The sequence below is a fragment of the Zootermopsis nevadensis genome, unplaced genomic scaffold, assembly GCF_977971745.1.
Source record: "Zootermopsis nevadensis isolate Lab colony 2312 unplaced genomic scaffold, Znev_1.0 Znev_ptg000030l, whole genome shotgun sequence".
NCBI lineage: Eukaryota > Metazoa > Arthropoda > Insecta > Blattodea > Termopsidae > Zootermopsis > Zootermopsis nevadensis.
The window spans coordinates 15,751,922-15,896,100 of NW_028259162.1; the positions used below are offsets into that span (position 1 = coordinate 15,751,922).

General features: G+C 37.3%; 3 protein-coding genes, 2 long non-coding RNA genes and 1 pseudogene across 14 annotated transcripts; 2 read left to right on the plus strand and 4 right to left on the minus strand.

Moving 5' to 3' along the window:
* Positions 1-14,065: 14,065 nt before the first annotated feature.
* LOC110830890 (replication termination factor 2) lies at positions 14,066-26,658 on the minus strand. Its single transcript, XM_022066259.2, has 5 exons — positions 26,505-26,658; positions 26,170-26,340; positions 25,106-25,318; positions 16,122-16,473; positions 14,066-15,722 (listed from the first exon to the last, which is right to left on the minus strand). Exons 1-5 carry the CDS (start codon positions 26,571-26,573, stop codon positions 15,523-15,525), a joined length of 1,005 nt encoding a protein of 334 aa, XP_021921951.2. The 5' UTR covers positions 26,574-26,658; the 3' UTR covers positions 14,066-15,522.
* A 76-nt stretch (positions 26,659-26,734) lies between these two features.
* LOC147872156 (uncharacterized) lies at positions 26,735-51,747 on the plus strand. Of its 6 annotated transcripts, none has more exons than XR_015537948.1 (3): positions 26,735-29,266; positions 30,759-31,354; positions 50,353-51,747. It is a non-coding gene; the product is annotated as an uncharacterized LOC147872156 (long non-coding RNA). The 6 variants fall into 6 exon arrangements; XR_015537950.1 differs by lacking the exon at positions 50,353-51,747 and adding an exon at positions 31,705-42,380 and having other exon boundaries at positions 26,736-29,266; XR_015537949.1 differs by lacking the exon at positions 50,353-51,747 and adding an exon at positions 34,942-42,380 and having other exon boundaries at positions 26,737-29,266.
* Positions 51,748-51,841: 94 nt separating this feature from the next.
* Positions 51,842-61,910, minus strand: LOC147872157 (uncharacterized). 3 transcript variants are annotated; one of them, XR_015537955.1, is made up of 3 exons: positions 61,653-61,876; positions 59,725-59,993; positions 51,842-55,657 (listed from the first exon to the last, which is right to left on the minus strand). It is a non-coding gene; the product is annotated as an uncharacterized LOC147872157 (long non-coding RNA). The 3 variants fall into 3 exon arrangements; XR_015537956.1 differs by lacking the exon at positions 51,842-55,657 and adding an exon at positions 59,545-59,596 and having other exon boundaries at positions 61,653-61,878; XR_015537954.1 differs by lacking the exon at positions 51,842-55,657 and having other exon boundaries at positions 59,621-59,993; positions 61,653-61,910.
* Positions 61,911-64,215: 2,305 nt separating this feature from the next.
* On the plus strand, positions 64,216-92,592 carry LOC110830892 (DNA-binding protein RFX2-like). Of its 3 annotated transcripts, none has more exons than XM_087359021.1 (12): positions 64,216-64,527; positions 65,049-65,356; positions 67,294-67,485; positions 74,428-74,609; positions 75,395-75,494; positions 75,823-75,972; positions 77,311-77,432; positions 78,061-78,182; positions 80,160-80,413; positions 81,111-81,313; positions 82,430-82,583; positions 92,438-92,592. In XM_087359021.1, exons 2-12 carry the CDS (start codon positions 65,102-65,104, stop codon positions 92,501-92,503), a joined length of 1,800 nt encoding a protein of 599 aa, XP_087215147.1. In that variant the 5' UTR covers positions 64,216-64,527; positions 65,049-65,101; the 3' UTR covers positions 92,504-92,592. The 3 variants fall into 3 exon arrangements, with proteins under 3 accessions (XP_087215147.1, XP_087215148.1, XP_087215146.1); XM_087359022.1 differs by lacking the exon at positions 92,438-92,592 and adding an exon at positions 83,651-83,837; XM_087359020.1 differs by lacking the exon at positions 92,438-92,592 and adding an exon at positions 83,700-86,275 and having other exon boundaries at positions 64,219-64,527.
* Positions 69,448-70,757, minus strand: LOC147872158 (uncharacterized; annotated as a pseudogene).
* A 34,779-nt stretch (positions 92,593-127,371) lies between the features above and the next one.
* On the minus strand, positions 127,372-131,606 carry LOC147872159 (uncharacterized). The gene is made up of 2 exons (XM_087358777.1): positions 131,494-131,606; positions 127,372-130,434 (listed from the first exon to the last, which is right to left on the minus strand). Exons 1-2 carry the CDS (start codon positions 131,572-131,574, stop codon positions 130,096-130,098), a joined length of 420 nt encoding a protein of 139 aa, XP_087214903.1. The 5' UTR covers positions 131,575-131,606; the 3' UTR covers positions 127,372-130,095.
* Positions 131,607-144,179: the final 12,573 nt, after the last annotated feature.

Here is a 144,179-nt window from a genome sequence, read left to right on the forward strand (position 1 = left end):
AGTGCCAACTTAATAAGGTAGTAAGAATGATGCTGGAAAGAAAAACAATAGTCAGAACTGCTGATCGATAAAATGACGAGTGGTGATGATATATCTGCCTCAGAAAATTAATATAAATATAATGCTAATAATAAGAGTGATGAAGAGCCAGGTTAGCTCAGTCAGATTGCGGACTGAATGATTGGGATTCAATCCTCAGCAGGGACAAAGAATTTTTCTTCTAGCATTTGAGTCCAGACCAGCTCTGGAACCTCTAACCAATGAATACCATAAGTACTTTCTTTCGGGGTAAAGGACAGTGATGCTCACCACTCACCCCTATCCAGTGTTAAAGTCAAGGAGGAGTAGCAGCTGTATTTCCTCTGCCCCAGTCACCTCCATGGCATTAATCGGGACAGCTTTACTTTTGTTAATGGTGATGTGAGTGAAGCAAAAAATCATGAAAATTGGAAGAGGTGATGCTATTTGGAAGAGGCATGTCAATTCCAACCCAAACATGTTAAATCACAAAGAATTTCAAACCTCTAGTGACCAAGTCACATTCTTTCTTATCGTAATTTTTATGGCATTCTTGTCAGAGTATTTGCAACCATAAATTCTTCATGGAACAGATTGATACAAAAAGATAAAATTAAAAGCATATGCCAATGTAAGAAAGACACATCTGAGCAATTTGTGCCCGAGATAGAGCTCAAAGCATTTCTTGATGAAATTCTCAACATGGGCATGAATCCAAAACCAGAACTCAAAAACTATTTTTTTTTCCTGAAGACTGGCTGGACAGATGTCTGTTACTAAAAACTGTTTACTGGGAATCAGGTCTTTCTAATCTTCCACAGTTAGACCTTTGTGTCCTGACAGTTTTTTATTAACCGTATACAACGAGACTGGAAAGGCGCAGAGCCCAAAGAGTTTCTGTATCTGTTCTCTCCACCTTGGCTTCGTTTAGTTTTGGTATTTTATTGCCATAAATGTTCATATTCATACTATGACATCTTCCACATCCTTGGATTGTGCTACGAAGGATCTACGAAATGAAAATAAATTCTAATTGTAATTGTAATGCTATGCTGACAATGTTCAGATAGCTTTCCAGTTACATTAGTTAAAATGTAGTCTTGTACTCACTGCCTTGATAACAACCTTCCAAAATTAATACTTGTCTTTTAAGGCTGAGTGATAATTGTGTGTACCACCTCCTTTTAATGATCAGTGATTTTCCATTTTGCCAACAGAGTATATTTTTTGGGTTTCAAATTATTATTAGTTTACAGAGTGATCATTTCTTTAAACAGCGTCGATCAAGAGAACTTTGTAATATTGATGGATTAGTTTCTGTACAACAGGAACTGAATTTTTAAACATTATTTAGATGAAATTAAAATCCAAAGGGTTCATTATTGAGTTAATTGTGAATAGTCAATCCAACAGAATAAAGTTTCATATGTCGGTTATATTCATCACTACCCCTGTGTACCATCACCTATAATGAATTGTATGTAGCTCATTAGCTGGTGCTCCGGACTCATGCACAGATGGTCATATGATCAAAACCAACTCAGGTTAAATGCTTTTATTATCAGTTTCAACTGTAAATATGTTAGAGAATGTTAATAATTTTAAGGGGACAGAAAACTTATTATATACATACTCTATGTCAAATATAACCTCAAAGTTTTGTATTGTCACCAACTCTGTACCTGTTGACCTAAAAATAGTATTTCATGTACTTCATAGGTGCATTTATAATCTATCTCTGTACAAAATTTCATGTCTAGCTACAACTCAAAGCCGAAGACAATATTTGAAAAACTGTCATGTTGCTTTATATTATAACCGTCCTCCTTCTTCGGTTATTTGTTTGCTCCAGCTAGCTAGGGACTCAGGGTCGTTTACGGGGAATCGAATTTGTAACGGAGAGATAATGATTGACTGTTAATCTAATTATATCTTTATTATATATTTTCTTCGATACACAACTTTATAAAAATCTTAACCTCTACCGTCAAGAAACTTTCCACGACTGCCCAGACACACTTCCTCAAAAGACCACATGTGAGTCCTCCCCCTACTTCCTCACTTAACACAGACGATCCTTCGTTTTTAAAGAATTTCAGCCAGCTCGCCCTAGCAGCGTTACTCCACAGGACTCTAATGTCTGGACGGTTACAATATTCTACAGAAATATCACCTTAACAAAACAACAATGCTGTTCCTGTTGAGATTCCATGTTGACTCAAAGGCGTCTATCTACAAGACCACACGGTGTCACGACCCCAAAAGGACAACATTGTCATCTTCACTGTCATAAGCACCTCAAATTTTACATACTTTAAAAAAAGTTGCGTATTTTTTTTAAATTTATTAGCATCATTTCAGTGCCCTACATTGAGCAGTGCTAGTGTTGGTCCCATTTCACTAGTTTCAACATCCACCAAAATGTTAATATTTTAGGAAGTTAAACAGTACAAGTTTTGGGTTACCTTTAATAGCATAACATGCATAAAATGTCACCAAAATCAACCAATCAGATCTTAAGCTGAAAATCTGAAATCATCATCAGGAATTAGGCACTAGTGCCTGTTACGGCTTCAAATTGATCTTCCCATCTTCTTCTTGGCCGACCTCGATCTCTCTTCCCGCTAGGTTTGTAGCTGAGCGCAGACTTAGAAAATCTATCTTTAGGCATTCATTCCACATGTTCTTTCCATTTTCTTCTATATTCTCCAATTTTGTCAATTACATTAAAAGTAATAAGTTCTTTCCTAATGTCTTCATATCTTATTCTATCTAGTCTAGTACATCCTTTAATAGATCTTAAGTATTGTATTTCTGCTGCTTGGATTCTGCTCGTATCTCTTTTATCCTAATGTCCATGTTTCTGATCCATAGAGCAGTGTGGGAATGACCATCACTTTATAAAACTTAAGTTGTGTGTCCTGCATTTTTCCCTTTAGGGTCTTCTTGAAGGTTCCACATGTGTCAAAATCTATTTAATTTTCTACCTAAATCATTGTCATAACCAAAGATGATATCACAACCAAGGTAGGAGAAATGGGGCACCTATTCTATGATGTATTATCTATAACAATTTTCATCCTAACTGGAAGTTTGCCTTTAAATGCCATAGTTTTTGTTTTAGCTATTGAAATTTTCATATTGTAGTCTCTGCAAATTTGGTTAAGCTGGAAAGTAGATTTTTGGAGTTCATTTTCATTTGTCAAATTATTTGGTCATCTGCAAAAAGCATGGTATTTACTGAGATATTTTCATTAAGTTTTATGCCTGGATTTGCTGATTTTTTCCATATTCAGATAATATCATCAGTATACGAGGTGCAATCAGAAAGTTTCAAGACTGTGTCAATAGAGGGCGAACCGGACGTAGTAAGAGGTTCTGCCGCTAAGGGGTGCGGCCTACATTCATAGTGAATCAGTGTGCCAGCCGGCATCATCGAATTAGCATTTGTTTCTTAGTTACGGGCGTTTTGATAGTGCATTACACCGACCCTCCTGCGATTTCGGAATGGCGGATTTTCAAATTTTGCCAAAGACTCGCCAAAACGGCTACGGAAACCTATGAAATGCTAAAGCAAGCATTTGGGGAGTCCGCAATGGGTCGTGCACAAACTTTTGTGTGACATTCACGTTTTAAAAATGGCCGAACCTCTGTCGATAATGACGAGCGTTCTGGACGACCATCTTGGAGCACAACGCCCGAAAATGTTACGAAGATTCGCCAGGCCATTCACGAAGATCGACGTCGTACCATCAACGACTTGTGCGACATTGTTGGGATAGGCTATGGGACCTGTCAGCTGATTCTAAAGGAAGAACTCCACATGCGATGCATCGCAGCCAAGTTTGTGCCAAGGCTCATGTCTGAGGACCAGAAGCAGAATCGACTTCTCGTTTGTCAGGAGCTCAAAGATCTTGCAAGAACCGACCCCAACTTCCTTTCTAAGGTTTCCTCTTCCCAAAGATGAAAATTCAGCTAAAGGGAACGAGATTTGAGACGACAGAAGAGATTCAGGCAGAATCGCAGATGGTGCTTGACAGGCTGACAAAGAAAGATTTCCAGGGATGCTTCCAGGCTTGGCAGCGGCGCTGGGATCGTTGTGTTCACTCCCAGGGGAACTACTTCGAGGGTGATGGATGAATTTAATACCTGAGATAAGTGTACGGGTTTTTATAGGCGCAGTCTTGAAACTTTCTGATCGCACCTCGTAAATGCTGAACACGGTTGGTGATAACCCACAGCCTTGTCTCACACCTTAGTTGGCAAAGACTTCATTACATTGAATATTTCTTGGATCTATTAATATTTTTGTTCCTTGGTAAAGGCTTTGGCTGGCTTGAATTAGATGTATGGGGAATCCTCTCTCTCTCATTATCTGCCATAATTTTTGTCTGTAAACTCAAATGCTTTTTCACAGTCTGTGAATACAATATATGTTTCTAAGTTTAATTCTCTGCACTTTTCAGCTACTTGTTTTAAAGTGAATATGTCATCAGTACATGATCTACTGTGTCTAAAGCCACTTTGTTCTTCTTACAGCAGTGTATCCATAATATTTGCTATTCGTTTATTGATTATTTTACTATATAATTTATAAGCGCTATTTAAAAGACTTATTCCTCTATTCTCTCAGGCTCCATCTCCAGAATCCAACCCTGATTCCCCATTACAACCATGGTAGGTGCAGACATTTGCAAGATGCATCGCTGGTTCATAGACCGTGAGATCCACCCCCATTTATTCAGAGTCACCAAGTCAAACAGCCGCGTGAGCAACCGACTGGTTTTGATCTAATAAGAGCGTTCCGACCGTCACTGATCGGGACTCAGTTGCATGTATTAGCTCTAGAATTACCACAGTTATCAAAATAACTGTCCAGAAGCCAAAGGATTGGTCAGGAGATGTGTCATTATGCAGCACTGCTAAATCATATTTAAATGACTTGAACGCAATGCCTACAAAACATAATTGTGCCATTTTTGAAGAAGTGTCTTGATGCAGAAAACCATCTTGCATATAACAGAAATCTTTGAGCTCATCAAACAGTAATGATGTACCATTGCTGCCATTATGGCTGCTTCGTATTATGACACAATTTTATATATAATTATTGAATCATGTGTATATTTATTTCAATGTTTGTTCTTACAATGCACATATTAATATGTATGAAATATATGCATATTTTATTAAAGTAGATTGTTATTGTTAGACTTGTTTTTTCTGTGATGCTGTATACCCACTTGTTTGTATGCTGCTTCAATGTTCAGTAGCTTTTTCTTGTACCTCATACTGAGCATTCATGCCAGAAACACATATTTGCATAATCGAAGATATCTGGTCTACTCCTTACTTAGTCCTTTCTGAGAAGTTCTTGAAAGTACATGTGTTTGCAAATTCTGCAGGTTTAGTAATTCCTGGCTAGCAATATCAGTGCAAAGTAAGCTTGATGACTGGGGTTTGATTCCCAGTAAGGGTAATATTTTCTTCACCTCCACGTCATACTAGCCTGGAGCAAGCACACCCTCATCCAGTCTGTGTCAGGGGCTCTGTCCCTGGGGTGTGAAGCTCACCACCTGCATCTTGTGCTGAAGTTAAGAATGCATGGAGCTCTGCCTTGATTCCCCATAGGCTTTCATGTTAAGGTACGTAATTAAGCAAAAGGGACGAATTTAATTTTATCTTCACTATGAATAGTGTTTTATGAAGAAATGACTAAGAATAGTTTTTAGGTGTCTTTTAAAATTTATGTTAAGGAAGGGCAGTACTGACACTAAGTTTGAGAAAAGGGTTTGCTTATGTTTTATTTCTTCTTTTATGATGAGAAGCGCCAAGTATTGGGGTGATCAGATAGAGGAGGGTCAGGGTGTGGCACACACAAGAGTGATTAGAAATGCATACAAATCTTCAGAAAAGGCATAGGCTTAGTTGGGAGGATAATTTTCAATTGGTTATTGAAGGAACAGCATGTGAGAAAGTGGACTGCATTTGTCTGTCATTTTTGGTCTTCTGGGTTATAAAGCCATGTGAACTCACAAATAGAAACCAATGTTTTGTAGGAATATACTGCTTCCATCTTCAGGGCTGAAGATATTAAAAATGGAGTCAGTATATTCCTCAAGTAATTTGTTGACTATCTAAACAGCTACTAGTATCTCAAGAAGGACCCTGTTCTACGAAATTAGTGACATAATTCAGTGGGATTGATTTCACTGTCTGTAAAAATGGTTTAAGCAAATTATATCTCTCTGGCTTATGTCCATGGCTTCATTAGTAGTGTAGTTTATAACTGTTTCCCATACATAGTCAACTAAACGTGAATGGAAAATTATTGTTTCAACAACACTGAATTTCTTTGTTTAGAATACTATGTGCCTGCTAGAAATCAATTTTTCTGGACCCTAAATCTCTGATCAGCATACTCTTGCCTACCCCATGTTATTACTTTTGCAAGATGCATATCATTACAAGGATTTTATAATACCTGTAATTAATATAGAGGCAAACATTGTGCCAAGACATTTAGTAACAGAACATGTGAAAACATACTTATAAAGTTCAATTTCTGGTATCTGAATTTCATGCTCTGTCACATGTATTAATATCAATCCATCACAGTCTTCTGGCTTCCAGTGCTGAAATATTTACTGTGACAATAGTGAAGCATACTAGAAAACACACTGTTCAAAGATACAGATAAATGTTAGTTTTCATTGCGTTTCATACATCTGAAGAATATGATTTTCCCTTATATAATTCAAGAGTTAACAGGAAGCATTTACTGTTTTGCAAAAGACTGTGTATTGAAATACTATTTCTTGACTGTGCACTGTTTAGGGACAGTTTATAAATATTTTCAAATTCTTAGTTAAATACTTCCTCTTGCACTCGGCCTCAAAATTTGTTCATATAACAATGCCACAAATCAAACAGTTGGATATTGAAGATGACTATCCTACGAGATGCTGTACCATGTAGTCTTGGTAGATACTGACCAACATATCAGAGGAGTTTGCTATCTCCATCATAAGTGCATCTGATAATGGTCTTGAAAATTTAAACAATCATGTTATAAAAGGTTTGTTCTTAAATCTATATAGAAATATAACCTCTCACTTTTGAGATCATCTAAGTTACTCATACCAGATTTTATCAAACCTTTTCCAAAATAACAGCTAATAATAACATTTTCTTGGAACTGGAACATGCTGTTAATTATACCATAAAAAGTAATAACTCCCCATCTCTAGACATACTGTTTATTATTCTTGTATTCCTGGGTTTAAGTCCCACCTACTTACAAATACTTTGATATTTTTGGTGTATGAACTGTGATTTATTATTTTAACAGACAGCAGAAGCTCTGATGTTCATGAAAAGTTTAAAAAGTATGATTGAATACTAAATTCATCCATTTGACTGTTTATCCATTCAGTTTGCTTTCCGTCCATCTGTATACAAAGCTTTTCTTCTAAATAACAAGACAATAACTAAAAGATTACTTGAATTTTAACCCACCAGCTTCACATGGTGAAAATTCAGGTACAATAAAACAGCAACATGATGGTCCTCCTGAAGGACAGGCAGCGAGTAGGGACAAAAATTAGACAGCAAATGCCTACGAAGTTTCTGAGTTATTGTGGTTGGTTTGGCTCAATAATCTCTACTTTTTCTGAAAATATAAAAAATAAGGTTCTGTAATGTTGGGAATTTCTTGAGTGGCTTAGTGACTGTTATATAAATAACGCACGGTTAATCATTCTCCTGATGGAACCAAAGCTCATCTAAATAATACATAATAGTTCAGTCCATATCGAATGAAAACATATTGCACCATTTCAACGATCAAATGCTTAAAGCTGTTTAAGGAAATAATCGGTGTTTATGTTGAGAATCACACAAGACTCAAACTGCAGTTGGTAATGCTAAATCAGTTGGCACATATAGTTACCATTTGCCTTTAAAGAGTTAATATCATGCATGAACACAGACATATTTTGTACTCATTGAAATGTGTGAGTATGAATTTTCGTTAGTAATAACAATAGTTTTGGACTTCATTTGCAGAGAAAATGCTCGACCATTTTTGTGACAGAATTTCTTCGAATATCTGATTACCTGTAAGATTCCGTAACATGGAGGTGAGTAGTTGTAGTAGATGTGCAAATACAATGTGTTGCTGCCCTGCAGCATAACTTAGGATCCTATTTTTTATTGGAATATTTTTCGTGCGTTTGTTACTGAAAGTCTGAATGACAGCACGTCACTTTTCTTACCTGCATACTGTATCGATGGTGTTGCCAGATAAAATGCCTGTGGTTAAGCTCTAGTTTTGTATTCAGTATGTCTCCGGTCAAACCATGGCCAATATTGCTTACATTGCCTTGACTGAGGGGTTTTGTGGCTTACCCAGTTGGTAATGAATGCAAATCTCTGTACCTGCAAATTTTTGCAATGTCACATTTGCATTAAATATAAAGATGTATAAAAGTGGCATGAAAAGTGAAGCAAAGTCCATATTTTCTGTAATTCAGGGATTACTTAACGCATATTCGTCGTACATGAACACAGTTTGCTTCTGTATGGCGATTGAGAATAATAAACTCTGAAGGATATGATAGGAAGTGGTCATGACCAGTTTCAAGGCTAATTTAGCAGTTTTCTTCAAAGGACTGCAAAGATTATTGATGCATCTCGTGTAGCCACTCCTGCCCAACTCCCATCCTCAAATTCCTGCGGTGCAACCTGTTTAACAAACGATGCACTGGGGTCTGAGTCACAGTGGGATGATTTATCTGCAATGGTGGATATGCCTTTTCGAAGCCTGTCCAGAAGGCTAAAAGGTGGCAGCCCCACCACTGGACTTAACCAGTGTCTGGCTAGAAACCTGTCCCGAGATATACAATTTCTTTCAATCCTCAAATGACTACTAAATGGACAGATCAAACAATGACAGACCATAGCATGAAGAAGGTAAGACAATTGTGGAAGAAAGAGAACTTCCGTAGCTTTGCGACAGGGAATGTAAGAGGTATAGATTATAAAGAACTTGAATTAGACTCCATTTTAAATTAAAGTAATATCAGAAGTGCAGCTATCACAGAAACAAAGACATCATAAAGGACTACTGAATCGCAGAATTATATATTCAGGTGTTGACAGAAACATTTGTGCTCAAGCAAGAGTAACGATATGGTGTCACAAGTCTATAAAAAAATCAAATTCTCTAGTATAAATTCTACAATGAAGAATATTAGAAATCAGAATCAAATTTAATGTAGGAAAATTAACACTACATGCCCTGTATGCCCCTGAAGAAGGGAGAGAAGATGAAAGTGAGAACTTTTATAAACAATTAAAATATATAATTAGTAAAGTACACAAAAATGATTACATAATACTAGCAGGCGACCTGAATGCCAGAATAGGAAACACCCCAATTGTTAATGTAACTGGATAATTTGGAAAACAATTTCTGAATAGGAATAGTCTGGTGAGAGGTGACTACACAACACATGGCCTACACTTAAATTCCTTGGGCAAAAAGGGGCTGACACATCTGATTGCTGGAAGAATATGTGGTGGCCATGTGTCAAGTGTTAGCAACATTCCTATTATTACCCATGTCAGAGCCTCGCCTTTTTTAGCTTAAAATCAAAAGCACAGAGGTGCTTGACATATATTGATTGCAATTTCCATGGTCATAAAGTTCGCAGTAAAAATGTTAACCCAATAAATTAATTAAATATCTTTCATCAAAACATCAGAGGACTAAAAAATAAAAGTGATGAGTTAAAACATTCTTTGGAAATAGACAGCATAAATCCCCATATATTGTGCCTAAGCGAACATCACATGGTTGAACAGGATTTGCTGCACCTCACATTAGATGGTTATTCATTAGGTTCCAGTTTCTGTAGACAAAACCTGCAGAGGGGAGGAGTATGTATTTTTGTTAAGAAAGACCAATGTTTCAACAAAATTGATATTTCACAACACTGTAAAGAACAGGATTTAGAAATTTATGCAATTCAGCTAGAGACAAAAACAGCTAACTTAGTTATATTAAGCCTATACAGAGCTCCATCAGGTAATTGTCAACAATTTCTAAAGGGACTAGATGCTACTCTAAAGTATCTGTATAATCCAAAAACTGAATTTTTAACCTGTGGCGACATGAATGTAGACTATCTAAATGAAAACTGCCGGGAAAAACATTTAAACTCACTACTAGCAACATATAATTTGATGCATACTGTAAATTTTGCAACAAGAATTCAAAATGACTCAAGAACAGCAATTGATAACATTTTTGTGGATAGTATAAGATTTAGCTCAACTTCTACTTCTCCCATAATAAATGGACTATCAGACCATGATGCCCAGTACCTTATGATTAATAATATTGCTGCAGATACCAACTTAATACCTTTGAAGCAGAAGAAAAGAAAAGTAAATAATGAAACCATCATGCAGATTCAGCTTCTTCTGAAGAATGAAACATGGGAATCTGTGTATGAAGTCAATGATACCAACGAAAAGTTTAACTCATTTCTGTGTACTTATATAAATATTTTTGATGCTAGTTTCCCTATTACATATGAAACTATAGGCAAAATAAAGAATGACTGGATTACGCAAGGAATAAAAGTATCTTGCAAGAATAAAAGGAATCTGTTTATCTACAGTAGGAACAGTAAAGACCCAAATGCAAGAGCATTTTATGTTAAGTATTGTAAAATTCTGAACAATGTTATAAAAGAGGCTAAAAAGCAGCATTACAGTAGACTTATAGCAAAATCAGACAATAAAATAAAAACAACATGGAACATAATAAAAAGGGAGACAGGAAAAATATATTTATCAGAACAGATGCCATCTCTTCTAATAAACAATGAAAAAGTAAATGATCCTGGAACAGTGGCTAATGCCTTCAATAAGTTTTTTCTAACAATTACTGAAGGCTTAAATTTAAATCAAACAGGGATAGAAGATGCTGTTTCCATTTTAAAAGCTGCATTTCCTGTAAAATTTTCTGGCCTTAATATCATTCCAACCACTGAAACTGAGGTGAAAAGTGTAATAAATTCCCTCAAATCAAAAAACTCATCAGGTTATGATGAAATAACAAGTAAAATTTTGAAGGCTTGTTCAGCTTTAATTAGTTGTCCATTAACCCACATTTGTAATCACTCATTATACACAGGCATTTTCCCGGACTGCCTTAAAATATCAGTAGTAAGACCACTGTACAAGAAAGGGGACAAAACCAATATGACAAATTACAGACCAATTTCACTTTTAACTACCTTTTCAAAAGTGCTTGAGAAGATTATGTACAATAGATTAAGTCATCATATGCATGCTAACAACATATTAGTCCAGGAACAATTTGGCTTCAGGAAAGGTGTATCCACTGAAGATGCAGCCTTCAAGCTAACAGACAATGTGCTTATATCTATTAACCAAAAAATGCATGTTGGAGGAATTTTCTGTGATTTAGCAAAAGCTTTTGACTGTGTAAATCATGAAATTTTGTTGGATAAATTGCATTTTTATGGCATTCAAGGAATAGCAATGCAATGGTTCAGATCCTATTTAACAGATAGAAAGCAAAAGGTCGAAGTAAAAGCACCTAAAAACAAATGAAATTTTTTCTCAAACTGGGGAACAATAAAATATGGAGTTCCCCAAGGGTCAATTTTAGGGCCCTTGCTTTTTATAATATATGTAAATGACCTTCCTCCAACAAAAAAACAATAAATACTTTAACAGAACCTATAATATTTGCTGCTGACACAAGCGTCATAATTTCAAATAAAATTTTTGATGATTTCTGTTCAACATCAAACATAGTTCTGTCTCATATGACTAAATGGTTTACTGCTAACAAGCTGGCCCTAAATCTAGATAAAACGAATATAATAAAATTTATAACAAATAACTCACCACAATGTGCTTTAAGTATTGGTTATAATGGGAAGTATATACAAGAGTCAATAAACACAAAATTCTTGGGTTTGCAAATTGATAATCACCTAAATTGGACTAATCATATTGATAAACTGATACCTAAGTTAAGTGGCGCATGTTACGCAATTAGATCTCTGTTGCATGCCAGCAACACTGACACACTCAGATCAGTATATTTTGCCTATTTTCACTCTTTAATGAAATATGGAATAATTTTTTGGGGAAATTCATCAAACATCAAAAAGATATTCACTTTACAAAAGAAAATTGTTAGATTACTGGCTGGTGTAAAACCTAGGAATTCATGTAGAAGTCTATTTAAGAGATTAGAAATCTTACCTCTTCCATGTGAATACATATTTTCATTAATGAACTTTATTGTAAATAACCAAGAACTCTTTCAAACTAATTCTGCTATATACCATGTCAACACAAGGAATAAAAATCAGCTTCATAGACCAATTGCCAACCTCTCATGTTTTCAGAAGAGTGCATATTATGCAGGGATCAAAATTTTCAACAGTCTACCATCAAATGTCTCAAGTCTTGTAAATAAAAAGGCACAATTTAAACCAGCATTGAAAAGATACTTAATTACACACTCCTTTTACTCTGTCGATGAATTCCTAATGTCTACAAGTAAGTCGTAATTTATACTTTGTTTGTATTTTTGTGACATTTATATGACTTGTATTTGTATAACATGTATTGTATTATTATGACTTATTCTAAATCCTATTGTCATCTGACTAACTTATGGATCCATGAAATGTATTAAAGATGTATGTATGTATGTAGTCAGAAAACAGTAGATTTTTCTTAATATAACAATAGAATTATGAATTCCTTTTACAAACAAAGAAATTAGTAAGTACACTTGGTCTGCAATAAATTCACAATCCATTATACAGATAGCCCTCGAATTGCGCCGGTTCAATTTGTGACAATATTCAGAATAACACCGATTTTTAAACCAGCAAGTCAAAAAGTGAAAAAAATATAATAACTATTATTTATAACATTTTACAATGTATCTCGTACTGATTTGTATACTAAATCGTAATTCTTACATCGCTGATTTTGAATAAAAATTATAAATAGTCATCTCTGCAATTACGTATGTTTCGTTAACGTGAATTTGCTCCAATGAAATCGATGAATCGGTAAAAGATGTTTGTGAAATGCAAACTTTTGCATATGCAAGTTTGCTCTTATGCAATTTCATTCTGATGCTTTAAACTTTCAAAGGACTAATTTAATCTCTGCGAATGTACTGGGTTTATTTTTACTACGCGATTTTCTGTACGTCAGCATCTTACATGAATGCAACTATCGCATAACAGCAGAGATGACTGTACACATCAATCACATGAAAGAATCGCAGTCAATCGCGGGGACCAACGAATTGCCGATTGTAAGTAAATAAAATATATTTTTTAAATTCCCTTTATTTTATTTACATTATTTCAGAGCTTTAAATGTAATGCCATTATATTACTCGTCAATGTTTGGGTGCTGGGAACGCATGTCATTGACTTCCCATTAATTTACATTATAAAAGAGTTTCAATTTACGCCGGTTTGTCCAGGAACGCATCCCCGGCGTAAATCGAGGGCTACCTGTAATTACTTCATAACAAATGTAAAAGGAGCAAAACTATTTCTCAATGTTAGAACATACAGAGGACACTAAATCGGCTCTGATCATTCTTTAGTCAAGGCAAAGCTTAGATTCCCACCTAAACGATATTTGATCAGAAAAATAACAAAAATGAAAAAAAGAGAATTCTTTTATAAAGTGAAATTATTAAATGATCACAGCATAAAATGGTTGTATCAGAAAACAATCAACACACAAATTAAAAATATTCTTATAAGCAATGCTGCTTATGAAAGTTTAGGCAAATATAGAAAATGCACTCTTAAAAAAAGACTACATAAATGGGATGAAGAAATCAAATAATAATAATGAAAAAATTGGCATATAATGGATGGTTAAATACACAAAAATCAGAAGACTGCATAGAATATAAAAAATTAAAAGTTACTACAAGAAAAGTAGTTCAACAAAGACATAGCATTGCGATACATTTATTTCATACCTTGAAACAGATTTAATAGAGTAAGAACATGTGCTTTCAAAATTCTGAATTACATGAAAAAAGACATAAAAGAATCTGTTAATATAACATGCTGCTCTAAAGAATGATTCTTAAATTACTACAGGGAACTATGGCATCATAGGACTTATGATGAAACAATACCGACTTCAGAAAATAATTTTACACAAGCAAAATTAGAAACTTTAATGGAGAAAATAAAAATGGTAAATCCCCAGGGGAAGATGGAATAAACTCTGAGCTCTACAAATATGCTGGAAATAAATTTCACAACCGACTTCTGAATTTCTTCAACAATATACATATATCAAAATAAATCCTGACAGAATGGAGAAGAAGTATTTTGATTCCAATCTATGAAAAGGGTGACAAAACAAATCCACAGAACCACAGAGTCTTTTAAATACCTGCTGGAACAACAGAGTCTTTTAAATATCTGCTGCAAAATAACTAACAAGTTGGAAATTTTTGCAATCTCTTGAATATCAGAATTGTTTTAGGAGAGGTAGCACATGTATTAATGGTACATTTACTTTGGAACTGCTAATAGAATACACATAGGAAAGTAATTTAGAAACATGTATGGCCTTTTTAGATGTCGAAATAAACCTCTGATATCGTAAACAGAACCTCATTGTTCAAAATACTTCAAGAGAAAAACATCCGAAATCTATTACTAAAAAACATAATTGAAATCTACAAAAACATTGAAATAAAGGTAAACCTAAATACTAAAATCACAGACATGGAACAAATAAATAGCGGAGTCAGACAGGGATGGTCTCTGTCCCTTATGCTATTTAATCTTTATCTGAATGAAATAATTATTCACTGGAATAAAATATACAAGGAAAAAATCAGAATTAAAAATAACACAAAGTTAAAACACTACTGTATGTCGATGATCAAATAATAGAGTCCAATTCAGAAGACAATCTGCAAAGAGGAGTACGAAGTCACACTGAAGGTGATACACGTCTCTTTGAAACCACTGATGTAAGCGGTGGGAACTGTCATAACATTTACTGCTATGTCAATGGTCTTTATATGTACAGCAGAAAAATTCAGACACTACACATCATTTATAACCTCTCTTGTGTTACATGAGGTCAATGACTGTATAAGGAAGACTGCTCCCAAAGTCAGGAGTTAGTAATAGAAAAGAGAAATAAGTAAAAGTGCACTTCTCATATTTATGGTTAATAATTCAAATTCAACAAGCTTTATAAAGCACAATAATTATTATGAATACAAACAGTAACTGAGTAACTGATTGACTATTTTCCATATGTTACTACACACTATGAACTCTGAACCTGTCAGTTCTGCAAATCTCACATTTCTCACAACTGAATAATAATAAGCTTTCTTGCTTCATAAAACAGAAATTCATAATCATAAACACAACAATATCAGTTATAAAAGGGATTGTAAGTAATCCAATGTGCTTTGGTCTGTTGCTGGGCTTTCTGATGGGATGTGAACAAGGATTTAAAAACATCAGTGGCTTTTGGATCACTGGCCACACTATATGACCTTCGTGTCTTCTTGAATAATGGATCTTCAATGTCATGCCCCATCTGTCTCTTAGTCGGTAAAGCATTTTTGATACCTGTAAAAAAAATACATTCAATTTCTCACCAAATTAAAATGTGAAACACCATGTGTTCAACATTTAAAAAGCAAATAAGTTTAGAAAAATTATTCAATACACATTCCTACAGCAACATAAGCTAACTCTTCAACCAATCTGAAACAAGTATTTTTCCTTCTAAACAGCCTGTCACTGCCGATTTATAACATACAAGTGATACACAGTGTGTGTACTCTTATACAGTTTACCAATGTTTTAGAGGAATGTAACCACCTATAAGAATGCATGGTGTTACAATCCAATAGACGTGAATTCACAATGATTAATTACATTATTGGCACTTCCCAAAATCATCCAATTTACTATCAAGTATACTTTAAACTAACATCTACATAAAACTAGACACCATCAACATACCATTCAGCTTATCGTCATGTTTCAGCAACAACTTTGGACGTGATTTCCCATTTTGTAATTTTGATTTCTGTCTTTCTTCCTCTCCACTAACAAATGAACTGGTTTCTTCTTTACCATCATGGACTCTGGTTGACTGATCTGATAACTTCTTTGTAATGTCCTGCCTATTACTTGATGTTTCTGTTGATGTAACTGTTGCATTAGCATGTCCTTTGTATTCTGCATGATTATGAGCTTTCTTTCCAGCTTTAACGCGAGCCTGGCGAGTCTCCAGCCTTGTCCTCATCAGATCCAAATCTTCAGGTGTTGGGTTAAGAATCACTATATCTTCCTCTGAGAAAGGTTGCTGGCACTGAATTACAATGTAAAATTAGAAGAAAATTAGCTTCCTGTGATATCAAAAAATATTTCAATTCAGTATGTAAAACTAAGTCTTAACACACCCCAAAATCAATAATTACAACTGCAGCCAAGAAAACAAAACTTTAACAAGTAGAAGCAAAATATAAAGTTCTTCCTTTGTTTCGAAGATATATGGAAATGAAGTAAGTACTAGACGAAGTTCAGTAAACAGCTTCACACTCTGGTCAGTTAATTTCCTGGGGAAAGAGTTCCTAGTACCCACTAGATAAAAGACTGAAGCTATCTGGCCAAGAACCATTCCTTAGCACGTGCTCTTCTATAGTTTGAACCAGTGAAGTCTTACTCTACAACATATTTACAGAAGAAATAAACAGATTTCTAGGAGAGGGATATTAAAAAAGTTAAGCAAATGTAACAAGTCAATCAACAAAGTATGCATATGAACACAACATACATACATACATACATCTTTATTACATTCCATGGATCCATAAGTTAGTCAGATGAAAATAGGATGTAGAACAAGTCATAATAATACAATACACGTTATACAAATACAGGTCATACTATTATATAAATGTCACAAAATACAAACAAAGGGTTCACATAAAGTAGAGATAAGATACAAATAAATCCACCCATCATACACAATAGATAAATTATGACTTACTTGTAAACATTAGAAATTCATCGACAGATTAAAAGGAGTGTGTAATTAAGTATCTTTTTAATGCTAGTTTAAATTGTAACTTTTTATTTACAAGACTTGTGAGATTTGATGGTAGACTGTTGAAAATTTTGATCCCTGCATAATATGCACTCTTCTGAAAACATGAGCGGTTGGCAATTGGTATATGAATCTGATTATTCAATTCAATTCAATTCAATTAATTTATTTACGTGTTTGCCAACAGCAAGAAGCCAATAACAGGCAAACACTGATAATATATACAATAATAGTGAAATAAAAATTAAAAATCTTACACAAACGGATTAACTAAACTTATAAATATACAGTATTAAATATAACTGCCAAGTACAGGCAAACCCAAAATAGAAACAATATTAACACAGAGCAAAAAATGAAGGAATATAAATAAAAACAAAATAATCCACGTAGGGAACACTAATATAATTGTAAAACTTTAAAAAAATATAAAAAGACAGATAACCAAGCTAGATCATTTCCCTTGTTGAGAACGTTCGCTCAAGGGAGACAATGTTTGTGCTAAATACGTCCAAAGATTTACATACTTCATTTGCAGCGATGACGCACCTGGCTGAAGGACTATGCCTTAGTGCCCTGCTCACACTAAAAGTAGAAAATTCTCTTATTTGCCTCGCCGGCACACGTAAACCAACAGCGTCCATAATGGAATGGCAATTTATTTTGCCCTTAAATACATTAATAAGAAATAACGCATCGAGATGTCGTCGTCTGGAATAAAGTGTTCTAAAATTTAAAGTAGATAGGATCAGTTCATATTTTCGGGGGATATTAAACTGGAAAAATCGGTAATTGCATAAACTGGCAAATTTTCTTTGAATATTTTCTAATTTATTAGAATCTGTCTGTGTAAGATTATTCCAAACGACCGAGGCATACTCAAGCTTTGACCTAATTAAAGCATTATATAAAACAACATGGCTGTCTAAAGAGGAAAAATTATAAGTAATAAAACGAATAAGCCCTAAGGTCCTTAGTGCCTGGGAATGAACACAATTTACATGACAGTGAAAATACAGTTTACTGTCTAACAAAACACCAAGATCTTTTATACAATTTGTACGCAAGATTAAAAAGTCACTAACAATGTAATTAAAATGGATACTGTTGGTTTTACGTGTGAACGATATAATTTTGGTTTTCTCTATGTTAAGTTCCATATTGTTATCATTACACCACTCATGTACGGAATTGATATCTGCTTGAAGAGCTCTGCAGTCATGCACAGATTTAATATCGTGATATAGTTTCAAGTCATCGGCAAATAAGAGAAATTTAGAATACTTAATTTTGTCGCAAAGGTCGTTAATAAAAATATTAAATAAGAGAGGTCCCAAGGTAGAGCCTTGTGGAACTCCAGATAACACCGCGTAGAAAGAAGAAGACTGTCCTAAAATGCGAACAAAGGCAGATCTGGATGATAAATAACTTTGGAACCACTTGACATAAGGAGAAGATAGTCCAAATTTATTTAGCTTTTTCAAAAGAATAGAATGCGGGACTGAATCAAAGGCCTGCCTAAGATCAAAATACACAGAGTCGATCTGTCCCTGTGAACAAACAGACGGCTGAACATCATTAAGGTAGGTAACTAAATTAGTTACCGTAGATTTTGATTTACAAAAACCATGCTGACTGGGGTGTAATTTGAATTTGAAATAAAAGGAAAGGTGATCATGAACAATGCTTTCAAAAATTTTGGAGAGGTTATTAAGGATCGAAATAGGCCTATAGTTAGATACTAAGGCGCTGTTGCCTTTCTTAAAAATCGGCACAACAGCCGCTCGCTTCCATAACAAAGGAAAGTTCCCACTAGATAAACTAAGGTTGAAAATATAGCGTAAAAGAGGAGTTAAAATCTCAGAACAACCTTTTATGACGAAAGTCGGGATTTCATCGGGTCCGACGCATTTCGTCGAACGGAGACGACTAATTGCCCGCGTAACATCATCAACAGAGATACGAGGAATATTCAAAACATCAGAATAGGCGAAGTCAGAACTAGTCGTAACATTAACGCAAGAAGGGGAGTTAAAAACAGAACGAAAGCGGTCAGCAAAAGCCTCAGCGATTGCCTGGGGTTCCGTGATAAAACTGTCTCCAACTTTAATTTGTGTAATCGACTGGTCTTTCTTTTTGAAATTAGAAATATATTTCCAAAAGTGCTTTGGTTGGGTTTTCAAATTTTCTTCAATAGTTTTTAACCAAACCAATCTATCTGATTTAATAGTCAATTTAACTAGTTTACGATAGTGGGAAAAAACGCTATAATGATAATCAGATTTAGATTTTTTGAATTTCTTAAAAGATGCATTCTTCTTTCTAATGTAATAGACAAGAGTTTTGGAAAACCAATGAGGAAATGCAGAATTTCTGGGTTTTACAAGGGGAATAGCTAGGTTGATGGCCTTCGACACAGTAGCCGTGAGATTATTAACTGCAGCATCAACCGAGCTTTCATTAAGAACGCAAGACCAGTCAGAGTTTTCTAGGGTATGGTAAAGTAATAAGTAGTCTCCTTTCCCGTAATTGCGTCGAGGAGTAAGCGAGGTATGTTGATAGTCAAGACTTAGTTTAAGATTAAGGACAAGAGGCGGATGATAGTGGTCAGGAGGGACCAGCGAGTGAGGAGAAAGGGAAATGCTGAGATCGCTGAAGTTCGTAAAGACAAGGTCGAGCAGGGCATTGTTAGGAACGCAGTCGTTGCGCTGATTTAGACCAAGAAAGCAGGAGGTGGCGTAAAGAGAATTTCCTTTAATTTTGCTATAGTAATAACAATTAGAGGAAGGGGTGCCGTTTAGCCAGTCAAAATTGGGGACATTAAAATCTCCTAACATGACCACCCGATAGAGATGCGAGTTTAGGTTTACTTCTAAAGTGTTTAGATAATTTTTAATTGCTTTTATATCACAATCCGGCGCAAAGTAATGATTCCCTATAAGTAGACTGTGGTTGTCTCTAACAGGAATTTCAATCCACACACACTCTTCAATCGTTTCTAGATCATACCTTCGTTTAACGCCACGGAAAGACTTTGAAACTGCAGTCAGCACTCCGCCTCCCCGTTTTTTATTGGAGCTTACGTAATCCCTATCGGCACGAAACACGTAATAGGATTCAGGAAAAATATTATAACTTAATATAGAGTCATTAAGCCAGGTTTCCGTAATACAGTAAATTCCGGACGTGCCAGCGAAAACATTGTCAATGAATTTACTGCATTTGGTTCTTAGACCCCTGACATTTTGATAAAATACATCAAAATCACAGTTGTCAAGAACCATACTCAGTGGGAATCCGAGCCGCCCCCAGGCACAGTAGCCACACTGGCCGTAGGCAGAGCATCTGACTCCGTTGACCTGACAGGCGCGCTCGAGGAGTAAACCTGCTCAGAAGTAAGTCTGCCGTAAAAAGGAGCAATAAGGCACCCGTTTGGCCACACACCAGTATTATTAATTAATGGAAACTCGTCCTCGTTCACAGAAACATGAAACGAAGAATAACTGCTAAATTTTGTTTTTAGCCTGGTGCACACCAAGTTCTTAAGGCGTAATTGCTCCTTTAATGATGCCTCAATATCTGAAGTCGTGACCTAAGGACTGAACCTTGAAACGAACAGGGCCTTAGACCTCTCTTTCTTAGAGATTACGGGCAGAGAGGCAGAGTTTCGAACCCCAATTAAGGGCTGTCTACGCTGTTTTGTTGCGTGGACCACCGGGGTACCTGGGTTGGGCTTCCTTTTACGGTGCACCGTAATAAAGCCCTCGGTGTCTACCTGCGCTGGGGTCTCCGTAGTATGTAAACCCGTGAGTGCGACATCCTTGTAGGACTTAACGCCCACGTCAGCAGCACAGGCCGAAGTAGAGTTGTCGGATGACTCAGGAACTTTGCGAGACGGAGCGGTTGAAGATCTCTGGCTTGATGTTTTCCTTTCCGCAACATGTAAAGGAGCACAGGGAGTACTGCTACTCAACTGCTCCTTCAAATATTCGTTGTCCTTGCGCAGCTGCTGCACATCCTCAGAAAGCTTGAGGACCAACTGGACCAAGTTTTCCACAAGATTGTGCGTGCAAGCTCCATTGAGCCTCACCATCTCCAACTTTTCAGCGAGAGATTCGTAGCCCCCAACGTCCGGCAGGATCGGTTCCTTTACAGGAGACACTACCTTCTTTGCAATCTCCGAGGCAGAGGCAGAACGCAAGATCCTAGGCGGTGTGTTTACACCACTAACGCCTCGAAGTGCCTTTACGCACTTTCTGCACTTGTAGGTGGAAACACCATCAGAAAAGAGGAATGAGTATTCCACCTCGCTCATTTTCAAGCAATTAACATGAAAACGGGAAGCACACGGCCCACAACATCTAATATGCTTTTGCTTTCCGTAGAAAGCTTTCTTGCACACCTCGCAAGTATCCTTGCTAGCCGTCATTGCGGCGGAAGGCAGCAGGTAGTAGATTCCTGTACAACTGCACCACGTTGTAAATACACAGCACGGAGCACTAGCAAGACACGTCCGCTCACTACGAAGGCACTTTCACTATTATTCCTTGTGTTGACACTGTGTATAGCAGAATTAGTTTGAAAATGTTCTTGGTTATTTACAATAGAGTTCATTAATGAAAATATGTATTCACATGGAAGAGCTAAGATTTCTAATCTCTTAAACAGACTTCTACATGAATTCCTAGGTTTGACACCACCCATTAATCTAACAATTTTCTTTTGTAAAGTGAATATCTTTTTGATGTTTGATGAATTTCCCTTAAAAATCATTCCATATTTCATTAAAGAGTGAAAATAGGAAAAGTATACTGATCTGAGAGTGTCAGTGTTGTTGACATACAACATAGATCTAATTGCATAACATGCTCTGCTTAACTTAGGTATCAGTTTATTAAAATGATTTGTCCAATTCAGGTGGTTATCAATTTGCAAACCCAGGAACTTTGTATTTACTGACTCTTGTATATACCTTCCATTATGTTTGTTTTATCAAGATTTAGGGCCAGCTTGTTAGCAGTAAACCATTTACTCATATGAGACAGAACTATGTTTGATGTTGCACAGAAATCATCAAAATTTTTATTACAAATTATGACACTTGTATCATCGGCAAATATTATGGATTCTGTTAAAGTATTTATTGTTTTTATTTTTATTGTTGGAGGAAGGTCATTTATGTATATTATAAAAAGCAAGGGCCCTAGAATTGACCCTTGTGGAACTCCATGTTTCATTGTTCCCCAGTTTGAGGAAAAATTCTGATTGTTTTTAGGTGATTTTACTTTAACATTTTGTTTTCTATGTGTCAGATGGGATCTGAACCACTGTGCTGATATTCCTTGAATGCCATAAAAATGTCATTTATCCAACAAAATTTCATAATTTACACAGTCAAAAGCTTTTGCTAAATCACAGATAATTCCTCCAATATGCATTTTTTGGTTAACAGATTTAAGCACATTGTTAGCTTGAGGGCTGCATCTCCAGTGGATACACCTTTCCTGAAGCCAAATTGTCCCGGGACCAATATGTTGTTAGTATGCATATGATGACTTAATCTATTGCACATAACCTTCTCAAATGCTTTAGAAAAAGTAGTTAATAGTGAAATTGGCCTGTAATTTGTCATACTAGTTTTGTCATCTTTCTTGTACAGTGGTCTTACTACTGATATTTTAAGGCGGTCAGGGAAAATGCCTGTATATATAGTGAATGATTACAAATGTGGGTTTATGACTTGAAAAGTAATGGACTAATAATTGTGATCAACTTTTGTGCTAAAGGCATTTACACAAATTTGTGGAACAATCCAAAATGTCCTAGAGATGAGGCCAGATATTAAACCTTTTCAATAACTGATATTTATAAGACAGAAAAGTTAGTATTTACAAATTTAAAATCTGAAAATTATAGCAGAGCAAACACGCCAAAATCGTTACTCTTACTTATCTGGAGAAGTGTACCTAGAGTCCATGTTTTCTCAAACAAATTCGTAGTTACTAACACAGTGAAAAGATTTATAATCATTCTAAGATTAGAACCTACTGAAGAAATTAAAAAAAAGTACATTACCAAAAGTTGAGAAACTCGTTGTTTGGGATTTCATGAATCTTCTAACTAACACCTTTTTCATTACTCACTCGCAAGTATTTCTTGCAGTTCTTTCGGTATATACCTATTAAATTAAAAACTAAAGTAACTAAACGTTTATTAAATGCTAATGTTTATGGCTGTAATAAGCAGCCCACGCAGTCCTTAAAATTTAGTTGCTGTTACTAGCGGCACTGAAACTGATTCGCCGGTCACCCACCGGAAGAACGGGCACAACTCCCGCCCACATCAACGGGGCGCCGGCCGACCACGCAATGCAAGCACGATCACAGCCTCATAAATTGTAGACCCGGTACTTTAAGGTAGCATCTAATCCCCTTAGATATTGTTGAAAATCACCTGAAGGAGCTCTGTACAGGCTTAATATTACTAAGTTAGATGTTTTAGTTTCTAGCTGAATTGTACAAATTTCTAAATCCTGTTCCTTACAGTGTTGTGAAATATCAATTTTGTTGAAACATTGATCCGCCTCCCCTATGTAGGTTTTGTCTGCAGAAACTGGAACCTAATGAGTAACCATCTAATGTGAGGAGCAGCAAATCCTGTTCTACCATGTGATGTTCACTTAGACACAATATATGTGGATTTATGCCATTTCAAAAGAACATTTTAATTCATCGGTTTTGTTTCTTAGTCCCCTGATATTCTGATGAAAGATATTTAAAGAATTTATAGAGTTTACATTTTTACTGTGAACTTTAGGACCAACTTAATGGTCACTCACCTGATCTCATAGCAAATGCACTAACCACTACTCAAGTAAAGCCAGATTCAACCAAGACCCATTTTGCACGAGTTATTATGATGGACAAACAATTATATTATAATACTATATATACTACATATTATAGCTTCCATGGAGTTATTTGATGTTTTGTCCTTCAAGAAAGAAAAATAACATTGGATACTAATAAGACCAGAAAACGTTTTGATTTAATTTACTCAAAAATTGAATACAAGTTTCAGTATCTTATGGTTCATTCTACTCTTACCTTTGTCATGAATTATTATTTATGTTTATTACTTCATTCCCCCAGATATGCCCTGCAGACATTCAACATAAGACTGAATTCCTCTGGGTCTGATGTAGCAGGTAGACCCAGTAACTGGCCAAGATGTCACACATCTGGTACCATGGGGTAAAATGAGACTCCTTTTCATAGGGTTATGCACGAACACTTCAACAGTTATGAAGCAGACAGGATCTACTTATAATTAAACCTGTGTGCTAAGGCAAGTGAAAGAGACAACCATCTCACTCAGGACAAAGAAATGAGAAGTCTAAAGGCTCCAAGGAGACAAAATACTAAATGACAGGCCAGTTACTTGTCTTCAGGAAATAAATTGTTTGTTTAATTATCCCAAAGGAAACAGCTGGATGTTTATTAGGTTGACAAACAAAGCAATGACAGAAAGGAATGAACAATTAAGCAGACCAGAATAATTAAAAACAGGCACTTTAAGTGTAAGAGGAACAGCAACGAAACAAACGTCAGAACATTAGAAGCAAAAACGCAGCAGTCATATGAGACCACAAGAAATGTTAACATGAACATTAACCAAGAATAAAGACATTATATTAACACCTATATCATGTTCTGCTAGAAGTATGTAGCTGCACATGTAGCCATGTTAGGAAATCATGAGAAAAAAACACATTTGTGAAAAGAAAGATAGATAGGCCTGATTGTCTAATAACCAAGTTAAAGTGGGTTATCTAAAGCATTCTTCCTTTTATTTTTGTTTCATTATCTTAATAGCAATTTCAGTAGTTCCTTACCTTGAGGCACAGCTTACTCTTCACTTCTTTGAGAGCTCTTTCTGACATGACACAACCACATCCCCAAAGGAACACAAATCGAAACTTCCCATTCATCTCAATTCCAACCACTGGGCAGATGTATGGTGCTAAATGGCAATCAGCATACACATCACCCTTCTCCGCTGATGGCTTAAATGCTGGATTTGGTGTAAGCTGCAGATCTTTAATATCCTGCAGGGGAAATTTCTCTGTTATTAATTACAAATAAATTTCTTCCCATAATACATAGAATCTACATAAACAATAAACAATACATTAAGAAAAAATATATATGACTAAGTATGGTAATCAGGTACTTAATTAAGTTGAAATAGTGATAAAACTGAGTCATGGGGTCTGAACAGGTTATAATATTTTTGTTGAGTTTAGGAACTCAAAAAAACTTAAAATTCAGAAATGGGTAGCTGTTATCACCATATTGCAAAGATCTTAACACAAATTTTACATGAAGCTTCATGATATATACCATCACTTCAGCAGTGTTAAAGAGGTTCAATTACACTCTCACTGTATTACACACCAGCTATAAATATCATCAGTTGAATTACATGTCCATATGGCTAAAAATGTAGAATAACTATTGACTAAGCCATGTGACATATTTGCTTTATAAATACCAGCTACAGGAAATAATTAACTGACTAATGAACAAAATACTGTATAGTATTTATTTAATGATTCTGTTCACTTCTGATAAGAACTATTACCTCTTTCCAAACACCAAATTCTGGATATAATATTATATCAGAAATTGATATAAGTCCTAACTGAATTTTTTTATATTCTTCTTTGTTTTGAATTATTTAAGAATTCTGAAGTTCCTGTCTGTTACAATATAGCTCAAACCATTTTCCTAAATGTTTAATTCTTTTCTATTAAAAGAGGAATTTTGAACACAATTTTTAACCTAATTAAGTGAAGAAATTTTGCTCATAACTATATTTATGTGCATTAATGGAATGATATTTCATCATAATCCGGCTTATATTACCTATTTTTAGTTCAATGTTTATAATATTTACCTTCAACCTTTTGATGTGCTGTGGGAGCACAGGACTCTTGTTCAGCAGGGCATCAACCACAGCACATTTGTTATAAAATTTGCCCAAGAAGCACGATGCTACTGGTGGTTCAAATGGAAGTTGTGTGAGGCTGCAGGTACTCCAGAACCAAGCGTTTTTCTCGTCTTTCTCCTGCGAATGTAAAGCAAAAATACCAAATAACACAACGTGAAAAAGGAGCAAATCAAGTACAAAAATTTTCTTCATTAAACTTCCATTATCAGCTGGAGGCCCGTGAAGAATTCATTATATTTAGTCGCCATGAAAGCTTCAGATCTTAAATCAAATACACTTACTTGCACTGGCTTCTTTTTTACAGCGACAAGTTCGTTTCTTTTCGGTATGGTACCTCCATCACAACCCATCTTAAATTTTTAAATTAGAACTACACCAGGATAAAAACACCACACGACATTAATGATCAACAATGGCTGTTCTCACGTGACTGAAAAAAAAAATACATATGACAAGAATTCTCGCGACATCTATTTGCAGCTTTAAGAAACATTAACAGTTACTTACTGCTTTTATCTGTGGTTAAAAATCTCTTTTAGGCCCTTTTCGTCCACAGAAAGCAATAGGTGCTGGATTAATTTTTGTGCTTTGAAATATATACCTGTGAATGCAGTAAATTGTTCTAGAGGTTAATTTGGACGGTTGTGTTGAATCTGTGCGCTGTCATACCAGTCACTCAATGAATACTTGGTTGGAATGATCAAATTGTCTGTTACAGTATATTTCAGTGCTTTGTACGGAATTTCGGGTTTATGTTAAAGACTGATCTCTTCTGGGTTGATGCGCCGTGTAGTCTGGTATAAGTTTACCGACGTTTCAGAGGTACATATCCTAGGTTAAATATAGGTTTTGAAGAAAAATTAATTGTGGAAGTTGAAACAAACAAATTCCTTGGCTTACAAGTTGACAATACCTTAAATTGGAAGAAACACATTGAGTATATTATTCCCAAATTAAGCTCTGCATGCTTTGCCATGAGAATAGTCGTACCACTCATGACAATAGATACTTTAAAGCTAGTTTACTTTGCTTACTTTCACTCTTTCATATGGATTAATCTTTTGGGGAAATTCAACAGACAGTAATAAAGTTTTTTACATTCAAAAGAAAATAATTAGAATAATGGCCGATGTCAAAAGCAGGGTATCTTGTAGAAAATTATTTCGTAAATTTAATATACTTTCACTTGGAAGTGAATTTATACTCTGCTTGCTATCATTTGTGGTGGAAAACATGGATAAATTTAAAAGAAATACAGATGTACATAATTTAAGTACAAGACGTAAACATGATCTCTATGTGCCAAATGCTAACTTTACTAAATATCAAAAAGGAGTGTACTATACAGGTATCAAGTTATTTAATAATCTTCCATCAACAGTTAAAAGTCTAAATTATGATATAAAGGTATTCAAACCTGCATTGGAAGATTACCTCTTTACTCACTCCTTCTATTCTGTAGATGATTTCATCTCTGCTGAAAATGTTTAAGCTTTATATCCATAATATACGTATATGTAAAGGAAGTTTTATATTTATATTTAAAATTCTGAGGTTTATGTATATTAATTTGTCAAATTATTTTTCATACCTGTATTGCAGAATCTGAAATTTATTACATTGATATGTGAAATACGTTCTTGTACTGATGACGGAGGCAGTATGACCTCTGAAACGTTGGTTAACATCGACCAGACTACACAGCGCAATAACCCAGAAGACGGAAATCTTCAAGTTCTGAAGTGTATGTATATTGTATGAAATGACATGTTCTACATCCTTTGGTTGAGTCCTAAGAAGGATCTATGAAATGTAAATAAACTCTACTCTACTCTACTCTACTTGCCACTTCCATCTTCAGGGCAATCAGGGACCCTTAAACGTTGGTTTCTTTCAACGAAAGAAACACGAACCAGAAAAACTTATATTGCAAAAGGTTTCTTCTTAATGATAGCTATGACTGGAAAAGGCTGTAATAGATCTGCATAACAGCATAACAGATTAATTGAAATATTAAAGTTTTTGTCGTGATTTTTGAATAGAAGTCATTGAAATCTTCAAAATATAAGCTACAAAGATTGTCACATTATGCTTAACTGGGAAAGCTTTTCTTTTAACATTGTTCTCCATGGCTGATTCTTTGTATGTTTTAAGTATTTATCACCGGTCAAGAATGTAACATAAATGGCAGTTACACTGAAACTCTAATAATAATGTCTTCATATAATCATTTGTATTGTGGTCAATGTTAGAAATTTATAATAAAACTGTTGTAAGGAACTGATACAATTAGCAGCCATAGCTCTCAGCTTTTAAATGTTTTTGTATGTTAGTTCAGTCAGAAAAGTACATAGCTATTACTATGGGCATAACATTAGAAACTAAGCGGATTGCAGAACAGGTACACAGTTAAAGACAAATTAATAAAACATATTACACATTCATAAGATTTAAGGGCATCAGTGCTGGAAAGGTCAAAGATGAGTACATTATTTAAAACACAACCCCCCCCCCCTCCCCCATTGTTATGGCTGATCCAGAAGAAGGAAAAAGGAATTTACCCAATTAAAATTGCTCTGTTTAAATCCATAATAATATTATTTAATTAATTTATATTCTTTTAATTGCTAGAAATGAAATCATTCAGACAGCTGCAATGAACATTAAAAGAATTCCAGGTTGTCACATAAAGTAGTAAGTCAATGCAATAAATCTTGAAATGAATTTTTTGATGCCCCTCATATTGTGCGTCACTATTCTGCAGCTTACTTGGCTTATTAAAGTCTGGCCCTGAGTCCACTAGAATTAGAAGAGAACTAAAATTACGAAGATATCCGTCTTCTGGGTTATTGCGCTGTGTAGTCTTGTCGATGTTAACCAACGTTTCAGAGGTCATACTGCCTCTGTCATCAGGGCGATGAATATGCCAATAGGGTGTGAGGTGCTGGGTTTATAGGCCGGAAAGTGAAAGGTGTAGCCTGCCCCGAGCAAATGGTAGCACGTGGGCGAGAGTGGGAGAGGGAGAGAAAGTAGAGAGAGAAAGGTGAGTTTGATTGTATGGATCAGGGCCATGTTAGTGGTCTGGTTGGTTCTGGAGGCGCACTCTTGCTCGCTCTCGGAGTCCTCGAAGTGTGTGAATAAGAGGCTTCCAGGACCGGCTCAGGTGAAGTCCATCTTCCCTGTTAAAGTTATCGGGATGTAGTTCGATCTCGATGGCTTCCCTGATTAACCGATCCATGTAGCTAAATTACACTTATTTTTAAAAATATTACTTGGCTTGGCCCCACTCAAGCTGGGTTTTTGGTTAATATTATTTTTGTACTTTTCACTGTTGAGTTTTCTTGTAACAAATCTGTCCATTTAATGGGGCACTGCTCATAATTATTTTTTTCAAATGAAGTTGAAACATGTTAGTTTGCCCCTAACAAAGACCCAGTTAATAATGTTGTCTGTTTTAATGTCAGTGAAGTAGGTGCATTTACATGTGGAGAGTTTACTTTAAGAAATAAAACAAAATGCAGGCGGAAAACTACCTGATGGCCAACAGGAAATATATAGGGAATAAACAATGTGAGGGACAGGGAAGGAAATGGTTCCAAAACCGAAAAACACTAAGATTTTATTGTAGGAGAACAATATTTGCTTCTGTGGAGCCTTGAATTAAAATAGCCATTTATCATGAAAGGGACAAAAATGACAAACCTTCTTTGGAATGTAATTTGAGATGTATCTTTCTAATGGGAGAGAAATTAATTAAAACTTATTTTGCAGTCTAATTCTGAAAACAGATGTAGTTGTGCTTGAAAACTTTGTACCAGGAGTGGTAAATCTCGTAGTGGGTGACACCAAATTACGTTCAGGTGAGGGAAGAATGATTGCCGAGGAAAATGAAGAGGCGTCCATTCAACACTAAGTTTTTTTCCAACAAGTGTTACCATAAAATATAGATGTTTCAGTTCTAAACTGCCTTGTTCATGGATCAATTACATTAGAGTCCTGATTATCAAATCTAAACAGGATGTAAGGATGATCAGATAATTAAAAATGACAAATAATCCAGAAGACTGAAGAGAAAGATGAGAGTAGCACTGCTAACGCCATATTATGAAGGCTCTCTGAAGAAACTGATTTTACAAAATATAGAAGGGACTTGGTCAGGAAGTGTGATTCATTCTGCTATATACTGAGTTGGCAGCTAATGAAATGAAGCATTCTGAGATGGCACTTTGATAAAATGTAATGTCAGATAATTGGGACCTTACTGTGTTAATAACAAAACCCAGTGCCCAGTTTTAAGGCTTTTAGTAATGCTTCTAGATATTATTTCTTTGAACTAAAGTAAGTACATAAAAATCGCGGTTTACATTCCCAGCAGTGGGCTATCTGTATGGTGGGGTGAGTATTCAGAACCCCACATTTTGACATGAAGCATGATATATTTCATGCTGAACAAATTAAGCACTCTGTAGATACAAAGTAAACACAGGGCGTAATAGTTTAATTGTAATCATGTACAGTTTAAGTTAAATTTACAGATACTGATCTTATGGAATGGACCCACATAGACTGCTTTACCCAGGCTCTATGCCCCTCTGGGAATGGATCCTTCTAATGAAACATCTCGTGTGCAATAAATCTGGAAACAGTGCCAGTAGTTACACAGTAGAATTACATTAACAGGCTTAGGAAGTCACTGCAAAACTTGCTGGGAGATAATAATTTCAGAAGAAACCTCTCAGTACATGACCGGACAACTTGAAACTTCCATCCCAGTAAATGTGACATTGTAAAACACTTACAAAGAGCACAGTTTATATTTACAAAGGAGACTTCATTTCATGATCCTTGTACGTACTCTCTTGACAGTTGAAAGGTGATTTAAACTGAGGCGTTCTCGTGTCTGCTTTGCCAGGCTTCAGTCTGCATTAAGCACACTGTTCTGTACCATTAAAGTTTGTGATTTGTTCTACGGGACACCATGTGGGATGACATCAGGGCAAAGACAGTACTTCTGCCGTACTTCCTGCTTCTCAATGACAACATTTTCGATGATGATGAAGACCAGTTTGGTGTGGATGCTCACCCTCAGTTACCAGGCACTCAGTCTCACAAGACTGGTGACACTTTCAAGGTCAGCACAAGTATTTTGCAGTATTTTAATTTGTGTTGCATGAGAATGCAGTTTAATTTTTGACATTCTATTACTTTTAGAAAAGGTACTGAACCTGAGGGCCATGTTGCCTTCAAGTTACATAATAATATAAATGTTGCTGTTCTAATTAGGCCTTGGCTGATATTTGTGCACTGTAACTCTGGTATGGTGCACAAAGTGAGATTCAGCATTCACACTGCCTTATTTATTAACTTGGTTCATGCATATAAATGGCAGGTGTTAGCAAAATAGTGGTCATGATTGTGAACTGTAGACTGATATCAGTAAAATAATGGGTTGTTAACATCTTGAAGTACAATCTTTTCTAGAAGCTGAGAATTTACTCAGCTAGTCCAGACTTCAGCCACGTGTAACATTTGGTAATGTACTAGAACTTTTCCAGTGAGGCGCTTCTAGCACCCTATGTGCCCTCCATTATATCTGACTGTCGTCTGATTCCACAGGTGACGGTCCACTAAACATGTTGAAAATGTTTACACATACCTTTTAAGAAGGTAGCTGTCTTGTGGGTTGTGATGCTGTCATATGGTAGAAGATTACAGATGCTTCAGAGGTGATTGCTACCTCCATCATCAGGGAGATTATGATGGAGGCAGCAAGCACCTCTGAAATGTGGGTAAACTTCCACCACATGATGGCATTACAGCCCACAAGAAACACATCTCCATATTCATTGCTGTGAGGACCTGCAATTATACGTTAATAAATTTATGTTGATAATGTGGATTACACTGAGGTGAGTGAGGTCTGATGATGGACACTGAGATAGGCTGTATTGAACATTCAGAGTCAGACACAACAGAGAGGGTTGTTTAATTTCCATGAGCGTGGTCTTTGTTTTACAGTGAAGGTACAATTTTATCATCATGTTTTCAGAGACATAACATTTGTCTTGTCTTATAAACATTGCAGTAAGGACATTTCAGTACATATTAATTTGCCTGCTTTGATGTGACTTCTGTAATATGTATTACAGAGTTTCTCATTTGTGTTATCTCCTCTGGTCGAAATCCACAAGCAGTGCCCAAACACAGTGATAACAACCTCCATTAGTTTTTAAGTTTGTATCTGATATATGCATTGCAAATTATAAAGTTAGGGAATGGTGCTTTTTATTTTTGCCAGACACAATCAGTGATATTTTATTACTTGTGCTTGAAAAATTGACAGGAAAATAACAAGTTATTTAGAAGATAAATGGCTACAAGCTTCAACCATATTTAACCAGTTTTAGGGTCTACCAGAAAATATTATTATGAAATGGATTATATGTTGGCAAGTGTAATTTTGCTTGTCTGTCACAGTAATATATATGAATGAACAAAATTATGTGACGTTAAGTATTACATTTACAGATTAAGATTAAAGATACACTTAGGTCATATTTGCAACCTTGAATTTATTCCCAAAAGTATAAATCTATCATGGCAGGCTGTATTCATCAACTGACCTTAGACAAAGTCCACAGCTCGTGTGGTTAATTGCTGAATTCTCAATGTGGGGGCCCGGGTTGAAACCCAACGCAGTCCATGTAAGATTTATGGTGGGCAAAATGACACTGGAATATACTCATCTAAGAGAACTTTGGTTCTCTCACACACTAGATTATTATTGTCCATTTCTCCACGTTATTTATGGGCTGTAATATCAGGTTTCTATCGGATGCATTTCCAGACAGGCAGTTGCCTTCTTTCACGATAATAACAGTAATGCAGAACGTTACGATATTTGTTGTGCTGAAGAGTCATTGAGAAAGAAGAAGTGCCACTTTGCATTGTGCTCACTCAGTGGCACAACTGGGTGTTCACAAGCACAACACAACTTAATGAGCTGCCTTGCTGGCCATCGGTGGAAATGCGTGAGCCACGACAGTAAGCAGCTGATCATGTACACGTGTGTACAATGGCTTCTTCCACCTGCTCATGAAGATGAACTACATAATTCTTTTATTAACGCTTTCCCTCTCACTGAACTAGGTGGAATAGAGAATTTTCCTACACCTCTCACTGTCACATGTGACCAGTCCTTGGAATCCAGTTCTCTTCTCAATCCACTAAAATAAATGAGGACATTTTGTTATGTGTTGTGACAAAACAACTGTGCAGTATTAGATATATTCTTCTCTTCAGCGTCTCTCCTCTCACAGTCCATCAGTCCCTAGGTTTCAGCAGTCCATCAGGATAAAATGTTTCTTTACATGGGTCTTTAACAATCCTTATATTGGATCCTTCCATGCATGTGGCTCATTTATGATGCAGTTTGGTTGTTGCTGAATCTTCTGCCCCCAGGCTTCGCTGCATAAGAATTAAAATCACTTCCTCTCCATGCTGTCTTCCCTTCATTTAGACCTTGTAATCCTTGATATTATATTCAACATTTTTACATTTTACAATGATATTTACATGTACATTTGCTGTCAACTTCCTCAATGATTAACAACTGCTGATGATAAGCCAGTCTTCCTACATTTTGTTCAACAGTTTGTACATTTATGGAAAATATATTACTTACAAATACTGGTTTTGTGTGCCTATGCTACAGTTTGGTATGTTCCATAAAATTTTTCACCTATTTTACAATGGCAAGTTTACCCACTGAACATTCACTGATTATTTTCTGCACTCCATTACATTTCCCTTCTCCTTGTATTATATTGATTAGCTTATGTTAGCATACCATTTACTCTCTAGACAGCAGATGCTAACTAACCAACTATATGGCTTACAGAACTCGAAGGTTCATTACCGAATTAACCAAAGCCCTCCACTGGACCCTGTCTTGGGCCAGCAAAATCCAGTCTCCTTCAACTACTATCTTCCATAGATCCCACCTGAGATTATCCTCCCATCTATGTCTAGGTCTCCCCAGTGGTCTCCTCCCCTCAGGCTCCCTGACCAATATCTGGTGCATGCCCCATCCATGCGTGCCACATGCCCCGCCCATCTCATTTATCTTGACTTTAATCACCCTGACAATATTGGGGGAGAAGTACAAATTTTTAAGCTCATCATCTTCTCTCCTAGGCCCAAATATCCTCTTCAACACCCTGTTCTCAAACACCTGCAATCTCTATTCCTCCCTCAGAGTGAGAGACCATGTTTCGCACCCATACACTAGACAGAGGGTAATATCAACCAGACTAGCAGCTGGTGGAAAAAAAAAATCTCTATAAACATATGACAAAAAAGTCTGTTTATGATGAGGTAACACTTTACAATTAATTCTGGAGTGGTAAAAATTGCTGACATTACATGCTACTGCCTTCATTAAGAGAAGTCTCCTATTTTTTAACAGAACTATGAATTTAATAAGGAAGAAATTCAGAACAAAAAGCCTCATACATAATATACAGGATGAGTCATAAGTATGTTTACAAAATTCGTGTGCGTGTTCCAGGATCAAAAATAAGGAAAAATGTTCCTATGAACATGGGGTCGCAAATGTTTCATTTTCAAAATAATAGCCAAAAATAAGTTTCAATGAATTGGCTTTATATCAAGGTGAATCCTGCATCCAGCAAAGACATTCAATTAATGTTTGGGCAGGAATTGTTGGAGACATGCTTATTGGTCCACACATGCTTCCATCGTGTCTAAGAGGACCTTCATATCGGTGATTCTTAAGAAGACACTTGGCACGTCTGCTTGAAGATGTACCACTGAATACAAGAAGACAAATGTGGTTTATGGACGACAGAACCCCAGCACACTTCTCCCATCATTTCAGATATCATCTCAATGAACAGTACCCTCAGCGATGGATTGGATGTGGTGGCCCAGTAGCATGGCCACCGAGGTCACCGGACCTGACTCCATTGGACATTTATCTGTGGGGTTACTTGAAGTCCGTTGATTATGCAATACCCATAAAAAATGAAGACGACCTATGGGAACGTGTGCGGAATGCATGCCAGACGATTCGAGGAAACCCTGGTGTGTACAAACATATTCGTCAGTCTTGTGTACGTCGTGCTCGTGCATGTGTTGAGAATGGAGGAACACCTTTTGAGCATCTGTCATAAAGAAACATCCCTGTCCTTATACTTGGCAGTAAATGCATACATTGAAAATTATTATTTTTGCCAAGTAACATGAAATAAGGACACAATAGTAGTGTGAATAATTAGCAAACCACTTCAGTATTAACTGTGTTTCTAAAGCACTTGACAAGGTTATGTATTACAGGCAAAGCTATCAAATGAGTATCAATTAAAAATTGTTCTCAGAACAGTTTGGTTTCAAAAGAAAATAATCATTTTTCCCACAATGTATTCACCAGTTTCAAACTATTCCTGCAGCAACCAGCTAGTATCTCCAAAAGCAGCAATAACCACCTGTTCCTTGTAGTGGTTATGGGTTGTGTTTTCTTTCAGGTAGACTAAATGTTTAAATATTAAGCTCTAGCATCACAGGTTTAACGAAAATATGTTTTATCTGGCTCAGGACAGGGGCAGATGGCATGATCTTGTGAACATGGTAATTAATCTTTGGGTTCCATAAGAGGTGGGGAATTTCGTGACTATCTGAGTGATTACCTGCTTCTCAAGAACTCTGCTCTGTGATGTTGGCTTATTAGTAGAAAACAATGTTGATTACTGTACATGACCAAGGTCTCAAAAAGCAGCATATTGCAACACATTGACTATTCTAAGCTTTGTAATCTTTGCCCTTCTTCTCACCTTGGGTATAAGGAAAGAAAGTAAAACGAAAGTAGAACTTCTTAGTAATTTAAGAAATTAAAACTTTAAACTCAAACACGTAAATTAATTAATTTGTATTAGATGTAAGTACGAGGCGCGTCCCAAAAGTAAGTTTCCCTGGGGCCGTTTACAGAAACAAAACACAATTTCATGGAAATATTTATTGCAACAGATACAGCAAGTGTCCAGCTATTTTTCAACATATTCGCCACCGGAATTGAGACATTTGTCATACTGTGGGACCAACTTTTGAATACCTGTGTCGTAGAAGTCTGCCGCCTGGGATTTGAACCACTGTGTGACAACCATCTCCGCCTCTCTGTCATTCTCAAAACGCTGACGCTGACCGGACAGGAATTTCTTGAGGTGTAGGAAAAGATGGAAATCACTGGGAGCGAGGTCCGGGCTGTAGGGTGGATGATTAAACACCTCCCAGCTGAACTCCTGCAGGAGACTTGCTGTCCGTCGAGCCGTGTGCGGCCTAGCGTTATCACTGACCGCACTTCACAGTCGGCGGGAGCTGGAATAAGAACCTCCATCTTCAACAGCTGCAACGATGCTACTGTGAGAACGCGGGAAGTACCGTTAGTGCATGCGCCATGCTACGTCATTGCTCTATCACGTACGCACAGTCGCTTCGCGCAATATAAAGTTTGCTAGCTGTGGGACGAGTGGGAAACTTACTTTGTGGACGCGCCTCGTAGAATGTACATAAATAGAAATAATCTTACGTTAATGAGTATTTCAATTGATAAAACCACCCTTACAACAATGGCAGCCAGATGCTTGGTAAGACCCCAGACTTCTTACTTAGGGAAATCAGAATGGGTTGCTTGGCTAAAGCTGTCACACACCTTACAGGACAATGGTAGATGAGTATGGGGCAATGGCAGAATGATGACAGGAAGTACAAGCCTAAGAACCTACTCCAGTACCACTTTGACCACCACAGTTCTCCCTGATTATGTGACTGGTATCACAGTAAAGACAGTTTGGTTTCTTTAATTGTACTATCTTGCAGATTCTCTTCACGATGCCTAAATGGAATTCTTGAAACACCTTCCAAGTAAAATCATAAAATATATATAGATTGGAAATGTATACACCAAACTAGACATATGTTTTCAGATCACAGCATGTATTGAAACTTCATTAAATAACTATGTCTCTTGCACTGCTTTACATGGAAGTAAGTCAGTACACGCATGTAAATGCAGGTATGTGACATGGAAAGGGGTATTGTCTTTAGTGGTCTGGCTAGTAGTGTGCCACCAGGCAATTAAAATTGGAGGAATATGTGATATTTTTCCATCTACATTCCATACAAGCTTGAATGTTTGCTTGGACATGGCCTTATCAATTATGCAGCTTCCCTGCTACACCACTTGATCACGTTTGCATGCACTAGAGGAGCGGATAGTTTCATCACTCGACCCATTTCCAGTCTGCACATTCATGCATGCTTCAGAGCAAAGAAAAATAAAGAATTTCCACTTTAAACACAGAGTGACTGTGACTCAGTTGAGCTGTGCTCTGTGCAGGTACTTCTCCGTTCATGCAAGATTCTTGTAATGATGGCAAATAAGTCCCTTTGTTTTAAGAATGTTATTTTTGGCATCCTAATACCCTGTTAATAAACGGTGAGTTTGTGGGAAGTAGATAAAAAAGTTATTCAATTACTTGTAGAAGAACATTCATGGAGAAACTAAAAATATTAAAATTTCAGAAACATTGCCCACCTATAAACAACCCCAAGGCAAATATAAGAAAAACAAATGTACACTAGGAACTTTTGTTTATTTATTTGGATTTATGAGAGTTATGATGTTAGCACAAAGATTCATGACATTTGTCTTGTCAAAGTTTAATGTGAGTTTATTGGCTTTAATCCATTTGTTCAATCTAGCAAAGATACCATTTATGCAATTTTGAAAACAGTCAATTTCTGGATGTGAAATAATATCGTCAGCAAAGAGTATAGGTCGCGTCTTACGGCAGTGAAAATGTCGTTATTGGTCTTCTGAGCTGCAATGCCGTGTGGTCTTGTAGAAACATACCGTCTCTCAGGAACATACTGCCTCAATCTTGAGGGCTGAAAGTGAAAGCAGTGTTTTACCTGGAAAAACTGAAAACTATTTATAAGTACACATGATGTTACAACCCTGAAGACTCACATTGACAACATGCAAGTGAAACTTTATTGAGTAATCTCATTAAAGAAATCTATTACATTAAAACAGAAAACGAAAATACATGACAAGGATTTTGTTTTACGAAATTTTCAGGTTAAATGCGTTCATTCAATGTATGGTATACAGATTTCGAACGCATTACACAATGCAAATAATTATCATCCAGTTACTCTTGTTCCAGCTCTTTCAAAGGTTCTGGAAAATGTAATAGCTAATCAGCTAATTTCTTTCTTAGATAAACACAATATACTTAATAAATCTCAGTTTGGATTTAGGAAAAATAAATCTTCAAATGATGCAATCATTGATAATCTGAATAATAAAATAAAGTGCAATTGTGTACTATTAGATTTATCAAAAGCATTTGATTGTATTGAACATAACATCCTCATGGATAAATTATACCAATATGTAGTTCCTGGCATACCACATAACCTAATTAAATCCTATCTCACAAACAACATAACAAGTAAAAGTCTCACATGTAGTAAACAATCAAATGAAAGAATACTTGTCAAGTAGCCTTCCAGTTAGATATGGAGTTCCTCAAGGTTCTGTCCTTGGTCCATTACTTTTTATTTTATATGTAAATGATATCCCACATCTAACACAAGGCAGAGCATTAATGTATGCTGATGACAAATCAATATTGAATATGGGTCAGGATATGAATGAACTCCAAAAGGTAACCTTATTCAATACAGACTTGGTAGAGCAGTATTTTGAGATAAATAATTTATTTATAAACCCAACTAAAACACATTACATTTTTTTCCGGACAAAACAAAGTAGGGAGGAAAGTAATCAAAAAATTGTAATAAAGAATAGGGAAATAGTTAAAGTAAAAAGTACTAACTTCCTGGGAGTTGTGATTGATTGCACCCTGAGTTGGGAAGTACATATTGAAAGAATGTGTGGTAGAATTAGCCGTAACCTATTTATAATCAATACACTCTCTAAAATACTTAATCTAAATGAAAGAAGAATGTTGTATTATGGTTTGATTTATCCCTTTTTGCCTTACAGAATCGTTGTATGGGGACAGAGTGCAAAAGTACACACTAGATGAATTTTTACTCTTCAAAAAAGGGCAGTAAGGTACATAGCAGGTTTAAAACCAATTGAATCATGCAGAGATAGTTTTAGGCATTTAAAGATATTAACAGTATACTCGTTATACATTCAAGAAACCATTTTATATGCAAAAGAAAAGTGTAAACACTGCACTGCACTGTAAACAAACAAGTACATACATATAACACAAGAAATAATAATGACTATCATAAATATGTACATAAGTTAGAACTTTATAATAGTAAACCGTCAGTAGCAGGTTGTTTCTTCTATAACAAACTGCCTACTATATTAAAACAAATAAGAAATAACAATCAGTTTAAGAAGGAATTGAAGGACTTTCTTATTAAGGTGTGTTACTATTCACTAGAAGACTATCTTAATGAAGAATTTTCGAATATTGGCTACTGATAGTCTAATGTGTATAATGCTATATCTCCAATGGGATTATATTTTATTTTGATAATGTATAATATGGATTGACATATGGAAAGAAGATGACGTTCCAGGAATTAAAACGAGAAGCCGAGAATAGGGAAAACTGGAGAGCTCTGTTTGGGCAGAACAATGGACCTGTCGTAAGACAGAACACTGAATAATAATATAATAATATCAATGTATTTTTGATCTATAGGAAATAAAGTATTATTATTATTATTACACACACAGTCCACAATAATGGTGTATTGAACAACATGTTTACAAAAAACATTATATTCATGCATCAGAGACATGGATAGTCTTGTACGTATAAATAATTTTGTTAAAGACAGAAGCTCTAATCAGCAATGGTAACATGTTGTAATGTCACAGATTTTAAAATCAATCTTTATATGCAACTTATTTCTGTTGAGTTGTTATTCTCTGACACGAACTTCCTACAATAATTATCGCAATCTGATCCTGTTCTGTGACATGATATGATATGATATATCAGTTATTGAAAAGGTTTAATATCTGGCCTCATCTTTAGGACATTTTGGATTGTTCCACAAATTTGTGTAAATGCCTTTAGTACAAAAGTTGATCACAATTATTAGTCCATTACTTTTCAAGTCATAAACCCACATTTGTAATCATTCACTATATATACAGGCATTTTCCCTGACCGCCTTAAAATATCAGTAGTAAGACCACTGTACAAGAAAGATGACAAAACTAGTATGACAAATTACAGGCCAATTTCACTATTAACTACTTTTTCTAAAGCATTTGAGAAGGTTATGTGCAATAGATTAAGTCATCATATGCATACTAACAACATATTGGTCCCGGGACAATTTGGCTTCAGGAAAGGTGTATCCACTGGAGATGCAGCCTTCAAGCTAACAGACAATGTGCTTAAATCTGTTAACCAAAAAATGCATATTGGAGGAATTATCTGTGATTTAGCAAAAGCTTTTGACTGTGTAAATCATGAAATTTTGTTGGATAAATGACATTTTTATGGCATTCAAGGAATATCAGCACAGTGGTTCAGATCCCATCTGACACATAGAAAACAAAATGTTAAAGTAAAATCACCTAAAAACAATCAGAATTTTTCCTCAAACTGGGGAACAATGAAACATGGAGTTCCACAAGGGTCAATTCTAGGGCCCTTGATTTTTATAATATACATAAATGACCTTCCTCCAACAATAAAAATAAAAACAATAAATACTTTAACAGAATCCATAATATTTGCCGATGATACAAGTGTCATAATTTGTAATAAAAATTTTGATGATTTCTGTGCAACATCAAACATAGTTCTGTCTCATATGAGTAAATGGTTTACTGCTAACAAGCTGGCCCTAAATCTTGATAAAACAAACATAATGGAAGGTATATACAAGAGTCAGTAAATACAAAGTTCCTGGGTTTGCAAATTGATAACCACCTGAATTGGACAAATCATTTTAATAAACTAATACCTAAGTTAAGCAGAGCATGTTATGCAATTAGATCTATGTTGCATGTCAACAACACTGACACACTCAGATCAGTATATTTTGCCTATTTTCAGTCTTTAATGAAATATGGAATAATTTTTGGGGAAATTCATCAAACATCAAAAAGATATTCACTTTACAAAAGAAAATTGTTAGATTAATGGGTGGTGTCAAACCTAGGAATTCATGTAGAAGTCTGTTTAAGAGATTAGAAATCTTAGCTCTTCCATGTGAATACATATTCTCATTAATGAACTTTATTGTAAGTAACCAAGAACATTTTCAAACTAATTCTGCTATACACAGTGTCAACTTTTTACAACTTTAGTGGTTGGTCACACTTATGCATTTTTTATTTTTCAGGTCTATTTACATTTCAAACGAACTTTGTGTGATCAGCTTTAGATTTAATTCAAGTATTATTGTTAATTTGAGTGCATAATGACAATTTAAGAAAATTTGCCAAATTTGGTATCTTTCACCGGAAGACTTGATGATACTGTAAACAATATGGCTGAAGGTCTCAAAAGGAGATTGTGTTAAAATGGTTTTATTGATGCAAGAAATGTGACTTGTACTTGTATGAAATATGTTTTAAATCTCATAGACATCAGCAGAAATGGTCATTGCAGGTGGACTGATAAGATGTTGACATGAAAATGCATATCGATGTTTCTTTTTAGAATTTTTTAAATGAATTACTTTCATGTCTGTTTTTAGAAATATTTTATGAGCATGTTCATAATTTTTTTTAATTTAAATATTAAAAATGTCCCATCTTCCACCTTGATACAACTTTATGACTTCAGATGACCATTGTGTTTTGGATTCTGCACCATTCTGTGTGCTTATTACCATTTATTTTCTCAAAATCAGTGACCTCTATGCAAGTATTTCATAAAACAGACAACGTGTAAGTAAGCCTATTTTTACTGAGAGCTACAATTATACTGAAAACTTGATTCTCATCCTATATACATAAGCCAATTTCCAAAATATTTTGGGGCTCTTACTTCCATAATGTGACCTTAAATTAAAATAAGTTGAGATTGCATTAGTAAAATAAAAATACCATGTATAACTTACGTAAGACTCTGACAGATAGGTTGATTCATAAGTTACATAAAATGTCATTTATATTTTTGGTCAAATTTCTCCTAAGAACCTAAAACAAGATGAATGGATGGAAAGAATTAGCAAGTCCTGTTGTTGGAGAACTATTACTTGTGTCAGATACAGCAAAGCAAATAAGTTAGTTGCTTCCTGGAAATAACGTTTCAGATAATACTGAAATATAAATACCTTGTCGATTGAAAACTTGTGAATTTTATATTAATGAAGGCGCCATCTGTTATTGAGTGGTGCTGTAATGCTCAAGATGGTTTATTCAACATATTATGGTGATACAACTCTCGTAAATATTTTTTATAAATCAAGTACAGTTGGTCAACTATTTTTTATGGAATCAAAATGTTTGTTACCCTTTACCAACAGCCCACCCCTCGACAGTAATGAGAGCCAGACAGATTCAATAATACTATTTAAGATCCATTTGAATTATCCTCCCAAGCATTCTTAGGACTTCCACTGTGCCACTTTCCTTAAGGTTTCTCAACTGAAATTGCATGTATTTGTGCATTTCTCATCTCTACCATGGTCAGTACCACCAGCTTTTGGACAGGATGAGGTAAAATACATTCAACAAAATGTTACATTAACATGATGAGCTCACACCAACATCCATCAGGTTCTGTTCTTTAACAACACTATAAATGTGCACTACAGGTAGCCCTCGATTTACGCCCGGGATGCGTTCCTGGACGAACCGGCGTAAATTGAAACTCTTTTATAATGTAAGTCAATGGGAAGTCAATGACATGCATTACATTTAAAGCTCTGAAACAGCGTAAATAAAATAAAGGGAATTTAAAAAGTATATTTTATACACTTACAATCGGCAATTCGTTGGTCCCCGCGATTGACTGCGATTCTTTCATGTGATTGATGTGTACATTCATCTCTGCTGTTATGCGATAGTTACATACATGTAAGACGCCGACCTATAGAAAATCGCGTAGTTAAAAAAAACCCTGTAACTCCGCAGAGATTAAATTAGTCCTTTGAAAGTTTAAAGCGCCAGGAATGAAATTGCATAAGAGCAAACTCACATATGCAAAAGTTTGCATTTCACAAACAGCTTTTACCGATTCATCGGAGCAAATTCGCGTTAACGAAACAAACGTATTTGGAAAGATGACTATATTTATAATTTTTATTCAAAATCAGCGATGTAAGAATTACGATTTATTATAAGGATCAGTATCAGATACATTGTAAAACGTTATAAATAATAGTACGAGGTGCGATCGGAAAGTTTCAAGACTGCGCGTATAAAAACCCGTACACTTATCTCAGGTATTAAATTCATCCATCACCCTCGAAGTAGTTCCCCTGGGAGTGAACACAACGATCCCAGCGCCGCTGCCAAGCCTGGAAGCATCCCTGGAAATCTTTCCTTGTCAGCCTGTCAAGCACCATCTGCGATTCTGCCTGAATCTCTTCTATCGTCTCAAATCTCCTTCCCTTTAGCTGAATTTTCATCTTTGGGAAGAGGAAGAAGTTACACGGCGAATAAGGAGGGTGCGGGATGACGGCCATGGTGTTTGAGGCCAAAAACTGCCGAACTTTGAGGGCGGTGTGAGCTGGCGCGTTGTCATGATGCAGCAGCCAGTTGTGGTTGCGCCACTTTGCCGGCCGCTTACGTCTCACATCTTCACGCAACCGCCTCAGGACTCCACAGTAAAATTCAGCATTGACCGTCTGACCTGCAGGAAGAAACTCCCTATGGACGATCCCCTCCTGGTCGAAAAAACAGATCAGCATTGACTTCACATTGCTCTTGACCTGTCTTGCCTTCTTCGGTCGTGATGTCGATGGGCTCTTCCATTGTGAAGATTGCTGCTTCGTTTCCGGATCGTACCCGTAAACCCAGCTTTCATCACCTGTGATAACCTTAGAAAGGAAGTTGGGGTCGGTTCTTGCAAGATCTTTGAGCTCCTGACAAACGAGAAGTCGGTTCTGCTTCTGGTCCTCAGACAGGAGCCTTGGCACAAACTTGGCTGCGCTGCGTCGCATGTGGAGTTCTTCCTTTAGAATAAGCTGACAGGTCCCATAGCCTATCCCAACAATGTCGCACAAGTCGTTGATGGTACGACGTCGATCTTCGTGAATGGCCTGCCGAATCTTCGTAACATTTTCGGGCGTTGTGCTCGAAGATGGTCGTCCAGAACGTTCGTCATCATCGACAGAGGTTCGGCCATTTTTAAAACGTGAATGCCACACAAAAGTTTGTGCACGACCCATTGCGGACTCCCCAAATGCTTGCTTTAGCATTTCATAGGTTTCCGTAGCCGTTTTGGCGAGTCTTTGGCAAAATTTGATTTGTTCATGAAAATCCGCCATTCCGAAATCGCAGGAGGGTTGGTGTAATGCACTACCAAAACGCCCGTAACTAAGAAACAAATGCTAATTCGATGATGCCGGCTGGCACACTGATTCACTATGAATGTAGGCCGCACCCCCTAGCGGCAGAAGCTCGTACTACATCCGGTTTGCCCTCTATTGACATAGTCTTTAAACTTTCCGATCGCACCCCGTAAAATATATTTTTTCACTTTTTGACTTGCTGGTTTCAAAACCGGCGTCATTCTGAATCGGCGCAAATTGAACCGGCTCAAATCGAGGGTTACCTGTACTTGAAAACACCTTTCATTTTGTAAAAATTCTGTTTCGTGAATATTTCATTACCTACTAATACTAAGTTGGGCTAATTTAGACACAAATATAACTACACTGGGAGTGTCTGAAATGTCATCTAGTAATCCTCTTTATCATCAATGTGTGCATCTACAAACCATCAATACCAGTCTTTGTCAGAGCGATGAGGCCAAATGTGGCTCCTCTAATCTATGAAACAGTGCTACAGAAATTGTAATTTCTCTACATCTGCAAAATCATTTTGTTGTAACTGCTCTGTTGGATTAAATATAGTCAATTGCAATCATCTTAACTGTTTTGGAACACCAGGTAAAACACCGTGTTCTTTACAGTGACAGACTATGAAAGCCCATTCAACCGAAAGCCAGTGTCCGCTATGTTTTGGCTGCCTATGACTGCTTATTTGCACCTACCTTGATATCTGAGGGCCATGTCCTCAATCTACAACCAGAGGAGGTCTCGTATGCGGTGAAAGAGACCCAGCAAATATGTTCATTTCGTCCATTACTTAATGTCTGAAGTTGAGGGAGATTGTAAAATAACCTGCAGTAAACTATTTGAATCGATGCAAGAGGAAATTGGTCTTTTTCTCTAAAATGTCATCTAAGCAGTAATTTTTTCTGCATGATGTGGATATCAGTGGATGTTTTATTAACTGAATGCTACCAAAACAATACTAAGAAATATATTCCTTAAGGCTGAGGATACAGAAACTGACCAGTCATTAGCATGCATGTAATGCTGTTCCGTACTATTAGATATTAGTGTTATTTAAAATACAAAACTGTGTGTCTCTTATTCACAGTTCTCATATTCTCTGTTATACTGTTGTTACTTAAACCTCACCCCTTCTACACACCCATGTTCAGATTCGTTACCACAGCATATATGAGGGTCGCTCATTAAATAATGCCCCACATTTTTTTCTCAGCCAATAATAAAGATAGAAAAGTCTTCTTTTACATGCTTGAAATTTGATCTTTCCCGCATTCGCGTACGGAGTTTCAAATGATTCCAACAGATGGCGGAGCTGTAGTGAACTGTTAAAATGGCGTTTGTGAACGACTCTCGTTACAAACAAGAGCTATAATTGAATTCTTTGTTGCGGAAAAAGAAACTGTGGTGAACATCCATAAACGTTTGTGTGATGTGTATGGAAGCTGTACAGTCGATAGGAGCACCGTTGGTCGCTGGGCTAAGAGATTTAAAGCTTCAGGAAGTGAAGAAACCGAGCTCCGTGATCTCTCCCGGATCATTACAGGTGACGAAACCTGGATACACCACTTTGAGCCGGAGACAAAAAGGCAGTCAGTGGAGTGGCATCATCCTCAGTCACAGTCTATGAACCTCCAAAAAAGGACCCTACATCCCAAGTTCAGAGGAAGATACAGACGATCCTTTCTAAACATAAATCAGTCCTTGCTACCGATCTGAAACGTAGATTGACACCATACTATAGTAAACCTCCTCATTTTTATGGCCTTTAAAAAATATACAAGCCAAATATCCCTCTCAGACCGATCGTGAGTTCTATTGGTTCACCCTGTTACGTCCTTGCGGGATTCCTGCATAAGATTTTGGTTCCTCTAAGCAATAACACGGAATCTTTCGTTAAAAATACGGAACATTTCATACAGCTATTGAAGGATGTCCATCTTCAAAGTGGATATATACTGGTTAGTTTCGATGTAGTCAGCCTATTTACCAACGTAACAGTGGAGGAGGCCCTGTGTGTCATCAAGGAAAAACTTGATAAGGACTCTACCGTATCCGACCGGACATTTTTACAGGTTGGTGACTTGGTGGAAATGTTAGAGATATGTTTGACCACTACGTACTTTCAATTTGAAGAAAAATTCTATCAGCAAAAGGAGGGAATGGCGATGGGGAATTCGTTGTCTCCAGTCGTTTGTAATATTTATATGGAGTATTTTGAAACTTTGGCTTTAGACACAACTGACCACAAACAAGCCTCTTGGTTGAGATATGTGGATGATACATTTGTGGTTTGATCGCATGGTCCGGTGAGATTACAGGAATTCTTTCACCATCTCAACAGTCTCAGACCATCAATACAATTTACCATGGAGATGGAAAACAATGGTACTCTTCCGTTCCTGGATGTTTTAGTCATGAAGAATGGTTTTAGTTTACTTCAGGATGTTTATAGGAAACCCACACATACTGCTCGATATTTAAATTTCAAATCTAATCACCCATTCCACATAAAAAGGGGAGTGGTTCTCAGTCTGGTTAATAGAGCAAAGATGATATGTCAAGAGAAGAACAATTTCAACAGAGAAATTAAGATCATTAAACAGGCTTTGTCTCTGAATGGGTATCCTTGCCAGAAAATCGATTCTATTATTAAGTCTGGGGGAAAAAAACATCTGGCCTTCTCCTGACAGAACACTACAGAATTGAGGGGCGTCCTATCATCTACACGGACGAAACGTACATTCACTCCTCACACACAAAAGGACATGCCTGGGGTGAGGGTACAAATGCAGGTCTACTTGCACCCGTCTCCAAAGGACAGCGAGTCATCATCGTACATGCTGGCAATGAAAATGGCTTCATTCCAAATGCTTTGTTAATGTTTAAATCGGGGACAAAATATGGAGATTATCATCATGATATGAATTTTGACAACTATGAAAGATGGCTCAAAACGAAGTTAATTCGAAACCTTCCATCAAATTCTGTATTAGTAGTGGACAATGCAGCTTACCAAAACGTACAACTTAATCCGGCTCCAACTTCTTCATATCGAAAAAGTGCTATGATCGACTGGCTTTCAGATCGTGGCATTCCTTTCAGTGACGGAATGTGTAAGCCCGAATTGTATTCTCTAATTAAACTGCGTAAGCCACAATTCAAAACATTCAAAATTGATGCTCTACTGGCTGAACATGGCCACTCTGTCCTTCGCTTGCCGCCATATCATCCAGATCTTAATCCGATTTAACTGATATGGGGATTGGTCAAAGAATATGTCGCCAGAAAGAATGTCAGTTTCCGTCTAGATGATGCTATGAAACTAGCTGAGGAAAAGTTTAGTATCATCACAAAGGAAGAATGGACCTCGAGGTGCAACAAATCCCGTCAGTGCGAACAGAATTACTTGCGGTTGGAACCTGTTATTGACAACATTTCGGAACAAATTATAGTTAATTTACAAGACGACAGTGATACCAACAGTTGTAGCAGTAGTGAGGACGAGGAGAGGGAGGAAGAAGATGGGGAATTAAGTGGAATAGAAGCTTTGTAAAATGTTCATCAGCAGCTGTAAGTAATTCAATCTGCACTGATGTTTTTGTGTTTAGTAGTACAGAGAAAGCTGTTCTCCTACCTGCCCTACTACCGCTAGCAGACAGCGACAGTACCCTCCCTCACGCGCATTTCACAGCTCATGTCTGAGCGAACCGCTAAGGTCGTTTGCTGGGACATGAGCTATGGCCTTGAGATGTGCAGTGTATTTGCAGCTCGAACAGTGGGTGGGGTGAACTCAGAGCTCAGTTACAAGGCAGACTCGACCGAGTTCACTTCGTGTGGTAAATTGCATTTCAATAACATTGACGCATTTTTAATAGGCCTGTCATATTCATCGCTGTTGTTTCTACTCAGCACGAACAGAATGCAAAGCGTGGGCAGAGGCGTAAAGAAAATAGGGGGGCGTAAGGTAATACACAGCCAAAGTAGAGAAATGGTGATAAGTGTTTACAGTTTTATGAAGAAAGAAGCTGACAGCGGCAATGTGATTAACGTTAATCAAATACAAAATCGTGTTTCTGAAGCTACTGGTGTGTCCATAAGTACTCTGAAACGCATTCTAAAAGAGTACGAACATAATAAACGAGTGGGAAAAGAATTCGGCATGCCTCACAAAAAACGGCTAAGAAGGAAAATTAAAACTGATGTAGATGATTTTGACAAGTGTGTAATTCGAAGAACGATTAACGAATTTCACACTACACAAAGCGAGCGTCCTACTTTAAAATCGTTGTTGGCAGTAATTAAGAAAAAGATTAACTTCAGTGGCGGGAAGTGGGCTCTTTGGAAAATAATTAAAGATTTAGGCTTCAGGTGGAGGAAATCGGAAAGTAATAGAAAAGTTCTCATCGAAGAGGATGATATTCGTGCAGCAAGACTGTCTTATTTGAGAAATATAAGTCGTTACAGAAATGAGACGACAATGATACCAACAGTTGTAGCAGTAGTGAGGAAGAGGAGAGGGAGGAAGAAGTTGCAGAAGAAGATGCTGGGGAATTAAGTGGAATTAAAGCTTTGTAAATTGTTCATCAGCCGCTGTAAGTAATTCAATCTGCACTGATGTTTTTGTGTTTAGTAGTACAGAGAAAGCTGTTCTCCTCCGTGCCCTACTACCGCTATCAGACAGCGTCAGTACCCTCCCTCACGAGCATTTCACAGCTCATCTCTCAGCGAATAATACTTAATACTTTCACTTTCAATGTCCCTGTTGAAAACACGTACTACAAATTGAAGAACTCGGATTTTGAATCGTTTGGCGGCAATCTCAAGGACGCAAGGAACATTTATCCAACAGAATTATCTGGAATGTAAGATAACTAACCCTGAATATTTAGTAAAGTAAAACGCAGAAAAAAATATTAAGGCATTGCACAGAGTTCTGAGCAGATTCACAAACGTGTTTAAACTCATTTAAAGTTTCTGTATCCACATCTAGAAATACGTATCACAGAATAGAATAACCTGGCAGGGTGTGAGGTATATGCCAGTACTTGCCGAATTATTACACATAACTAATTACACGCTCACAGTTAATTATCGCCACAGGAAACGCCCAACACGAAATTACTGACTTGCCTTTCATTTAAGTGTTGTGCCTGGAAAGTACCACGAAGGCGTACTAAGAGCCTGAAGTTCTCTTTATAATTTTTATATTCTTGCATTTGACCTATTTCCAGCCCTCCCTCCGACTCGTACATTTCGTGCAGTTCAAAATCGCACGACATAAAAGTTACGACACCAGGTCAGGTTATTACAGGTAGATGAAACAGACGGTCAAACAGAAGTCACCCCCAAAACTGCTAAATCAGGTTGAAGCCTGTAATTTATACAAGAGTACGCGTAAATAGAATAAGTCCAGTGTCTTTCACCGTGAACTTCGTCACAAATTCCTTTAAAACCTGCATCCTTAGAGATCGCCTACCACGAGATATTCGCTGCATGTGTTTCCATACTTGTTACCCATAATTCCAGTTCCTGTTCTGATCCAAAGGTTGATTTCCTTTGCAGACTCCAGAAATGGACGACGTGGTGTTTGCATTGTTAATTCAAGACATCATGAATCTGCCAATTTAGTATAGTTTGATATCATCAGCAAAAACAAGGCATTTAGGATGATCAATTACTTGGCATATGTCGTCGATAAACAAGTTGAAAAGTAGAGGACCCAAAACGGATACCTGTGGAAATCCAGAGAGGACACAAAAGGAGACGAAAGAGTTCCAGAAACACGAAACTGAGATTGTCTGTTGGTTAAGTAACTATTAGATCAGTTTACGTAACCATAAGAGAGTCCAAAAGCACCGAGCTTGTTGAGTAAAAGAGTATGAGGGACAAGATCAAAATAACCAGCATCAGCTTGACCCTGGGAGCCAACTATTGGATTAATAAAATTTAGATAGTTTACGAGATTAGTAACTGTAGATTTAGATTATGTAAGACCATGCTAACAAGGATTTAATTTAGACTTTATGTAATGTAAGATATAATCATAAATAGCAAGTTCAAATAATTTGGAAAAAGTATTAAGTAAAGAAATTGGTTGGTAGTTACTAACAGTGGCAGAGTTACCTTTTTTAAAAACAGGAACTACTGCTGCCTGTTTCCATAAAATAGGGAAATAATTCTGCGTTAAACTTATATTGAAGATGTGCTTGAGAACAGGAACAAAAATCTCCGAACAACCCTTTATAACAAAGCTAGGGATGTCATCAAGTCCGACAGATTTGGAAGGTCTCAGACGACGAATTGCTTTACAAATGTCCAATTCGGAGATAGGGGCTAATGACAAGAAGTCAGAGGACTCCACAGGGGAAGGGGGTACACCTAACCAAGAGGTAGTGTAGACCGACTGAAAATGCTTAGCAAATGCATCGGCAACAGAATGGGGTTGAGCCAAATGAGTACCGTTAACCTCAAGCTGAATACAAGTGGAATATATTTTTCTACGAGACGCCACATTTCCAAAATTGCTTGGGTTCCGACCTTATATTGTCGTCAGTCGACTTCAACCAAATAAGTCTGTCAGACTTGATTGTAGCTTTCCCTAGCTTGAGATAGAAGGAAAATTTACTGTAAAAATAATCATAATTATTCCTTTTGAAACGTCTGTAATAGAAATCTTGTTTCCAGATGTAGTACCTTAAGGCACTCGAAAACCAGTGAGGGAATTTTGATTTTCTGATAAACCTGCGGGGAATAGCCTTATCTATAGCATTTAAAACAACCGTGTACAGGCTAGCGACAGAATCATCGACAGCGGTGATACTGTACATATATGACCAGTCATAATTCGAGAGAATGCTATACAACAGGGTGTAATCCCCAGATGCAAATTTACGGTAGGAAAGTTCGGACTTTCTTTTACCTGTTTCCAGGGATAATTAAATTAAATTAAATTCATTTATTAAAGTGCTTGACAACAGCCAAAAAGGCCAATAACAGCCAAGCACTAACAACAATACAGACATTACAATACAAAAGCAAACAAACAAAGAACTGAAAACATAACTGTACAATATTTATTTATTGCAAAATAACTCATAAGTAAAAAACTAAATGTTATAGATAAGTAAAATAATAATTATACTAAAAACAGTTTAATATTGGACAAAAAACATACACAATAAAATGTCATACTAAGTAAGCAATAAAAAACCATGATTATTGTTTAAAAAGGTGACTGACCTCAGCAAGCAAAACACGATCTTTGTTAAAGATGTCGATGCTCCTACAGACTGCATTGGCAGCAGAAACACATCTGGCAGAGGGATTGGCCTTGAAATTACGTTGTACAGTAAAGGTAGAATAGTCTCTGATAGACCTAGTAGGTATGCAGAGACTAACTGTATCAACATCAGATGAGCAATTAATTTTGCCTTTAAAAATATTCACGAGGAATAGAGCATCCAAAAGCCTCCTCCTTAAATGTAACGATAAGAAATTTAATCTAACTAATATATCGTCATAATTATAGGCACAAACGCCATTAAAGAATCTAGCGTAACATAGGGCTACAAATTTCCTTTGAATCCTTTCCAATTTAAAGGAATCAGTATTAGTAATAGAGTTCCAAACAACGGAAGCATACTCAATTTTTGAACGGACTAAGGTACTGTACAAGACCAAAAGGCTATCAACAGTGGAGAAGGAAGAAGTAATGTACCGAATCAAACCTAGCATTTTCAAGCTCTGTGATAATATATAGTTGATATGCTGGTGAAAATAGAGCTTACAGTCCAGTAGAACACCGAGATCTTTAACACAATGGGAGCGTGCCACCAGGTTGTTACACAATTTGTAATTAAAATAAATACTGTTTTTCTTCCGGGTGAATGATATAACAGTCGTTTTACTTAAATTAAGTTGCATCCCATTCACAAGACACCAATTTTGCACTGAATGGATGTCGTCCTGCAACAGTTTGCAGTCATCAACATCGCTAATACTCCGATACATCTTTAAGTCATCAGCAAATAAAAGGCATTGTGAATTATGTATGGAGTCCCAGATGTCATTAATGAATATATTAAAAAGTAAGGGGCCTAGGGTGGAACCCTGAGGCACTCCACACTTAACACGATAAGGATACGAAAGAGTTCCAGATACACGAACAAAAGATTGCCTGTCAGAAAGATAACTATGGAACCAATCAACATAACTGGGTGATAGTCCAAAGTTTCTAAGTTTCCCAAGAAGAATATTATGAGGGACTAAGTCAAATGCTTTAGTAAGATCAAAGTATACTGAATCTGTTTGTCCTTGAGTACTAACTGAAGGTAAAACGGAATTAAGTTAAGTAACCAAATTTGTTGCTGTGGAATTAAATTTACGAAAACCATGCTGTGAGGGATTTAATCTGTACTTAAAATTTTTTTGCAAATGATCATAGACAATAAATTCAAATATTTTTGAAAAGTTATTAAGAATAGAGATGGGTCTATAATTACTAACAATGGAACTGTTGCCTTTTTTTAAACACAGGAACAACAGCTGTTTCTTTCCACAGGGACGAAAGGTGGCACTAGTTACACTTAAATTAAAAATATAGGTTAATAAGGGAGTTAAAATATCAGAACAACCCTTAATTACTAACGAAGGAATTCCATCTAACCCCACACACTTTGAGGGTCTGAGGCGCTTGATCGCTTTGCTAACTTCAGCAGGAGAGATAGGAGCGGCGGGCAAAAAATCAGAAGTAAAAGTATCGGTAGGAGTGACGGACTGGCAAGAAGTGTTAAAAATTGATTAAAAATGCGTAGCAAATTCATCAGCAATGTGTTTGGAGTCAGTGACAAACTGATCACCAATTTTTAGCTGAATGAAGGAGTTATCTTTTCTTTTGAAATTTGAAACGTATTTCGAAAAATGCTGAGGGTGAGTTTTAAGACTGTCATCAACAGACTTTAACCACCGCCGCCTATCAGACTTAATGGTAGCCTTAACTAATTTACGAAAGTGTGCAAAGTAGGAGTAATGTACATCAGAGTTGGTCTTTTTAAACCGACGAAAATAATGATTCTTTTTATTAATATAATGTTTTAAGGTGCCGGAAAACCAGATAGGAAATTTACACTTACTAGAATGCTTATTGGGAATAGCTAAGTTTAAAGCATCAGTAACCACCGACTTGAGCTGATCAGCGGCGGAGTCCGCAGAGGACTGATTGTAAACGCAGGACCAATCGTAAGAGGATAAGTACCTGTAAAGCAGTAAATAGTCAGCACGCGCGTAATTGCGGGAACATCGAGAGGGCTGTGAATTGGTAGTCAGAGACATATTTCTAATATCAATAACCAGGGAAGGATGAAAAACATCAGGTTTAACCAAATTGTGATTAGAAATCATAACGTTTACAGAGGAAAAGTTAGCAAAGACAAGATCAAGTAGATTCTTATTTTGGATGGTAAGGTTGTGTTGAGAAAGTCCGAGGAAGCATGCGGCATTGTGAACGACATCCCCTTTAATTTTGGTATAGTAATGTGAGTTTGCTTGAGGGAAGCCATGTACCCAATCAAAGCCAGGAATATTAACATCACCTAAGAGAACTACCCGAAAATTTTGTGGGTTTAAATTCTTTTCCAGAGAATTAAAATAATTTTCAATAACTTTACCATCAGTGTTAGGTGAAAAGTAGTGGTTTCCAACGAGTAAGTTGAAACCATCAGGAAGTGGAACTTCAATCCAAACACATTCGCTGGTAAGTTCAAGATCATACCTGCGTTTACAACCAGCCAGAGATTGGTGAACTGCCGTCAGAACACAACCACCTCTGGTTAAGTTGAGATCGGTATAACCTCTGTCAGCGCGGAAAACGAGATAGTCATCAGGAAACAAATTGCGATTACAAAACGAATCATTAAGACACGTCTCGGTAATACATATAATTTTGAAATCATTAATACAGACATTATCATGAAAGTTGGTACATTTAGTACGCAAACCTCTAACATTTTGGTAAAAGATATCAATAGAATCCAAACACTTAGAACCAGACGTGGTGAGACGATCCGAAATGGTGGCACAACAGTTACCTGGCATAGTTAAGCGGTATTGTTGCTTCCCCCAAGATCCTCACAAGTGCTGGTCGGCTTCGTTGTAGGGCACGTTGCAGTAGCAGAGTCAGAGTCAGCCGTTGTAGGTACCGAAGTAAGAGGTGCATCAGGGGAGTACACCTGATCAGGGGTTAGTTTCCCATAAAAGGGAGCAATCAGGCACCCATTTGGTCATACACCGGTGTTATTTATAAGGGGAAAATCCTCTTCATTGACCGAAATGTGAAATGAAGCATAAGAATTAAATTTTGTTTTAAGCCTAGTGCAGACTAACCTTTTTAGGCTTAACTGCTCTTTTAAAGACTTATCCACGTCAGCAGCCGTGACCTCAGGGCTAAATCGTGAGACAAAAAGTGCCTTAGACCTTTCCCTTTTGGATACAATGGGTAGAGAAGCAGAGTTTCTCACCCCTAACAACGGCTGTCTGCTTTGTCTAACTGTGTTGGCCGAGGTTGTCCCAGAAGATGGCTTCTTTTTATGATTTACTGTTGTAAAACCTTCAGTGTCCACACTGGAGACTTTAGGTTTTAACCCAGCAGATAATACATCCTTGTAGGATTTCGATCCCACGTCGGCGACAGTAGAGGCAGAACGAGGAGCCGCATCCGTGGCTTTGTTTGCAGGAACACTATGAACTAAGGTGGTTGTCCCCTGGATGGAAGATTATTTTGTTGGTGCTGCCGGCGTAGGAGCGCTGGAAGCTAGTTTGTTCAAGTGGTATTTCAAATATTCGTTGTCCTTCCGAAGTAGCTGTACATCTTCTGAAAGTTTAAAAACCATCTGGACGAGATTCTCAACAACCTTTTGTGTGCTAGCTCTATTGAGCCGCACCATCTCGATCTGGCGGCCGAGTGACTCGGAGTCTGAAAGAATAGGCTCACCAGCAGGAGAAACTTCCTTCACTGGAAGCTCCGAAGTTGAGGCAGATCTGAAGCTTCTTCTAGATGCGTTTTTAGCGCTACAAGAGCGATTAGCAACAACACACGATGCACAATTGTACGTCGATTTTCCTTCCACCATGAGAAACGAATATTCAGTGTCGCTCATTTTGAGGCAAGAGAGATGAAACCTTGTTCCACAAGGCCCGCTACATCTAATAAATTTCTGTTTACCGTAGAACGGTTTCTTACACACCGAGCAACAGTCTTTGCTAGCAGCCATAGTGCCGGCAGGCTGCGGGCGAAGCACACTCACTCACAGTTATACAGCAGGTACGGAGAGCTCACAAAAACACGTCCGCTCACCAAGGGAGCTCAAACAATAATGGGACATTAATAACAAAAGGTGGGTGGTAAACATCCGGTCATACATAACAACAGGCAAAATTATTGTTTTGTATACTCTAATTTTCAGGTTCTTAGAAGTCAGACGGGAACACAAAATATTACGAACTGAGAAGTAGCAAGCATTTCCGGAATTTAGTCTTCTCATAACTTCATCATAAATATCATTTTGATTTGTAATTGTTGTTCCCAAATATTTGAATTTTGTAACCCTTTCAAAGGATTTATTAGCCACCCTAAGATAATTTCGCCCATCTGTCTTCTGACGACGAGATACTAACATGTATTTAGTTTTTTCTGAATTCACTTCTAGCCCCACCTGTCTACTAGCCTCTAATAAAACGTCTGCATTCCTCTTTATTGTTTTAATATCGTCCCCCAATAAATTAACATCATCAGCATATGCCAATAGCTGATGTGTCCCATTCAATTGCAAACCCTCCTGCCTATCTTGGACTTTCCTGATGGCATATTCTAGCGCAAAGTTAAAGAGCAAGGGAGACAAAGCATCTCCTTGTTTTAGACCGTTCTTGATGAAGAATGTCTCAGATACATATTTACCTATACGAATTTTGCTATAGGTTTCATTTAAGCACATTTTTATTAGACTCACTAGCTTCTTTGGTATGCCAAATTCAATAAGAATATTATATAACACTTCTCTCTTCACAGAGTCATAGGATTTTTTGAAATCTATAAATAATTGATGTACGGTCCCACTGAACTCCCAATTTTTCTCTAGTATCTGACGAATGCAAAAGATCTGATCAATCGTTGATCTGTTTCGTCTAAACCCACACTGATGACTCCCAATAATTTCATTCGCATCTTTCCAAAAGAATGTTGGATAGAATTTTGTATGAGGTTGATAGCAGAGAAATTCCTCTGTAATTACCACACTCAGTCTTGTCCCCCTTCTTATGAATAGGAATAATTATGGATTTTTTCCATTGTTGTGGCATCTCTTCCTTATCACAAATTACCTGAATAAGCTTATGCATCCTCATTTGCAACCCTTTGCCACCTGCTTTAATTATGCTGGAATATGATCAATACCTGGAGATTTATAACTTTTCAACTTCCCAATGGCTAGTTCATCTTCATCTAAGCTAGGTTCTGACACTAACAGTTCAGCTGTATGTATTATAATCTGTCTAATATCGTTAGTCTCATGAAAATTGAAGAGCTGGTTAAAGAAATTTTTCCACCTATTCACAATTTTTATTGGATCTGCAAGCCAATTGCCATTATCATCCTTTACCAAATTGTCTGAGATTGATATCCTTTCTTAAATTTATTAATACCCCTGTACAGGTCTCTGATATTTTTTCCTTACTAGCGCAAAGCGCTCCTTTCAGAGCTATTTTCGTCTATCAATTTCTGTTATATTTAATACTTCGTTTTTCAGTGTTTTTATCGCTCTTGTGTTAAATAGGTCTGATGTTTTAGGTCTTTTCGTCGCTGTTCAGAGGCCAACTGTTTTTGGTCAATCAACTTTCTACGTCCAGCCTCACACTTGCAAATCGATCATAAAGTCGGTCTTCGTTATAGTTTTCGTAATTGTAATATATCGTATGAGTATTATAACTTGAATAAGTAGTATTATTTGTATCAGTTTACCTTGTTGGTGTTGTTACTTCAATAGTTGATAACGTCTACTTTCACTTTTCTTCATTCCTTAAATAGGTCTGAAGCGTCATTTGTTTACTCGGCATTGTTCAACACAACAATGCCGAGTAAACAAATGGCTACAAATAGGTTGGCGGCGACGACAAATCACAAATTTTTATAATATAGATTACATGTCTCAAGTTCAACAATTTTGCCTTTCAGGTATTCCCTTTTCTTATTCATAAAGGTTCTATTAGCTTCACGTCTCACGTTACATAGGTTATCCGTATTTGTTTTGTTTGGGTCTTGCAACCATTGAAATTTTGTTTGCTTTCTTCGATCTATTAATTTTGAACTGTCTTCATCAAACCACGGTTTATTTTGCTTTCTCCTGTAGTATCCTAGTTTCTCTTTGGCTGATATTTTGATGCAGTGTCTGACATTCTCCCACTCTCTGTTGTTGTCAACACATTCATTATCTTTTTTTCTCTAAAATTTGTACCCTATTCCAAATTTCAACTTGATATTGTTCCTTCGCCTCTCCCTCACTTATTTTTTTAAATCAAATCTTTCTGTGTCGAAATTTTGTTTAGTTCGTCTACTTACTGAAAGCCGCTCCCTCACTTTTGCTACCACCAGATAATGATCAGTGTCACAATCTGCTCCTCTGAATGACCTCACATCAATTACATTTGTCTGCCTTCTATTGTCTAATAAAACATGATATATTTGATTGTGTGTGCTCCCATCTGGAAAAGTCCAAGTGTATTTATGAATATCACGGTGTGGAAATTTTGTACATTTTACAATTAAATCTTTTGACGTAGCGAAGTTTACTGCTCTTACACTGTATTGAAATCTCCTAGCAGAATTTTCATGTTATACTTGCCAAATGTATCAAATACTGATTCCAATTCTTCATAAAAGCTATCCTTGATATCATCGCTTTTGTCCTCAGTTGGGGCAAGAACATTAAGGACAATGATGTCGCACCAACGTCCTTCCAAAATTACGTAAGACAACCGGTCACTAACAAATTCTACTCTCTTAACTGCTGCCCTAATTCTGCTATGAACAAAAAAACCCGTCCCTAAATCGTGATTGTCATTCCCCTTTCCATAGAAAAATGTAAAGTTGTCCACTGGGATCGTGCCCTCCCCCTCCCATCGCAATTCCTGCACTGCCAATAAGTCTAACTTATAATTCTCTAATTCCCTACTCACTGATTTCAGTGCCCCACCCCTATAGAGGCTCCTAATGTTCCAAGTACCAAATCTCATATCCTTTTTAATTGCTCTGGTCGTGCCAAAGAGTCCGTCCTGGTCCGAGGCTTAGTTAGTTTTTCGTAACGATGCTTTTTTACGGTGAAAAGTTGTTAGACTTACGTCCAATCCCCAACCGGGAGGACCAGGGTATCACTCACCTTAGACCTGTCCAGCTTGGGTGAACCTATCATGAGCTGAAACTGAAGCATAGCCCTAAGGGTCATTTGAGCACGCAAACCTCCGAACCCGGCAAATTGTCTTCGACAAGGTGGTGATACCTTCGAGAAGGGGAGAATGCACACTGCTGCACTCAATTATTAAAAACTAATATTTTCAACGCGGATATTAGCTTCATGGCGAGCAAACGTCTTCTGCTGATTGTTTCTGCAGCTGGCCCCACAGTTCGATTGTCGTTCCTTGTTGCTCCTCTGACCACTTTTTCAAATTATTACTTTGACCCAGAAGTTAACGTTGAGTAATAAAGTATTAAATCACATGTTTCCAACCGAACTAAAAGTCATCTCTAGGCCCCTACTTTTGGCTAAATAAAAAAAGAATGCACATATAAACAGTGGGCATGTATGAAAAATATAATTCTCACTCATAAAATTAGCCAAAATACACATATGATAATATCGCATGCATAAGAACAAGTTATTTGTCTTTTACCTTTGATTGCGCTGAGTCCAGCTTAGGTCGTTGCAAATATTCCGTCACAGTCACAGGCCATGCCCAACATTTCGGAACAATTTATTATTCTCACGACCAGGAAATGTTAGCCCCACGACAACCCACAAGTGGCAGAATCACACCTTGTCGGCTGCCTGCGAATGCTTATTCGAAACACCCCTTTTCTGGCGGTCATAGTCGATCGTGATCCTGTGGGGCAAAGTTCCCTTCCTCTCTGCATTAAGTCTTGTTTCTGGTGCCCTCCTAGCCTGAAATCGAGTAACCACAGAGGGTCAAGCAGGCCGAAGCGTAAAGATGACGCTTGAGCATAGGAACAATTATCACATCGACGAATTATCTGAGGCAGAATCGGAATCAAGGCCAGAAAAATCTCTAACTTAACGAGCGTAAAAACACGAAATACTCAAGACAAAGCTGACAATTTATACAAGCAATATTCTGTTCGAATCTTGTACAGCGAGAAAATTTCCACCTTGTCGAAGGCAAATTCCCTAGCAGTTCCTTCAAACCATTTACACATTCACTCTGTCCCATTCACAATTCATAACATACCTAACATCCGCCATTTGAAGCCGCCTGTCAGATTAATAAAACTCTGTGGCACCATAATCTAAAAAAAATAATCTAATTCCTGTCCCCTCTTAAAACACGCCCAAAATATCGGTTTTATCCAATTACAGTAAGGTAACATGTTGGCATCGGCTACCCCCAGTTTACTGGTTCTTATCAGTTACTTTAAAGCAAGCCGAGAATGTTTCCGCGCAATTTATCATTCATAACCATCCTGTCATATTTAAGTAATGGACAAGCAACATTATCAGTTGACAGAGTGTTTTAGGAGGAAGAATACAACATTACCTTCTCAGTCATGGTGAACACCTTCAACAGGTTTACCCATCAAGTTACGTATATCTCAGCCCTCGTGGCCATTGTCAGCAAATACCTCAAAACAGTAAAGGAGGCCATGGGGATAAAAACTTCGTAAGTCCTTCCTCTGTAGGCCTTATCTCTGCCTGGACCAGCAGCTGGCCTCATGCTTCAAGGCTCTGACATCACCCCAGAGAACAAGGTCTCCTGACAGCCTAATTTCTCGATTTTGCATGTGTAGTTCACACTTGAGTTGAAAAACCAATTGTCGGGAGTTGGAGTCAGTCTAGTGTTTTAAACACATTCGTGTATACAAGAAGTTATCAAAGAGGCACATTTTCATTTACGTGCTTTATTTAGCCGCCGGTCGAATGCAGTGAATTATATTACTACAAAACCTTTTCTTATACTAGAGCAGAACGCTCCTTTCGGAGCACCTCGGGGGCGGTTGGTCAATTTTTTAAAACGCAACCAACCTTGTGTAAGAATCTAAACTAACCCCCTCGAATGGAGGGTTGAAAACAATTGACCCCCCCCGGGGGGTTAGTTTAGTGTCTCATTCAAGTGTTTTAACCCTTGAGTAAGAAACTAAACTAAACCCCCGAATGAGGGGTTAAAACCCTTGACCAACAACCCCCTTTCGGGGGATCAAGTGTTTGGGGTTAGTTTAGTATCTCATTCAAGTGTTTTAACCCTTGAGTAAGAAACTAAACTAACCACTCAGAATGGAGGGTTAAAACACTTGACCCCCTTAAGTAACACACTAAACTAACCCCCCCCATTCGGGGGGTTGGTTGTGTTTTAAAATCTTTAGTGGCTCATTCAAGTGTTTTAACCCTTGAGTAAGAAACTAAACTCCCCCCGGAATGGGGGTTAAAACACTTGACGAGTTAGTCAAGTGTTTGAAACGCCAACAGTTCTTGTTCAGTCAACTTTTTACGTCCAGCCCCACCCTTGCAAATCTTCGTCTTAAAATCGATCATAAAGTCAGTTTTCATAATACTTCTTAATCGTAATATATAGAATGAGTATCAGTTTACCTTGTTGGAGTTGGTACTTCAAATTGTTGATCACGTTTCAAATACTTGATAACGTTTTCTTTCACTTTCCTTAATTTCTTAAATAGTTTTATGTCGCTGTTCGGTGGCGACATGCTGCTTCTGGAGCAGTGATAATGCGACTGGCTTGGTAGTGAAGCGTTATTTGTTTACTCGGCATTGTTATCTTGTACTCGGCATTGTTGTGTTCCACAATGGTTGACGACGACGAAATCACAAATTTTTATAGTAAGAAGAAAGATTTGGGTAACAATACATATTATAAGGGGATTTACTCTGGAGACATCTGGTAGCACACGTGTAAATGAACATGAATACAAAATGAAGCTAGTTTTGTGTGTCCAAATAATAAAATTATTTACGTACAAGGATTTATCATTGAATTTAATGCTCTTGTGCTACTCTAAACTACTGAAAATGCGTCGTTAAATAAAATATGAATAAATAAAAAATCATGGTATATTATAATCACACAAAATCAGCAGATTAATTTGGAAACATCTGGTAGTTTATAGGCCTAATATGCCCGTAAAAATTACCCCAGAAAACAACATCTTAAGAGAGACTCGAACCGAGGACTGTATTCGGGTTTGTGACCTTAGTTAATCAGATTCCTTCCCAGGAACAAACAAAATTTACCCTAACGCCATTCATCCCTTGTGCCTGCTATCCGAACAACAGAAAACATCTCAGCCGGGATTCGAAGGAAGGAAACATTTTCTCTCGCCCAGGGGCGATGGGCTCAACAGCGCCCGGGCCCCTCAAAATTCGTCTTTAAAATTAAAAAAGTTGTCAGTGGAACCACGGTTCCGGAGAATTTGACGTAAATACGTCTATACGGAAAGGAAGTTTATATATTGGCTTTATTCTAAATATTTCCTTTATACATGCTTTACTTGAATGTAATGTAAAGTAATGTAAGGTAAGGTAAGGTAAGGTAATATAATGTAATGTAAGGTAATGTAATGTAATGTAAGGTAATGTAATGTAAGGTAAGGTAATGTAATGTAAGGTAACGTAATGTAATGTAGTCTTATGACGTATCTGTGCACGTATATACACCAAGGTAATGTAATGTAATGTAATGTAAGGTAATGTAATGTAAGGTAAGGTAATGTAAGATAAGGTAATGTAATGTAAGGTAATGTAAGGTAATGTAAGGTAAGGTAAGGTAATGTAAGGTAACTATGTAGGTAACCATTGTTGTTTATTTGTTGATAAACAGATGACGTTTCCAAGGTAACATAACAATGAAGTTACAGTTTTTCGTTTCCCAGGTAACATATCAATGAAGTTTGACGTTTCCTAGGTAACATAACAATGAAGTTACAAATTTTCGTTTCCCTTTTTCGTTACATTTTTGCCGAATGACACTGACCCTAAAATATAGACGTATTTACGTCAAAAGTATAATACAACACGATGTTATTTTTAAACATGGGACAATTAAATTGCAAAATTTACTTCAAGCCTCTTATCATAACTTTTAAATTGATTTCCTTTTACAGATAAAATATTTAATATTAATTATTGACTTCTTACATTTATGATAGAATGTAAAAAATTATAACTTGGAGTAATTCTCTTTGTATTTTTTAACTAAAAATTGACAGTGGAACTACGGTTCCAGAGAATCTGACGTAAATACGTCTCTGTATTTAAGCAATAAATACAATGAAAGGAAGGTAGCTGAATGTAATGTAATTCAATTCAATTCTTTATTATTTGTGTGCTGTATCAATAGCCTAAACCGCCACGGTGGTCTAGTGGTTAGAACGCTGGCCTTGTAATCCTGGGGTCTCGGGTTCGATTCCCGGCGGTTTTCCGTATTTATAACTTGTGTTGGGCAAGGCCGTGGTCTAGGCAACACGGAGTTTTCCTCCGGGGGCTTCCCCGGTTTCTCCGTGGCATCCCAACAATTACTCCATTCACACACAGAAGAAGGCAATGGCAAACCACTTCTGGATCATCTGCCAAGAACGTATATGAACAGGTCCCAGTCCGAGAAAAGGATGGAAGGATCCCGTTCATATGGACCTGTCGTCAGACAGAACACTAATTAAAATATAAATCAATAGCCTGATGGCCAATTACAGATACAGCACAGAGATGAGCTCATGAACACAATAAAAGCATAAAAGGTAAAACAAGCAGTGTATAAATTACATTGATACGAAGGACGTAAATACACAAGAAAATTGCAAATAATGTGATGTAATGAAATGTAATGTAAAAATTATCTAGTTTACGACGCACTTCTTCTACAAGCGATTCACAGCTCAGCTCTTTCCGCATTAACGAAAGCGGATTGTTGACGGCAGTAATGAAACGCAACAATGCCGAGTAAACAATGACGTTTCCTAGGTAACATAACAATGTACGCAAGCTTACCATTGTTATCGGTCCATATTTACACATTGTTGATATGGATCTTACACGTTTTCATAGGTAACAACAATGGCGAGTAAACACGACGTTCCATAGGTAACCATTGTTGTCGATTTGTTGATACGGATCTTACACGTTTTATTTTCACTTTTTGACGTAAATACGTCTATATGGAAGGGTCATTCCGCAAAAAAGTGTAACGAAAAAGTGACAGGAAAATGTGTAAGATGGTTACCTAGGAAATATCAACAATTTGTAAATATGGACTGACAACAATGGTCAGCTTGCATGTATTGTTATGTTACCTAGGAAACTTCATCTGTTTACTTGACATTGTTGTGTTACATTACTGCCGTCAACAATCCGCTTTCGTTATTGCGGAAAGAGCTCTGCTGTGAATCGCTTGTAGAAGAAGTGCGTCGTAGAGTAGATAATATTGTGCTGTTAAAAACGTTTTACAATATCACAGGTACTTATCTTATATAAGAATTATTAAGAAATCTATTGTTGCGTTAGTTGTATAGATATGGTGTTTGCACGATATGTTGATACTCTAAAATGTACAAATTTTATAACATATTTCAGCTAGCACAGACCCATCTTAAGCGTAACTAATTCAAGTTAGGCAGTACTGTCTTACTCAAACTTTAATCAATTGTAAAGCGTGTATAAAGAATATATTTAGAATAAAGCCACTATATAAACTCCTTACGGTATAGACGTATTTACGTCAAATTCTCCGGAACCGTGGTTCCACTGTAACTTTTTTGCCGAATGACCCTTCCGTATTTTCAACAATATAAAAAAAATGGAATTTCTAAAGCACACCTGCAACAATGTCGGCTGAGCATGCAACAATCGGCTTTCGTCATTGTGGAAAGAATTGTCCTGTGAATCGGTTGTAGATGAAGTGCTTCGTGAACTAGATAATTTTGTGTTGTTAAATACCTTTCAAAATAACTCAAGTACTTTTCTTGTGTGAATTACTAGGAAATTTCATTCTCTTCATTTTATCTTGACGGTGGACATCGACGAAGAAACTAATGAACACCGAAACGTCGGTAGACATGTCGAGCTTCAGTATTCAAGCACATCAACAGGCTGGCCCAAGGACGAAAAGGAAATTACTTGTAGAAATGTTTTCATCGCTTGCGAAGAAGTCAAAGAACGAAAATTATGTGAGCACAGAAAACTGCGGCCTTCCAGATTTTGGTTCGACAGAATTTGGTCCACATTCTCACGGAGGATTTTTCGACGCCACTCAAGAAGCCAACATTCAGCAGTTTATTAACAATGAGGTTAGTGTCAACTCTCCTTTGGATCCAACACAGCTTCCTGAAACAACTGATCTATGTAAATGGCGTAGTAAAATGGCGCCGATAGACTTGCTCGACGAAGAGTTGCCACAAACCTTCAATTTATAAAAGAAGCAATATCTGCGAAGCTCAATAAAACGAGGTATGGAAAGACGGTTTGTGGGAAATTTAACTCCTTATTTCTAGTACTTTATAATGGTCTCACTGTGTTGTCAGATGTTTGAATAAAAGAATGAAAGGAGCCATAATCCCGTTTTCAAAAATGCAAGTTTATACAATTTTTGGAGAGAAAATTATGACTTTTAAAAAGTTGTCAGTGGAACCACGGTTCCGGAGAATTTGACGTAAATACATCTATACGGAAAGGAAGTTTATATATTGGCTTTATTCTAAATATTTCCTTTATACCCGCTTTACAATTGAGTAAAGTTTGATTAAGACTTTGCTTATTAATGGGTCTGTGGTAGCTGAATGTAATGTAAGGTAATGTAAAGTAAGGTAATGTAATGTAATGTAAGGTAATGTAACGGTTCCTAGGTAACCATTATTGTCGATTTGTTGATAAACAGATGAAGTTTCCTAGGTAACAATAATGCCGAGTAAACAATTGACGTTTCCAAGGTAACATAACAATGAAGTTACACTTTTTCGTTTCCCTTTTTCGTTACACTTTTTCGTTACATTTTTGCCGAATGACACTGACCCTAAAATATAGACGTATTTACGTCAAAAAGAAGGTGTCTGGGAATTGCAAGAAATTTTACTGGCATGTTTGGCCTAGTAGGAATTGCCATAGGTCTTGGCATGCCAATTTTTCTGGCTGCTATCACAATGCAATTAGACAAACAGAATCCAGAATAAGCCATTTATAATTTTCCCTCTGCTTTTTGGAAAGGTCTTGGTCTATTTAAAACATTGGGTTTCCATAATACATCGCAGAAACGGGAATCCAGTGAGTGACAAATTCATCATAACACTGCACCCGCCTGCTCATTACAGCTTGTGTTAAGCTCAGTATTCGATAAATATGACAGCTGTGTTGCCCATTACATGTCATTCAGTTTTTGACGTAAATACGTCTATATTTTAGGGTCAGTGTCATTCGGCAAAAATGTAACGAAAAAGTGTAACGAAAAAGGGAAACGAAAAAGTGTAACTTCATTGTTATGTTACATTGGAAACGTCAATTGTTTACTCGGCATTATTGTTATCTAGGAAACTTCATCTGTTTATCAACAAATCGACAATAATGGTTACCTAGGAACCGTTACATTACCTTACATTATATTACATTACATTACATTACCTTACGTTACCTTACATTACCTTACCTTACATTACATTACATTACCTTACTTTACATTACCTTACATTACATTCAGCTACCACAGACCCATTAATAAGCAAAGTCTTAATCAAACTTTACTCAATTGTAAAGCGGATATAAAGGAAATATTTAGAATAAAGCCAATATATAAACTTCCTTTCCGTATAGACGTATTTACGTCAAATTCTCCGGAACCGTGGTTCCACTGACAACTTTTTACGCTCCTGTACGTTGTAGAGCCTTGAAAGATAAATGTTTTGATTTTGTGACAACAGCTTTTCGTTGAGAACCCCTGGTGTACTTGCTGAAAGAGCCTACTTTACAAGGGATTGACTCGTCCCTGTAAATACAGTATCTTTGTCTCATTACTCATTCAAGGTCTCGTGTGTGTGTGTGTGTGTGTTTGTGTGCGTGAACTTTTTTAAAGTATGAGTAGTAATTTTTATGCATTCATACTCACAACACTATTTTCCTCTTCAAAGACATGGATGAAGGCTTTTTCAGTTCTGTTGAGAGTTTGGTATCCTATTATATTTATTTCTGCTATGAGGAGTGAGAATTCTGTATCATTTTATGTTCTCTGCATGTTTAGCATGTTCCTTACCTGGCCGGTCTTCCATTTCCTCTCCAAGTGCTACGAGCAACTAACAGGGATGCTCTCCTCCGTCAGGATGCTGGCAGGGTGGCGTGTATGGTCCCAGGGACTTCAACTACTAACCCTTCTTCTCTGGATGGTGATGTGCATCCTGACCTCTCACACACCACCCGTGTGTCGCCAGCCACTGTAAGTCTCTTGCTGTCTCAGTCTTGTTTCTCTTTCTTACACTAACAGTGCTTTGAATTTGATGTTGTCTAAGAGAACAGCTGCAGAGAAATGTATTTTTATTTGCTTACATTGTTTTTATTAACATTTTGACGTTTCTGAACGCACATGAGCTCACAGTGTATACCAGGTGATCATAAAGTCTCACTCAGTCTGTTTGGTTGAATAGCAGAATAGATATATTGTAGTAACTCTGCCCACGTTATAAAATTAAAGTGGAGAATCTTGAGACCCGCAGTCTGCGATCTGCTTGACATGTCCAGTGATTTAGAAGTGTCATGTTGAAATAATCTTGCACAGTGATAGCATCATGAGGGAATATTACATTCTTCAATAAACTTTTGAAACCCAATTTCAATTCTTGGAGTTATTGAGATCTGTATTTTGATTGCAGGTATATTTTAATGTTGAAATAAATTATATTAAAGGGGCGAGTATTATGTGGGCGTGCATATAGAGTAGTAAGAAATAAGTGGAGTAAAGGAATGATAATACGAGGATTGGAGAAAAGGCCTAATGATGTGAATTTTTATGAAAAGAGATAAAACCAATGGAAACGTAGGGATTACAATACAGAGCCTGCCTAAAATGCATAGGAAAATTTTCATCTGAAACTTAGAAGGCCGGTGGAAAGTAAAATGATAGAACAATACAGAATCAGAGATTGACCTGATTTTCACATAATATGAAAATGATTGGAATTTGACAAAAACACATATTTAGTTTTTGTTGATATAGAAAAGGATTATAGTAATATAATTGTGTTACACACGACAGATGCTTTCAGGTAGGAGAAGAGTTAATAAAGAACATTTATAAATTGGAAAAACAATGTGGTCATCGACGGCATGATATTTGAGAGCTTCTAGATGTTATAGGCGTTAGACAGGGAAGTGGTTCATGTCACATGCTCTGCAATATTGTGATGGGTATAGTAATAAGTATGGTTCGGATGTTTATGACCTAAAGAACCGAGAAATATGCATGCAAATATGCCCCCCAAAAATATAAATATGACCTAAAGAAGGCAAAATATGATCTAATTTGTTATGAAAAAATATTCTCTAAAATTAAAAAAAAAGCGTTTTGTATTTCAATCATGATATTTATTTACATATGCATTTACAACTATTACATTACTGGATTTCTTAGCAACCACGGTTCCGGAGAATTTGACGTAAATACGTCTCTGTATTTAAATTATATTTACGTCTCTATAATGTAATGTAAAGTAAAGTAATGTAATGTAATGTTATCTTCAATGTCATCAATCTTGTTACGAAAGCGGATTGTTGACGGCAGTAATGCAACACAACAATGCCGAGAAAACAGATGACGTTTCCTAGGTAACATAACAATGCACGCAAGCTGACCATTGTTGTCGGTCCATATTTACACATTGTTTTCGATTTGTTGATACGGATCTTACACATTACCGACGACAATGGTCCATATTTACAAATTATTGATATTTCCTAGGTAACCATGTTACACATTTTCCTTACACTTTTTCGTAACACTTTTTTGCGGAATGACCCTTCAATATAGACGTATTTACGTCAAAACCTCAGACGCTTTAAGTTGTAAATGCCTCGTTTTGGATCAGCATCAGATGTTGAGAATACGTGCTCCTATAAAAAGAAGAAAAATTTAAAAGAAGAGCCTTTCATGCATATGAAATTCATTAATTACAAATAAATAAATAAGTAAACAACATTAAAAGCATTACGCAATTTCTTCATTTTTCTTTCTTGGCAGCATTACAATATATAACAATGTGCATTTTCAAGGTCTCTTCTTCGATTGTCGCTTAATATGCTCCTTTCAACATCGCACGACGTCACCGGAGCATATTTGAATAGGGTTAAATCATTGCTGTTTAACGATTGTTCATCTTCTCCAAGTGTAGCTTTAGGATGTGGCTTATTTTGCACATTGTCGCATAACCATCATTTCGACACAGCACTGTATTAAGTTTTGATTCACAGCATCACCTATTTTGCCTCTTGTACTCTCGCACTCTAGACCCTTGATCAGCTCCAAACTTTCGTGTAGATCTGCGCCAACTGCCTCTAGGCGAGAAATTGTAGTTGCTCTACTTCCACAGTTAGATTTTATATACGCCAGAATTTCTGAAAACTACTGGAAAATAGTTCTTTAACGATTTTGATAGAAAATGCCTCACTGCTGTCAAAACTAACAATTTCTTCAATAACTGCTTAGTTTTCGCAGTAGTACTCAGCAGCATTGAGTCAGGTACCCCATCGAGTGAGTACCGACTGAGGAGGAAGAGGCAATGAAGGTGCGAGTTGTTTGAATTTCTGCGCTCTCAATGGAGCTTTAACGAGCATTTGCTTAACGTTCGAAATAAACTTCTCGACTTCAGTATAACTACGTCTAATTTCTTCGGCATGAGACATGTTAAATGGACCATTTTTGGATAAAGCATTTTGAGACCTTTGGCAGCTTTTATCATATACGGTGCAGCGTCCGTTAAAATAGGAGGAGATTGTCTCGCTTAACGTCGCCTTTACACAAGAGTTTCATGACCTTATTGAAAAGTACAGCGATAGAGAAGTGGTTTACTGTATCAAGAAGGAATAAGTCACTAGGACGGTCAGCAAAGATCGTGCCAATAACGACATTCGCTACATATCTGACGCAGACATCCGTTGTTTCATCAATCGAAAACCAAATTTTATTCTCGCCCATAGTAAATGTAATTCTTTTTAGAACATCTTCATAACAGGCAGGTACATAGTTTTTTCCTCAGTGTTGATTCGTCTGGAGTTAACTGAGTCGTGTATTTCTTCAAGAAAGTTTAGAACTGCTCATTCTTCACTTTGCTCATTAGTATGTTGGCAGACACCATCATTTCACACAGGTCCTTTGAAAATTCCGACGTTTTGTTTAATGGTGACGTTGTTGCAGTGTTGTCGAACAGAAGTCGTTGCTTGCTTTGATGATTGGTTTGTCGGCTTAAATAATTTTTATGTTTTGCCGTATTACAATGTTGTTGCACATTAAATCGCTTACCAGCTGTAACTTTAACTTCACAAAGTTTACAGAACAGAATTGTTCCATCAGAACTGAAATATTCCTCGCCAAAATCTTCAACTAAACCTCTTAATTTCGCACTTTCAGAACACTTCACTTTCAGCATCTTAACTAACTGAAGGATTCGCTGTAAGTGCCTGAGAAAGAAGTAAGAATTTTATATTCAAAATATAACCAAAATATGAGTTTTATCCTCAAAATATAAACAAAATGTGCATTTATCCTCAAAATTTAACCAAAATATTAATTTAACTACAAATATGACCAAAATCATAAAAATGACCTAAATATGCATTTATATGCGAAATAAATACAGAGTAATTGTGATTAGAATAAATATGACATGTCATGAACATCTGAACCCTAGTAATTAGTAACAGAAAGACAAGTGTGTAGTACAAACGTGTGGTATATACAAAAAAATATATATGTAGTTAACATGGGAACCAAATGAAAGCATCTTGGAGAAGAAATTACAAAGGATAATAATAATTATTCTTAAATATTTAGGATAAAGTATCAGGTTTATAAAGGTGTGTGGTTGTGCAGATAAGTCAGAAAATAAGTCTGGAAATCGGATATGCCTAAGAAGAGAACATATATCTGTTTAAAAGTGGCTCATGCCTATATTAACATATGGAGCTGAAATTTGGACATGGACCAAGATGTTAGTAGATTTATTACATGAAAAATTGAAATTTTAGAGCTGTCCCTGGGGCTTAAGTAAAAACCACATGGGTTGTTGAGGTACAGCTCCACATATTCCTAACCTTGGAACTAGATGGACGTTGGTAGTTTCTTACTACGACTGCTTTATCACAAGAAAGAACCCTGAAACCCGTTGGGTAGAAGTAATGGGTCATTGCCGCCTCCTTTCGGAGGTTTCATAGTCTTAAAAGCGTGCAGTTAAGAGCAGAGTGACCAGCCCACTGACTCTGCTCAATTTCTACTCAATCCTGATTTGACTGCCAGAGCCATCTAGCAGATAATCAGGAGAGACTTGGGTGAGAAATGGCCGCTGAATCTTGTTTACGAAACATCTCTTATCATGCTCGTGGGGTTCTTTTACATGCCGTAAATGTACGACATGGGACCGCCGGCTTTACTTCCCCTCCGAAGGAAGTTGCGCTATCGATTTTTATCACCCTTCGAACCCGCGAACCTTGGGTCCAGTGGCGAGCACGCTAACCACAAGACCACCGAGGGCGATGTGGATATTGTGGGGAAGAGAAATTTTCTCTATTGCCAGGAATTGAACCACCCCTATCAACCAACTCATTACCTTGTTATTATACTTACTGAGCTGTCTCAGTGTAAGAATTATTGTAACAACCAAGAACATTTTCAAACTAATTCTTCGTTACACAATACAAACACAAGGAATAAGAATCAACTTCATACACCAATTGCCGACTTTTCATGTTGTCAGAAGAATGACTATTATGTAGGCATCAACATATTCAAGTGTGCCTTCAAGTCTCAAGAGTCTTATAAATAAAAAAACATAATTTAAAGTAGCATTAAAAATATACTTAATTGCATACTCCTTTTAGTCTGTTGATGAATTTCTGATGATTACAAATAAGTCATAATGTTTCTTAAGGTTTTCTTGTTTTCATACAATATGAATGGGTAGTGTAATTTATGTACATACTGTATGTAATTGCTAGATGTATTTGTAACATATCACTACTTTATGTGAACCCTTTTTTATAATATGTGAAAGTTTTATAACAGTGTGAATTTTATTTTAATATGTATTATATTATTATGACTCATTCCACATCCTAGTGTCATATGATTAAATTTGGATCCATGGAGTATGATATAGATGCATGTATGATGAAGCAGAAGAATTAAAGGAGAGGAAATAAGAAAAAAGTAATTGTATTCTGGGATTAACACTTTGGAAGGAAAGTTAATAATAACAGAATATGAGTGTATGGGCATATTTTAAGGATGACTGAAGAGAATCGTAAACAGGATTTTGAACATGAAAGCAAAAGAAAATGCTCAGGACAGAGATGAAGGTCTGAATGGCAACAAGTTGGAAAGACACAGAAGGGAGTACAGACGTGTTTATCTGTCTTTCAAAGCTACTTGCTGTCTCCATTATCAGGGTGATGAGATGGAAGATGCCTCTGAAACGTCTGTAAACTTCTTTCGGACTACATGGCACAACAACTCAGCAGACATTCATCTTATTATCCACTGCCATGAGAACCTGAAATTTCTCAAAGTAAAATGTTTTTTTATGGGTAAAACTATTGTCGTTTTGAATGTGTGAAGTGATTAATATTATGCATTCCTTGCGAAATAAGAATGTTTTTGTAGAAATTGATGAAGATTTTCTGACCACTGTAGCCTGTAGTGACTTTGTAATTCATAACAAAACATAAATTATGCAGTTATTCTCTTATGCTGGTGGTTGCATTAATCTCCTGTCTACACCACATATTTCTTTTACATGTATGCTGTATATGGGCTCCTATGAACATGGTATTAAACCATCGGGTTACATAAAATGTAAGGAACTTCTTGACTGGTACACTTCTTTCAGGGTTTCACGTTTTGATGATCTTTAACACATTCTGAAGATGTGAGGGAAAGCAGTGAAATGTTGTCAACCAATGCATTGCTGTGATGCTACAGCCACAAAATAAACTTCAATTTTTAGGAATTTTACATTGTACTTTATATCTCAGATGTTTCAGATTGTCCACATAAAATATTTTCTGTTTGTGAGTACAAGTTTTATCATGAACATGAATGATTGTTTCATCAGTGTGAAATGATGTGTGGACAGGGGTTTGAAAATGTTTGATGTAAATCTGGCCTTTTAAAATTGAACGCACAACTCAAATGTTATCATTCAGCTGTGAGCATCTAACTAAATGCAGATTTGAACATTTTGTTGATTTTCATGGTCACCTTACATTTATCTTGATGTATGCACATTCCCAGTGGCCACGCTATCTGAGGCATGGTCCTCATGCGCCTGGCCGCTGCGACCGTGGGTTCGAGTCCCACTCAAGGCATGGATGTTTGTCCGTGTCTCCTCTTCCAGTCTGGTGGGTAAAGACTGGCCACAGAAGGCAAGACGAAACCACAGTGGTACTTTCACAAGAAACCCCAGAAAGGGGTCACGACGATGAAAAGAAAAATGCACATTCCATATTGTCAGCCATTTCACAGTGTTATTCAGATATAGTTGAGAACTGTCTCTTTATCATGCTTTTTCCTTTATTTATATTTTTAAAACTGCTATGAAATCTAAAACCTTTATGAATTACCATCTAGAACAGTTCTAACCTCAAATTTTATACATTTATTTTTTAAATTGCCTATATTTGGAGACTTGCACCCAGGGCATGTGGTATAATGGCAGTGATAAAAATAAACAGCTATAAGACGTCAATGAGACATTAGTCATGATTTGATAAATTTGAAACTTTTAGTCTGGGGTATATATGAATTAAAAGGTGATACGATATTCACAGAATTCCTGTATTGTCATTTGAATGTATTCATATATCTGAGTGCATGCTTTTGTAGACCAAATTTTGTATAATATGCAATTGATAGGAGTAAATACTACACTTGTGTCATCAATATTGATGTTCCTTATGGGTCTTTACCTACTATATGTTACCTGATCTCCTTAACTTTCGAATATTGTATTATATTGTATTATAGGCTAGTAATACCAATAATTTGTTGTCTTTGTTTTGTATGTTTATTTCCATGTATGTCTTATTTCTACAGATTATTCTCTTGCTAGTAACCATTCCACAGTATGCAATAGTGAGGCACTTGTGTTATATTATCATTACTGTATGGATGCAGGTACAATGGCTGGTGCAAAACTATGAAGTGGCTGATGATGGGAGCCTCCCTCATTCTACATTGTACAACCATTACCTCCGTCACTGCAGCCATAACAAATTAGATCCTGTTAATGCGGCATCGTTTGGGAAGCTCATCCGTTCTGTTTTTCTTGGGTTGAGAACCAGAAGACTTGGACCAAGGCAAGTATTATCACGTATATTTTGTTCCATATTAATTTGATGTAACCTCTACTCTACATGTCACGCATGTTGAATGTAATTGATTTTGTAAAACGTTTTCCATTATAAAGCATTGGTACATGATATAAAATGTTCTGGATGACTCAAATTATGTATACACATATTCAGTGAAAGAAGTAATGTTATTTTAATAAACTAGACCATTACTTATGAGAGCAATGACACTTGGTGAGTTAACGAATTTAATGTATAGATGTTTAAAATCACCACTGTGGCATAGTTGACAGCAGTGAGAAACTGACTGGCGAACAGCAACAAAAGTTGTTGCTGTGAATAGTATATGTAGGCCTATATTTAATTAGCTTTACAGCAGTTTACTTAAATGAACATCAGATCAGTGTGGTATGTAAAATCGCTAAAATTATCTAGGAAAACATTACTTCTTTTCACTCACCCTTGACTGATAGAGGATAATGTCATATTGTGGGTACAGAAAATGTCATACAAAGAGGAAATGAAGGTGGCTGTTTTCTAAGTTGTAACACCGTACAGTCTGGTAGATGTTTGCCATCTATGAGAGATGAGTTAATTAATTTTGAAAATAATTTTAGAGTCAGAAATATTTTACAATAAGAACTAAGCTCTGTCAAATTAGATGTATTATCTACATTTATACTAGAATTTTATAAACCTATTACTAAGACACATCATTTTAACATCCGGACATGTAACTGGATAGGGAAATAGGAGAATGTAGTATAAATATCTAACCTTTATTATTGCAGGGGTAATTCGAAATATCACTATTATGGGATTCGTTTAATATCTGGATCATCATTAAATCAGCTGTCAGAAGCTGGTGGTCGCCAGCAACCGCTATCACAGGTACGCTATAAATTGATATCAGGCACAGGTGGTAATGGGAATGGTGGTGCTCAGAAAGTAAAAAGCCAGTATGAGCAAAATACCAATCACTCGGCCAGCTCGAATCACTCAAGTTCATCACCACAGGTGCATTTATAATTCAAATTAATGCTACATGCGGTTCTTAGTTTTGAGTTACAAACTAATCAAACTAAAAGATCTGCATTAATAAGCATTTAAAGTGATATCTTGTCCAATATAGATTAGCAGTTATTTCAGATTATATATGATTTTGATACATGATATGTATTGTGTGTGGGTATACATTCATAATATCTGATTTTTACAGCATCCTCATCACCACCAATTCCTAGGTGATGGTTCAGGAGAAATACATGACTTCCCAGAAATAGAATTTCCCCCAGGATTTGTCCTACCTGAAGACTGCACTTTGGAAGATGTGGACACATTACGTAGTATCTACAGAGAACATTGTGAGGTAATTTTCTGTTAGTGTTTTAACAACTGTTGCCCAGTATATCTTCTGCTCCTATGGGCCTGTTTATTCAGTAAAATTTCATCCCATCCTCACAAAGCCTAATAACTCTATCAGATTTTTTCATGCTTTTATCTGACTTGCATAAGATTTCCTCTTTCCTCGCCACTAAGCTCTGTCAGAGATTAACCATAGAAAATTGTGCTGGTTCTGGTCATATATTTATGTCTCTTGGTTCCTCTGTTGTTTCCTTATGTCATCATCATCAGCAGCATCATTTCTTGGGCTCACTGACCTATTATGCTCACATGCCTCTTTTAGGGTCTCCCCAAAGATCTTTTTCCATTTATTTGGTAAGGGGAAATTTGGAATAGATTCTTGAGTGGGAAATTCAGAGAACGTGGTTTTCCTGTTTGATTTATGATTTTCGTGATTGGTTGTGTATTTAATTACTTCATTGTGTCAGAATTTATATATTATTGTTTTGTGTTGTTATTTGTAGTTTATTAGACATCAGTAGTTCACACTGTATAGCGTCAAGTGATGAGATTATTACTGAGTACTGAATTGAAAGGTATATCGGAGTAAGTGATATTGGCCTAATTTAAAACACTACACCGGAATTTTTACAGAGATACTGGGAAAAATTATGAAAAACTTCTATCAGTATAGCTGGTCTTTAAACTAAGATTTGAATCTAGGACCTCCTAAATTTGAAGCAGATTGCTAACTACTCGGTAATGATATTCTGTGTATTATCCCAGCACAAAGACTTCGTAATTTGAATTATACGGTACGTGCTGTATTTTATGTAATATCAGAATCGCGGCCTTCTTGAGTAGTTGATATTTATTCAGCTGGTCATTAAATTCCCTGTGGTTATGGAATCCGGAGGTTTTTTGCCGTGTGCACAAGAGCCTACTATCAGGTCCCGTCCGGAGCCATTTTAATGCACTTCGTGGCTCCGCACCGTATTTGTAACTGGGTCTGCAAAGTGGTCTCTTCTGTTGAAGTTTTTAACCACAATTTGGTATGAAAATATTTTTTTTACTTTCATGAGTGATACATGTGTTGTCCATTTTTTAAGTGGTACCTAGCATGTATTTATAATGCATGATATGAGGTTTTCACAGCGGTGAGTATGAAGATTTCTGTCTTCTGGGTTGTTGCGCCGTGTAGTATGGTAGATGTTTACCAACGTTTCAGAGGTCATACTGCCTCCGTCATCAGGGCGATTCAGTATGACCTTTGAAACGTTGGTAAACATCTACCATACTACACGGCGCAACAACCCAGAAGACAAAAATCTTCTTGTATTTATGTTTTTTCTTCATTATACAGGCAATCCTGGATGCAGTACTGAACCTGGAATTCCAAACAGTTGAGAGTTTGTGGAGAGAATTTTGGCGAAGTCAGGATAACAACAATGGAGATGAATGTGAAGAAGAGAAGTATTTGTCCAAGTATGTTTTAAGGTTTTAACAGGTTTAATATTTGAATCAGTTTGCCCCACAGACTTATAAAATGGATGTCTCTTATGTTTGTTTTCTTAGATGTGAAATTTTTGTATAAAATTCTCTCTCTCTTAGTGAAAATTTCCTCTCAGTGCATATCCAGTATTCGTGAAGAGGTGATATTTTTTAGATGGGAATATGTACATAGTGTACGTCTTGATTTGTGTGTGTACACCTTTAAAGTAAATGCATGAGCGTTCATTATATACCTTTTTGTTATAAGTAAAAATTTCTATCTGGTTCATCCACGAATAAAACTTTAGCCTACTAATATGTTTAAATTTTATTCATTGGAGTTTTGCACATCGTTACAAAATATCTTTACACGTTTTAGTCTTTGGCTGTTTGAAAATTTTAGATGTTTCCACCAAGAGCCAAAAGTTTTCAGGTGTCATGAAACATGTCAGTTAAAGTAAAAAATAAAACTGGTCGTTTCTTTTAACAATGATATGTTATATGTTGAGAGCTTATGTTATACCGTCTAATTCAAATAGAAATGAGAGTAATGTGGCCGACATGTTTTCACGAACAGCTCGCTCTGTCTCATTACTTATATGATAAAATATCATTGTTTCAGAGCAAAGCTGTATCTTTTATCCAAGTGTGGGTCAGTCCAACAGTTTGTCCGACGCATTGATTACCTTTTTTATCAGAATCTAGTCGAAGTTCTCATTCCAGATGTCCTTAGGCCAATTCCAAGTGAGTATAATTTTGTCTATATAATATTCAGTCTTTGCCTCATTTATCTACATCACATGTCTTGTGCAAGTAGATTATTTTCCTCACAAATATATACATTTTTAATTCTACTTCCAATATATCTTACAGCATTTCAATTGGTAGAACATTTTTAATTTGATTTATTTGGTTAGATCAGTCAGTATCATGACTAGAATTTAGGCCAAACGATTTGTGTTTGATTTCCTGGGGGCTACATCCCATGAAGCAAATCTAGTACAATTGTTAAGAATGGATTTAACTTCCATTCCTCCATCTTCATGGAATTAGCTTAATTAAGCACGTGACCAACTTTAACTGCTCCCTGTTTTTGGTGCAGTGAAAAGAATGGAGTGATTTCTGTTTATTTAATGCATTTAACATGTTAAGTCAACGAGAGATGTATAATATCTGTAAGCAAGTCTAAGTGGTATAAGAAACAGGATTAGTTCCAGACAGCCTGAAAAGGAGTGGTTTAAAAACTATTGAGAGTTTTTTCGTTTTCATTTTGTGTGGCAACATGTTATTTTATCTGTTACAATTTAATATGAAAGATATTTTCTGAAGAGTCCCAGTAAGGCAGGATAGACTTCAAATTATCAGAACAGTGTGTCAGCTGACATTCTGGCCTGTTATCGCCACTGAATATACCTGTAAGAAATTGCCTGTTCAGGATATACCTACGAGGTGCGATCGGAAAGTTTAAAGACTGTGTCAATAGAGGGCGAACCGGATGTAGTACGAGCTTCTGCCGCTAGGGGGTGCGGCCTACATTCATAGTGTATCAGTGTGCCAGCCGGCATCATCGAATTAGCATTTGTTTCTTAGTTACGGGCGTTTTGGTAGTGCATTACACCGACCCTCCTGCGATTTCGGAATGGCGTGTGCATCAAATTTTGCCAAAGACTCGCCAAAACGGCTACGGAAACCTGTGAAATGCTAAATCAAGCATTTGGGGAGTCCGCAATGGGTCGTGCACAAACTTTTGTGTGGCATTCACGTTTTAAAAATGGCCGAACCTCTGTCGATGATGACGAACGTTCTGGACGACCATCTTGGAGCACAACGCCCGAAAATGTTACGAAGATTCGGCAGGCCATTCACGAAGATCGACGTCGTACCATCAACGACTTGTGCGACATTGTTGGGATAGGACCTGTCAGCTGATTCTAAAGGAAGAACACATGCGACGCATCGCAGCCAAGTTTGTGCCAAGGCTCCTGTCTGAGGACCAGAAGCAGAATCGACTTCTCGTTTGTCACGAGCTCAAAGATCTAGCAAAAACCGACCCAACTTCCTTTCTAAGCTCCGTGTGACTTCTTCCTCTTCCCAAATAATGAAAATTCAGCTAAAGTGAAGGAGATTTGAGACGATAGAAGAGATTCAGGCAGAATCGCAGATGGTGCTTGACAGGTTGACAAAGAAAGATTTACAGGGATGCTTCCAGGCTTGGCAGCGGCGCTGGGATGGTGATGGATGAATTTAATACCTGAGTAAGTGTACGGGTTTTTATACGCGCAGTCTGGAAACTTTCCGATCGCACCTCGTATTAATTATGTGACATTTTGTTGGTGTGTTAGTCATTGTGCATGTGCAAGTCTGTGATATGCTGTTTTTACAGTTCTCGTTAATTTTTTTAAGTAAGGTCCTAGTGGCTTGCTTGACATTACGAAGATGGCTGCCTTCTGGGTTCTATCGCTGTGTAGTCTAGTACATGTTTACTGAGGTTTTGGAGGTACTTATCACCCTGATGATGGAGACAGCAAAAACCTCTGAAATGTCAGTAAACTTCTAAGAACAACCCAGAAGACGACCAGCTTCATCCTTGCCACTGTAAGAACCTGAATCTCACAATGATATTAAGACTTTATGTATCAGTCAGTTAATTACAAGATGTATTTCCTTTGCTGGAAGGACGGTTATTAAAATGGTGTTACAGGACTTTCTTGTTTTCACCAGGTTCATTAACGCAAGCAATTCGCAACTTTGCAAAAGGCCTGGATTCGCGGCTAACAGCAGCCATGACAGGCTGCCCTGAGGAAATGGTGAACATCAAAGTGTCTGCCGTTAGTGCCTTAGCACAGTCTTTATGGCGCTACACCTCACTAAACCATCTCGCTCAAACTGCACGTGCTATCCTTCAGAACTCTGCACAGATAAATCAAATGCTGGTTGACCTTAATCGAGTTGATTTTCATAATGTACAAGAACAGGTATGAATAAGTACCATTTAAGTGATTGAATTACTATAGAGATATGTATGGTCAGTGAATGTAAGGTGGTATATTTGTTTGCGATTGCATAAGAATTTTGTCAGTAGTACTGAACATTTGGTATTATAATTTGTTTCAAAACTTAATTTACTTAAAGGTTAATGCTAGTTGGCTGTTTTTAACCCCTTTAAAAACATCTATTTTTCAGTGCATCGTCACTGTAACACTGGGTTATTTGCAACACTTTACAAAAAAAAATTGTGAACTGTAAAATAAATATTTATTTTATCAAATTATTATTTAGGGAATGCGCAAAATTGTTGTTTTCTAAATTTCTTTGACAGTGGTATCTTATTACTGTAATTTTGTTCTGAAATTTATCTTTTGAATTTCTTTGAGCCTTAAAATATTGTAAAGGCTTGAACAATACTACTTTCAAAGTGTGGATTTTTCTCTCCTTTTCTGGTAAAATATGTAAATATTTTGTGTGATTACAATAGTTTTTATTTTGAAATTTCTATGCTTTTAATTTTTATTGTACAAGAGAATTTACTTCATATTTATTTTACACTATTAGTAATTGCTTGTATTATTTTTGGCAAATGAATGGGACTAGTAATAAGCCCATTAAGTTTGATTTTCAGTTCAGATGTCTTTTTCTTTATTTTTCTGATTTATTATTGCATCACTGTTTTAGGCATTGTGGGTCTGTCAGTGTGATGACCGAATGGTACAGCAACTGGAAGCTGACTTCAAGGTGACATTACAACGGCAATGTTCTTTGGAAGAGTGGGCAGCCCGGCTGAAGGGTGTCGTTACGCAGGTGCTAAAACCTTATGAAGGGAAACCAAACTTTGCCAAGGTCGCAAGACAGTTTTTACTCAAATGGTCATTTTATAGGTAAGCAAAGTAGTATGGTAGGAACCAAGGTAGCTACGGACTGGATGACCAGGGTTCCATCTTTTGCAGGGGTTGAACTGTGTTCTAAAATAAATAACAGTGGAACTCTTTATTTACACCTTTGTGGGATTGGCGAAAATTATATAAGTTTCTGGAAATGCAGAAATCATAACAAAATGCTGACCAAATTACTAAGAAGTGTATGAACATTTTTATAATAAATAATTCCCGGAAATAAAAATTCAGAGTATCACGACAGAAGTTACAGTCATGCATCGAGCACTTTGAATGTTTTGCACAGAATAAGTGTATTTACTTGTTCAGAGAATCCGTCGTGTACGGCCTCAGGATCGAGAAGATGGCAGTTGGTTCCTGTTGCAAGACAAAGCGCCAAGCCATAAGGCTCTCATTGTTAGGGAGTTTTTGGCCACCACAAAAGTCTGTGTATTGTCACATCCACCGTATTCACCGGACTTAGCACCGTGTGACTTTTTTTGTTTCCAAAACTCAAAGCACCACTGAAAGGCTGTTATTTTGATGACGTGGACACCATTCAAAGGGCTGTAACGAGAGTACTGAACAGAATTCCAGACACGGCCATTCGCCATTCCTTCCAGTTCCTTCATGATCGCTGTGTGCAGTGTGTAGATGCAGGAGGAAGCTACTTTGAATAAACAATTTTCAGATTACTCATACATGGAATCATTATTTTTTTCCAGCATCAGTCCCATTTTCCAGTTGCCACACTTTGTATTTCTCCCTCACCTCAGATCCCCCTGTCTTTACTTATAATAGATCTCAAATGCACAGATTTGCTTCGACCACAGTAAATAGCATTTTCACTAAACTTCCTATTGGTTTTCAACTGGAAAGTGAAGATGAAGAGTTGGCCAGTTGATTTATTGCAAGACAGCATGAACTCACCTGCTCTTCTCTTTAAACATACTCTTGCTTCCTCTTCTGTGCTTGTTATAAATTTACACTTTTTTGTGTACGTATATTTTCTAGTGAAGTAAGAAAGTTTTATGCTGTTTAGGCCCTGGATTTGTGATATTAGTTTCTTTTAATAACGAGAGTGGTAAAATAGAAAGCTAAAACGTTCTTTGTCCCCGGCAGCTCAATCGTCATCAGAGACCTAACCCTCCGAAGCGTGGTAAGCTTTGGCTCCTTTCATCTGATCCGTCTGTTGTATGATGAATACATGTTCTTCCTTATCGGGCATCAGGTGGCCTTGGAGACAGGGGAGACTCCGATTGCAGTCATGGGAGGGGTAAGTACATATATTGTTACATACTTTATGTTTTATTGGAAGAAACACTAAGTATAATGTGTTTACACTAAAATTTACATTCATAGGAAAGTAAGATGCCTATTAAGACAACTGCCAATGCATGTCAAGATTCTCTGCAGGAGGGTGGGCTCAGCGCAAGGTTGACATTACATACAAGGGCATTGTTTTGGGTTTGACTGTACTTAACCAGACTAGATTAGACAGAGTAGCTAGAATATTGTGACGTGCCCAGCAGTCAAAGATGCTTTTAGGATTTCCTAATTCCTGTAATGAATTGGTTCATGACTTTCAGGTGAAAAACATTACTCAGTATCTATATATGAATGTGTCTTTTTGATATTTCAGTCTGTATCTCTATTTTCTAATTTTACTGAAAAAATGCAGTAGTTGGTTTATCGGTAACACAAAATAAATTAATCTGGCAACATATTAATTTTTGGAGGAGAAGTGGTGTTCAAATTGTTGTTCTATCTGTGGGTGTGGAAGAATGCAAAATGAACTTGAAAGTTTGTAAAAATACCAATTTCGTTATATAGATGCAGAAAGTACATGGTTGTGTAGGAGCTGAGAGTAGGCATTATAAAAGTTAATGTTTTATCCTTGAACAAAGGTAAAAAAGAAACCTACATAGAGTTAAGTGTTTTTACCAAGTGTTATGATGCATAGGAAAATAAGTTTTTATAGATAAATATTACTAGTCATGTAACAACATGAGAATTGCAAATAGGGGTCTTTAGTTAAACTTTAAAATTTCTTTGATGTTTGCCTTGTGGGTTGTAGTGCCATGTAGTCTGGTAGTTTACCAGTGTTTCAGAAGTTTTTGCTGCCTCCATTACCAGAGTGATGATAAATGAGGCAGCTAGTGTATGTAAAATATTGGTAAACTTTTATCAGACTGCACAGCGCTATAACCCAGAAGGCAGACATCTTTATACTCACCATCATGGGAACCTCAAGTCCTAATTTCTGTCTCGTGAAAAATGAAGTAACCGAATTTCCTTATTGTTTTAGTAAATTTAAGGGTTAAATTAACATTTACCTTGCAGACCTTCCAGGTTGACTGCATTAACAAGCATCTGGTTTTTATTGATGCAGAAATACAATAACAATCTGTCCAGTGGCTACCTCCAGCCTGGGCCATGTAATGGGGGCATATCTCTCAGTATGAGAGTTCCTGTATCTATTGGGGGGAAGATGGATCCCACAACCCTGCTTGCTGGAAATAGTGAAGTGAACCGCCAGCCAGTAGCGACAAAGCGCCCCAAGATCAGCTAACAACTACATTAATTCTAGTCATGGGGAGATGAAAATTTACCTCAGAATTCATCTTGACACCTTATGCCATATTTATCAGAGACTTGTGAAATATAATTCATTATAGCAGAATGCTTCAATAAGTAGGGGACCATTTGGCATATATTCTGATTAAATATAACTTTTCAAGCATACCAAAAATAAATTTGAGGTGTAAATGCTAGCTTGGTGATGAAACTTGTAAAGTGTTCAAAAAGTCACGCAACTTTATGGGGGGACGCATGTTGTTGTTCAACACATGTAATTGTTTTTTGTTGTCTGATTAAATATAACTTTTCAAGCATACCAAAAATAAATTTGAGGTGTAAATGCTAGCTTGGTGATGAAACTTGTAAAGTGTTCAAAAAGTCACGCAACTTTATGGGGGGACGCATGTTGTTGTTCAACACATGTAATTGTTTTTTGTTGTTTTTTTTGTCCATGTGATGACGGACAGTGAGTAGCCGTGGGGTACACGTTGCAGGAGCGTATATTTATTGTCACGCTGTACATCCACTCCGGCAGTTATGCCAGGGCGCAGGAGACCTTCTCAGAAAAGTACGGAACAGTTGCTCCAAACAAATTGTCCAACATGCGGCTACACGACAAGTTTCAGGAGACAGGGAAAGTCGAGGACGCATCGAGTAGCGGTCGACCAAAGGTGTTAACACAGGAAAAGTTGGTCGACGTGCAAGCTGTATATGCTGTGATGTTGCCTGTGCAACTAATTTACGCAGTATTAAGGAATTGCAAGCGAACATTCAGAATTGTGTAGATGCAATCCCATGGCAAACATTGCAAAGGGTCTTCAAGAACAAGATTAACCATGTCCACTTGTGTGAAACACAGAACGGCGGCCACTTCCAGCACTTACTGTGAAATAAATAGTTTCCCCATAAGGTTGCGTGACTTTTTGAACACTCTGTATGTGTATTTCTCAAGCTGAATACTGCAGTCAAATTTAAATATCTGCAAGAGACAAAGAACAGGAAATATTTCACATAAAATAAAGATAACTGAAACGTGTTTGATATTATGGAACAGAAGTATTTATTATCATTTTTATTCTGTGCAAGGATGGTTTCAAGTTGACTTTTGCAACATATTTTCTATGTGCTTAGAATATGCCAGTTGAGTTAAGATCAATTTTGTGTAAGTCATTATACAAGCATATGGCACTGCTTAAAATGACACTGAATTTTATGTGTGATGTGATTCATAATAATGTTCTCTGTTTTGTAATCAGCATCACAGTTACGTGTTTTTGTGTCATGTGAAACTACATCAGAACAGCACCATGTTACCAAACAACTATACAATATAATACATAAGAGAGTTACTATTTATGTTCTCAGCACAAAATACACAGAATGTTGATGAGCTTATTCAAAAAATGAAGAGTTAGGCACATTCACACCAAAATCCTGATCAAGCAAGAAATTATAACATTGACTAAAAACATTCTTCCTGCTGTATTTTTGCTCAAGATTCCATCCATTCATAAAGTAAATTATTCCTTTTAATTGTTAATTGTAATGGAGAAGAAATGAGGAGGGTCTGTATACGTAGGATTCAGATACATTCCTTAAAATACAATATGATCACAATATTAGTTTTGTTAATTATATTAATGACTCATGTTTGTTAAATAACAAAGCATGGTGATACTCTTGAATTTTGCAGCATAGTCGAGAGTTATAAAGTTAGAATTGTAGTTTCACTGTAATGAATCTTCTGCATATTCAGAACCATGTGGAGGCTTCACTTAACTAATGAAACCATGTTCACGAATGGAACATTATCATTCATTATGATTGTCTTTCTGTTTCATGGCTTTGGTAAATTTACGTTATGAGAAATATTGTATAGCATGTGTGTAAATGACATAAATATTATTTTGTTGGAAATTACAAATATTACATGTTCTTACTAAAAAAAATTCAGTGTGGTCATTATGCCAGTGTCCTGTATGAATGTTCTGTGAACATTTATTATGCTTAGACTGTGTTCCCAACATATCAAGGTCATGGTCAATATATATTATCAGCAACTTATATTCCTACAACAATTATTGTTTCGGGCCTAAGAATTTCATAAATGTTCTACCTCTCTGGTTTCTTGTGTGTTGGGTTAAACTGCGCTGAAATCCTGTTTATGTGATATAAAATTTAATTCTTGTAAATGGCCCTCAGATATCTTTTGTGAATTTGCCCACAGTTGAAGATGTGTAGCAAATTAAAGGTTATGTGAAGATAGTGAACACTGAATATCTTACAGTCTTCTTTTATGTTTGTTATTGTGCTAGAAGATTTATTCTGTAACTGAAATACTAATTTTTAATATCTAAGAATTTCAGATTAAAACAGAGAAAATAATAATGCACTATGACTTTGTGGAGGACCTCGTAGTCTGGTAATAAGACTGAACTCTTATACAGAGTACTTAGTTTGATCCCCAGTTAGATATTTCTTGTGCAGTGTTTTCTGCTCACAGATGAAATGAAGCCTTTATGTATACCAAAAATAAAAAATTAGGAAAGGGAAGTGCATGAGACTTGCACCATAGTTTTGGAGTCTGCATTAAAGCGTAGTTCAATTCTGGCAAACCATCATGTATACAGGGTGATTCAGAAGGTTAGGGCAAACTGAAGGAGCGTATAGAGGGACTCAGAGAGAACAACTTTCGAATAGGAATCCACATCCTCTGAAGTTATCCTGAGTCAGTCGAGGCCATTGAAGGTAGGGAAGTCTGATAAAATACCGCTGAAATAATAGTACTTTGCTATTCTCCTACTAGCTTAATTTTGTTTTTTTATTAATGTACAAGGATTACATTAGCAATCTTACAAACATTCTCCTACACACTTTGTTCTCAAATGCCCTCAATTTGTCTTCTTCCTTCATCATCCTGATGATGGAGGCAGCAAGGACCTCTGAAACGTCGGTAAACTTCTACCAGACTACACGGCACAACAACCCAGAAGACAGTAATCTTAAATTAAGACCATATTAACAGTGACTAAATGTTTGGACTAAGAAATGGATTTACCACTTTGAACGCAGAGAAACAGATTTCTAGAATTAATGATGTGGTACAGATCAACTGATATAAAATAGCAAGAATGACTGTCAAAGAGACTAATGAGCAGCAAAAGACAATGATGACGACAACTGCTCTGGTTCATTAATTTCAGAAGTTTGAATTACGTAGCTTGCTACATACAAAGAGATTATTTTTGGCGTCCCTGCTAATCGCCAAACTTCACAAACAGAACAGTCAGATCATCTTCCAATCACATGGCCCACGGAAATCTAAACAGCCAACTGGGCTGACAAACCTACAGCCTGAACACATCAAAAAGAGAATTTACCTTATAACAGAAGATGCTGGCAACAATATATGTGATTCTAAATGAAATCTTAGCACCTCTGTAAATGTTCATAACCACATGCTCAAGATAATGGTAGCTGTTCTGTGATCCGTCAAGTGAGATTTTTGTGATCTGATGGAAAATGGTTTCTATCCATGCCATCCTTACCAACACATTATCATTTAAAACTTTTACAAACTTACATATACAATGTACAGATAACACTCCTACATAAATAAGGAAAAATAAAACATGAAATTATCTTAAATCAGAAGTATCTGATCCCCACCCACAAACATTTTCACTAGGAAAAACAGCTTCATAAAAATGCATTAATTTTTTTTAATGGATTTTGGAGCAATTTATGGATCTGATGGACTACAACGTTTAGGTTAGAATGAAGTATAATTTCTCTGGAATTTAATGCCTAAAATCAATATTTTTGTCTTATTCAAAATGTTCTTTTCTATAATGAAATGAGTAGAAAAAAAAAGAGTGTGAATGAGAGTACATCAGGACTGAACTTAAGCCACTTATACAGAATGTTGTAATTTCACAACAATCAGATGATAGCGAATCATGACACATCTTTTATATAAAATATACATAATACCTCAAGTTAATGATTCACACACAAAGAAAGCGTTTTTTCTGCCATCATGCCCTTATTTTATATTTTCTAGAAGAATTTATCCAACAAAAATTGCAATCTTTTCAAAGTCTTATCACCATACAAAACACCTTACACTCAATGACGCTTGCTAGTGTTATGACACCATACAATTTTCACTGTAAATAATGAGAGGAAAAAGGTTTCTGGGGGAAGTTGCACAAATGGAAGTAAAAAATTTATGTATAATACAGAAGCAGACACACAATGTTTGCTCAAAGCACAACAGAACATAATACACAAAATTAGAAATATAAAAAGCAAAATTAAATATTTGTCTAGATTTCAATAACTGAACCTAATTAAATCATTCTTAATTTAATTGTCTTTGTATTTCAAATAATATAATCAATTACTGTAGCTGGTCATATCATCTGAATAACATTAAACACAAAGCAAAATAAATATTATTTTCATGCATGAATAAAGCTGTGTTGACAGATAATATAATACAGCAGACATGTATATACAAAAAGGAATCCTGTTTATAGGATTAAAAATGCAAGTCACACTTCCGACACAAAGAAATACCAAAATCCATTCCTCCATCCTTTCAGTGGCTCTACAGCTCAAGTTGAATCCAGACTTCCATAAATACCATCATCATCTCCATGGTTTAGACTGTTCCGTCTCCAAGGAATTTTCTGTTCGAGTAAATAGGATATAGTACTCTGCAATTAAAATTGGTCATTCCAACGTTTTTGTGGGCGTCCTTTGCCTCGGTTGCCTTTAGGTTTATATTTATACATTTTTGTGGAATTCTATTTTCTTCCATTCTCTCTATATGCATTAGCCAATTCCTTTGATGTTCTCATATTTTATCCAGCAATTGAAAAATTCCTATTTCGCGTCTTATATCTTCATTTCTTATCTGGTCTCTTCTTTTATATCGTGCAATTGATCTTCATCTCTGCTACTTTTATTCGTTGCTTTTGTAGTTTGATTAGGGTCCAGCATACTGCGCCATAAAGTAGTGAAGGAACTGCCATTGTATTGTAAAATTTAAGGATGGTTTCAGTACTGACTTTGCCTAATAAAGTTCTTCTAATGGTGCTGCATAAATATTGAAAATTGTTTAATTTGTGATAAGTCTTTGGACCTATCTGTGCTAATTAAGTAGCCTAAGTATTTGAAATCGCTGACTTATTCCGTAGGTACATTTGAAATTAAAATTTTTGCTCTAACCACCTCTTTTCCTATAAAATGCAAGTACCTTAGTTTTGTTCGTAGAGATACTATAGCCGGACATTTTTTAAAGGAAGTTGGTTTGAAAACTTGAATTTTTTAAAGAACAATGGGCTGGGTGCTCAGCCTGGTGTGGATTTCAGTATGAGGTGTTTCGGTTCGCTCTACCCCACGCCATAAACTTTAGGCGTCACTAATGGTCGCATTTCAGTGTCGCTATGTATTAGTAAAGATTTCAGTAAAATTTTAGAGGTAACTTTACAAGAAAGTGTCACGTTAAATGCATCCCAGTATCACATGAGAAGATCCCATGATTCTGCTGAACAATAGTTAGCTAGTGATAAGAAGATTAGTGGAGCTGTTTGAGTGAAGCAGTGGACAACAACGTCTGGCACGATGCATGCAGGAAACGTGGCAAAATAAAAAGAATACTGTGGTGACAAGTGATTAACCGTAGACGGAAGGAAGACACTACGACGCCTCTCACGACGCCAAAGTTTCATCTAGACGCGCGACTTCGAAGAAGGACGCTTCAGCATCAGCAACGTCACCATCAGTAAAACCTAAGGATAAGTGTTAGTGATAATTCACTATGAATGTAGGCCGCACCCCCTAGCGGCAGAAGCTCGTACTACATCCGGTTCGCCCTATATTGACACGGTCTGGAAACTATCCGATCGCACCTCGTATTCAGTGTCAGACTTACGGTTCGATAGTTTTTTAAAGACTCAATATCATATAAATATTGATTATTCGAAACAATTTTAACTACGAGTTCTGCAAACGAGATACATCATGAACGTCATATTCCTTCACAAAATAGGCATTAACGCTATAATACAATTAGTATTAACTTTCACTGCTCCCGAGAACCTAATAAGCTGATGTTTAGTTCACGGATGCATTACCGACCACTCTCAAAATGTAGGAATGAACTATTCTTATGTTACGTTTCCAATCATGATGAAAACGATTTTTAGAGTCGGATAATTCCAAGTTTAATGTTGCAATATGGTCCGATTCAAATTGACAAAATTACATGTTCATTCCGACAAAGTATGTGGTCCATGCACGCAAATGTACTAAGTTGCTGATTTGTGCATATCAAGATCTGAAGACGCGAAAAGAAAACACCAAATGCCTGTAACCTCTGAATATTAATCACCAATAATGCATCTTTAAACTATTCATTATATGACTCTAATGAACATTTTTATTAAAACTGGAAACGTACCACTTTATGTTAATGAACCACTCATTCTTACACTTTGAGAAGGGACGGTAATGTAATGTAGCAGCGGACAGAACATTGGCTAAATACGTTGTTAGGGGCAGTGAAGCTAACTATTGATTGTAATTTATCGATAAAACATAATTTCTGAATTAATATGACGTTCGAGTTGCATCACAGTAGAATAGCTCAAAGTTAATAGTGTTCAAATAATCTAAATTTGTGTGATATGAATTATTCAAAAAAAAAACACCCATCGAACCAGAAGTCTGTTACCGAATACGTCTTCTGAATTCACAAACGTAAGAGACACTTCGATATTCTCCGACGAACTGCGTGGTCCTGGTACGTAAATGAACGAAGTTACAGATTTTTGAGTTTCAAGATTTGCAAACACGAAATATGACAACACAAAATATCAGCCTGTAACTTGTTGAATATTAATCGGACAATAGTGCGACTTTAAACTATTCATTATCTCATTCTAATGAACATTTTTTTAAGACTGGGAACTTATCATAGATCCCCTAACAAGTATTTATCAAGTGTTATGATCGCGGCTGCATTACCAACCATTCTCAAAATGTAAGTATGAACTGGATCTAATCTTAAATTCGTACGTTTCCAGTCTTCATAAGTACGTTTCTCAGAGTAATATTATGAATAGTTATAAGTTTCACTATTGTCCGATTTAAATTCACAGTGTTACACTCTGATGTTTGTTTGAAGACATCACTACATACAAAATATGGATTATTTGAAATAGGCATACTGCCGAGTTTTCCAACCGTGAAGCAAGTCAAGCTTCATTTTCCTTTATTAATTACGAGCTAACGCCAAAATATATTCAGTATTTAGCCTCAATGAGCCCCAAGAACGTATTTAGCGATAGAGTTGTTCGCGGCTGCATTACCGACCTTTCTCAAAATGAAACAATGAACAAGTTTCTAAAATACGAACAAATCCAGTCTTCATCAAAACGTTTTTCAGAGTCATATAAAGAATAGTTATAAGTTTTACTATGGTCCGATCAGTCTCACAAAATTACGGGTTGATATTTGGTGTTCTCATATTTCGCCTTATCAGGTCGTGAAACACGCAAATCTGGATCTTCCATCATTTGCGTGCAGCGACCTCGTGTTTCTTCTCAGAATATCGCAACAGATATATGTGTGTAATTTCGGCAAATGTATTGATATTCACTGACAGACTTACATTGGAAAGGTATCTTCAATACGTTATATAATACAAATTTTGGTGATTTGAAACAAACTGTGATGTAACTCTTACGTCATTTTCCTTCATAAATTACGTTAACGTTAAAATATAATCAGTATTTAGCCGAAATGTTCCACAAGAACGTATTCAGCTAATGTTCTTTTCGCGGCTGCATTATCGACCATTCTCAAAATGTATGAATAAACTGGTTGCTAAACTTAAAGTTGTATTTTCCAGTCTCATAAAAACGTTTTTCAGAGACATATAATGAATATTTTTAAGTTTCAGTATAGTCCGATTAAATTCACCAAGTTACAGACTGATATTTGATGTTCTAATATTTCGCCCTTTTAGATTGTGTAACACATTACCTGGAACGTCGTTCATTTTCTTGCAGCGACTTAATAGATCGTCTGAGAATATCGCAGATGCACATATGTTTGTGAAGTTAGTAGATATATTGATATTCATTGACAAATATACGGAGAGATGGTAGTAAGAACACTTCTGATCATACAAATATAGATAATTTAAAACAATCTTACCGACGAGTTATTCTACCGTGATGCAACTCGTACGTCTTTTTATCTGCCATAAATTACGTGTTAACGATAAATACAATTAGGATGCCGCTTCAATAAGCCCCAAGAATATATTTAGGGAATGTTCTGTTTGCAGCTGCATTATCGAACATACTCTAAATGTAAGAATGAATTGGTTTCTAAACTGAAAGTGGCATGTTTCTAGTCTTCGTAAAAACGTTTTTCAGAGTCATCTAATTAATAGTTTTAAGTTTCACTGTGGTCCGATTTAATATCACAAAATTACAGGCTGATAATTATTGTTCTCATTTTCCGCCTTTTCAGACCCTAAAACGCACAAATCTGGAACTTCGTTGTTTGGTGTGCAGCGACCTCGAAGTTCGTCGGTGAGTAACGCAACAACATATGAGTGTGAATACCGTATTAAGTATGTTTAAATACATCTTATCGTACAAATATAGATTATTTGGAACAATCTTGACTACGATTTAAGCAACTTCGAAGAAACTCAAACGTCATTTTCCTCTATAAATTACGTGTTTACTTTAAAATACAATAAAGATTTCGCTTCATTTATCCCATAGCATGTATTTAGCAAATGTTCTGATCGCGGCTGCATTACCATACATTCTCAAAATATAAGTATGAACTGGATTCTAATCTTAAATTCGTACGTTTACAGGTTTTATACATACGTTTTTTCAGAGTCATATAATATTAATAAGTTTCACTATGGTCCGAATTAAATTCACAAATTTACTAGCTGATATCTATTGTTCTCAGTTTTCGCCTTATCAGATTTTTATAAATAGTTGAATTGTTCCAATTATATATGAATTGTATATTAAAGAATATTAAATAAAAAGCATGTTTATAAACTATCCTTTTGTTATTTTAGCAAAATAATATTTGAACGTGTCGCCATCCGTGGAATAGAGGATAATGTGCTCGCCACTGGACCCAAGATACGCGGGTTCAAACCCGCCCGAGGTCGATAAGAATCCATAGCACAGCTTCCTCCGCAGGGGACGTAAAGCCGGCGGTCCCATGACCTAGATTTACGGCGCGTAAAGGAACCTTACGAGCACGAACGAGATATTTCTTAAGCAAAATTCAGCCGTTAGCAATAACTTTCTGATGAAGGGGAACATTTTTAGTTTAAACATTTTCAGGATAACAAACCATCGCTGCTACCCGCACTACATGACTGAACATTCGGCCCCTGAATTTATTTTCTTGTACGTTCCAAAACCTTTTGCTGATGTAGGACATGCTTAATTTTGCCCACTGTTTAACAACACATTCCTTCGTTCTATGTAGGATTAGAGGTTTTGATGATACAAGCAATTCTGCATGCACGCCTTGCGTGCTACACACCCAGCCCATCGGAGCCTGATATATTTCACTACCCTCAGTGTTCGTTATGCAGAATTCTAAATTCCCAACTCACTTTGTCCCTCGACAGCTGAGTCCGGTCCACATCCTTAAAGGTTAGGCCTCAGACACGCGTTAGCATTACGTGTCGAAATTTATTTCCCCTGCCTTCTTAAAAAAGCTTCCTCTGTTTGCTGTATGAATGTGAACAGAACGTTTCTTGCTCCTTCTACATACGAAGTTACATTACCCTCTTTTAATAATTATTTTAAATTATAAGAATTAAATAAAGCGCGTACAAAACGAAGTCACAAATAGTCCTTGTGCCTACACATGACTAAGCTTCATCCACCGGACCATTTTAATGGCGTTTGGTAACTGTGATTCTGCCGAATGTTCTCGATGGAAAACTTGGTTTAATATGAACAAGTTAAATGAAATTCCTACTTTACACACGCCTGTCCATCTGCGTGTCAGCATCTTTAACCTCTAGGACTCCCAGACGGATTTTGATGAAATGATGTATAAACGTCAGATGTTAAGATGTTTAAGAATACATACAATGCAGTTATTAACAGACAGACTTCAGTTTTGATGGTTGTTTGAAGACGTCTTATCATATACATGGTTTAAATTAAAAAAGTATTCTTTTGAGATTTTTGAGCATGATGTACCTCGAACATCGTTTTCATACTAAAATTAGTTAGAAACGTTACAATACAATTTTAATCTCACAAAAGTGCTACATTAAAGCTATTTATATCTAACCTTAATGTAAATGTTTTTAATAATTGGAAACATTTCCCTTCAACTACATGAACCACCATTCCTGACAGTGTTCGTACGACCTGTAATGTAAGGGTGAACTAAACTTTGATTTTTGCGTTCTGAGACGTGTTCCACTAAATAGTTTTTGAATTTGAATTTTGTACGTAATTTTAAAAGGATAACGATGTTCGAGGTACATCATGCTTGAATTCCGCAAAAGAATAGAATTTTATAATAAAACATGTATATAATAAGACTTCTTCTAACAACCATCAAAACTCAAGTATGTCAATAATTAACATTGCATCGTGTATATTGACACATATCTTTGTTGCTGCGATAATTCCCGTCGAACCTTGTGGTTGCTGCACACCGATGTTCGTTGATACATAATTATGTGCTATTCAGAGCTGAAAACGCGTAATATGAAAATACATTACATCTGCCTGTAACTTAAATAATATTAATCCCACAAAAGTGCTACTTTAAAGCAATGAATATGTAAACATAACGTAAATGTTTATAATAATGGGTAACATTTCCTTTCAAATACATTAACCACCATTTCTGACAGTGTTTTTACGACCTGTAATGTACAGCTGAACTAATGTTATGATTTTTTCGTTCTGAGACGTGTTCCACTAAATAGTTTTTGAATTTTAATTTTGTACGTAATATTTAAAGGATAACGATGTTCGAATTACATTATGCTTGAATTCCTCAAAAAAATAGAATTTTAAAATAAAATATGTATATAAAAAGACGTCTTCAAAGAACCATCAATACTCAAGTCTGTCAGTTTTTAACATTGCATCGTGTATATTCACACACATCTTTGTTGCTACTTGATTCCCGACGAACACCGTGGTCACTGCACGCCGATGTTGTTTGATACGAAATTGCGTGTTATTCAGAGCTGTAAAGGCGTAATATGACAACACATTAAATCTACCTGTACCTTAAATAATATTAATCGGACACTAGTGCTACTTTAATCAAATGAATTTCTAACCTTAATGTACTTGTTTATAGTAATTGGAAACTTTTCCCTTCAACTTCATGAACGACCTTTTCAGAAAATTTTTGTACGACCTGAAATGTACGGGTGGACTCATGTTTTGATTTCTGTGTTCCGAGCAGTGTGCCACTAAATACTGTTTGTATTTAAACATTTCTAACTAATTTTGGTATGATGTATAAACGTCCCTACATTGCATGCCACCCAGAATTTACATGTTTGTCGCTTAATCGATAATAAGAACGTGGCGAAACTAGCGCTAATAAATATTTTGACTCGGTGGCAGATGAAAAATTAGGATATTACACAGAGATAAGAAGAATATAAGTGCCACAAATTTAAGTGATATTCTTCAAAATAATTTTTCTCTAAATTAATTAGGAGCAATTTAAAACATACACAAGAAAAAATTCCCTTAGGACGATTTAGCGAAAGCATGTGCATCGTACAGCAGGTAAATTTCGCGAGTGATAATCCCTCACTGCAACTACCAACAGTCGCAGCCTGATTGCACGCAACACATAGTCAGCCATTTTAATAAAATGGAGTGGCCACGAATTCTCAGTCGGTATTGCAGCGGGTGATTAGGTCGACACTTTCTCCGTTCTCGACAAAACAATTTCCCGCCTATTACCGAACCGAAGACTCGCTATCTTGTTCGCTATTCTGCGCCAGATGATTCCACGGAAGACTTAATATTTATTTACACTCCATTTTAATATTATATCGTAATCTGCGTCTGGCCGTACCAGGCGACTGGTTCTCATTGCGAGTATAACACCGCCAGCCAAGTATCCTGACATTTCTAGTGCAGACAGACAAGAAAAAAGTCACGTAGCCTGACTGCCCTCGAAGCTGCAAACTGCTATATTATTGCCTCTGTAGGACTTCGACCCTTCCTCTGCCATCCCCCCGTCATCATATGCACACTGGTCCCAGAAAAATCTGGCTTCAGGAAAGGTGCGTCGACTAAAGACGCAGCCTTCAAACTAACAGACAACCAAAAAAAAAGGTGGTTAGAGGAATTTACTGTGATTTAGCAAACGCTTCTGACTGTGTAAGTCATTAAATTTTGTTAACTAAATTACATTTTCATGGCATTCGAGGAATAGCTGCAAAATGTCTCACATCCTATTTAAGAGAGAGAATACAAAAGGTTTGAGCAAAATCACACAAAAAACTATCCATTTTTTAAAATTGGGAAATGCTTTCTAAACTTGAACAGAACCTCCAATTATATTGTAAGGTTCCATATGAGTTTCTACAGTGACAAACTCTGAATACCTGTTTGTTTATCTTTTTCCAGAGAGGCATTTTTATGGCCAAAAAATGGATATATAAACAGTTCCAAATTTATGGAGCAAGCATGGGAAACATCATGATACTAACATGCACATGTGCCTTGTAATAATCAGTAGCACATGGCTGCACACCATCATGCGACAAATTAACAAAGATCTGTACTACTTTAATAATTACTTCTGACATTGCAAATAAATATCTTGTATTTTCCAGGTGCTGAAGTTTTTCATCATGCAAGTGTAGCTCAAATGACTTTCACATTTCTCATAAGAACATGTAGATATGAATTTCATATACAGGCTTTGTAATGTATGGTTGAGTCAATGTGCTGGGATATTAGCAGCATTTCTGACAACTGAAACATATTTTATGATGTACACAGAAATTTACCTGAATGTGAGAAGCAACAGCGAGACAGGGAAAGCAACGCATTCAGTGAGGCTCAGCAAATCAGAACACAAGCAAACACAAAATTATCAGAGACTGATAGCTTGTGTTGACATACATGGAGGACTTTCCATAGTGACAGTCTTTATCTATATACACTGCCTGATCAAAGGTATCCGGACACTTACGCGAAACTGTCCTCTAAGTGTCCCTGAGATTTAATGCCCAGTAGTGGACTTTAATACGGAGTGGGCCCAACCTTGGCATTTATTACAGCTCTAAATCTGCGGGTGAGACTGTCGGGAATCAACGCAGTAACAAATATGTGTGTGAATATACACGATTAAATGTTAATAACTGACAGACTTGGGTATTGATGGATGTTTGAAGACGTCTTTTTATATACATATTTTATATTAAAATTCAATTTTTTTGAGGAATTCAAGAATAATGTAATTCGAACATCGTTATCCTTTAAATATTACGTACAAAATTAAAATTCAAAAACTATTTAGTGGAACACGTCTCAGAACGAAAAAATCATAACATTAGTCCACCCGTTATTACAGGTCGAACAAAAACTGTCACAAATGGTGGTTCATGTAGTTGAAGGGAAATGTTTCCCATTATTATAAACATTTACGTTATGGTTAGATATTCATTGCTTTAAAGTTTCACTTTTGTGCGATTAAGATTATTTAAGTTACAGGCAGAAGTAATGTATTGCCACTTGGCTGTGGACGACTGGAGACGCGTGATTTGGAGTGTTGACTCAAGTTTCCAATTACTATAAACAAGTACGTTAAGGTTTGATATTCATTTGTTTAAAGTAGCACTTATGTCCGATTAATATTTTTTAAGTTACTGGCTGATTTAATGTGTTGTAATTTTACGCTTTTTCAGCTCTGAATAACACGCAATTTCGTATCAAAGAACATCGGCGTGCAGCGACCACGGAGATCGCCGGGAATTATCGCAGCAACAAAGATATGTGTGAATATACACGATGCAATGTTAATTATTGACTGACTTGAGTTTTGAAGGTCGTTTGATGAAGTCTTATTATATACATGTTTTATTATAAAATTATATTCGTTTGAGGAATTCAATCATGATGTACCTCGAACATCGTTATCCTTTAAAAATTACGTACAAAATTAAAATTCAGAAACTATTTAGTGGAACACGTCTCAGAACGCAAAAATCAAACATTACAGGTCGTACAAACACTGTCAAAAATGGTGGATCATGTAGTTGAAGGGAAATGTTTCCAATTATTATAAACATTTACATTATGGTTAGATATTCATAGCTTTTAAAGTAGCACTTTTGTCCGATTAAAATTATTTAAGTTACATTCAGCGGTAATGTATTGTCATATTACTCGTTTTCAGCTCTGAAAAAATCAAAATTCTGTATCTACTAACACCGGCGAGCAGCGACCACTCGGTTCGTCACGAATCGTCGCAGCAATTAAGATGTTTAAGAATACATACAATGCAGTTATTAACAGACAGACTTCAGTTTTGATGGTTGTTTGAAGACGTCTTATCATATACATGGTTTAAATTAAAAAAGTATTCTTTTGAGATTTTTGAGCATGATGTACCTCGAACATCGTTTTCATACTAAAATTAGTTAGAAACGTTACAATACAATTTTAATCTCACAAAAGTGCTACATTAAAGCTATTTATATCTAACCTTAATGTAAATGTTTTTAATAATTGGAAACATTTCCCTTCAACTACATGAACCACCATTCCTGACAGTGTTCGTACGACCTGTAATGTAAGGGTGAACTAAACTTTGATTTTTGCGTTCTGAGACGTGTTCCACTAAATAGTTTTTGAATTTGAATTTTGTACGTAATTTTAAAAGGATAACGATGTTCGAGGTACATCATGCTTGAATTCCGCAAAAGAATAGAATTTTATAATAAAACATGTATATAATAAGACTTCTTCTAACAACCATCAAAACTCAAGTATGTCAATAATTAACATTGCATCGTGTATATTGACACATATCTTTGTTGCTGCGATAATTCCCGTCGAACCTTGTGGTTGCTGCACACCGATGTTCGTTGATACATAATTATGTGCTATTCAGAGCTGAAAACGCGTAATATGAAAATACATTACATCTGCCTGTAACTTAAATAATATTAATCCCACAAAAGTGCTACTTTAAAGCAATGAATATGTAAACATAACGTAAATGTTTATAATAATGGGTAACATTTCCTTTCAAATACATTAACCACCATTTCTGACAGTGTTTTTACGACCTGTAATGTACAGCTGAAGTAATGTTATGATTTTTTCGTTCTGAGACGTGTTCCACTAAATAGTTTTTGAATTTTAATTTTGTACGTAATATTTAAAGGATAACGATGTTCGAATTACATTATGCTTGAATTCCTCAAAAAAATAGAATTTTAAAATAAAATATGTATATAAAAAGACGTCTTCAAAGAACCATCAATACTCAAGTCTGTCAGTTTTTAACATTGCATCGTGTATATTCACACACATCTTTGTTGCTACTTGATTCCCGACGAACACCGTGGTCGCTGCACGCCGATGTTGTTTGATACGAAATTGCGTGTTATTCAGAGCTGTAAAGGCGTAATATGACAACACATTAAATCTACCTGTACCTTAAATAATATTAATCGGACACTAGTGCTACTTTAATCTAATGAATTTCTAACCTTAATGTACTTGTTTATAGTAATTGGAAACTTTTCCCTTCAACTTCATGAACGACCTTTTCAGAAAATTTTTGTACGACCTGAAATGTACGGGTGGACTCATGTTTTGATTTCTGTGTTCCGAGCAGTGTGCCACTAAATACTGTTTGTATTTAATCATTTCTAACTAATTTTGGTATGATACCGATGTTCGAGGTATATCATTATCCAAAATCTCAAAAAATAGATTCTTTAAATAAAACATGTATATGATAAGACGTTTTCAAACAACAATCAAAACTGAAGTCTGTCTGTAAATAACTGCATCGTATATATTCTTACACAACTTTGTTGCTGCGAAGATTCGCAACGAACTCCGTGGTCGCTGCACGCCGATGTTCGTAGAAACAGAAATGTGATCTATTCAGAGCTAAAGACGAGTAATATGACAATACATTTCTTCAGCCTGTAACTTAAAATACAAACAGTATTTAGTGGCACACTGCTCGGAACACAGAAATCAAAACATGAGTCCACCCGTACATTACAGGTCGTTCTGATATTTTCGCCACTAAATTCTGTTTGTATATTAACGTTTATATGTTATTTTAAAAGGATAACAATGTTCGAGGTATGTCAATCTTTATTACCACAAAAGAAATGGGATTTTAATATAAAATATGTATATGATAAGACGTCATCAAAAAACCATCAAAACTCAAATTTGTCAGTAGATTTCATTGTATCGTATATAATCACACTTATCTTTGTAACTGAAAAATTCTCAAACGTTACATGTGGTCGCTGTTCGGCGGTGTTCGTTGATACATAATTGTGAATTTTTCAGAGCTGAAAACGAGTGGAATGACAACACTCTAATTTCAATGTAACTTAAATAACATTAAAAGGAAAAAATGCTACCTTAAAAGAATGTATATCTAACCCTAATGTATATGATTATAAAAATTGGTAACAAATCCCGTCAACTTTATGAAACTCCATTTCTGATAGTTTTTGGACGTCCTGAAATATGCGGGCGCTCTAATGTTTTGAATTTTGCGTTGTGATCTGTGTACACAAAATACTATTAGTATTTTTACGTTTGTATGTAATTTTGAAAGGATAACATTTTTCGGGGTACATCATTCTTGATTATCTCAAATGAATAGTTTTTTTAGTATAAAACATGTATATGATAAGACGTCTTCTAACAACCATCAAAACTCAAGACTGTCTGTAGATAATATTGCATCGTATATATTCACACACATCTTTATTTCTGCGATAATTCCTGACGAACTCTGTGGTCGCTTCACGAAGATGATCGGTGATACAAAATTGTGTAATATTCAGAGACGAGAACGCATAATATGACAACAAACTAATCTACTTGTAACTTACATAATAATAATCGGAAAAGAGCCCTACTTTAAAGCAATTAATATATAACCTAAATATACATATATAATAATTTCAAATATTTCCCTTCAACTTAATGAAGCACCATTTCTGACAATTATTGGACGACCTGTTATGTACGGTTTGACTAATGTTGGAATTTTGCGTACTGAGCCGTGTGTCACTAAATACTGTTTGTATTATCACGTTTGTACGTATCTTTGCAAGGATGTTAATGTTCGAATAACATAATGCATTATTTCCTTAAAAGAATGGTGCATCTTTATATAAGACATGTATATGATAAGACGTCTTCAAAAGACCTTCAAAACTCATGTCTGACTGTAGATAATATTGCAACGTATATATTCGCACACATCTGTATTTCTGCGTTAATCCCCGACGATCTCTGTAGTCCTTGCACGCCGATGTTCGTTGATTCAGAATTGCCCTAAAGTAGCTCCTTTGTACGATTAATATTGTGTAAGTTACAAGGAGATTAGTGTCTTGCACTGTCTTGACCTGCCTTGCCTTGCCTTGCCTAGCCACGCCTTGCCCTACCTTGCCTAGCCACGCCTAGCCTTGCCTTGCCTTTCCTTTCCTTGACTAACCTTGCCTTGGATTACATTACATTATCTTAAGTTACCTTACATTACATTACATTGCCTTGCCTTGCCTTGCCTTGCATTTCTTGCATTACATTGCCTTACGTTACCTAATATTACATTATATTACCTTGCTATGCCTTACATTGCCTTGCCTTACTTTGCCATGCCTTGGCTTGTCTTGCCTTCCTATGCCTTGCCTTGTCTTGCCTTTCATTACATTACATTACGTTACCTTACATTTAATTACATTGCCTTGCCTTGCCTAGCCACGCCTTGCCCTGCCTAGCCGCACCTTTGCCTTCCCTAGCCACGCCTTGCCTTGCCTAGCCACGCCTTGCCTTGCCTAGCCGCACCTTGCCTTCCCTAGCCACGCCTTTCCTTGCCTAGCCACGCCTTGTCTTGCCTAGCCACGCCTTTACTTGCCTTGCCCTGCCCCGCACTACCCTCCGCTGCACTGCCTTGCCCAGCCTTGCCTTGCCTTGCTTTGCCCTGCCTTGCCTTGCCTTGCCTTCCCTTGCCTTGCCTAGCCTTGCCTTGCCTTGCCTAGCCACGCCTTGCCTTGCCTTGCCTTGCCTTGCCTAGCCACGCATTGCCTTGCCTAGCCACGCCTTGCCTTGCCTTGCCTAGCCAAACCTTGCCTTGAATTTCCTAGCCACGCCTTGCCTTGCCTTTCCTAGCCTTGCCTTCCCTTGCCTAGTCTTTCCTTGCCTTGCCTAGCCAAGCCTTGCCTTGCCTAGCCACGCCTTGCCTTGCCTAGCCATGCCTTGCTTTGCCTAGCCACGCCTTGCCTTGCCTGCCTTGCCTTGCCTTGCCTTGCCTTGCCCTATCCCTCCTGCCCCGTCCTGCTCCTCCCTGCCCTGCCCTGTCTTACCTGCCCTCCACTGCCCTGCCTTGCATTTCTTTGCCTTGCCTTGCTTAGCCTTGCCTTGCCTTGCCTTGCCTTGCCTCGCCTTGCCTTGCCTTGCCTTGCCTTGCTTTGCCTTGCCTTGCCTTGCCTAGCCTTGCCTTGCCTTACCTTGTCTTGTCTTGCCCTGCCCCGCCTGTCCCGCCATGCGTTGCCTTGCAACGACCTGAACGCCCTGCCCTGCCCTGCCCTGCTCTGCCCTGCCCTCCCCTGCCGTGTCTTGCCTTACCTTGCTTGCCTAGCCATGCCTTGCCTTGACTTGCCTTGCCTTGCTTGCCTTGCCTTGCCTTGCCTAGCCACGCCTTGCCTTGCCTAACTACGCCTTGCCTTGCCTAGCCACACCTTGCCTTTCCTAGCCACGCCTTTCCTTGCCTAGCCACACCTTGCTTGCTTAGACACGCCTTCCCTTGCCTAGCCACGCCTTGCCTTGCCTCTAATTGCCTTGCATTGCCTTGTCTTGCCCTGCCCCGCCTGTCCCGCCATGCCCTGCCTTGCAACGACCTGCCCTGCCCTGCCCCGCCCTGCCTTCCCCTGCCGTGTCTTCCCATGCCTTGCCTTGCTTTGCCTTGACTTGCTCTGCCCTGCTTTGTTCTCCATGACCTGCCATGCCCTGTTCTCCATGACCTTCTATGCCCTGCCGTGCATTGCCCTGCCCCGCCTGAACAAACCTGCCCGGCCCTGCCCTTCTCTGGCCTGCCCTGTACCGCCATGCCCCGTCCTGCCCTGCCCTGCACCGCCCTGCCCTCCCTGCTCTGCCTTGCCTTGCCTTGCCCTGCCTTGCCTTTCATTGAACTCTCTTGCCCTACTTTGCCTTGCCTTGCTTTGCCTTGCCTCTCATTGTCTTGCCCTGCCCTAACCCGCTATGTCCTCCCGTTTCATACCTTGCCTTACCTTGCTTTGCCTTGCCTTGCCTTGCCTTGCCTTGCCTTGCCTTGCCTTGCCTTGCCTTGCTTTACCTTGCCTTGCCTGGCCTTGCCTTGCCTTGCCCCGCCCTGTCCTCCACTACCCTGCCTTGCCTTGCCTTGCCTTGCCTTGCTTAGCCTTGACTTGCCTTGCATTGCCTTTCATTGCTTTGGCATGCCTTGTCTTGCCTAGCCTTGCCTTGCCTTACCGTGTCTTGCCTTACCCTGCCCCGCCTGTCCCGCCCTGCCCTGCCCTGCAACGCCCTGAACGCCCTGCCCTGTCCTGTCCCGCCCTGGCCTCTCCTGCCCTGCCTTGCCTAACTTGACATGACTTGACCTGCCCACCTCGCCCTGGCCTCACCTGCCCTGCCTTGCCTTGCCTTGCCTTCCCTAGACACGCCTTGTCTTGCCTTGCTTGCCTTGCCTTCCCTTGCCTTGCCTTGTCTAGCCACGCCTTGGCTTGAATTGCCTAGCTACGCATTGCCTTGCCTAGCCACGCCTTGGCTTGGCTAACCACGTTTTGCGATGTGGTCCGTGGGGCGAACGAACCCACGACCTTCCCGTTATCAGCACAAATTTGTTAAAAGCAAACAATAACTAACAATACATAGGACTAATTACATCCATTTCTGCGAGTGGCAGTGACTGTGTAGGGAATATCAATGTATTCCCAAATCCATGCGGGGAATCATATGTTATTACATGATTACCTCAGCAATACCTCCCCTATGAAAAAGATCCCACCCGCTTGCACTGAAAGCTGCCAGCTGCAGTGTAAATGTTATCATTCTGGTCTTAGGATCACAACAACGAGCTCGAGGTGGACGATGACTCCGCGGAGAATGATGACCCCGAGGTGAATGACGAGCTCGAGGATAACGATGACCCCGCGGTGGATGATGACCCCGAGATGTATTATTACTTCGTGGTGGATGACGAGCTCGAGGTGAACGATGAGCTCAAGAGAGACAAAGTGTGATGTCTCATTAAATCACTGAAGGCCGGGATTAAAGAGCGACGTGCAATGAACGAAATCTTGGTATGTCAGAAGTTTGTATTTGCTAGAAAGTTTCCACTATCACATATATGTCTTAAGGCTATGAACACACCATATGATGATCACATGTGGCATTGTTTTCTTCATGATTAATGGAACAGGGGATTTCCAAATAAGGATGACGAAGTTCGATGAACATAATGCATGATTTCCTTAAAAGAATAGTGTTTTTTATATAAGAGACGTTAATGATTAGACGTCTTGAAACAACCTTCAAAACTCATGTCTGTCTGTAGATAACATTACATCGTATATATTCACACACATCTGTGTTTCTGCGATAATCTCTGTCGAACTCTGCGCGCCGATGTTCGTTGATACAGAATTGTGTGCTATTTAGAGCTGAAAACGCATTATGAACCACAAATTATAACAGATTTTGTACTTCCTGTAATGTACGGTAGGTCTTATGTTTTGATTTTTGCGATGTGATATTTGTGCCACCAAATTCTGTTTGTATTTTAACGTTTATATGTTATTATAAATGGATAACTATGTTCGAAGTATATCATGCTTTATTACCTAAAAAGAAATGTGATTTTAATGTAAAATATATATATGATTTGACGTCATCAAAAAACCATCAAATCTCAAATTTGTCTGTAAATGTCATTGCATCGCCTATAATCACACATATCTTTGTAACTGAGATGTTCTCAACCGTAACATGTCGTCGCTATTCGGCGATGTTCGTTGATATAGAATTGTGTGCTATTCAGAACGGAAAACGCCTTGCCTTGCCCTGCCCTGGTCTGCCTTGCCCTGCCCTGCACTGCCATGCCTTGCTTTGCCTTGCCTTGCCTTTCCTTGACTTGCCTTGCCTTGCCTTGCTTTTCCTTGCCTTGCCTTGCCTAGCCATGCCTTGCCTTGTTTTGCCTTGCCTTGCCTTGCATTGCCTTGCCTTGCCTTAAATTGCCTAGCCACTCCTTGTATTGCCTATCCACGCCTCGAATTGCCTAGCCACGCCTTGCCTTGCCTAGCCATGCCTTGCCTTGCCTAGACACAACTTGCCTTGCCTAGCCACACCTTACCTTGCCTTGCATTGCCTTGCTTTTCCTTGCCTTGCATTGCCTTGCCTTGCCTTGCCTAGACACGCTTTGCCTTGACTAGCCACGCCTTGCCTTGCTTAGCCACGCCATGCCTTGCCTAGCCACGCCTTGCCTTGCCCTGCCTTCTCAGCCCTACTCTGCCCTCCCCTGCCCTGCACTGCCTTGCCCTGCCTTGCCTTGCCTTCCCATGCCCTGCCTTGCCCTGCTCTGCCTTGTCCTGCCTATCCTTGCCCTGCTGTGCCCTGCCCTGCCCTGCCCTGCCCTGACCTGCCCTTTCATGCCCTACCCTGCACTGCCCTGCACTGCCCTGCCCTGCCCTTTCCTGACCTGCACTTGCCTGCCCTGCCCTGCCCTACCCTGCCCTGCCCAGCCTTTCATTGCCTTGCCTTGCCCTGTTTTGCCCTGCACTGGTCTGCTCTGCCCTGCCCTGCACTGCCCTGCCTTGCTTTGCCTTGCCTTGCCTTGCCTTGCCTTTCCTTGCCTTGCCTTGCCTTTCCTTGCCTTGCCTAGCCTTGCCTTGCCTTGCTTTGCCTTGCCTTGCCAAGACTAGCCAAGCCTTGCCTTGTTTTGCCTTGCCTTGCCTTGCATTGCCTTGCCTTGCCTTAACTTGCCTAGCCACGCCATGTATTGCCTATCCACGCCTCGCTTTACCTATCCACGCCTTGCCTTGCCTAGCCACGCCTTGCCTTGCCTAGCCATGCCTTGCCTTGCCTTGCCTTGCTTTGCCTTGCCTTCCGTTGACTTGCCTTTCCTTGCTTTTCCTTGCCACGCTTTGCCTTGCCTTGCATTGCCTTGCCTTGCCTTGCCTAGACACGCTTTGCCTTGCCTAGCCTAGCCTTGCCTTGCTTAGCCACGCCTTGCCTTCCCTAGCCACGCCTTGCCTTGCCTTGCCTGCCTTGCCTTGCCTTGCCTTGCCTTACCTTGAATTGCCTTGCCTTGCCTTGCCCTGCCTTGCCCTGAATTGCCCTTGCCCCGCCCTGCCCTCCGCTGCCCTGCCTTGCCCTGCCTTGCCTTGCTTTGCCCTGCCTTGCCCTGACTTGCCTTGCCTTGCCTTGCCTTACTTTGCCTTGCTTTTCCTTGCCTTGCTTTGCCTTGCCTTGCCTAGCCACGCCTTTCCATGCTTAGCCACGCCTTGCCTTGCCTAACCACGCTTTGCCTTCCCTTGTCTTGCGTTGAGTTGCCTTGCCTTGCCTAGCCTTCCTTTGCCTTGCCCTGCCTTGCCCTTGCTCTGCCTTGCACTTGCCCCGCCCTGCCCTTAGCTACCCTGCCTTGCCCTGTTTTGCCTTGCCTTGCTTTGCCCTGCCTTGCACTGCCTTGCCTTCCCTTGCCTTGCCTACCCACGCCTTGCCTTTCCTAGCCGCACCTTGCCTTCCCTAGCCACGCCTTGAATTGCCATACAGGCCTTGCCTTGCCATGCTTTGATTTGCTTTGCCTTGCCTTTCCTTGCTTTGCCTAGCCACGCCTTGCCTTGCCTTGCCTAGCCACGCCTTGCCTTGCCTTGCTTTGCCTTGCCTTGCTCTGCCTAGCCTTGCCTTGCCTCACCTTGTCATGTCTTGCCCTGCCCCGAATGTGGCGCGCAGGTCGTTGCCTTGCAACGACCTGAACGCCCTGCCCTGCCCTGCCCCGCCATGACCACCCCTGCCGTGTCTGGCCTTACCTTGCCTTGCCTAGCCACGCCTTGCCTTGAATGACCTTGCATTGCCTTGCTCGCCTTGCTTGCCTTGCCTTGCCTTGCCTAGCCACGCCTTGCCTTACCTAAAGACGCCTTGCCTTGCCTAGCCACGCCTTGCCTTGTCTAGAAACGCCTTTCCTTGCCTAGCCACGCCCTTCCTTGCCTAGCCACGCCTTCCCTTACCTAGCCACGCCTTGACTTGCTTAGCCTTGCCTTGCATTGCCTTACCTTGCCTTGCCTTGCTTTGCCTAGACTTGCCTTGCCTAGCCTTGCCTTGCCTTACCTTGTCTTGTCTTTTCCTGCCCCGTCTGTCCCGCCATGCCCTGCCCTGCCCCGCCCTGTCTTCCCCTGCCGTTTCTTGCCTTGCCATGCCTTGCCCTGCCCAGCACTTCCTTTTTCTCCATGACCTGCCATGCCCTGTTCTCCATGACCTGCTATGCCCTGCCTTGCGTTGCCATGCCCCGCCTGAACAACCCTGTCCCGCCCTGCCCTGCTCTGCCCCGCCCTGTCCCGCCATGCCCCATCGTACCCTGCCATGCCCCGCCCTGCCCTCCCCTGGGCTGCCTTGCCTTGCCTTGCCTTGCCCCGCCCTGCTTTCCACTACCCTCCTTGCCTTGCCTAACCTTGACTTCCCTGCCTAGCATTGCCTTTCATTGCTTTGCCTTGATTTGCCTCGTCTTGCCTTGCCTAGCCTTGCCTTGCCTTACTTTGTCTTGCCAAGCCCTGCGCCGCCTGCCCCGCCCTGCCCTGCCCTGCAAGGCCCTGAATGCCCTGCCCTGTCTTGTCCTGCCCTGGCCTCCCCTGCCCTGCATTGACTTGCCCTGCCCACCACGCCCTGGCCTCCTCAGCCCTGCCTAGCCTTGCCTTGCCTAGACACGCCGTGCTTTGCCTTGATTGCCTTGAATTGCCTTGCCTTGCCTAGTAACGCCTTGCCTTGCCTAGCCACGCATTGCCTTGCGTAGCCACGCCTTGCCTTGGCTAGCCACGTTTTGCCTTGTGGCCCGTGGGAGGAACGTACCCACGACCTTCGCGTTATCAGCACAAATTTGTTAAAAGCAAACAATAACTAACAATACATAGGACTAATTACATCCATTTCTGCGAGTGGCAGTGACTGTGTAGGGAATATCAATGTATTCCCAAATCCATGCGGGGAATCATATGTTATTACATGATTACCTGAGCAAAACCTCCCCTATGAAAAAGATCCTTCCCGCTTGCACTGAAAGCTGCAAGCTGCAGTGTAAATGTATCATTCTGGTCCTAGGATCACAACAACGAGCTCGAGGTGGAGGATAACTCCGCGGAGAATGATGACACCGAGGTGAATGACGAGCTCGAGGTGAACGATGACCCCGCGATGGATGTTGACCCCGAGATGTATTATGTCTTCGTGGTGGATGACGAGCTCGAGGTGAACGATGAGCTCAAGAAAGACAAAGTGTGATGTCTCATCAAATCACTGAAGGCCGGGATTAAAGAGCGACGTGCAATGAACTAAATCTTGGTATGTCAGAAGTCTGTATTTTCTAGAAAGTTTCCACTATAACATATGTGTCTTAAGGCTATGAACACACCATATGATGATCACATGTGGCATTGTTTTCTTCATGATTAATGGAACAGGGGATATCCATGTAGGATGACAAAGTTCGATGAATTTAATGCATGATTTCCTTAAAAGAATAGTGTTTTTTATATAAGAGAAATATATGATTTGACGTCTTCAAACAACCTTCAAAACTCATGTCTGTCTGTAGATAACATTACATCGTATATATTCACACACATCTGTGTTTCTGCGTTAATTCCCGACGAAATCTCCACGTCGATGTTCGTTGATACAGAATTGTGTGCTATTTAGAGCTGAAAACGCATAATATTACAACACAGTAATCTGTTACATAATATTAATCGAACAAAAGTGCTATTTTAAAGCAATTAATATCTATCCTAAATATACATGTATATAATAATTTGAAATATTTCCCTTCAACTTCATGAACCATAATTATAACAGATTTTGTACTTCCTATAATATATTATATATATATATATATATATATATATATATATATAATGTACGGATGATTTTATGTTTTGATTTTTGTGATGTGATATTTGTGCCAATAAATTCTGTTTGTATTTTAACGTTTATATGTTATTATAAATGGATAACTATGTTCGAAGTATATCATACTTTATTACCTAAAAAGAAATTTGATTTTAATGTAAAATATGTATATGATTAGACGTCATCAAAAAACCATCAAATCTCAAATTTGTCTGTAAATGTCATTGTATCGCCTATAATCACACATATCTTTGTAACTGAGATGTTCTCAAACGTAACATGTCGTCGCTGTTCGGCGATGTTCGTTGATACAGAATTGTGTGCTATTCAGAGCTGAAAAAACATAATAAGAAACACAGTAATCTGCTTGTAACTTACATAATATTAATCGGACAAAAGTGCTACTTTAGAGCAATTAATATCTATCCTAAATATACATTTTAAAATAATTTGAAATATTTCTCTTCAACTTTATGAACCACAACTTCTAACAGTTTTTGTACTACGTGTAATGTACGGATGATCTAATGTTTTGATTTTTGCGATCTGATCCGTGTGCCACTAAATACTGTTTGTATTTTGAAGTTAAAATGTAATTTTAAAAGGATAACAATATTCGAGGTACATAATGAGGAATGACAACACACTAATTTCAATGTAACTTAATTATTAATAAATGGAAAAAAGTGCTGCTTTAAATAAATGTATATCTAACCTTAATGTATATGATTATAACAATTGGTAACAAATCCCGTCAACTTTATGAAACTCCATTTCTGATAGTTTTTGGACGACCTGAAATATGCGGGCGCACTAATGTTTTGAATTTTGCGTTGTGAGCTCTGTCCACAAAATATTATTAGTATTTTTACGTTTGTATGTAATTTTGAAAGGATAACATTGTTCGGGGTACATCATTCTTGATTAGCTCTAATGAATAGTTTTTTTTAATATAAAACATGTATTATCACGTCTTCAAACAACCATCAAAACTCAAGACTGCCTGTAGATAATATTGCATCGTATATATTCACACACATCTTTATTTCTGCGATAATCCCTGACGAACTCTGTGGTCGCTGCACGCTGATGTTCGGTGATACAAAATTGTGACTATTCAGAGTCGAGAACGCATAATAAGTCAACAAACTAATCTACTTGTAACTTACATAATAATAATCGGAAAAAAGTCCTACTTTAGAGCAATTAATATGTAACCTAAATAAACATGTTTATAATAATTTGAAATATTTCCCTTCAACTTAATGAATCACCATTTCTGACAATTATTGGACGACTGGTATGTACGGTTTAACTAATGTTGGAATTTTGCGTACTGAGCCGTGTGTCACTAAATAATGTTTGTATTATCACGTTTGTACGTATCTTTGCAAGGATGTCAATGTTCTATGAACATAATGCATTATTTCCTTAAGAGAATAGTGTTTCTTTATATAACACATGTATATGATAAGACGTCTTCAAACGACCTTCAAAACTCATGTCTGTCTGTAGATTATACACACATCAGTGTTTCTGCTATAATCCCCAACGAACTCTGTGGTCGCTGCAGGCCGATGTTCGTTGATACAGAATTGTGTGCTATTCAGAGCTAAAAACGCATTATATGACAACACACTAATCTTCTTGCAACTTACTTAATATTAATCGGACAAAAGTACAACTTTAGAGAAATTAACATCTATCCTAAATATACATGTTTATGTTAATTTTAAATTTTTCCCTTCAACTTTATGAACTACAACTTTTAACAGTTGTTGTACTACCTGTAATGTACGGATGGTCTAATGTTTTAATTTTTGCGTTCTGATCTTTGTGCCACTAAATACTTTTCACTATTGTACGTATCTTTTCAAGGATGACGATATTCGATGAACATAACGCATTATTTCCTTAAAAGAAAAGTGTTTTTTATATAATACATGTATATTATAGACGTCTTCAAAAACCATCAAAAATCATGTCTATCTGTAGATAACATTGCAACGTATATATATTCAAAAACATCTGTGTTTCTGCGATAATCCCCGACGAACTATGTGGTCGCTGCACGCAGTTTTCGTTGATACAGAATTGTGTGCTATTCAGAGCTGAAATCGCTAAATATGAAATCACATTAATCTAATTATAACTTACATTATATTAACCGGACAAAGGTGCTACTTTAGAGCAATTAATCTCTATTCTAAGTGTACATGTTTATAATAATTGGAAATATATCCCTTCAACTTAATGAACCACAACTTCTATCAGTTTTTGTTGTACCTGTAATGTACGGATCGTATTGTATTTTAATTTTTGCATTCTGATTTTGTGCCTCTAAATACTGATTGTATTTTAACGTTAAAATTTAATTTTAAAAGGATAACACTGTTCGAGGTGTGTCAAGCTTTAATACCTCAAAAGATAAGAGATTTTAATATAAAATATGTATATGATAAGTCTTCATCAAAAAACCATCAAAATCTCAAATTTGTCTGCTTATATCATTGCATCGTAACTTATCACACATATCTTTATACCTGAGATATTCTCAAACGTTATATATGTTCGCTGATTAGCTGTGTTCGTTGATAGATAATTGTGAGTTTTTCAGCACTGAAATCGAGTTGAATGACAACACTCTAATTTGCCTGTAACTTAAAAAATATTAAAAGGACAAAAGTGCTACTATAAATAAATGTATATCAAACCTTAATGCATCTGTTATAAAAATTGGTAACATTTTCCGTCAACTTTATGAATCACCATTTCTGACAATTATTGGACGTCTTGTTATTTACGGTTTGACTAATGTTGGAATTTTGCGTACTGAGCCGTGTGTCACTAAATACTATTTGTATTATCACGTTTGTACGTATCTTTCAAGGATGACAATGTTCGATGAAAATAATTCATTATTTCCTTAAAGGAATAGTGTTTTTTTGTATAAGACATGTATATGATGAAAAGTCTTCAAACGACCTTCAAAACTCATTGCTGTCTGTAGATAACATTGCAACGTATATATTCACACACATCAGTTTTTCTGTGATAATCCCCGATGAACTCTGTGGACGCTACACGCCGATGATCGTTGAAACAGAATTGTGTGCACACATATCTTTGTAACTGAGATGTTCTCAAACGTAACATGTCGTCGCTGTTCGGCGATGTTCATAGATACACAATAGTGAGCTATTCAGAGTTTAAAACGCATAATATGTTAACACTACATTCTGCCTGTTTGTTTAACAATATTAATCGGACAAAGGGCTACTTGATACCAATGATATCAAACCCTAATGTATATGTTTATAATAATACAAAACAATACCCTTCAACTATATGAATCACCATTTCTGACAATTATTGGACGACCTGTTAAGTACGGATATAATAATGTTTGAATTTTGCGTACTGAGCCGTGTGTCACTAAAACTGATTATATTTTCACGTTTGTACGTATCTTTGCAAGGATGACGATTTTTGATGAACATAATGCATGATTTCCTTAATATAATTGTGTTCTTTATATAAGACATGTATATAATAAGAAAACCGACAAAACACATGTCTGTCTGTAGATAACAATGCATCATATATATTCACACACATCTATGTTTCTGCGATAATCCCCGACGAACTCTGTGGTCGCTGCACGCCGATGTTCGTTTATACAGAATTGTGAGCTGTTTAGAGCTGAAAACGCATAATATGACAACACACTAATCTCCTTGTAACTTACATAATATTAATCGGACAAAAGTGCTACTTTAGAGCAAATAATATCTATCCTAAATAAACATTTTATAATAATTTGAAATATTTTCCTTCAAGTTTATTAACCACAACTGCTAACAGTATTTGTACTAATGTTTTAATTTTTGCGGTCTGATATTTGTGCCACTAAATTCTGTTTGTATTTTAACGTTTATATGTTATTTTAAAAGGATTACAATGTTCGAGGTATGTCAAACTTTATTACCTCAAAACAAATGAGATTTAAATATAAAATATGTATATGATAAGACGACATCAAAAACCATCAAAACTCAAATTTCTCAGTAGATTTCATTGCATCGTATATAATCACAAATATCTTTGTAACTGAAATATTCTCAAACGTTACATGTGGTCGTTGTTCGGCGGTGTTCGTTGCTATATAATTGTGTATTTTTCAGAGCTGAAAACTAGTAGAATGACAACACACTAATTTGAATGTAACATAAATAATATTGAAGGGACAAAAGTGCTACTTTAAATAAATGTATATCTAACCCTAATGTATATGTTTATAAAAATCGGTAACAAATCCAGTCAATATTATGAAACTCCATTTCTGACAGTTTTTGGACGACCTGAAATATGCGGGTGGACTAATGTTTTGAATTTTGCGTTGTGAGCTGAGTCCACAAAATACTGTTTGTATTTTTACCTATGTGTGTAATTTTGAAAGGATAACATTGTTCGAGGTACATCATGCTTAATTAGCTCAAATGAATAGTGTTTCTTATATAAAATATATGTATATGTTAAGACGTCTTCAAACAACCATCAAAACGTAAGTCTGTCTGTAGATATTGCATCGTATATATACACACACATCTTTATTTCTGGGATACTCTCCGACGAACTCTGTGGTCTTTGCACGCCGATGTTCGTTGATACAGAATACTGTGCTATTCAGAGCTGAAAAAGTATAATATAACAACACACTAATCTGCTTGTAACTTACATAATATTAATCGGACAAAAGTACTACTTTAAAGGAAGAAATATCTATCCTAAAAATACATGTTTATAATAATTGGATATAGTTCCCTACAACTTCATGAACCACAACTTCTAAAAGTTTTTGTACTACCTGTAATGTACGGATCGTATTGTGTTTTAATTTTTGCTTTCTGATCTTTGTGCCACTAAGTTCTTTTTGTATTTTACCGTTTATATGTATTTTTAAAATGATAACATTGTTCGAGGTACAACATGCTTCATTACCTCAAAACAATAGAGATATTAAAATCAGATATGTATATGTTTAGACGTTTTCAAACAATCATCAAAACTCAAATTTGTCTGAAAACTTCATTTCATCGTTTATAATCACACATATCTTTGTAACTGAGATATTCTTCAAAATACCATATGTTTGCTGCGCCGATATTCGTTGATACAGAATAGTTAGCTACTCAGAGTTTAAATCGAATAATATGTTAACACAACATTATAAATGTAACTAGAATAATATTAAACGTACAATAGTGCTACTTTAAATTAATGTATGTCTAACTATAATGTATATGTTTTTATAAAAATTGGAAACATTTCCCGTTATCATTATGAAACTCCATTTCTTAAAGTTTTTGGACGTCATCAAATATGCGGGTGTACTAATGTTTTGAATTTTGCGTTGAGAGCTGTGCCCACAATAAACTGTTTGTATTTTTACTTTTGTATGTAATTTTGAAAGGATAACATTGTTCGAGGTACATCTTGCTTGTTAGACTGAAATGAATAGTATTTGTAATATAAAACATGCATATGATAAGACGTCTTCAGACAACTTTCAAAACTAAAGCCTGACTGTAGATATTATTGCATCGTATATTAACACACATCTTTATAACTGAGATTTTATTTAATATACTATGTGGTTGCTGTGCGCCGATGTTCGATGATACAGAATAGTTAGCTATTCATTGTTTTAAATGCATAATATGTTAACACAACATTCTGCCTGTAACTTAAACAATATTAATAGGACCAAAGTGCTACATTAAACCAATGATTTTAAACCCTAATGTATATGTTTGTAATAATTCGAAACAATTATCTTCAACTTTATGAATCACCAATTATTAAAATTGTTGGATGACTTGTTATGTACGGTTTGACTAATGATAGAATTTTGCGTACTGAGCCGTGTGTCACTAAATTCTGTTTGTATTATCACGTTTGTACGTATCTTTGCAAGGATGTTAATGTTCGATGAACATAATGCATTATTTCCTTAAAAGAATAGTGTTATTAATATAAGACATGTATATGATAAGTCGTCTTCAAACAACCATAAAAACTCATGTATGTCTGTAGATAACATTGCAACGTATATATTCACACACATCTGTGTTTTTGATATAATCTCCAACGAACTCTGTAGTCGCTTTACGCCGATGTTCGTTGATACAGAATTGTGTGCTATTCAGAGCTGAAAACGTTTAATATGACAACACTTTAATCTACTTGTAACTTACATAATACTAATCGGACAAAGGTGCTACTTTAGATAAATTATTCTCTATTTTAAGTGTACATGTTTATAATAATTGGAAATATTTCCCTTCAACTTTATTAACAACAACATATAACAGTTTTGTACTACCTTTAATGTACGGATGGTCTAATGTTTTGACTTTTGCGATCTGATATTTGTGTTACAAAATTGTGTTTGTATTTTAACGTATATATGATATTTTGAAAGGATAACAATGTTCGAGGTATATCATGCTTTATTACCTCAAAAGAAATGAGATTTTAATATAAAATATGTATATGATGTCATCAAAAAACCAATAAAACTGAAATTTGTCTGTAAATTTCATTGCATCGAATATAATCACACATATCTTTGTAACTGAGATATTCTTCAAAATTCTATGTTGTTGATGTGAGCTATAAAGAGTTTAAAACGAATAATATGTTAACACAACATTCTGATTGTAATTTAAACAATATTAATCGGACAAAAGTGCAACTTTAAACCAATGATATCAAACACTAACGTGTATGATTATAATATTTCGAAACAATTCCGTTCAACTCGATGAATCACCATTTCTGACAATTATTGGACGACCTGTTTTTTATATAAGAGACAAATATGATTAGACGTCTTCAAACAACCGTCAAAACTCATGTCTGTCTGTAGATAACATTACATCGTATATATTCACACACATCTGTGTTTCTGCGATAATCCCCGACGAACTCTGCATTTCGACGTTCGTTGATACAGAATTGTGTGCTATTTAGAGCTGAAAACGCATAATATGACAACACAATACTCTGTTTGTAACTTACATAATATTAATCGAACAAAAGTGCTACTTTAAAGCAATTAATATCTATCCTAAATATACATGTTTATAAAAATTTGAAATATTTCCCTTCAACTTTATGAACCAGAAATTATATCAGATTTTGTACTACCTGTAATGTACGGATGGTCTTATGTTTTGATTTTTGTGATCTGATATTTGTGCCACTGAATTCTGTTTGTATTTTAACGTTTATATGTTATATCAATCATTAATGTGTTTCTTATTATGTTTTTTCAGCTCTGAATAGCACACAATTCTGTATCAACGAACATCGCCGAACAGCGACGACATGTTATGTTTGAAAACATTTCAGTTATAAAGATATGTGTGATTATAGGCGATGCAAAGTGCAACTTTAAACCAATGATATCAAACGCTAACGTGTATGTTTATAATATTTCGAAACAATTCCGTTCAACTTGATGAATCACCATTTCTGACAATTATTGGACGACCTGGTATGTACGGTTTGACTAATGTTGGAATTTTGCGTACTGAGCCGTGTGTCACGAAATACTGTTTGTATTATCACGTTTGTACGTATCTTTGCAAGGATGTTAATGTTCGATGAACATAATGCATTATTTCCTTAAAAGAATAGTGTTTCTTTATATAAGACATGTATATGATAAGACGTTTCAAACGACCTTCAAAACTCATGTCTGTCTGTAGATAAGATTGCAACGTATATATTCACACACATCTGTATTTCTGCGTTAATCCCCGACGAACTCTGTAGTCCTTGCACGCCGATGTTCGTTTATTCAGAATTGCTCTAAAGTAGCACCTTTGTCCGATTAATGTTGTGTAAGTTACAAGCAGATTAGTGTAATGTCATATTATGCGTTTTCAGCTCTGAATAGCTCACAATTTTGTATCAACGAACATCGGCGTGCAGCGACCACAGAGTTCGTCAGGAATTATCGCAGAAACAGACATGTTTGTGATTATATACGATGCAATGTTATCTACAGACAGACATGAGTTTTGACGGTTGTTTGAAGACGTCTTATCATATACATTTCTTATATAAAAAACACCATTCATTTAAAGAAATCAGGCACTATGTTCATCGAACAATGTTATCCTTTCAATATATCATACAAACGTAAAAATACAAACTGTATTTTGTGGACACAGCTCAAAACACAAAATTCAAAAACCTAAGTCCACCCGTATATTTCAGAACGTAAAAAATTATCAGAAATGGAGTTTCATAATTTGACGGGAAATATTTCCAATTTTTATAAACATACATTTGGATTAGATATACATTTATTTAATGTAAAACTTTTTCCGTTTAATATTATTTAGCACACAATTCTATATCAATGAACATCGCAGAACAGCTACCACATGTAACGTTTGAGAATACTCAGTTACAAAGATATGTGTGATTATTTACGATGCAATGAAATATATAGACAAATCTGAGTTTTGATGGTTTTTTGATGACGTCTTATCATATACATATTTTATATCAAAATCACATTTCTTTTGAGGTAATAAAACATGATAAAATTCGAACATTGTTATCCTTTTAAAATAACAAATAAACGTTAAAATATAAACAGAAATTAGTGGCACAAATATCAGATCGCAAAAATCAAAACATTAGACCATCCATACATTACAGTTAGTACAAATACTATTAGAAGTTGTGATTAATAAAGTTGAAGGGAATAATTTTAAATTATTATAAACATTTATATTAAGGATAGATATTACTTGCTCTAAAGTAGCACTTTTGTCCGATTATTATTATGTAAGTTACAAGGAGATTAGTGTGTTGTCATATTATGCGTTTTCAGCTCTAAACAGCTCACAATTCTGTATAAACGAACATCGGCGTGCAGCGACCACAGAGTTCGTCGGGGATTATCGCAGAAACATAGATGTGTGTGAATATATATGATGCATTGTTATCTACAGACAGACATGTGTTTTGTCGGTTTTCTTATTATATACATGTCTTATATAAAGAACACAATTATATTAAGGAAATCATGCATTATGTTCATCAAAAATCGTCATCCTTGCAAAGATACGTACAAACGTGAAAATATAATCAGTTTTAGTGACACACGGCTCAGTACGCAAAATTCAAACATTATTATATCCGTACTTAACAGGTCGTCCAATAATTGTCAGAAATGGTGATTCATATAGTTGAAGGGTATTGTTTTGTATTATTATAAACATATACATTAGGGTTTGATATCATTGGTATCAAGTAGCCCTTTGTCCGATTAATATTGTTAAACAAACAGGCAGAATGTAGTGTTAACATATTATGCGTTTTAAACTCTGAATAGCTCACTATTGTGTATCTATGAACATCGGCGCACAGCAACCACATTGTATTTTGAAGTAAATTTCAGTTATAAAGATGTGTGATTATATTCGATGAAATGAAACTTACAGACAAATTTGAGTTTTGATAGTTGTTTGAAGACGTCTTATCATATACATATTTTATATTAAAAACACTATTCTTTTGAGGTAATGAAGCATGATGTACCTCGAACAATGTTATCATTTTAAAAATACATATAAACGTTAAAATACAAAATGAATTTAGTGGCACAAAGATCAGAACGCAAAAATCAAAACATGCTACGTCATTGCTCTATCACGTACGCACAGTCGCTTCGGGCAATATAACGTTTGCTAGCTGTGGGACGAGTGGGAAACTTACTTTGTGGACGAGACCCGTATTAATCGGACAGAAGTGCTACTTCAAACCGATGAATATCTAATGTACATGTTTATAATAATTTGAAACATCCATTCAAGGTTATGAACCACCATTTCTGGAATTCTTTTCCACGACATGTACTGTACTGGTGAATTAATGTTTTGCTCTTTACTTACAGAGCTATCTATCACTATATACTTTTTGAATCTTCACTGAGTTTGACAGGAATATGATGTGTGAGATACATGATGTTTGAATACATTATAGAATAGTCATTTTAATATAAAACATTTATCAAACAAACTTCAACACTCATACGTCATTTATTCATAATTTATATTAAAAACACTATTCTGTTGAGGTATTCAAATATGATGTAACTCGAAATTTTTTATACTTTCAAAATTACGTATATACGTTAGAATACAATAAGTGTTTAGTGTCACACGGGTCAGAACGCAAAAATCAAAACATTAGTTCAGAGAAAAGTTTCCAATTTTTATAAACATATACATTAAGGTAAGATATTCATTGGTATAAAGTAGCACTATTATCCGATTAATAATATATAAGTTATAGGCAGATTTATTGGGTTGTCATATTATGAGTTTTCATCTCTTTTAGATCTCAATTCTGTATCAACGAACATGGGCGTGCACCGATCACATTTTATGTAGGACAATATTGCAGCAACAAAGCTGTGTGTGTGATTATATACGATGCAATGTTATATACGGACAGACTCGAGTTTTGAATTTGTTTTGAATTTGTTTGGAGTCGTCTTATCATATATATGATTTATATTAAAGACACTATTCTTTTGAGGTAATCAAGAATGATGTAGCTCGAAAATAATTATCCTTTCAAACTTACGTACAAACGTTTAAATACATACAGTATATAGCGGCATAATGTTCAGAACGCAAAAATCAAAACAATAATCCAACGTAACCTTAATGGTCTAACAAAAAAATGTCAGAATTTGTGGTTCATAAAGTTTAAGTCAAATGTTTCCAATTATTATAAACATGCACTTTCGGGTGAGATATTCATTGGTTTTATGTAGCACTTTGACCGACAAGGCAAATCAAGGCAAGGCAAGGCAACAAAGATGTGTGTGAATATACACGATGCAATTTTAATAACTGACAGACTTGAGTATTGATGGTTGTATGAAGACGTCTTATTGTATACATGTTTTATATTAAAAATTCTATTCTTTTGAGGAATTCAAGCATAATGTAACTCGAACATAGTTATCTCTTAAAAATTACGAAAAAATTAAAATTCAAAAACTATTTAGTGGGTCACGTCTCAGAACGCAGAAATCAAACATTAGTTCACCCGTTCATTACAGGTCGTACAAACACTGTCAGAAGTGGTGGTTAATGTATTTGAAAGGATATGTTTCCAATTATTATGAACATTTACATTATGGCTAGATATTCATTGCTTTAAAATAGAACTTGTGTCCGATTAATATTATTTAAGTTACAGGCAGATTTAATGTGTTGTCATATTACGCTTTTCCAGCTCTGAATAACACGCATTTTCGTATCAAAGCACATCGGCGTGCAGCGACCACATAGTTCGTCGGGAATCAACGAAGCAACAAAGATATGTGTAAATATACACGATGCAATGTTAATTATATACTGACTTGAGTTTTGTTTGTTGTTTGAAGAAGCGTTATTATACACATGTTTTATTATAAAATTATATTCTTTTGAGGAATTCAATCATGATGTACCTCGAACATAGTTATCCTTTAAAAATTACGTACAAAATTAAAATTCAAAAACTATTTAGTGGAACACGTTTCAGAACGCAAAAATCAAACTATAGTTCACCCGTACATTACAGGTTGTACAAACACTGTCAGAAATGGTGGTTAAAGTATTTAAAAAGAAATTTTTCCAATTATTATAAACATTTACATTATGGCTAGATATTCATTCCTTAAAAGTAGAACTTGTGTCCGATTAATATTATTTAAGTTACAAGCCGAACTATTGTGTTTTCATAGTACGCGTTTACAGTTTAGAATTGCACACAATTCTGTTTCAACGAACATCAGCTTACAGCGACCACGGAGTTCGAGGGGAATCATCGTAGGAACAAAGATGTGTGTGAATATAAACGATGCAATGTTAATTATTGAGAGACTTGAGTTTTGATGGTTGTTGAAGAAGTCTTATTATATACATGTTTTATTATAAAATTCTATTCTTTTGAGGAATTCAAGCATGATGTACCTCGAACATCGTTATCCTTTAAAAATTACGTACAAAATTCAAATTCAAAAACTATTTAGTGGAACACGTCTCAGAACGCAAAAATCAAACATTAGTTCAACCGTACATTACAGGTCGTTCAAACACTTTCAGAAATGGTGGATCATGTAATTGAAGGGAAATGTTTCCAATTATTATAAACATTTACATTATGGTTAGATATTCATAGCTTTTAAAGTAGCACTTTTGTCCGATTAAAATTATTTAAGTTACATTCAGCAGTAATGTATTGTCATATTATTAGTCGTTCGCTCAGACATGAGCTGTGAAGGGAGGGTACTGACGCTGTCTGCTAGCGGGAGTAGGGCACGGAGGGGAACAGATTTCTCTGTACTACTAAACACAAAAACATCAGTGCAGGCTGATGGACATTTTACAAAGCTTCAATTCCACTTAATTCCCCATCACCTTCTTCTGCAACTTCTTCCTCCCTCTCCTCTTCCTCACTACTGCTACAACTGTTAGTATCACTGTCGTCTCATTTCTGTAACGACTTATATTTCTCAAATAAGACAGGTTTGCTGTACGAATATCATCCTTTTCGATGAGAACTTTTCTATTACTTTCGGATTTCCTCCACCTGAAGCCTAAATCTCTAATTATTTTCCAAAGAGCCCACTTCCCGCCACTGAAGTTAATCTTTTTCTTAATAACAATGATTTTAAAGTAGGACGCTCTACTTGTGTAGTGTGAAATTCGTTTATCGTTCTTTGAATTACACAATTGCCAAAATATCTACATCAGTTTCAATTTTCCTTCTTGGTCGTTTCTTGTGAGGTGTGCCGAATTCTTTTCCCAATCGTTTATTATGTTCTTACTCTTTTAGAATGCGTTTCAGAGTACTTATAGACACACCAGTAGCTTCAGGAACACGATTTTGTATTTGATTAACGTTAATCACATTGCCGCTGTCAGCTTCTTTATTCATAAAACTGTAAACACTTATCACCATTTCTCTACTTTGGCTTTCTTTACACCTCTGTCCACGCTTTGCATTCTGTTCGTGCTGAGTAAAACCAACAGCGATGAATATGACAGGCCTAATTATAAATGGTTCAATGTTATTGAAATGGAATTTACCACACGAAGTGAACTCGGTCGCGTCTGGCTTGTAACTGAGCTCCAGCTTCACCCCACGCACTGTTCGAGCTGCAAATACACTGCACATCTCAAGGCCATAGCTCTTGTCCCACCGAACGTCCTATACTCGTTTTCAGCTCTGAATAAATCAATTTTCTGTATCTACGAACACCGGCGAGCAGCGAACATTCGGTTCGTCGCGAATCATCGCAGCAATTAAGATGTTTAAGAATATATACGATGCAGTTATTAACAGACAGACTTCAGTTTTGATGGTTGTTTGAATACGTCTTCTCATATACATGTTTTATATTAAAGAATCTATTTTTTGAAATTTTGGAGAATGATGTAACTTGAACACCGTTATCATACCAAAATTAGTTAGAAACGTTAAAATACAAAAACTATTTAGTGGATCACGTCTCAGAACGAAAAAATCATAAAATTAGTCCACCCTTATATTACAGGTCGAACAAAAACTGTCACAAATGGTGGATCATTTAGTTGAAGGGAAATGTTTCCCATTATTATAATCATTTACATTATGGCTAGATATTCATTGCTTTAAAGTAGAACTTGTGTCAGATTAATATTATTTAAGTTACAGGCATAAGTAATGTGTTTTCATATTACGTGTTTTAGTTCAGAATTGCACACAATTCTGTATCTTCGAACATTAGCGTGCAGCAAGGAAGGCATGTATTACACAGGCTATGCTCGATAAGATAGATAAGAGGAGGAGATGGAAGAATATCATCAGTGAAGAGGGAAGGCAGAAATATCGAAGACTGAACAACGAACTGAGAAGAGAAACAGACAAGGCGAGAGAAGATTACATCATCGAAGTATGTGATGAGATAATGACACTCCAGAGAATTGGAAGATACGATTTGATGTATGCAAAGGCGAAAGAACTAGGACGGAAAGAGTACAAAGAAATTCGAACACAGGAAATAGAAGACCCATCAGGAAAGATAGTCAGTGACCAGAATGAAGTTAAAGCTGTGTGGGAAAATTATATTGAAGAGCTCTATGACAAGGCCAAACGTCTGGATGAGAAGGAGACGGAATTGGAGCCAGAAGAAGTTGTAGAGGAGGTCGACAAAGGTCCAGAGTTACTGAAGAGCGAGGTAAAGAAGGCCATAAAGGATATGAGAAGAAGAAAAGGTATAGGAGAAAATGAAATCCCATCGGACTTTTTAAAGAACTTGGAGAGAAAGGAGTGAAGGTTCCTACAAGACTCGCTAACAAGATATACACCTCCGGTGAGTGGCCCAAGGACTTTCTGGAAGTAACAATAATTTCATTACAGAAGAAAAAGAATTCCAAGATGTGCGGCGATTACAGGACCATCAGCCTAATCTCAAATGCGGCGAAGATAATGACTAGAATACTGACTAAAAGACTAGAAAAGAAGATAGAGGAAGTGATGGGAGACGACCAATTTGGATTCAGGAGAGGAAGAGGAACCAGAGATGCCATCGGAGTTATGAGAATAATTTCAGAGAGAGTTCTCGATGTCAAGGAAGAAGTATGTGCCTGCTTCATCGATTGGAAGAAGGCTTTCGATCGAGTAAAATGGAAGAAATTAATGAGGATCCTACAGAGAATTGGAATTGATTGGAGAGACAGAAGACTAATCAAAAACCTGTACATGCAGCAAAAAGTCAAAGTGAGACTGGATTCAGGAGACACCAACAGCGTTGAGATTGGTAGAGGTGTAAGACAGGGATGCTGCTTATCACCAATTCTTTTTAACCTGTACGGGGAATGGCTTGCCAAGGAAGTTCTGGAGGGAACAGGAGACTTCAAAATTGGAGGAAGAGTGATAAACACTGTAAAGTATACAGACGACTTAGTAGTATTGGCGAAGGAAGAGGAGGAATTACAGAACATGATGGACAAGTTAGACATGTAGGTTGTTTGGGGGAGTGGAGGTATAGCTCCTACTCTTTCTTGACCTTGGCACCAGACGGGGGTGAATGTGTGAGTGGTCAGCATCACGCCACCGGCCGTGCTTTACCCCCAAGAAAGGATCCCGGTACTCATTGGATAAGAGGCTGGGTGGACCCCAGAGCTGGTCTGGACGCAGAGGCTATAAAAATCCTCTGCTCCTGTCGGGGATCGAACCCCGGTCATCCAGCCCGTAGCCAGTCACTGACTGTCAGTGACTGAGCTACATACACCTTATTTGTAGCGGTAAAGTAATGTTACTTATGATGTTGCAGCAAAAGTTAGAGATGTTGGACAGCCTGATGGAAACATAGACTGCATACAACTTGCTGAAAACTGAGTCTGATGTGCACCCTCTAGATGCTTATAATGATAAGCTCAATACCGACATCGAGGTACTGGACAAAAACACTGATGAGTTTGAGCTGTTGTAACAGTATGTTACGAACACTCACGCAACAACACACACTCATTATGACCTGGAGATTTTGGAGGTATGTTGAATGACTAGTCTGTCTTATTCTATGAAAATAGTTGTATTCCATCTGTGGTCATGAGAACTGCATACTTTAACAGTCACAATGAATAATTTTCACAATTTTCACACGACCTTAACACGTAAATTTTCTTGCCTTAATTGAACATTAGACTTGTGGTACTTTTGTACCGTAATGAACATTATGAACATTATTTTATGAAAAATGCCCAACAGAAGTTATAAATTTGGGCACCACCGGGAATCGAACCCGGGACCCCAGGATTACTAGCCCAGCGTTCTAACCGCTAGACCACCGTGTTTATTACTTGTGAAATGAGAAATAAAAACAAGCATTCTGTGAAGTGCTGTATTATGCTGGAGTATTGGTATTTCATTGTATATACTTTTTTTTCAGGTGTTCAAGCTTAAGCGCAGTGGAGAAGAAAAAAGGTACAACCTTTCAAAAAGTTACACAACCGGAAGCTGCTGTGGCATGGATCTCGTCTAACTAACTTTGCAGGCATTTTGTCTCAGGTATGAGTGTTCAAATGTTATAACCATGTGAATAATATTTGAAGATGTGTTAAAGTTTCAGGTATCTTAACATTCATTTGCAGTAACAGACCACAGTGTAACCATGAGTACAGCTTATAACAAGAACTTTGTTATATCGAGCAGAAATCTTTGGCTCCGTAAATTTTGTAACATCACATACAGTAAAATGTTGGAAAACAAAGTTATATGAACTGACAGATTGTATACATTACAGTGAAATTTTGTTACTGTGAAATGCAGTAAAAAGGAATTGATAGCTTTAGATTAATTGTTTTTACAAACATTACTGGATTTTAAATAGTAATAAGTGGCACAGTTCCCATTCCTGTTGTGTATTAGAAGAGTTATAGCATTTGAAAGATTTTACATGGCAATTTGACTGTCCCTCCAGCCAGGATTTTCTGCCTCAAAACAGCATCATATGTTTGATAGGACATTGCTGTTCGCTATTTTGCTTAGTGCACTGGAATGTCCTGTGATTTCATGCTTCCACGTTGGGAATTCCGTTGTTGCTGGAGGCAAGGGTGCATTTCCGAGTTGTCTTCAGTGGCATTTCACAGGGCTTTGTGTTTTAAGAAATATTGCTCTTAGAAACATTAATATGTATCATGGACACTTTTCTGCAGTTCTGAGGGCATGAAGAGATAAACATTTTCCTAGTGAGCAGATCATTTCAAGAAGTGACATTAGATGTCCGGAAAGTGGGAATTTAAATTAAGAATCTGGTGGTACTTTGTGTGTTGATGCACTGTTAATCTCTATTGCAGTTTTATTGATTCTGAATTAAAGCCAAGCAAGAAAGTACGAATCATTTTAGTGGTATTTAGTGATACCACTCAGCCTTGGACATTCTCGGTTTGTATCAGGATTGTCTAGTCACACCCAGCCGATGGTTGGTTCTTCGGTTCTGCAGCATTCGACTTTGTAAGGAGTAGAACACATTGTACATTTGTTTCAGGGTTTGCGAATTGCTCCACCAGAAGCACCAGTTACAGGTTATATGTTTGGTAAGGGGATCTACTTTGCAGACATGGTGTCCAAGTCTGCCAACTACTGCTGCACTTCTCCAAACAATTCAGTTGGGTTGCTTCTCCTGTGTAAAGTTGCTTTAGGAAATATGTAAGTATGTTTTCAGAGTTTTGGAAATCCTGTTAATTAAGCAGGCTTTGGAAGTGATAAAAATGTAGATTATCTTCTTCCTAATACCTTTTCACTATGTGGCTTGTCTAGAATCATAAAGTAAGGGTTAGTAACAGAAGATAGTGATAAATATTTTTGTATGTTGCATGCTTCATTTCTGCTTTCTATTTGAAGCTACTTTTTGACTGGGATTAATAGTTGTGACATTTCTTTTATTGTTTTCCTCAGTTCCCCCTTGTAGAAGCTGTTACTGAAGACTGCCCTGATACTTAAGTAAGCGTTGGATAACTGAGTAAAGTTATGTGATAATTATATTTTTGAAGTTGCCATATTGGAAAGCGGCCCCATAAATAATAATAAAATAAATCCATAGGTTTTACTGTACATTGAGTTTGGCCGAGATGCTGGCAGCTGCGCCATGACCTCCCGTTGGCATCCTAGTACAATACCACGCTAACTCGAATGGCCACTTCGGTACGGCTAGTTGAGCCAGATCAGCTCTAACAAATTCCGTCTCGATCTTTCTTCAAAATTCTACTTGGGGAAAAAGGCTGAACCCTGTTGCGGATAGTCGTGCCGATTGAGACGTCCGCTGTGGTAAGTCTTGTGTTTTATTTTGTTTTGGTCATCCAGCGGACGTCCAACCATTCTGTTGTATTTGTGTTTATATTAAATATAATATGCACTTATTTCGATTTTTTGTGTTCTATTGTAGTTTAATTGATCCACGCCGGTAATTATTAAATATCATTTAATAGGCACAATATAAAATGGCTAACTATATTTAACATTATTACACTGGCTGAGCATAAAAAGATATAAAAATATGTGATGATCTGATAACATCTCATTTACAGCACACTTCACATTTCTCATGTATACACACTCACACAGGTAGCCCTCGATTTACGCCGATTTTGAAACCAGCAAGTAAAAAAGTTTACTATTATTTATAACATTTCACAATGTATCTCGTACTGATTCATATACTAAACTGTAATTACATCGTAGATTTTGAATAAAAATTATAAATACAGTCATCTCTGTAATTACGTATGTTTCGTTAACGCGAATTTGCTCCAATGAGATCGATCAATCGATAAAAGCTGTTTGTGAAATTCAAACTTTTGCATATGCGAGTTTGCTCTTATGCAATTTCATTCCTTTCGCTTTAAACTTTCAAAGCGCTAATTTAATCTCTGCGGAGGTACCGGGGTTATTTTTACTACGCGATTTTCTATAGGTCGGCGTCCTACATGAATGCAACTATTGCATAACAGCAGAAATGACTGTACACATCAATCACATGAAAGAATCGCAGTCAATCGCTGGGACCAACGAATTGCTGATTATAAGTGTATAAAATATATTTTTTAAATTCCCTTTATTTTATTTACGTTATTTCAGAGCTTTAAATGTAATGCCATTATATTTATCGTCAATGTTTTGGTGCTGGGAACGCATGTAATTGACTACCCATTGATTTAAATTAAAAAAAGTTTCAATTTATGCCGGTTCGTCCAGGATCGCATCCCGGGCGTAAATCGAGGACTACCTGTATTGACGAAGAGAAGTGACTGCTGGAAAATAACCCGGCAAACTAAACACTTACACGCTAGTAAAACAAATTGACACACATTGCTTGCTAGGCCATTTCCTGAGAAAAAGAAAATTATGGTGATTATATTGTTCACAATTTCTAACATTTAAATAATCACAGATCAAGGAATGAAATTGTCTCCATTTATAAACATGGCAACTATTAGTATTTTACACAAATGTTCATGAGGTTTATTTCTTGACTATGCTGCATGTTCAATACATACTTAAAACACTACCCTAATGTTCTTCATTCCAATGAAATAATGATATAGACTACCTGTTACAATACTTTTTTAAATATATAACTTCTTGCATTCACTATTTGTGTTAATAAACAAGATTTCTATATAACTGAGCCTAAAATTTAAACTTTACATTCTCTTCTCGCACTCCATCTGAAACACATGGTAGAAATGTTACTGTCTGTCCTGCAAACACAAGCTGCTATCATCCTGGTACTTTCTATATTACTGAAATTATCTCTGCCTACTACACTCGAAAGTAAACAAACACTTGCCCCCAACACTCATAAACAAACAAATTCTTACATGATAATTGTGACATGACAAAAATTATTACTACAAATCAAACGGCTGATATAATACTGTTTCCCTCATATCTAGTCAGTGAACTTGTTGGCTAATGCACTGTTCCAGTAAATATGTATCCACCCGAAGGCGTTCATCAGAAAGAACTTAAGCAACATATACAACTGTAACACTTTATTTATGTAATAAATACTTATCAACATGATGCTCCAAATTATTATTGCTGCAAAGAGTAATAAATTCGTTTGCCATTATTTGAAATGACAGAAAAGAACATTAATCTGAAATGACACTAGATGAGGGACAAGTTTAATAAGTGGTAAGAATACTTCCCTTACATGATTCTGTTTGCTTCACCTCTCAACATACCTCAAATGCCATATACTGTCTAACCCTTCTTACTTCAAGCCTGATAAGAGAGGAATGCAATCCTCTGGAACGTTGGCATAAAGTTAAAATACTATAGACCAGAAGACCACCATCAGTACTCAGACGACTGCGAAACCTTAAACTGCGACAACTCTGATTTGTTCTTGTAATTTCTCATCTCTAATGCTGTAATGGAAGTGGTGCTTTAAGACTTCAGCTGCATTTTCTTTTTTAGGAATCTGACATTTCACATGCAAAGGGAATTCTTTCTGCACTCTTGTTATCCAGTAGATATGACAAAGAATTGTATGATTTGAGGTTTTCACAGCGCTCAGTAAGAAGATTTTTGTCTTCTGGGTTGTTGCACTGTGTAGTCTGGTCGATGGTTACCAACATTTCAGAGGTCATACTGCCTCGGTCATCAGGGCAATTAATGTGAACATCTACCATACTACACAGCGCAACAACCCACAAGACAGAAATCTTCATAACAAAGAATTATCAGCATGTGTCACTTGTCTTGTCTCACTACCCTCAGATAGTAAATTAAACATATTTTATTCATCAAATTTTGCATTCAGTGAACAAACAGCCTTGGTAACTGATTTTCTTCAGTGTCCTGAACATGTTAAAATTGGTAATCCTATTCCATTCATTCCCACTCCATCTGAACCAAACTTCACCTTCTATTGACCTTCTTTTTGAAGATGAATTAAAATTGTGTTCTTCAGTTTTTTTAACGCCACATATGAATGTTTCTTTTCTTTCTTTAAGACTTGATTACACGAAGAGAATTTAAAATTTTCAAAATTCCAGTCACTCCAACCCTATTCAACTGCAACACCTACTTCCACCATTTCGGTCTTAGAAACACTCTCTATGGTTGCCAGAGACTCATTACTTAAGGCTTCATGGCTAACCAATTTCTTCCAAACAAATTCAGTTTCTGGATTACTTACACTAGACATTTTAATTCTGTTTCTGTGACTGAATTTCCACTTTCAGTACATTCTTTGGGCAGAGGTTCTGAAACATCCTGAAAATCCTCACTAACTGAACTCTCCAATGTAATTATCCGGCAATAACGTTTATTATTCCTAATTGAATTAGATTTAACGTTTTTTCCACTAGTTCCCTCTCCACAGTCACTGACGTCACTAACACTGCTTGATCCCTTACGTTTTCTTCTTCTTCGTTTCCATTTAAACTCTGCTTCTAATATGGCTTCAGCTACTTCAAGAGCTGAAGCTTCCATCTCCTCACTCTGTGGTTCTTCATTCACACAGAATGAGTCCTGCAACAAACAAATAACCAAGCTAAATAGAATATAAGCTAGCACTGTCTTTTGCATTCAAACGTTTCATATTTTCACTGCTGTTGATAGTTATTTGGTCTGTATGTCAGAAAAGGGTAATAGGTTATCATGAGCTTGATTACCACCACATTATGAAAACACCAAGATTGCTCCACGATTCACAAAGTCAGAATTCCCACAATTATTAAAACTGCATAAATGTCTTTACTTTCTGAATCAAGTGTAAATTGTCAGTAAGATAAAGACTCAGCACTACAGAACATATAGAAACATAATTAAAATTATTGCCCTACAAATGGAAATATGAAGTAAATTTAATTAGTAGGATTTCAAGTTCTCACAGTGTATTTTACTTTGGCAGCATTTCAGAGGTCCTTGCTGCCTGTTATTAGGGTGAAGAGTACTCATTATCCTGATGATGGAGGCAGTAAGGACCTCTGAAATGTTGGCAAGCTTCTACCAGATTACACAGCACTGTAACCCAGAATACAGCCATTATTTCATTCTGGGGCCAATTTTTAGCTTTCTAAAAGTTTAATTAATTGTAATGACATTTCTTCCCATAGCTGTAAACTCTCATTATAACGGGCTTCACTATATTCCACACTATATTCTGCCATTATGTCTATGAATACAGCCATTATTTCATTCTGGGGCCAATTTTTAGCCTTCCAAAAGTTTAATTAATTGTAATGACATTTCTTCCCATAGCTGTAAACTCTCATTATAACGGGCTTCACTATATTCCACACTATATTCTGTCATTATGGCTATGAACCCACACATAGAAAAATGTTTTTCCCATTCTAACAAACCCAATTTTTAAAACTTACTGGCAAAAACAATTTGGTTAAGAAAGATTTTTGTTAGTAAAGGAAAATGTTAGTGACAGATATCAGAGCAATGGATGCCTCAATCTATAGTAGCATGGACCTATATATATATATATATATATATATATATATATATACTGTAGACAGCTTGGACATAAAATTTCCTTCAGACCTCTCTGATTCTCAATTCAACCTTTCCACTTACATCTAAGTAAGAAGTCTCAAATTCTGCTTCCACTTCGGAGAATACACTGTCCAGTGGCACTGCTGGTTTATGAGCAGGCATCTTGAATCGTCCACATCGATCACCTGGACTTCTTTAAAGTGTAACAAATACAGGCTACCAATCACATAAAAAATTCCTCAAAGCAATGTTTCTTCATGCATGATATATTCATATTCGGTTCTCTAAAAGTTATTCTCATAGCATAATTTATTATAAGAGTGTCTACAGCTATGTTAGGTGGGTCCCTCATCATCAAGGCATGACACTACCTCAGGCTGAGAATTGAGGACAAGGCCTCCAGATATGGGGCAACTGTGAATGTACTGAACAATCAGTCCAGTGACAGCCAACAAGTTATGTGGGGTGGTGCACAAGGCTAGTAAGTAATCACTGTATAAAATCCAGCATGTTACGAAATGTTACACAGGGCCTCAGACTTGGACAGATTCCTCAAACAGGCTCTTATGTAATTAAAACTTTGGATCCATAAAAGGTGTTGAATTTGACTAATTGTGTGACAATTAGCTTCTCTCAAAGGACTGTACTCCATGTAGTTAGTTTATTTAATGGTTGTCAGTAGCTCAGATTATAAAGTGTTAAATGAACAATGAATAAGAAAGTATGTGGAAGGAAGCAGTTTTGGCCTGATTTAAGGTACTACTCCAGAATTGCCTGGAGGGACTAAGGAAAGTCACAAAAAGTCTCAGCCAAGACTACCAGTCTCCAGGCTGAGATTTGAACCACAGAGTATCCAAATACAAAGCATAATGCTAAACACTTGGCCACGACATTCAATGCTATTTATAAAGTATCTTAGAATAAGGTGTCTTTAAGAATAGACTGCCATATCAAAAGTGTTAATTCTGCAGTCACAAGCAAAATACAAAATGCACTGAAATTTTATGTTCAAGTTGATTTGGAAATGCATGTACTTGCGCATCACATGTGAGGTAACCGAAAAAGCTTCTGAAGAAGAAATAAATAAGTATAAATCTGAAGCAGAAAATTGCCACTTGACATCTCATTTATGTTAATCAACATATCTGAGAGTGTAGGATTTTACATAATTGTAACTCAAAATTTTACTTTACAAAACACATCATACATGTTACAAAACAGAAAATATGAACGGTACTTCTCTGCTTACAATGAAATGATAATGCTTCAATATAACAATTTAGAATGAACATCCCTCCCAAAAGCCAATCCAGTGTCTCTGTCGTGGGAGGAGGCAAAGTTCACTACGGGAGGAACCCTGAAATGACGGCAGTGAAGATGTGACAGATCCAGTAAACTGGCAGTGGATTGAGCAGGAAACAGCTTTCAACACATCACAAAGCCTTGAAAGAGGTATGATGACCCACAAAATGCAGACACATCATTGGAAGCAGAAGAATGAGCATGGTTTATAACAAAAACTTAAATAATGAAGACTCATACATTAATTATTTTGCAGCTGTATATACAGTTTGTTTGCAACAATGTTTCTGCTACAAAGTGAACGCCTCGCACTAATATTTTCTCGTAGAAAGTGCGGTCTACACTAATTTTAAAAAGTTAGTCGACTAGGAATATTGCAGTATTAGGCTACATTAAGTTAACATTATGGAATTTCAGTGGAGAAGTTGAGAAAATAAGCGAATGGTACAGAAATCAGCAACCTCGTTAATGTCTAAGTTCGACATCGGACACTATCATTACAAATGCATATGCTCAATAAATCACGATGTAATGAACCCCGCCTATACAATAAGTGAATCCTTTAGAATAAAGTTGTGTGCTCCTAACTTTGGCATTCAGTACACTTCCTCCAGTAAGTCAACGCTTTCTTTTTCCGAAACAGAAAAGTTGTGGATACAGGCCGTGCGCTACCAGAAGTCCGCTGAGAGTAGACTTAGTAGTAGGGTAGAGTTGAACTGCTACGTTGTACTCTTCCCCAAATTACGCGTCAAACATGCAAGAAGATTCGATACTAAGTGGGCCGCACTCATAAAGGCTATTGGAAAATATTGCGTTTGGATTTGAATGAGCTGAGGTGTAGGCGTAGACGCACGCGCAGTAAGATCAACTCTCTACCCACCCCTACTCCCTAAGCAGGAAAATTTTCCCTCACCCCTTACCCCAACCCGCGAAAACTTCCCGCGGAGTGGAGATAATTCATCTTCAACTGAGAGCCCAAAGAATCTGCTACATTGACTAAGGACTTTTGTGATTTTCTTCAGTTCCTACAGTAAACTGCCTGTGCAAAACGCTTAAATTAAATTAGGCTGCAACTGGCTCCTTCCATATCGTTTTCAGATTCTTAATTCATTGGTCATTCTATCATTCTGTGCCAAGCCTGAAATACTGAGCACGATGTTTAGTACAGCACAAATAAATAATGAAAACGTGAACAAATATCTACTCTGTCCAAAGTGTGCATGGAGCTGAAGTAACATAGACGAGAAACAGGCAGGAAAGTGGCATGCGTAGTCCACAATCGCACGAAGGTATTTTGACCGAGTCTATACCTGTTCACAGGCCGAGGACAGTCGAAGTACATGATTGAATATCGCTTGAAGGTACTTCCTAGACTCTCAACCAATAGGAAGCCAGTCACTGATCATCAACCGACCAAGACCGTGTCTACTCCATACACATCCTGAAAGCACACAACGACAGAATTTTTTTCGCCGCTGGGGAGTGGAAATGGAATTACAAATTTTAGTATACAGCGTGAATGTGGCATTATTTTTAATGCGTTGAGCTGTTGCTACAGTGTCAGTCATCAGGGGTTTATAAACTCGCGCTTCCCACAAAAACCACGTGAGAAAGAGCATTTACTGCGCTCGTGTGGGGATCCTTATCTATCATATTGTGACGCTGAGTAAGGACAGGTCGGCTGCGTGAGAGAGCACCGGGTACGTGGACCGTGGCGGCCGAGGAGCCAGCGTGTGTCCAGTGGGGTGCTACGGGTCGATGTGTAAGCGAAGAGTGTGAAGAGCGCCGAGCTCGGGGGACCAGATAGACTCGAAGGACAGTGCGAGACTATGTGTGTGTGCAGAGAACAGAGACACGAAGTGTGTTGTTGTTGTTGTAGAGAGTTGACTGTAACTGATTTAATTTGACGTGAATAAATCAGGGTTGACAATCCAGGGTACCAATACCGCCCCACGTTACAATATGTTACCCGTCAAGATGACATGAGTCCCTGACTCACATATTTCATCCTTTGTTTTGGTTTAAGTTATTCTTGGGGTAAAATCAACTAAGTTTTTTAATTTTCTAGAAAGTGAGCTTTGTGAACTTACGTGGTTTTGCAAATAACCCATTCAGTTATTAAAGTAATATTTAACAGAGTATGTCCTGCTGAAAACACAGAAAGTTTTGTAAACTATTAGTCTTCAAAATTCCGGGAGTTTCAACAATGGTTGATTCATTGTCGAAACATTGTTAGATATCGTCCATTGTCTGTTTTATACTTCATATACAGGAATACGTCGGAGATATTGCGGGTTTGGTTCCAGACCACTGCAATAAAGCGAATATCGTAATAAAACGAGTCACACGAAATTCTTGGTTTCCTAGCGCATATAAAAGTAATGTTTACACTATACTGAAGTCTATTAAGAGTGAAATAGAATTATGTATAAAAACCAATGTACATACCTTAATTAAATGTGACACAGAGACACGAAGTGAGCGCATGTTCTTGGAAAAATGGTGCCGATAGACTTGCTCGACGCAGGGTTGCAACAAACCTTCAATTTGTACAAAACGCAATATCTGCGATGCGCAATAAAACGAGGTATGCCCTTACACGACGTTCCGTGAGTTGGCTCTGCTCCCCTCTTCATTAGTTTGGCTGACACTCTTCCTCGTGTTGCCAATGACAACGGTGAAACCTGTGGAATGCTAGGCTGCTAGGTCACCGTCGTGACCCGCAAATGACTGCAGTTTTCCCTCTACTTACGTTTCACGTCCATGGATCGTTTTCTGTAAGATCGCGAGATAAAAGTCGTCAGTTCAGTGACAAAAAGTCACAGGAAAACGGGGCAGAGTGGAAACTCTAATAGTCGCATATATCAAATATACCTCAGATAATAAACAATGTCCACCCATGTAAGCAAGTATTCGCCAGAGATGGCTCCACTGCACGGAATCGAAGGCCTTTCCATAGTCCAAAAAACACAGATAAACCGGAGCATAAAATTCCCTGGCCTTCTCGACTGTTTGCCTTACATTTAAAAGTTGTTCGCTTGTGCCTTTCTTTGCCTTTAACAAATCCAGTTGTTCTTCAGGTATTTGATGGTCTAAAAAGGCTTTTTAAACGATTACGTAGGATCTGGAGCATGACTTTGCTGGCGTGCGATATTAACGCTATTAAACGATAGTTCTCGCACTTTTTCTTCGATCCTTTTTTGTATATTGGAACAAAGATGGATTTTGTCCAATCTTCAGGCCATTTTCCTGTAATCCATATATTTTGGCATATTTTTAGTAGGATATCTCCCGTGGCCTTGAGGGTCTCAGGAGGGATTCCATCCGGCCCACAAGACTTCCTCTTTTTAACATATGAACAGCTAGTTTCACCGCACCACGTAGAATTCCAGGTTCTAATGTCAGATTTATATCAGGCTCCCATAAATCATCATCATCTACATTTTGAAAAGAGATTTTGAAAATATAATTTTCAGACATTAAAAATCTTCTCAATTTCTGTTACTTCCGCTTCCAAATTGTTACATATTTTCTGTAACTGTGTCCGCCAAATGTGATAAAAATTGTCTTGAGTGTAGATAATACTGATGGGCGATGAAAGAGGGGTTGTTTATACTTTTAATTTTTTAAATTGCAGGTACCAGGCGCCAGAGATGAAATTTGATAGATACTGTCCGTCGACTTGTGTCATCAAGAACCTCCCGAATGCAAGCGACTACACCTACAAACTCAGAGACAAATTAATGAAGAAGAAACGCAAAAGAAGGAGGAGAAAAGTAAAATAAATGTTAGATTGGGAGAATCAGTAGTTTGCAGTTGATTACAACCACGACGAACACATTAATTTTAATTACTTTCCTTATGAAAATAATGTACAAATTTGAATTGATGTAGGAGCTACAAAAAAATAAGAAGAGAAATATTGTTTGCAGCAGAGAAGGAAAAAATTATTTCTCGTTATTTTCTGCTCAAGAAGTCTTATTGAAATTAGTTATTTTACAGACGTTTAATTTTATCTAAAATATTACCATCCACCAACACACAGCAGTTTCACCTTGCGTCTTGTATTAAATAAATCCACTTGTGGCGACATGTTTCGAGCTACGAAACCGTCTTCATGGTATTAGGGGAAGAGTAAATATTTTTCTTCATGGACATTGTTTAGAAAATCGTCATTACGAAGGTAAAACAGTGAGAATTTTGTATCGATTTCTGATCTACGTGTGATATTGTAAGGAAATTGCACATGTACATTTGGCTGAGTTGCCCAAATATACCGGTTAATTGTGCCATGTGCCTGGGGAAGAAACAACCTTTTCAAATGGCATGAAGAAACAGACGATGCTTTCAGTTGACAGATGTATTTATTTATTCAGGTTATTTTGTAGGGTACTTTTAAGTATTTTAATGAATTAGCACAAAATATTACTATAAAATACACAAAACTAAGAACTTGAATTTAGTTAAGATACATACGGAGTAATAGAAATATGTCACAGCTGTAATCAAACGGGGAACTCAAGGCATGTTTCCGAGATAAAATCTAATACAGGATCAGCTTAACAGATCTTAAGCCGGGCCTGAAAGAAGACTTTACGCCGTCTAACTGCCTGGTACCTGGACAAGAAAGTGCCATTAACCCAGACGTGGTTAACATAACACATTACTTATTCCCGCCGGAGCCCATTGTGTTACAAGACTGCAGACTCGAACTAATAGAAATTCGACGAGAAATGAGAGTGACGAGAAATTCCCATAAAATGAGGGAGCAGTTGGATAAACTAAATAAAGATGTTCAGACGGCCTGCAGAAGAAACAAAAATACATAAATTAGAAACGTATGTTTAGAAATAGAAGAACATTCTAATCGCCATCAAAATGGAGATCTTTTTGCTAAACTCAGAAGACTGACAAGAGAATTTAAACCTCAGAGTTGGGTCATAGAAAACAATTTGGAAGCGGAAGTAACAGAAATTGAGAAGATTTTTAATGTCTGAAAATTATATTTTCAAAATCTCTTTTCAAAATGTAGATGATGATGATTTATGGGAGCCTGATATAAATCTGACATTAGAACCTGGAATTCTACGTGGTGCGGTGAAACTAGCTGTTCATATGTTAAAAAGAGGAAGTCTTGTGGGCCGGATGGAATCCCTCCTGAGACCCTCAAGGCCACGGGAGATATCCTACTAAAAATATGCCAAAATATATGGATTACAGGAAAATGGCCTGAAGATTGGACAAAATCCATCTTTGTTCCAATATACAAAAAAGGATCGAAGAAAAAGTGCGAGAACTATCGTTTAATAGCGTTAATATCGCACGCCAGCAAAGTCATGCTCCAGATCCTACGTAATCGTTTAAAAAGCCTTTTTAGACCATCAAATACCTGAAGAACAACTGGATTTGTTAAAGGCAAAGAAAGGCACAAGCGAACAACTTTTAAATGTAAGGCAAACAGTCGAGAAGGCCAGGGAATTTTATGCTCCGGTTTATCTGTGTTTTTTGGACTATGGAAAGGCCTTCGATTCCGTGCAGTGGAGCCATCTCTGGCGAATACTTGCTTACATGGGTGGACATTGTTTATTATCTGAGGTATATTTGATATATGCGACTATTAGAGTTTCCACTCTGCCCCGTTTTCCTGTGACTTTTTGTCACTGAACTGACGACTTTTATCTCGCGATCTTACAGAAAACGATCCATGGACGTGAAACGTAAGTAGAGGGAAAACTGCAGTCATTTGCGGGTCACGACGGTGACCTAGCAGCCTAGCATTCCACAGGTTTCACCGTTGTCATTGGCAACACGAGGAAGAGTGTCAGCCAAACTAATGAAGAGGGGAGCAGAGCCAACTCACGGAACGTCGTGTAAGGGCATACCTCGTTTTATTGCGCATCGCAGATATTGCGTTTTGTACAAATTGAAGGTTTGTTGCAACCCTGCGTCGAGCAAGTCTATCGGCACCATTTTTCCAAGAACATGCGCTCACTTCGTGTCTCTGTGTCACATTTAATTAAGGTATGTACATTGGTTTTTATACATAATTCTATTTCACTCTTAATAGACTTCAGTATAGTGTAAACATTACTTTTATATGCGCTAGGAAACCAAGAATTTCGTGTGACTCGTTTTATTACGATATTCGCTTTATTGCAGTGGTCTGGAACCAAACCCGCAATATCTCCGACGTATTCCTGTATATGAAGTATACCACAGACAATGGACGATATCTAACAATGTTTCGACAATGAATCAACCATTGTTGAAACTCCCGGAATTTTGAAGACTAATAGTTTACAAAACTTTCTGTGTTTTCAGCAGGGCATACTCTGTTAAATATTACTTTAATAACTGAATGGGTTATTTGCAAAACCACGTAAGTTCACAAAGCTCACTTTCTAGAAAATTAAAAAACTTAGTTGATTTTACCCCAAGAATAACTTAAACCAAAACAAAGGATGAAATATGTGAGTCAGGGACTCATGTCATCTTGACGGGTAACATATTGTAACGTGGGGCGGTATTGGTACCCTGGATTGTCAACCCTGATTTATTCACGTCAAATTAAATCAGTTACAGTCAACTCTCTACAACAACAACAACACACTTCGTGTCTCTGTTCTCTGCACACACACATAGTCTCGCACTGTCCTTCGAGTCTATCTGGTCCCCCGAGCTCGGCGCTCTTCACACTCTTCGCTTACACATCGACCCGTAGCACCCCACTGGACACACGCTGGCTCCTCGGCCGCCACGGTCCACGTACCCGGTGCTCTCTCACGCAGCCGACCTGTCCTTACTCAGCGTCACAATATGATAGATAAGGATCCCCACACGAGCGCAGTAAATGCTCTTTCTCACGTGGTTTTTGTGGGAAGCGCGAGTTTATAAACCCCTGATGACTGACACTGTAGCAACAGCTCAACGCATTAAAAATAATGCCACATTCACGCTGTATACTAAAATTTGTAATTCCATTTCCACTCCCCAGCGGCGAAAAAAATTCTGTCGTTGTGTGCTTTCAGGATGTGTATGGAGTAGACACGGTCTTGGTCGGTTGATGATCAGTGACTGGCTTCCTATTGGTTGAGAGTCTAGGAAGTACCTTCAAGCGATATTCAATCATGTACTTCGACTGTCCTCGGCCTGTGAACAGGTATAGACTCGGTCAAAATACCTTCGTGCGATTGTGGACTACGCATGCCACTTTCCTGCCTGTTTCTCGTCTATGTTACTTCAGCTCCATGCACACTTTGGACAGAGTAGATATTTGTTCACGTTTTCATTATTTATTTGTGCTGTACTAAACATCGTGCTCAGTATTTCAGGCTTGGCACAGAATGATAGAATGACCAATGAATTAAGAATCTGAAAACGATATGGAAGGAGCCAGTTGCAGCCTAATTTAATTTAAGCGTTTTGCACAGGCAGTTTACTGTAGGAACTGAAGAAAATCACAAAAGTCCTTAGTCAATGTAGCAGATTCTTTGGGCTCTCAGTTGAAGATGAATTATCTCCACTCCGCGGGAAGTTTTCGCGGGTTGGGGTAAGGGGTGAGGGAAAATTTTCCTGCTTAGGGAGTAGAGGTGGGTAGAGAGTTGATCTTACTGCGCGTGCGTCTACGCCTACACCTCAGCTCATTCAAATTCCAAACGCAATATTTTCCAATAGCCTTTATGAGTGCGGCCCACTTAGTATCGAATCTTCTTGCATGTTTGACGCGTAATTTGGGGAAGAGTACAACGTAGCAGTTCAACTCTACCCTACTACTAAGTTACAGTCAACTCTCTACAACAACAACAACACACTTCGTGTCTCTGTTCTCTGCACACACACATAGTCTCGCACTGTCCTTCGAGTCTATCTGGTCCCCCGAGCTCGGCGCTCTTCACACTCTTCGCTTACACATCGACCCGTAGCACCCCACTGGACACACGCTGGCTCCTCGGCCGCCACGGTCCACGTACCCGGTGCTCTCTCACGCAGCCGACCTGTCCTTACTCAGCGTCACAATATGATAGATAAGGATCCCCACACGAGCGCAGTAAATGCTCTTTCTCACGTGGTTTTTGTGGGAAGCGCGAGTTTATAAACCCCTGATGACTGACACTGTAGCAACAGCTCAACGCATTAAAAATAATGCCACATTCACGCTGTATACTAAAATTTGTAATTCCATTTCCACTCCCCAGCGGCGAAAAAAATTCTGTCGTTGTGTGCTTTCAGGATGTGTATGGAGTAGACACGGTCTTGGTCGGTTGATGATCAGTGACTGGCTTCCTATTGGTTGAGAGTCTAGGAAGTACCTTCAAGCGATATTCAATCATGTACTTCGACTGTCCTCGGCCTGTGAACAGGTATAGACTCGGTCAAAATACCTTCGTGCGATTGTGGACTACGCATGCCACTTTCCTGCCTGTTTCTCGTCTATGTTACTTCAGCTCCATGCACACTTTGGACAGAGTAGATATTTGTTCACGTTTTCATTATTTATTTGTGCTGTACTAAACATCGTGCTCAGTATTTCAGGCTTGGCACAGAATGATAGAATGACCAATGAATTAAGAATCTGAAAACGATATGGAAGGAGCCAGTTGCAGCCTAATTTAATTTAAGCGTTTTGCACAGGCAGTTTACTGTAGGAACTGAAGAAAATCACAAAAGTCCTTAGTCAATGTAGCAGATTCTTTGGGCTCTCAGTTGAAGATGAATTATCTCCACTCCGCGGGAAGTTTTCGCGGGTTGGGGTAAGGGGTGAGGGAAAATTTTCCTGCTTAGGGAGTAGAGGTGGGTAGAGAGTTGATCTTACTGCGCGTGCGTCTACGCCTACACCTCAGCTCATTCAAATTCCAAACGCAATATTTTCCAATAGCCTTTATGAGTGCGGCCCACTTAGTATCGAATCTTCTTGCATGTTTGACGCGTAATTTGGGGAAGAGTACAACGTAGCAGTTCAACTCTACCCTACTACTAAGTTACAGTCAACTCTCTACAACAACAACAACACACTTCGTGTCTCTGTTCTCTGCACACACACATAGTCTCGCACTGTCCTTCGAGTCTATCTGGTCCCCCGAGCTCGGCGCTCTTCACACTCTTCGCTTACACATCGACCCGTAGCACCCCACTGGACACACGCTGGCTCCTCGGCCGCCACGGTCCACGTACCCGGTGCTCTCTCACGCAGCCGACCTGTCCTTACTCAGCGTCACAATATGATAGATAGGGATCCCCACACGAGCGCAGTAAATGCTCTTTCTCACGTGGTTTTTGTGGGAAGCGCGAGTTTATAAACCCCTGATGACTGACACTGTAGCAACAGCTCAACGCATTAAAAATAATGCCACATTCACGCTGTATACTAAAATTTGTAATTCCATTTCCACTCCCCAGCGGCGAAAAAAATTCTGTCGTTGTGTGCTTTCAGGATGTGTATGGAGTAGACACGGTCTTGGTCGGTTGATGATCAGTGACTGGCTTCCTATTGGTTGAGAGTCTAGGAAGTACCTTCAAGCGATATTCAATCATGTACTTCGACTGTCCTCGGCCTGTGAACAGGTATAGACTCGGTCAAAATACCTTCGTGCGATTGTGGACTACGCATGCCACTTTCCTGCCTGTTTCTCGTCTATGTTACTTCAGCTCCATGCACACTTTGGACAGAGTAGATATTTGTTCACGTTTTCATTATTTATTTGTGCTGTACTAAACATCGTGCTCAGTATTTCAGGCTTGGCACAGAATGATAGAATGACCAATGAATTAAGAATCTGAAAACGATATGGAAGGAGCCAGTTGCAGCCTAATTTAATTTAAGCGTTTTGCACAGGCAGTTTACTGTAGGAACTGAAGAAAATCACAAAAGTCCTTAGTCAATGTAGCAGATTCTTTGGGCTCTCAGTTGAAGATGAATTATCTCCACTCCGCGGGAAGTTTTCGCGGGTTGGGGTAAGGGGTGAGGGAAAATTTTCCTGCTTAGGGAGTAGGGGTGGGTAGAGAGTTGATCTTACTGCGCGTGCGTCTACGCCTACACCTCAGCTCATTCAAATCCAAACGCAATATTTTCCAATAGCCTTTATGAGTGCGGCCCACTTAGTATCGAATCTTCTTGCATGTTTGACGCGTAATTTGGGGAAGAGTACAACGTAGCAGTTCAACTCTACCCTACTACTAAGTCTACTCTCAGCGGACTTCTGGTAGCGCACGGCCTGTATCCACAACTTTTCTGTTTCGGAAAAAGAAAGCGTTGACTTACTGGAGGAAGTGTACTGAATGCCAAAGTTAGGAGCACACAACTTTATTCTAAAGGATTCACTTATTGTATAGGCGGGGTTCATTACATCGTGATTTATTGAGCATATGCATTTGTAATGATAGTGTCCGATGTCGAACTTAGACATTAACGAGGTTGCTGATTTCTGTACCATTCGCTTATTTTCTCAACTTCTCCACTGAAATTCCATAATGTTAACTTAATGTAGCCTAATACTGCAATATTCCTAGTCGACTAACTTTTTAAAATTAGTGTAGACCGCACTTTCTACGAGAAAATATTAGTGCGAGGCGTTCACTTTGTAGCAGAAACATTGTTGCAAACAAACTGTATATACAGCTGCAAAATAATTAATGTATGAGTCTTCATTATTTAAGTTTTTGTTATAAACCATGCTCATTCTTCTGCTTCCAATGATGTGTCTGCATTTTGTGGGTCATCATACCTCTTTCAAGGCTTTGTGATGTGTTGAAAGCTGTTTCCTGCTCAATCCACTGCCAGTTTACTGAGCTTCACAGGCAAACAAACACATAAGAGACACGAGTCTTCAGAAACGTAAAGTTGTATAGTATAATAGTAATATGGGAAAGACTATAAACAGATATAGAAAGAAAATATGAATTAGTCTTTTATATGTAAAGCACACTTACGTTTTCCTTTTGAATGTAGTTCCTCCATGTCTCGAAACCTATTAAATCCTGGAACTGTTCTTCCACCCCAAAAATCTGCTAGCTCATCGTCTGTGCAGTATGGTGAACTTACTTCCTTCCTTCTCAGTCCTACACCAAGTTAAAACAGAGAATATGTAGATCTCATGTAAGAAACAAGTATGTGGATCTTGGATAGCCAAGAAATGAAGGAACATTTGCATTCAATACATGTTTACAGGCAAGTCTATAACCTCTAAACACTGAGATATACTTACAACTTTATGTTAATTATGGAGCTATGGATAAGAACACTAAACAGAGAAAAGCCTTAAATGGAGGTCTCCACAAGAACCTATTATTACATGCAAGCATATGAGTCATCCACCACTACAACACATAGTGTGCCATACTCTTACATATGAGACTATGACCTAATACAGCACAGCTGGAAGGAGTCTGTTGCAAAGTGGTAAAGCGTTCTCACCCACATTCACCAACCCACCATAACAAGACTGCCCATACAAACACGCGTGCGCACA

Coding starts and splice junctions, on each gene's coding strand:
- LOC110830890 (XM_022066259.2), bottom strand. CDS start 26,573: ATGGGTTGTGATGGAGGTACCATACCGAAAAGAAACGAACTTGTCGCT. Junction 25,319..26,169: donor AGCACATCAAAAGGTTGAAG/GTAAATATTATA, acceptor TTTCCCCTGCAG/GATATTAAAGATCTGCAGCT. Junction 15,723..16,121: donor ACATGACGATAAGCTGAATG/GTATGTTGATGG, acceptor TTTTTTTTACAG/GTATCAAAAATGCTTTACCG.
- LOC110830892 (XM_087359020.1), top strand. CDS start 65,102: ATGAACACCGAAACGTCGGTAGACATGTCGAGCTTCAGTATTCAAGCA. Junction 77,433..78,060: donor GAAGAGAAGTATTTGTCCAA/GTATGTTTTAAG, acceptor TCATTGTTTCAG/AGCAAAGCTGTATCTTTTAT. Junction 81,314..82,429: donor CTCAAATGGTCATTTTATAG/GTAAGCAAAGTA, acceptor TGTCCCCGGCAG/CTCAATCGTCATCAGAGACC.
- LOC147872159 (XM_087358777.1), bottom strand. CDS start 131,574: ATGCCTGCTCATAAACCAGCAGTGCCACTGGACAGTGTATTCTCCGAA. Junction 130,435..131,493: donor TTGAGACTTCTTACTTAGAT/GTAAGTGGAAAG, acceptor TGTTTGTTGCAG/GACTCATTCTGTGTGAATGA.